This window comes from Schistocerca cancellata, chromosome 3, assembly GCF_023864275.1.
Source record: "Schistocerca cancellata isolate TAMUIC-IGC-003103 chromosome 3, iqSchCanc2.1, whole genome shotgun sequence".
Lineage (NCBI taxonomy): Eukaryota > Metazoa > Arthropoda > Insecta > Orthoptera > Acrididae > Schistocerca > Schistocerca cancellata.
In genome coordinates, this window is record NC_064628.1 from 795,359,142 (window position 1) to 795,503,320 (window position 144,179).

At 43.9% G+C, this 144,179-nt stretch overlaps 1 protein-coding gene across 1 annotated transcript; it reads right to left on the bottom strand.

Moving 5' to 3' along the window:
- Window positions 1–6,652: 6,652 nt before the first annotated feature.
- LOC126176573 (uncharacterized) lies at window positions 6,653–98,366 on the bottom strand. The gene is made up of 5 exons (XM_049923734.1): window positions 98,085–98,366; window positions 75,709–75,919; window positions 35,181–35,368; window positions 22,724–22,929; window positions 6,653–7,177 (listed from the first exon to the last, which is right to left on the bottom strand). The coding sequence occupies exons 1-4, from the start codon at window positions 98,364–98,366 to the stop codon at window positions 22,735–22,737; spliced, it is 876 nt and encodes a 291-aa protein (XP_049779691.1). The 3' UTR covers window positions 6,653–7,177; window positions 22,724–22,734.
- Window positions 98,367–144,179: the final 45,813 nt, after the last annotated feature.

A 144,179-nucleotide genomic window follows, 5' to 3' on the forward strand; every position in this document is an offset into this window, starting at 1 on the left:
GTATCCCATGGCAACGATTCCACTAGTCACAATTAAAAATCAGGCACTCACACAAGTAAGTGTTCGGGTGTAACGATTTGTAAAAACTAAACTCCTCCCGAACAGGTCATGAAGGCCCAACGGTACCGAACGGCCGCCGTGTCGTCCTCAGGCGTCACTGGATGCGGATACGGAGGGTTATGTGGTCAGCACACCCCTCTCCCGGCTGTATGTCAGTTTCCGAGACCGGAGCCGCTACTTCTCAGTCAAGCAGCTCCTCAGATTGCCTCACAAGGGCTTAGTGCACCCCGTTTGCCAACAGCGCTCGGCAGATCGGATGGTCACCCATCCAAGTGCTAGCCCAGCCCGACAGCGCTTAACTTCGGTGATCTGACGGGAACCCCCACGATTTGTGGGGATGTGTAATGAAACGATCGCATGGTATGTAAATTGAAAGTGGAACGGGGCGGGGGGAGAACGGGAAGGGATTAGTTAAGTCAGCTGCATCGGAACGTTACGTGGAATCAGCAGCGATGAATGAAAATGTGTACTCTTGGAACATGGGATCTCCTGCTCTCAAGGCTGTGCCATCAGGGACAGAGTGTTACTGCCACTGAGCGGACTACCTGTGCAAGCCTCACGGCCGACCCACATTTCCCACCAAACGCCATCTGTCCGCAGTCCCTGCCCATTTTCTACATGCTCGCTACTTTAGAGATGTCCGCAGGACGTTATAGCACATCCGTGTTGGATGTGGTGGATTCATTGGATATCAAGGCTAATCAATTATATGAATGCTTGGCGTGTGTTCTTTCGGACATGGTTTATTGGTAGAAAACCAGGGAAACGCAGTCAGTATAGAAAAGAGATTGCTTACAAACACTCATCCGACCCATCCTAGAATATTGCTCCAGCATGTAGGGCCCGTTCCAAAAAGGATTGGCAGCGGACTGTATATAGAGTAAGTCAGAGCGGATGGTCAGAGGTTCCTTGACCAGTGGGAGAGTTTCACGGACATGCTGAAGAAACTGAATAGGCAGACGTTTGAAAATATACGCAAACTGTTTCGAGAAAGCCTACTTATAAAGCTTCAAGAATCAGTTTTAAGTGCTGAATCCGGGCATATACCATGTCACACTATACATTCTTCCTGTTGGGATAGTGAGGATAAGAGTAGACTACAGCGCTTACGGAGGTATTCCCATGGTCCGTCTCAAAGGGTGCTGGCCGAACATAGGAAGAACGTAGATACGGGAACCATCGGTCTAACATTTGTAAATTGTCGTAGCTGTGTTGGGAAAGTACCAGAGCTCCAAGCGCTAATAGGAAGCACTGATGCTCAAATCGTTATAGACGCTGCATGCTGGCTAAAGCCGGAGAAAAGTTTAGCCGAAATTTTTGCGAAAAATCTAACAGTGTTCGGGAAGGATAGGCTAAACACAGCTGGCGGTGGCGTAGCTTATCTTGTCGCGAAACTGAAGTGGATAGTTCCTGGTGTTAGTGTGGGTAGAGGTAATTCTTGGCAACCGGAATAAAATAATAATTGGATCCTTTTACTGACCTTCTAATTCAGATCATACAATTGCTGAAAGGTTCAAAGAAAACTTGAGTTTAATTTCAAACATGGACCCGACTCATACAATTATAGTTGGTGGCGACTTTGATTTACGCTCGATATGTTGCCGAAAATACATTTTTTAATCAGGAGGTACGCATAAAATATCATCCGATTTTGTGCTAAATGCATTCTCTGAAAATTACTTCGAGCAGTTAGTTCATGAGCCCACGCGAATAGTAAACGGTTGTGGAAATACACTTGACCTTTTAGCAACAAATAATCCTGAGCTAATAACAAGCATCAAAATGCATACAGGGATTAGTGAGCACAGGGTTGTCGTAGCGAAACTTAATTTTGTAATCCCCAAATCCTCCCAAAATAAACGGAAAATAAACTTATTCAAAAAACCAGATAAAAATTCACTTGATGCCTTCCTGAGAGACAATTTATTACTCCTTCTAAATTAGCAATGCAAGTGTAGACCAGATGTGTCTTGAATTCAAATAAATAGTATCGCCAACAATTGACAGATTTATACCAAATAAAAATAACAAACGACGGAGCTGATCCTCCTTGGTACCAAAAACTTGTCAGAACACTGTTGCAGAAATAACAAGAAAAACAGGCCAAATTTAAACGGACACGAAACCTCCAAGATTGGCGATCTTGTACAGAAGCTCCAAATTTAGCGCAGACTTCAATGCGAGATGCTTATAATACACTCCTGGAAATTGAAATAAGAACACCGTGAATTCATTGTCCCAGGAAGGGGAAACTTTATTGACACATTCCTGGGGTCAGATACATCACATGATCACACTGACAGAACCACAGGCACATAGACACAGGCAACAGAGCATGCACACTGTCGGCACTAGTACAGTGTATATCCACCTTTCGCAGCAATGCAGGCTGCTATTCTCCCATGGAGACGATCGTAGAGATGCTGGATGTAGTCCTGTGGAACGGCTTGCCATGCCATTTCCACCTGGCGCCTCAGTTGGACCAGCGTTCGTGCTGGACGTGCAGACCGCGTGAGACGACGCTTCATCCAGTCCCAAACATGCTCAATGTGGGACAGATTCGGAGATCTTGCTGGCCAGGGTAGTTGACTTACACCTTCTAGAGTACATTGGGTGGCACGGGATACATGCGGACGTGCATTGTCCTGTTGGAACAGCAAGTTCCCTTGCCGGTCTAGGAATGGTAGAACGATGGGTTCGATGACGGTTTGGATGTACCGTGCACTATTCAGTGTCCCCTCGACGATCACCAGTGGTGTACGGCCAGTGTAGGAGATCGCTCCCCACACCATGATGCCGGGTGTTGGCCCTGTGTGCCTCGGTCGTATGCAGTCCTGATTGTGGCGCTCACCTGCACGGCGCCAAACACGCATACGACCATCATTGGCACCAAGGCAGAAGCGACTCTCATCGCTGAAGACGACACGTCTCCATTCGTCCCTCCATTCACGCCTGTCGCGACACCACTGGAGGCGGACTGCACGATGTTGGGGCGTGAGCGGAAGACGGCCTAACGGTGTGCGGGACCGTAGCCCAGCTTCATGGAGACGGTTGCGAATGGTCCTCGCCGATACCCCAGGAGCAACAGTGTCCCTAATTTGCTGGGAAGTGGCGGTGCGGTCCCCTACGGCACTGCGTAGGATCCTACGGTCTTGGCGTGCATCCGTGCGTCGCTGCGGTCCGGTCCCAGGTCGACGGGCACGTGCACCTTCCGCCGACCACTGGCGACAACATCGATGTACTGTGGAGACCTCACGCCCCACGTGTTGAGCAATTCGGCGGTACGTCCACCCGGCCTCCCGCATGCCCACTATACGCCCTCGCTCAAAGTCCGTCAACTGCACATACGGTTCATGTCCACGCTGTCGCGGCATGCTACCAGTGTTAAAGACTGCGATGGAGCTCCGTATGCCACGGCAAACTGGCTGACACTGACGGCGGCGGTGCACAAATGCTGCGCAGCTAGTGCCATTCGACGGCCAACACCGCGGTTCCTGGTGTGTCCGCTGTGCCGTGCGTGTGATCATTGCTTGTACAGCCCTCTCGCAGTGTCCGGAGCAAGTATGGTGGGTCTGACACACCGGTGTCAATGTGTACTTTTTTCCATTTCCAGGAGTGTAGTTTCCACAACGAAACTTTGTCTCGAAACCTGGCAGAAAATTCAGAGATTCTGGTCGTATGTGGAGTATGCTAGACACAATCAGCGTCTTCTCTGCGCGGTAGCGATGGAAATACTACAGATGATAGTGCTGCCAAACCAAAGAAGCCGAAGTAAATATTGTAGAATTCGAATGGAGAACAGCTGCCAACATGATTAATGTTGAAGTAGATATACTCGGAGTAGTGCAACTGTTGTGGATTGGCAAGAGAGCCAACCCACTATGAGAGGAGGCCGAAAGGCACGCGTTTTAGCTCACGCAGGCTGGCGTGAGGTCTGGAACAGGTCAAGGAAATTATACTAGCAAAAAACGTACGTAGTTCCTGGAATACTTAACTTTAATCCATAATTGGTGAACATCGCTCTTGACGGTACATGTTTTACAGCATCAATAGTAACTGGTAATGGCGCCTTGCTAGGTCGTAGCAAATGACGTAGCTGAAGGCTATGCTAACTATCTTCTCGGCAAATGAGAGCGTATTTTGTCAGTGAACCATCGCTAGCAAAGTCGGCTGTACAACTGGGGCGAGTGCTAGGAAGTCTCTCTCGACCTGCCGTGTGGCGGCGCTCGGTCTGCAATCACTGATAGTGGCGACACGCGGGTCCGACGTATACTAACGGACCGCGGCCGATTTAAAGGCTACCATCTAGCAAGTGTGGTGTCTGGCGGTGACACCACAGAAACAACTTAAATCACTTAACAAAAGCAAGTCTTCCGGTCCAGACTGAATACCAGTTAGGCTCCTTTCAGAGTATGCTGATAGCTCCAAATTTAACAATGATATACTACTGTTCGCTCGATGAAAGATCCGTACTCAAAGACTGGAAAGTTGCAAACGTGTCGCCAATATTCAAAAAAGGTAGTAGGGATAGTCAACTAAATTACAGACCCATATCATTAACATCGATATGCAGTGGTATTCTGGAACATATATCTGTTCGAACATTATGAATTACTTCGAAGAAAACTGTCTATTCACACGCAGTCAACACAGATTTAGAAAGCATCGTTCTTGTGAAACACAACTATCTCTTTACTCACTGGAAGTGTTGAGTGCTACTGACAAGGGATTTCAAATTGATTCCGTACTTCTAGATTTCCAGAAGGTTTTTGACACTGTACCACACAAGCGGCTTGTAGTGAAATTGCGTGCTTGTGTAATATCGTCTCAGTTATGTGACTGGATTCGTGATTTCCTGTCGGAGAAGTCACAGTTCTTAGTAACTGCCGGGAAGTCATCGAGTAAAACAGATGTGGTTTCTGGCGCTCTCCAAGGTAGTGTTATAGACCGTTTGCTGTTCCTTATCTATATAAACGATTTGGAAGACGATCTGAGCAGCCGTCTTAGGTTGTTTGCAGATGACGCTGTCGTTTATCGGCCAGTATAGTCGTCAGAAGACCAAAATAAATTTGCAAAACGAGTGAGAAAAGATACCTGTATGGTGCAGAAATTGGCAATTGTCCCTAAATAGCGAAAAGTGTGAGGTAACCCACATGGGTGCTAAAGAGATCCGTTGAAATTGGGTTACACGATAAATCAGTGAAATCTAAAGGCCGTAAATTCAACTAAATACGTTGGAATTACAATTACGAACAATTTAAATTGGAAGGAACACATAGAAAATGTTGTGCGGAAGGCTGCCCAAGGACTGCGTTTTATTGGCAGGACACTTAGAAAATGTAACAGATCTACTAAAGGGACTACCTACACTATGCTTGTCCGTTCTTTTTTAGACTACTGCTGCCAGATGTGGTATCCTTACGGGATAGCATTGACGGAATACATCGAGAAAGTTCAAAGAAGGACAGCACGTTTTGTATTATCGTGAAATAAGGGACAGAGTGTCACTGATATGATGCAGGATTTAGGGTGGACATCATTAAGACAAAGGCGTTTTTCGTTGCGACAGAATCTTGTCACGAAATTTCAATTACCAATTTTCTCCTCCGAAAACGAAAATATTTCGTTGACGACGCCCTACATTCGGAGAAACGATCATCATAATAGTATAAGAGAAGTCAGAAATCGCACGAAAAGGTATAGATTCGTTTTTTCCGTGCGCTATACGGGATTGGAATAATAGAGAATTATTGTAAAGGTGTCCGCCTGCTTAGCTGGGTGGTAACGTGCTTGCCTTCCATGCACTGATCCCTGGTTCGATTCCTGGGCGGGTTGGAGATTTTCTCCCCTCGGGCACTGGGTGTTGTGTTGTCCTCATCATCATTTCATACTCATCATCGGCCACAAGTCGCCCAAGGTGGCGCCGACTAGAATAAGACTTGCACTTAGCGGTCGAACCCGGCTGGGACATCCTGACCAACAATGCCATAGGATCATCTCATTATCATTGTGAGGGTGGTTCGATGAACCCTCTGCCAGGCACTTTAATGTGATATGCAGAGGGTCGATGTAGATGAGGTGAATGAAACTGGTAGCATCCCTAATAACTGGGGAAATAAATGGGAAGTACACTCTGGCGTGAGCTTCAGAGTCGTTTCCCTAGTATGATATTAGAGTTTTCGTATAGAAAAACACCTTCACAGCAAATGTGTTGTAAGTTTTATCGAATGGTTGAAAGGAGATCTAAAAGCAGTTAGTCTAGTGGCGACTCAGTTCAGGGGAACGTGGAATATTTCTTGCAGAGGCAACATACAGCCATCGATGTGGATGAAAAGGAGGAATCCATGGATGTGCATGGTTTCCGGTAGACATACATAATGAGTGAATTGAATGATAGAGGAACTACACAACATTGGGGAAAATAAAGAATAGTTATCGAGAATCTGGCTAGTGTGTGAGCATAAGATTGAATAAAGAGTAGGATATACTGAATATACAATATTTTATTAATATGAAATAAGAATCACAGCTTTGTCAGTATAAATACTATTAAATTACAGCAGACTCCGCCTTTCGAGGACTGGGTATAATGCCACCGTCCTTCTGACTTTTGGTCTTTGTACTACTTTAGTTTCTTAATACTTTATCTATAGTACACTGTACTAAAAATATCCATAAAATTACATGAAGTCTAGAAGAACAATGAACTGTAAGGACAGAAGACTAAGAAATTAAATAAGTAATAAATTACGAAATAAATAAAATGTAACATAGTGTTGTCTTCTTCTTGAGAGCCCTGAGTTTAAACGAGGCTAGCCCTATTATAGTCGTCCAATGTGTACACGTAATTTTTGTTTTGTTTTGTTTGGCATCATGCTGTAGTCAGTACTACTTTGTCTTTGTTAACATGCTGTCTTACAGTCATTTGCTTTGGGAACTGAATAGTATAACTGGTTTATCACGTCAACTTAGGTCTATCGTATGAAATGTTCAAGTCATTCTGTCGTAGACTGAGGCTCGTTCGTCATCGACGACCTCTGTCATTTGTTAACAAAACTCCAGCGTCCGTATTGACGTCACAGGAGAACTGCTTCGCAGCTGAGTACGTCCGTCACCTCTGAAACAAATCGAAAAGAAGAGCCTCAGTAACAAAAGAAGGATCAGTGAAAATTACAATGTAACAACACTCTTGCACTCATACTGGTTATGTACCTTACGTCATATTTACGAACGTTATTGAGACCTTTGTTCTTGTGTTGCTTTTGTACGCAAAATGAATGTAATTAATGTTATTGTATGCTTATTACAGTATTGTTAATTAATTTGATTTTGTAACTAGTGAATTTTGTAGCTGTTAATTTTGCATGTGAAAGTTTTTACAATAAATGTAGCTCTATGGTCACACCCTGAGTAGAATATTATTTCGTAACTATTTGAACGTGGGTTTCTACCAGGACTTACGAAACTCCCATGTTATGAATGCGCGCTGGGCTTAAGACAACTTATGGAGAGGCTAAATGTGAGCTGTAAATAATTCTTCTCGAAAATATCACATGGCCTCGAATGGACGAATTCGAATGTGGGTAGGTTTACGGATTCCTCGCTCAATCTATTGGATGTAAAACACAACATGATGAGCGAGGCCTGGGCTGTCCAGTGCATCACTTTACGTATGTCTACTGCTGAACAGAAGTTCCATGTAAAATTCCACCTTCGCATAAAGACAAAATAAGTTCTTAATATTGCTGAACATTGTGACAGGATAGCAAACAGTTTTGTTTGCATGATGAAACTTCGTTTTACCTGGTAATAATTAAATTGAGATTGTTTGCTTATTTGTCAAGATTGTTCTAGTTCAAACCAGTTGTTGCTGCTTCCCTGCCACAACGACCGATTATTAGTAAGAAATAAGCTATGACGAGCATAGCTGGATCTGTATAACTTCAGTAGAGCCTTCTGTCACGCTTTACAAATCTTATATTGCATTGCACATATCTCCAAATATTAACGAGTGACAGTGTTTCATTCTGTTTAATAAACAATTACAATCAGATCAGTATACATCTGCGATGATTTTGCTTTTTGCTATAACATAATTCAGGCATTTTGCTATAACATAGTTCAGGCAAGACAAGGTATTTCTTTCTTTCTAAAATCAGTAGAGACTTCCAAAAGTTTCATTAATACAGGGTGAGTCACCTAACATTACCACTGGATATATTTCGTAAACCACATCAGATACTGACGAACCGATTCCACAGACCGAACGTGAGGAGAGGGGCTAGTGTAATTAGTTAATACAAGCCATAAAAAAATGCACGGAAGTATGTTTTTTAACACAAACCTACGTTTTTTGAAATGGAACGCCGTTAGGTTTGTTAGCACATCTGAACATATAAACAAATACGTAATCAGTGCCGTTTGTTGCACCGTAAAATGTTAATTACATCCGGAGATATTGTAACCTAAAGTTGACGCTTGAGTACCACTCCTTCGCTGTTCGATCGTGTGTATCGGAGAGCACCGAATTATGTAGGGATCCAAAGGGAACGGTGATGGACCTTAGGTACAGAAGAGACTGGAACAGCACATTACGTCCACATGCTAACACCTTTTTATTGGTCTTTTTCACTGACGCACATGTACATTACCATGAGGGGTGAGGTACACGTACACACGTGGTTTCCGTTTTCAATTACGGAGTGGAATAGAGTGTGTCCCGACATATCAGGCCAATACATGTTCAATGTGGTGGCCATCATTTGCTGCACACAATTGCAATCTCTGGCGTAATGAATGTCGTACACGCCGCAGTACATCTGGTGTAATGTCGCCGCAGGCTGCCACAATACGTTGTTTCTGTTGTGACTTGGCAAGACAGCCAAGCCACTATGATTGGTAGCCGAAAGGCACGCGTTTAAGCTCACGCACGCTGGCGTGAGGTCTGGAACAGTTAAGGGAATTTATAGTAGCAAATAAAGTACGTAGCTGATGGAATACTTAACTTTAATCCATAATTGGTGAACATCGGCCTGACGGTACATGCATCACAAGGTAAATAGCAAATGATAATGGCGTCTTGCTAGGTCGTAGCAAATGACGTAGCCGAAGGCTATGCTAACTATCGTCTCGGCAAATGAGAGCGTAATTTGTCAGTGAACCATCTCTAGCAAAGTCGGCTGTACAACTGGGGCGAGTGCTAGGAAGACGCTCTAGACCTGCCGTGTGGCGGCGCTCGGTCTGCAATCACCGACAGTGGCGACACGCGGGTCCGACGTATACTAACGGACCGCGGCCGATTTAAAGGCTACCACCTAGCAAGTGTGGTGTCTGGCGGTGACACCACAGTTTCATAACCTCTGGGGTTATAGGCACATCACGGTACACATTCTCCTTTAACGTACCCCACGGAAAGAAGTCCAGAGGTGTAAGATCAGGAGAACGGGCTGGCCAATTTATGCGTCCTCCACGTCCTATGAAACGCCCGTCGAACAACCTGTCAAGGGTCAGCCTAGTGTTAATTGCGGAATGTGCAGGTGCACCATCATGCTGATACCACATACGTCGACTCGTTTCCGGTGGGACATTTTCGAGCAACGTTGACAGATCATTCTGTAGAAACGCGATTTATGTTGTAGCTGTTTGGGCCCCTGCAATGTAGTGAGGACCAATGAGGTGGTCGCCAATGATTCCGCACCATACATTTACAGTCCACGGCCGCTGTCGCTCTACCTGTCTGAGCCAGCGAGGATTGTCCACGGACCAGTAATGCATGTTCCGTAGATTCACTGCCCCGTGGTTTGTGAAACCCGCTTCATCGGTAAACAGGTAGAACAGCAACGAATTCTCTGTTACCCATTGACAGAATTGCACTCGGTGATTAAAGTCATCACCATGTAATTGGTGATGTAGCGACACGTGAAACGGGTGAAAGCGGTGACCATGCAGTATGCGCATGACACTACTTTAACTCAGTCTACCGGCTCTCGCAATGTCCCGTGTACTTATGTGTGGGTTCATGGCAACAGCAGCTAACACACCAACTGCACCCGCTTCTTCTCTGACGGGCCTGTTACGGACCCGTTTGCGTGCTACGACCGTACCTGTTGCATACAGTTGGCGGTAGATGTTTTAAATGTGCGGCACGTTGGATGCTCTCTGTCCGGGTACCGTTCTGCATACACCCTGCAGGCTTCAGCTGCATTTCGTCGACACTCGCCATAGATGAGTATCATCTCCGCCTTTTCAGAGTTCGAATATACCATGGTCACAGTTCCTACAACACTACACTATCACAGACGTCTGGTAACACAGTGTACTACAGTTGGTCTGCGTGCGGAGACGAATGCAGAATAACAATAGCAGCAAGCGCTACATGCAGACACTGCGACAGCTAGACCAAACCACAACAGTGCACTACAGCCACACTCGTAAGCACGGGCGTCATCGTAAACATGTCCCTGCAGATGCTGTTCGCCGACCGTGGCCCGTGTTTGTTACAACACGCAACTGAACGTCGGAGGTTTCAAGCGTCAACTTTAGGTTACAATATCTCCGGATGTAATTAACATTTTACAATGCAACAAACGGCACTGATTACGTATTTGTTTATATGTTCAGATGTGCTAAGAAAACTAACGTGTTTCCATTTAAAAGAACGTGGGTTTGTGTTAAAAAACATACTTCCGTGCATTTTTGTATGGTTTGTATTAAACAATTACACTAGCCCCTCTCCTTACGTTCGGTCTGTGGAATCGGTTCGTCATTATTTGATATGGTTTACGAAATATATCCAGCGGTAACGTTAGGTGGCTCACCCTGTATATAGACAGACTACAATTTGCAGGTGGGGCATATGAAGATAGTTTAGCGGTTTCCGGTCGCAGGTTCGAATCCTGCCTCGGGCATGGATGTATGTGATGTCCTTAGGTTAGTTAGGTTTAATTGGTTCTAAGTTCTAGGCGACTGATGACCTCAGAAGTTAAGTCGCATAGTGCTCAGAGCCATTTGAACCGTTTTAACGGTTTCTGTCTCAGAACGAGTGTGCTATGCTGCAGATAGCTTTCAGACATAAAAGCAGTGAACTGCTTGCAGAAGCGGCCGTAAAGTTCAGTGTTAGCAAAGCATCGGATTTATAATTGACATTTTTTGAGAGTGATATAGAGTTTATAGACCACAGTTAATTCACACAAACATTAGAATCAGAAGCGAGATATGTATATTGGATACGTTAAAGGGTAAATACTGAGTATTGGTTAAGTAATCGTGTGGAGAATTAGGTACTTTCGAACGCAGGGCAGAAATTGGGTAGCGTGTTTATCCCTAGTTTGGAGAAATGACTCGAAAATTGAATATTACTACTTTCCACAATGAAATTTTCATTCTGCAGCGGAGTGTGCGCTGATATGAAACTTCCTGACAAATTAAAACTGTGTGCTGGACAGAGACTCAAGCTCGGGACCTTTGTCTTTCGCGGGCAAGTGCTCTACCCAAGCACCCAAGCTACCCAAGCACGAATCACGAACCGTCCTCACAGCTTTATTTCCGGCAGTACCTCGTCTCATACCTTCCAAATTTCACAGAAGCTCTCCTACGTGACTTGCAAGACTAGCGCTCCTGGAAGAAAGGATATTGTGGAGACATGGCGTAGTCACAGCCTGTGGGATATTTCCAGTATGAAGTTTTCACTTTTCAGCGGAGTGTGAGTTGATATGAAACTTAATGCCGGATTAAAACCGTGTGCCGGACAGGGACTCGAACTCAGGACCTTTGCCTTTCTCGGACAAGTACTCTACCACTGAACTACCAGTAGAGAGTGAAAATTTCATTCTGTTTCTAAGACGACTCTGAGGCCTCTGTCTCTCTCGCGAATCTTAAAACGTATTATTGCTTGGGTCGCCTTTCTCTTTCCTCCAACAATAATTATTTGGTTGATTATGGCAATCAGACGATTCCTGTTCAATGGAAGTTCATGATCGAAGTTGAGTATCAGTATGTCACACGGGCGGTCTCTCAGTTTAGATTCTGCAATGAGGAGACACTGGAAGGTTTCAGCCAGATTACATAATAAAAATAGGTTTGTTGAGCCTGATTTAAACTGAAAAGCACTTCCAGGGAAACATGTGAGCTCTGGACATAATTTGTTGGTTATCAGCTGCGGATTAAAACTGAAGAAATGCCGGTAAGGTATGAAAATAACGATATGGGAACTAGACAAATTGAAGGAACCGGAGGTTGTTGAAAGTTTCATGGGGACAATTGGGCAACGATTAACTTATAAGGAGAAATGGAATGGAACAAAAGAAAAATGGTTAGATTTGAGAGATAGTGAAAGTCGCATGGAATCAAATGGGAAAAAAGAGAACGCCGAGTTACAGTCCAGGGATAACGCAGGAGATATGAGTTTATCTGACGCACCTGAAGATGATGAGCAGCTGTCTCCTTGAAATATTGTGCAGCTTCCACAACGTTATTCGACGCGATGCCCATGAACCGATGAAGATCGTAATCATTTGTTTGTCCGTACATGTACATCATATCTACGGATTTCCGTCCCATTCGGATTCTTTTTTGTCTTAAGAGTGTATAAAGTTCTCCAGAGCGAAATATGCATAACAATCGTAGCCATCAAACAATGTATTGTGAACGAGGTTGCGGCAATATCCGTCAGTACTATTGTCAGGTCATGCTAAATTTACAGGTCAGACTACAACAATACCTTACTTATAAAGGAAAACATTTATGAAACAGAGAGTTCAGAAAACGATGTCGTTTGTATTGTACCTGTGACGTTAAAGTTTCTACTTTCAATTAATATTTAATAAAATATTAGAAGATACTTCTTTAATTACCAGTTATTTTTGAAATTCGATCGTTTCGTGGGTACACCCTGTATATGAAGAACTACCCTCTAGCACTCACATTACAATGTGTTCAGTGTACACAGGAATGTGCGAGGCAAATATGACCTTACGACTTGTCTCAGGCTAATGCTTTCGGTTGAAGAAAGGCAAACAGGCGTCTATACCATTTCTAAATTTAAAGAAAACTTTCGGCCGTATCGACTGGAATACATTCTTTGCAATTCTGACAGTAGAAGGAGCGCGAAGATGACTTATACACACATCAGACAGCAGCTATAAGTCGATTGACGCGCAAGAGGAAGCAGTATATGGGACAAGACAGGGACGGGTTTGCAACCTATCCCCAATGTGATTAAACTTGTACACTGATCCAACAGTAAATAAAACAAAGGAGAAATCTGAAATGAGGAATTTAAGTTGCGGGAGAAGAGATTAAAACTTTGGCATTTACTGACCACATAGTTCCGTCAGAAACGGCAAAACACTTGGGAGAGCAGTTGAACGAAATAGGGAGTGTCTTCAATAGAAATCTTAAGATGAACATCAACTAAAGTAAAGCTTGGATAACGGAATGTAGTCCAGTTAAATGAGACGATGGTGACGGTGTTAGAAGTGAACATTAAAAGTATTAGGTGAGTTTAGTTAGGTTCAAATTCAAATGGCTCTGAGCACTATGGGACTTGAAATCTGAGGTCATCAGTCCCCCAGAACTTAGAACTACTTAAACCTAACTAACCTAAGGGCATCACACACATCCATGCCCGAGGCAGGATTCGAACCTGCGACCGTAGCGATCGCGCGGTTCCAGACTGAAGCGCCTAGAACCGCTCGGCCACACCGGCCGGCTTAGTTGGTTGGGCAGCAAAATAACTGATGGTGGCCGAAGTAGAGAGAGAAAAAATGGCAGGCCGGCAAGAGAACCAAAGGCATTTTTGTAAAGGAAAAATGTTAGGAAGTCATTTCTGACCGTATTTTGCCTGAAATGTAACACCATACAGGGGTGAAACTTTGACGATGAAGAGTTTGGACAAGAAGAGAATTGAAACTTTGGCAATTTGCTGCTGCATAAGAATTCTGAAGATTAGATTGACATATGAAGTCACAAATGAGCAGGGACTGAATCGAACTGGGGAAAAGGAAGTTAATGAAACAACTTGTAAGAACGCACAGCCACGACGGTAACAATGAGTGAAAGGTTCTCGGATTTTCAACCGCATCAAGTGATTAAAATAACACGAGCTTTTGGTCAGGCACTCCTTGGCCATTGTCAAATGGCGTGACTGTCAGCACGATGCTGCCGGCTGTGACGTCAGTGGTGCCCGTGGTATCGCTATATATGGGAATACGTTCATTCGACGTTCGATGCTCCCACTGTAACTGCGCGATAGCTAGATCCCAAGCCGTGCTGAGTTGCAGGACACCGTCTCCATTTAGGGTGTTATCGGCGATTTTTATTTCAATGGCTTCTTTAATTACACAATCCCAGAAGCCTTTAGTGCGAGCCACAACGGACGTTTCGTCAAATTTTATCCGGTGTCCGTTTCCGAAAGCCTCCTCAACTAAAGCAGATGTCTCAGAGTAGCTTTGGCAATAAAACCTCTTATGCTCCTTCCTGCGTTGTTCCACAATCCGTACGGTTTACCCGGCGTAAAAATGGCCACACTCGCAAGGTATCTCGTAGGCCACAAGTGTTCCGAGACTTGCTGCGTCTTTAACTGGTCTCGGTAACTGACGGATTTTTGTCGGTGGCTTGAAGATTAATTTGATCTTCTGTCGTTTCAAGAGGCGGCTTATCTTGCACGACATGGGACCAAAGAACGACAAACAGGCAAGTTTCTTTTTCTGTTCTCGTCTGTGGTCTTATTGTTTATTATTTGATGGACACTATAGCCGTTGTTCCTGAAGACCCTGCGTAACTAGCTCAACTCATGGGACAGGCAACCTACACTACTGGCCATTAAAATTGAGAAATCAGTACCCAGAACAACCACCTATGGCCGTAATAACGGCCTTGATACGCCTGGGCATTGAGTCAAACAGAGCTTGGATGGCGTGTAAAGGTACATCTGCCCATGCAGCTTCAACACGATACCACAGTTCATCAGTTGGTGAGAGATCTGGAGAAAGTGCTGGCCAGGGCAGCAGCCGAACATTTTCTGTATCCAGAAAGGCCCGTAGAGGACCTGCAACATGCGGTCGTGCATTATCCTGCTGAAATGTAGGGTTTCGCAGGGATCGAATGAAGGGTAGAGCCACGGGTCGTAACACATCTGAAATGTAACGTCCACTATTCAAAGTGTCGTCAATGCGAACAGGAGGCGACCGACACGTGTAACCAATGGCACCCCATACCATCACGCCGGGTGATACGCCAGTATGACGATGACGAACACACGCTTCCAATGTGCGTTCGCCGCGATGTCGCCAAACACGGATGCGACCATCATGATGCTGTAAACAGAACGTAGATTCATCCGAAAAAATGACGTTTTGCCATTCGTGCACCCAGGTTCGTCGTTGAGTACACCATCGCAGGCTCTCCCGTCTCTGATGCAGCGTCAAGGGTAACCGCAGCCATGGTCTCCGAGCTGATAGTCATTCATGCTGCTGCAAACGTCGTCGAACTGTTCGTGCAGATGGTTTTTGTCTTGCAAACGTCCCCATCTGTTGACTCAGGGATCGAGACGTGGCTGCGTGACTTGTTACAGCCATGCGGATAAGATGCCTGTCATCTCGACTGCTAGTGATACGAGGCCGTTGGGATCCAGCACGGCGTATCGTATTACCCTCCTGAACCCACTGATTCCATATTCTCCTAACATCCGTTGGATCTCGACCAACGCGAGCAGCAATGTCACGATACGATAAACCGCAATCGCGATAGGCTACAATCCGACCTTGATCATAGTCGGAAACGTTATGGTACGCATTTTTCCTCCGTACACGAGGCATCACAACTACGTTTCACCAGGCAACGCCGCTCAACTGCTGTTTGTGTATGAGAAATCGGTTGGAAACTTTTCTCATGTCAGTACGTTGTAGGTGTCGCCGCCGGCGCCAACCTTGGGTGAATGCTCTGAAAAGCTAATCATTTGCATATCACAGCTTCTTCGTCCTGTCGGTTAAATTTCGCGCCTGTAGCACGTCATCTGCGTGGTGTAGCAATTTTAATGGCCAGTATTGTAAATAGAGACGGTGTCCTGGAGCTCAGCGCGGCGTGGGATCCAGCGATCGCGCGGTTAAAGCGGGCGCATCGAACCCTGCATCGGTGTATGTCTACATGTTGCGATGTCGCGGGCACCAGTGATGTCACAACCGGTAGCTAAAGTATAGAAAGGGCGTCCAGTAGCTCACTGGCTGTCATACCTCTTGACAATGAGCAAGGGGTGCTTGGCTGAAATCGTGTGTGATTTTAATCACTTGATGCGACTGGAAACGTCGAGAACTTATCATTTAATGGCACAACTTGACTGAAAGAAGGGGCCGGTTGAGAGGGCACTTCCTGTGGTGTCAAGGAAGAGTCAATTTTTAATGGCGGGAAGTTGTAATGCGTACATGCATTCCCTTCACGTGTTTAAGCCAAGTATTACGCACATTTATGCCATCAGGACTGTTCAGAAGCAGCCAGGCTACATGTACATTTAACAATTAAGCACCAGCGAGGAGCATTAGTGATGAAATCAAAGGAGGGATTGTTGTGCAGCCTTAGTAGGGACAAGATCCGACTATTCGGGAGTAGGATCTTACAATCTGAGACAGTGTTCCGAGACAAACTTCCGTCACAATTGAAAGGGCCCTGTAGCCACCTTTCATTAGTCCGGTAGCCCAATTTCATAAGTACACTCCTGGAAATTGAAATAAGAACACCGTGAATTCATTGTCCCAGGAAGGGGAAACTTTATTGACACATTCCTGGGGTCAGATACAGCACATGATCACACTGACAGAACCACAGGCACATAGACACAGGCAACAGAGCATGCACAATGTCGGCACTAGTACAGTGTATATCCACCTTTCGCAGCAAAGCAGGCTGCTATTCTCCCATGGAGACGATCGTAGAGATGCTGGATGTAGTCCTGTGGAACGGCTTGCCATGCCATTTCCACCTGGCGCCTGAGTTGGACCAGCGTTCGTGCTGGACGTGCAGACCGCGTGAGACGACGCTTCATCCAGTCCCAAACATGCTCAATGGGGGACAGATCCGGAGATCTTGCTGGCCAGGGTAGTTGACTTACACCTTCTAGAGCACGTTGGGTGGCACGGGATACATGCGGACGTGCATTGTCCTGTTGGAACAGCAAGTTCCCTTGCCGGTCTAGGAATGGTAGAACGATGGGTTCGATGACGGTTTGGATGTACCGTGCACTATTCAGTGTCCCCTCGACGATCACCAGTGGTGTACGGCCAGTGTAGAAGATCGCTCCCCACACCATGATGCCGGGTGTTGGCCCTGTGTGCCTCGGTCGTATGCAGTCCTGATTGTGGCGCTCACCTGCACGGCGCCAAACACGCATACGACCATCATTGGCACCAAGGCAGAAGCGACTCTCATCGCTGAAAACGACACGTCTCCATTCGTCCCTCCATTCACGCCTGTCGCGACACCACTGGAGGCGGGCTGCACGATGTTGGGGCGTGAGCGGAAGACGGCCTAACGGTGTGCGGGACCATAGCCCAGCTTCATGGAGACGGTTGCGAATGGTCCTCGCCCATACCCCAGGAGCAACAGTGTCCCTAATTTGCTGGGAAGTGGCGGTGCGGTCCCCTACGGCACTGCGTAGGATCCTACGGTCTTGGCGTGCATCCGTGCGTCGCTGCAGTCTGGTCCCAGGTCGACGGGCACGTGCACCTTCCGCCGACCACTGGCGACAACATCGATGTACTGTGGAGACCTCACGCTCCACGTGTTGAGCAATTCGGCGGTACGTCCACCCGGCCTCCCGCATGCCCACTATACGCCCTCGCTCAAAGTCCGTCAACTGCACATACGGTTCACGTCCACGCTGTCGCGGCATGCTACCAGTGTTAAAGACTGCGATGGAGCTCCGTATGCCACGGCAAACTGGCTGACACTGACGGCGGCGGTGCACAAATGCTGCGCAGCTGGCGCCATTCGACGGCCAACACCGCGGTTCCTGGTGTGTCCGCTGTGCCGTGCGTGTGATCATTGCTTGTACAGCCCTCTCGTAGTGTCCGGAGCAAGTATGGTGGGTCTGACACACCGGTGTCAATGTGTTCTTTTTTCCATTTCCAGGAGTGTATTTCTCTTTCTTTTCCTTGTTTCTCTTTTCTCTTTACTCTCATAGTGGCGTGATTGTATGAATGTGGTTGTGTGTCACGTTGCTAGACGGTGGCGTAGTCTGCTGCAGAATGTCTGCGATAGTCGTACAGATTCAGCAGCCCTGGTACAGAATAGCCAACTCTCGTAGTGGTCAAGTAGGCAAAGAGGTTTGCCCTACTTGTGAGAAATCCACCTGCGTTAAGTTGGTGGCGGAAATGGCATCTTTGGGGTTTCCGGTCCACGCGGAGCGTGGTGGAGGCTGGAGAGGAAAAAGGGGGCAGTCTGCCGCCGGTACGGGAAGCGTCCACTGCAGTCGAAGAAGGGTGAGTTAGACTGACCGCGTGGCGCGTTGTTACTGGGCGAGGGGAGAGCTGTTAGCTTTTGGTCTCGCTTTTCAAATCTGGAAGATTGCTTTGCCTTGTCGCAGCAAGGAATGCAAAACTTTGGCAGATTTTTCTTTTAACAAATTTCTGTAGCAGACTTGGATCCGCCGGAAGAACGCCACACAAAGGTGTCGATAAGAAATGAGCACTCGCTTCTGTATGAATGTCTGTTTGCCTTCAGCTATGCCTGCATAAGCTTTCACCTTTCTAAATATTTAGAGCTTTGCCTTCTCGTAAATTTTCCGTGCTTTATGTGTCTTTCGTCCGTGGGGAGCCAACCACGTGGTAGAACATTATAGTTGTTGGGCTACCGGCATCACTAACTGTCCGATCGCATGTTTGTTTTAGATAATGTTAACATGATTGTGTGATGTGATATTGTTGGAATTTGGCACTATACCTAGAAATATTGTGTCTCCACAAACCACGTGTTATCAGGAATCGTGTACAGGCCTCACATCCTTACCTTAGGAATAAATGATTTTATCTACAATTTTCTCTTGTGTTCCGAGATTACGTTTTTGCACCTAAGCCACTCACCTCGTAGGTTTCCCGTTAGCACATCCAATGCGTTTCCTTATGCACAGGTCCAGTGATTAGTCTCCCCTTGTATATTATAACAAATGCTTTAGATTAAGTCTTATTTTCAGGTGTGTTGCTGGGAGCTGATCTTCTGCACAGTGTTCTTGCATGTGCTATTTTATTTTAAATGTTTGATTGTCGCGAACAGTGCACGGGGAATACTATTAATTACATCGTATCCGCTATGAGCGACCTCACCACGTGTGCATTTTTGTGAGTTTTTGGTCTGTGGTCAAATTAATTTATTTTTCGACTCGACCAAACCTTCGATTAGTTGTATGGTTAGAGTCGGTGGCGACCCTAATCTTCTCAAGTTAACTTCACAAGCAACAAGCATTTACATTCCCAATAATAACGTAATAACCCGTAGTAACCGGTTAGTTACACAATGTCTGCAAACGTGACGTCAGATCCGCCTAGCAACAGCGATCGAACGCCCATTGGCTGAAGGTTTGGGAGAAAGGTGGGGAGGGGTCTCTCTTGTCCTTCGGGAAGACAGGGCAAGTTAGGCGCGAGGAGCCATTCAAAATGCACGATCCATTAACCGGGGCGGCTCTAAACGAACGGTCGCGAGTGCATATTTCAGATGTTAAAAAATATATACAGTGAAGTTATTAGTTATAAGAACGCCTCGTGTCGTGGGCAGTGTCGATCATTATGTATAGTCAGAAAATAGTATCAAGTTACAGTACGCTTGTTCGCCCACTGCTTGAATACTGCTCAGCAGTGTGGGATCCGTACCAGATAGGGTTGATAGAAGATATAGAGAAGATCCAACGGAGAGCAGCGCGCTTCGTTGCAGGATCATTTAGTAATCGCGAAAGCGTTGCGGAGATGATAGATAAACTCCAGTGGAAGACTCTGCAGGAGAGACGCTCAGTAGCTCGGTACGGGCTTTTGTCAAAGTTTCGAGAACATACCTTCACCGAAGAGTCAAGCAGTATATTGCTCCCTCCTACGTATATCTCGCGAAGAGACCATGAGGATAAAATCAGAGAGATTAGAGCCCACACAGAGGCATACCGACAAGACTTCTTTCCACGAACAATACGAGACTGGAATAGAAGGGAGAACCGATAGAGGTACTCAAGGTACCCTCCGCCACACACCGTCAGGTGGCTTGCGGAGCATGGATGTAGATGTAGATGTAGAATGTGTGTAAAGGGTCGAAAGAATGACACAGAGTAACAAGGAAAATACAGAAATCATGGCAAAAGCATTTAACAAACTTCTGAATAGCGAGGAACCCAAAGAACCCTTACAAATCAACATAAATACCCCAATAAAAACCAAACGTAACAAACTAGACCGTCCAACTTTCCAAGAACTAGAAAAAATTCTTAAAGAACAAAAAAATTATAAGGCATGTGGAGAAGATCAGTTTTTTGTTGAAATGTGGAAATATGCAAGTGACGCATGCCAAGACCTCCTTACACATGGCTCTATCAAAAATTTGGGTAACAGAACGATTCCCGGAACATTGGACCACAGCTATCATCCACCCACTACACAAAAAGGGAGATAAGAGCAACCCAGACAACCACAGAGGAATCTCTCTCCTAGATTGCACATACAAAATTCTATCCAAGATCCTATATGAAAGAACCAAGGATCAATTAGAACAGGAGTTAGGGGAATATCAAGGATGTTTCAGACCATGGAGAAGCTGTGCAAATTAATTTAAAATTGATTATGGCATACTACAAGAAACGGAACAAACCTCTGGCAATAACATTTGTAGAGTTTAAGAAGGCATATGACTGTCTCCACAGACCTTCAGTATTAAAAATTTTAAGAAATCTAGGACTCCATCCAAAACTAATTAAAATAATACAACTCACTCTAACAAACACCAAACCAAAAGTGAAGTTTAGAGGAGAAATTTCGGAATCATTCCTCATAAAAACAGGCTTAAGACAAGGTGACTGCCTATCACCATTACTGTTGAACTGTGTACTGGAATACATAATGAGAGAATGGTACAAGGACAATCCAAAGATGATAAGGATTGGAAGTGCAAAAGATGATATTAGCTTAAACTGCTTGGGATTCGCTGATGATCTTGCCCACCTAGGCAACACCGTTCAAGAAGCCAGGCAACAAGTGAAATCACTACAAGAAATAGCAGAGAAATTAGGCCTTAGAATATCATTTGAAAAAAAGGAGATTATGCTAATTGATCCACCACTTGCAAACAAAATTACAATAGGAGAACAGGAAATCAAAATTGTTGATAAATTTAAATATTTATGCGAAATAATAACATACAATCTAAATTAGAAGCCATCATGGCAGAATAGAATAAAAAAACTGAACTACGCAAATTAATTACCAAAACTACATACAACAAAAAAAGCCTATCTATAGTGGCAAAATTAAAACACTATAAAACGGTTACACAACCAGAAATAACGCATGGAGCTGAAACTATCTTTAAAACAACTAATACAGCAGAAATTGACAGAATACTAAAAATAGAAAGAAGAATAATTAGGACATGTATAAATAAACAGTATAAAATAAATGGACATTGGAGAATAGCATCAAATGAAACATTATATAAGAAAATAGAATCAGTCATGAGCACGATCAGGAAAAAACGCATCTCATTCGTTGGACATCTGATGCGAACTCCAGAAAACAGAATTAGTAAAAAAAGAATACAAAAATTGTGTAATAGCAAGAGCGACATTAAATGAATCACAGAAATTAAGGAAGATATAAAAGAACTCCAAATTACAGTAGATGACCTAAAAAAGAAGACAGAGAATACCAGGATACTGCAAGACCCACAAACCAGACTACAAATGAAAATCAATATAAGCAGTACAGGAAGAGTGGTCTCAGATGAAGAAAGAAAGAAAATATCTGAAAGAATGAAGAAATATTGGGCAGACAGAAGAGCAAAACACCTTTTATATAAGAATAGACTCTAATAATTATATTACCTAAATATCATATTAAGTTATTGTTGAAACAATCTGTATCCCTGTGTAACAACTTGTTTACAACTTTGTATTTTTGACTAGAGTGGTCCAATGAAGGCCATAAAATAAATAATAGTAATAAAAAGGGTCGAAATAATAGCGTAGTCCAGAGTCGCCATATTGCAAATGCTGATTCTGTGACGTGTGTGAGAAAGTAATTTCTCTATTAAAACAGTTATAGTCCAAACGCTGTTGACAATTAACAGCTGGCATCCCTACCCACTCCACTTCAGCAGGATCACCACCTACATGGAACCTGGCGATTGAGCGCTACTACTGTGCTACGAGGGACTTAACCGAAGGAGCAAGACACCAGGTTCGTGATACCGCCCAGAAAAGTACTTCCTTCTCGCTACAATGCCATTGTAGCGTAAAGTGTGGAGGGTGGGGGTAAAAAATTGTAGAGGGAGACCAGGGCCTGAGTGCTGGAAGCAGATTCAAATGCATGTAGGTCGTAGTGGTTATTTAGAAATACAGTGGCTTGCATAGTATGGCCTAGTGTGAGAGCTGATCAGCCACATGAAGAAACACAGTGTAGGTGCAGTGGGCGGTGGGATACAGTACCTGTGTGGCAGTCAGTACCTCTGGCGGCGCAGGGCGGAGCGCCGCCCGCCCGACAGGTGCTTACGAGAGGCATAGTGGCCCCCGCCGCCGCCCCCGCCGTAGCCCGAGGGGCCCTCCACCCCAGTGGCCGAGTGGTCGGCGCCGCTGGACGACCAGTCGCCGTGCGGCACGTGGTATGCCACTGCGTGGTGGTGGTGGTACGGCATCTGCCAAAGTGCAAAGTGCGCAGTCAGTCGCTGTCTCATTTTAATACAGGGTGTCCGAAAAATGTTTCCCTGATAACATAAATTGATAACTCAGGCTAGAAGTAAGATACAAATATAAAACTTGTGTCGAATTGTTTACAACTATCAAAGTTTCTTTCTGTTTTAGGATCGCAGTACGTAAGTAGTGGACGAGGTGCAGTGCCCGAGAAGCCATGTTAACCAATCAGGAGAAGGCACAGTGTGTCCTGTGGTACCATGAGACACGATCTCCAACCACAGTGCAGAGACACTTCCAGACAACATTTGCAAGGAATCCACCTGGTGTCAAGAGCATTAAAGCCTGGTAGAAGAGGTTCAAGAACACAGGATCGGTTGCTCACCTTCTGAGGTCTGGTCGACCAAGAACCTCAGCAGACAGGGTGGAAGCTATAAGGCAGTCTTTTCTGCGAAGTCCGAAGAAATCGGTGCGCAGGGCCTCACGTGAATTACAGATGCCAAAAAGCTCTCTCCATGACATTTTACACAAACGTTTATTGTTTCGTACATACAAAGTGCAAATCGTTCAGGCCTTGTTGCCAAATGACAGTACACGTCGGTATGACTTTGCAGTCGAAATGCTATCGCGCATTGAAGACGATGCTGGTTATCTCAGACGAATTGCCTTTTCCGACGAAGCGACCTTATTTGTCAGTGGAGTAGTGAATCGCCATAATGTGCACATTTGGGGTTCACAACCCCTTGGCGAGGTCATGGAGTGCACCAGAGGTAGTCCAAAGGTGAATGTTTGGTGCGCGCTATTGCACGATCGAATTATCGCGTCATTCTTCTTCGCTGAGGCTACCATCACATCTGCAGTGTATCTGGACATGTTGCAACTGTATGCTGTTCCTCAGCTGCTTCAGTATCACCCAAATGACTTGTTTCAGCAAGACGGTGCACCGCCTCATTGGGGTTTGGACGTCCGTGCCTATCTCGATATGACCTTTCCTGGGCGATGGATTTGTCGTGATGGGCCAACAGTTTGACCTCCACGCTCTCCTGACATAAACCCATTAGACTTCTTTTTGTCGGGTTATGTCAAGGACGAGGTCTACCGAACACGTGTACCGGAAATTAAATATCGCCTAGATGTGCTACGTGCTACCAAGGGTGCTCATGTGGTAGTTTACTGATGTGTGAAACAAGGTTTGATAGTTTGTAAACAATTAGACACCAGTTTCATGCTTGTATCTTACTTCTAGCCTGAGTTATCAATTTATGTACTCAGGGAAAGACTTTTCGGACATCCTGTACTATGGCACGTGAGAATAGTTAGGGAGCAATATCTCCATACACGTTGTTATAGGCTCCGTTACAATGCTAATTTGTTTTTCCTGCGTATGGTTACAGATAATAAGTCCATCAGACAAAAAGTCACCTCTGGGAGTTACCACGCTTATGCCGACTAACGCCGCCTCTTGCTTACTAGGGAAGGGCACGACGTTGGATCACGGATTTACTTCAAAGGTTCTGCACCTGTAGTGGGCCATTAAAACAACACAATGTGCAGGTAGTAAGGTGAGTGTACTTTCACCTCTCTCATTTCCTATAAAATCACAAGAGAAGTTTTACACGTCTATAGTATTAGTTGAAAACAGGCTTGGTTGCAATTTTTAGTTTTTTTATTTATCAACTACGCGTTTCACCTTAGTTAAGCATCTTCAGGCTGTTCTTAATTTGGTATTTCTTCGGACGATCCTTTAGACAGTGTAACTAAAGGGCATCGTCGAGTACATCAGGCCAACATCGCCGTTGTTAACGTCAGTATTTCTATTATTTGCTCCTGTGAACGTGTACGCGTTATGTAGGTCTTGGAGTCACTCATATCCATCTAGAAAGTATTTAATGAGGTTAACGAAGGCGATGTTGGCCTGATGTACTCGACGATACCCTTTAGCTACACTGTCTAAAGGATCGTCCTAAGAAATACCAAATTAAGATCAACCTGAAGATAGCTAAGTAAGGTAAAACGCGTAGTTGATAAATACAAAAACTAAAAATTGCAACCAAGACTGTTTTCAACTAATACTATTAAACACTGGTTTGCTGATTCATGCCACAGATGGATTGGAAGAATTTACGCGTCTACTATGTAACTCATGTATCTGACCGTAGGTGCTTGATGCTAGAGTTTGTGGTGGTCAAGTGGTTGCCGGCACGGTGGCTCAGCGTGTTTGGTCAGAGTGGTAGTTGCCCTCGGTAATAAAAGAAGCTCAGTGAATGGATCGACGATGAATTTGAACGGGTGTCATGGGACGCCCGCAACGAACAATAAAGAACAAAATGATATTTAAAAAATAATAATAAAAGTTGTTAGCGTTCGAGCCTCGTTAGACACACGTGTATGAGGCGACGGTTCGGTTCCCGTTCGAACCTTCATTTTTGTAGTACAGTTGAAAATTCTGTGATATTCAAAAACATTTGCACCTACACTATTCGTTCTTGCTAGATTATCAACGTCTCACCGCTACGCAGGTTAACTGCCAAAAGGGGCTTGCCTCTGTGTCTGCCGCATCGAGGTGCAAAGTAGTTCCAGGTGCCTAACCCGACTACATGTATAAGGGATTTCGCAAATCATGCCAGGCATACATATTCAGGAAAACTCTATGCGTTTCTTCATATACTTATCGACAGTTATAAATACACTCCTGGAAATGGAAAAAAGAACACATTGACACCGGTGTGTCAGACCCACCATACTTGCTCCGGACACTACGAGAGGGCTGTACAAGCAATGATCACACGCACGGCACAGCGGACACACCAGGAACCGCGGTGTTGGCCGTCGAATGGCGCTAGCTGCGCAGCATTTGTGCACCGCCGCCGTCAGTGTCAGCCAGTTTGCCGTGGCATACGGAGCTCCATCGCAGTCTTTAACACTGGTAGCATGCCGCGACAGCGTGGACGTGAACCGTATGTGCAGTTGACGGACTTTGAGCGAGGGCGTATAGTGGGCATGCGGGAGGCCGGGTGGACGTACCGCCGAATTGCTCAACACGTGGGGCGTGAGGTCTCCACAGTACATCGATGTTGTCGCCAGTGGTCGGCGGAAGGTGCACGTGCCCGTCGACCTGGGACCGGACCGCAGCGACGCACGGATGCACGCCAAGACCGTAGGATCCTACGCAGTGCCGTAGGGGACCGCACCGCCACTTCCCAGCAAATTAGGGACACTGTTGCTCCTGGGGTATCAGCGAGGACCATTCGCAACCGTCTCCATGAAGCTGGGCTACGGCCCCGCACACCGTTAGGCCGTCTTCCGCTCACGCCCCAACATCGTGCAGCCCGCCTCCAGTGGTGTCGCGACAGGCGTGAATGGAGGGACGAATGGAGACGTGTCGTCTTCAGCGATGAGAGTCGCTTCTGCCTTGGTGCCAATGATGGTCGTATGCGTGTTTGGCGCCGTGCAGGTGACCGCCACAATCAGGACTGCATACGACCGAGGCACACAGGGCCAACACCCGGCATCATGGTGTGGGGAGCGATCTCCTACACTGGCCGTACACCACTGGTGATCGTCGAGGGGACACTGAATAGTGCACGGTACATCCAAACCGTCATCGAACCCATCGTTCTACCATTCCTAGACCGGCCAGGGAACTTGCTGTTCCAACAGGACAATGCACGTCCGCATGTATCCCGTGCCACCCAACGTGCTCTAGAAGGTGTAAGTCAACTACCCTGGCCAGCAAGATCTCCGGATCTGTCCCCCATTGAGCATGTTTGGGACTGGATGAAGCGTCGTCTCACGCGGTCTGCACGTCCAGCACGAACGCTGGTCCAACTGAGGCGCCAGGTGGAAATGGCATGGCAAGCCGTTCCACAGGACTACATCCAGCATCTCTACGATCGTCTCCATGGGAGAATAGCAGCCTGCATTGCTGCGAAAGGTGGATATACACTGTACTAGTGCCGACATTGTGCTTGCTCTGTTGCCTGTGTCTATGTGCCTGTGGTTATGTCAGTGTGATCATGTGATGTATCTGACCCCAGGAATGTGTCAATAAAGTTTCCCCTTCCTGGGACAATGAATTCACGGTGTTCTTATTTCAATTTCCAGGAGTGTATGTTTGTTCTAATAATTAAATTTAATTAAAAATAACATGAAATTCACTAAAACTTCATGTAAAAATAGGCGTTTTTTAAATTATATTAGTTTTCAAATGTCATGTAAATTAAATAATATGATCAATGAAAAAATTCAGATTAAGAGTTAAATTTGAACGGAAGTCGAACCGTAGCCTCATATACATTTGTCTTTCGAAGATCGAACGCTACCCACTTGACTACAATGAAATCTGCGCCTACGCACAGACTCATCCGTTACATAACAGACGCGTAAAACGTCTCTTGAGATTTTCTCTGAATTGCCAGAGTAGTCCACCTTACACTTGCACATTATGTTGTCTTAATGGCCTTCTAAGGGTGTATAAAGTTTCAAGTAAATCTGGGATCCCAAGCGCGACCGCTATGGTCGCAGGTTCGAATCCTGCCTCGGGCATGGATGTGTGTGATGTCCTTAGGTTAGTTAGGTTTAAGTAGTTCTAAGTTCTAGGGGACTGATGACCTCAGAAGTTAAGTCCCATAGTGCTCAGAGCCATTTGAACCATTTTTTTGAGATCCCAACGTCGTGGCCTCCCTTTGTTGGGAGAAGAAGAAAGACCGCAACGTTCCTCAGGTATGACATACACAGCTAAAGCCACTGACTGTTGATTAGATCCCTCAAATATATCAAATTTAGGGGATGTTGATTGTCAGGTTTCAATTGTTCCAGACATTTTATATGGGATTAATGTCAAGTGAATAAGCAGGCCAGTCAAGGTGCAATTTGGCGCGTTGGTGTTCATCAAACGGGGAACTTATGCACACAGCCTTTCAAGACGAGTGTTATCTTGGAAGATGGTAGTATCCACAGGACAATCGGCATAAAGATGTAGAAGAAAGGCAACACTTGGTCATCAAGACTGCTGAAATAAATATCCTTGTTCTTCTTCACAGTGACCAGAATAAATAGGCAAAAGTCATGCTGTGAAAAACGTCCCCAAAACATCGCACAAAAACTGCCAGCTCATCTACACCCTCCACCTGCTGCAGGTTAAATGCCTCATCCTGCCGTCGTTATGCCTGATGCCTTGCAGCATTTGCAAAAGAGGCAAAATTGTGTCTTGTCGTATCACACTACAAGCCTCCATTTATCCACACATCTCACACGTATTCTATCTCAGACGGTTCTCACCGTTGTCATTTATCTGTGCAGATATGCGGTACGCAGACTTTTTCGCATGTCTTTCCGTGTGGACGCCCGGTCTGTAATCTTGACATTTTTGTCAAAATTGACTACAGTGTAGTAACTGCAAATTGATAGATCGCCAGAGAGAATTACGGGGAGCAAAGGAAGGAAGCACGGCCCCCACATAAAAGGTGAGGAATGGGGGAGGAGGAGAGACTGTCTGCACCTGGTTCCAGCAGTCCAGGCACACCCACACAATGCTGATGGTCTGCGTGTCGACTCGACGCGCTGTCCAGCGCAGTCATGCGCGCCAGCGGGTGCACACAGAGAATGCTGGTTACCTGCTAGTCAGGGTACAGCAGTGCCAGTAGAAGCAGCTCTGAAGTCTTTCTCAAACTATGTTACAGGTTCTATTAGGTAAAAAAAAAAAAAAAAAAAAAAAAAAAACACATTATTTTTGTGCTACTTGTTTGTGGCTTAATGTATTAGCTTCATGGTGAAGTGCCCATCGTTTCGTTAATGCTCATATCTATTGTGATATATCGCATTTAAGTAAGACATTGCATGAAATTCGGGAAGTTTGGAATGGGAAATATGGGCCGCTATGATTTTCGTTTGATGCATATTACATTCTACATTGCTGCACATGAACTTTAGTTAACATATTGATTTTTCCTTTATACTTAGCAGGAGGTCTCTGTCTCCATTCTTGAGAAAATGAAGTTCATGTAAGGGACTAATTTCCGCTCGTGCTCGCTAGTGATCAAGCCAGAATGAAATATTCGTAACATCCCTCTTGTAACTGTATGGAATATCGAAAAGAGATTTTGGCGAGACATAACAGTCAAAGAGGAGACTACGCTCAAGCGCCAAACAAAATGGTTTAGGTATGCGTATTCAAATACAGGGATGTGTAAACAGGCAGAATTTGGCGCTGCGGCCAGCAACGCCTATATAAGACAACAAGTGTCTGGCGCAGTTGTTAGATCGGTTACTGCTGCTAAAATAGCATGTTATCAAGATTTAAGCGAGTTAGAACGTGGTGTTATAGTCGGCGCACGACCGATGGGACACAGCATCTCCGAGGTAGCGATGAAGTGGGAAATTTCCCGTACGACCATTTCACGAGTGTACCGTGAATACGGGGAATCAGGTAAAACATCAGTCTCCGATATCGCTGCGGCTGGAAAAAGATCCTGCAAGAACGGGACCAACGACGACCCTTCTGCAAACAGCTGCGGATTTCAACGCTGGGCCATCAACAAGTGTCAGCGTGCGAACTATTCAACGAAACGTCATCGATATGGGCTTTTGGAGCCGAAGGCCCATTCGTATCCCCTTAATGACTACACGACACAAAGCTTTACGCGTCTGCTGGGTCCGTCAAAACAGAGACACTGGACTGTTGATGACTGGGAACATGTTGCCTGGTTGGGCGAGTCTCGTTTCAAATTGTATCGAGTAGATGGACGGATATGGGTATGGAAATGACCTCATGAATCAGTGGACCCTGCAAGTCAGCAGGGGACTGTTCAACCTGGTGGACGCTCTGTAATAGTATGGGGCGTGTGCAGTTGGAGTGATATGGGCCCATGATACGTCTAGATACGACTCTGACAGGTGACATGTACGTAAGCATTCTGTCTGATAGCTGCATCTATTCATGTCCATTGGGCATTCAGACGGACTTGGGCAATTTTAGCAGGACAAAGCGACACCCCACACGTCCAGAATCGCTAGAGAGTGGCTCCAGGAACACTTTCCTGAATTTAAACACTTCCGCTGGCTACCAAACTCCTCAGACATGAACATTATTGAGCATATTTGGGTTACTTGCAACGTGCTGTTGAGAAGAGATCTCCACCCGTTGTACTCTTACGGATTTATGGACAGCCCTGCAGAATTCATGGTGTCAGTTCCCTCCAGCACTACTTCAGACATTATTTGAGTCCACACCACGTAGTTTTGCGGCGCTTCTGCGTGCTCGCGGTAACTCTACACGATATTAGGCAGGTGTACCAGTTTCTTTGGCTCTTCAGTGTATTTTGCCTAATGATCATGACGTGTAACTTCCTTATCTTTGGCGATATGTGCGAAACTTTGGAATATTTCAGTGAAATAATGTAGTATTCAAGGGTCATCGATGGCTTGTGAATTGAGAATTAGTGTGGCTTTGCGACAATATGTGTGAAGAAAACACACTTGTTTCTATATAGAGGACGCGCTACCTCATAAGCTATTGACCTGACTTCTCCTCAGTTACTCACTTAATAAACCACAGTTTCAGAAGGTTTGAGGTGTAGAAGGAAATACTTTGGTAAGATACAGTACTAGCTGTTCATTATTAAAAGAACACTGGGTTACAACATTCCGCTGAAACTGCAACAAAAAGCAACAGGATAAACTCGTCGCTGATGGCACTTCTCTCGAGGGAAACGTTAACAAGTCAAACGGAAATAAATCGCCACTTCTGCCACAGTTTGAGGGGAAACCGGTAATAAATAAAAAAAATGGCTCTGAGCACTATGGGAATCAACATCTGAGGACCTCAGTCCCCTAGTACTTAGAACTACTTAAACGTAACTAACCTAAGGACACCACACACATCCATGCCCGAGGCTGGATTCGAACCTGCGACCGTAGCAGTCGCGCGGTTCCGGAAGTTTATCGTTATTAATGAACAGCTGGGACTGAAACTTACCAAAGAATTATCTTCCTACACTTGAATTATCTTTGACATATCAAAAAGTACAGCAAATAGCATACTATCTTACTATTCCTATCCCTGTACAGAGCGCCGTACTGAATCCTTTAACTATAAATGTCTTTTAATTCAATAGTGATACTGACTTTAACGAACAGCTGACACGATTCTGGGAGTCGGCAGTGTGTTAAGAGCTTCGGAGTTTCGAAAGAGTTTTATTGCATAAATTCTGCTCTACAGCATAAATGCAGCATTTTTCTATTGGAAATAACAGGTTTTGTGCCTGTTTATCTGTGTATAATAAGGTTATGTAAACATTATACCAATTATTTTGTGATCCGCTTAAGACTCTTCATTGAGGTGAAAATACACTGATGGAAAAAAATCGCTATACCAAGAAAGATTTGTGCTACATAAACGAAATTTGGTAGACGTATTTGTACATCTGAAAAATGATATCTATTCAAATTTCGCGCCAGTCCCATAAGAGTGGCGCTAGAGCGCTCTTGTGGTTGTACCACGTATCCTGACTGCAGATTTGTACGTCAATCCGATGATTCGACCTGTGCTGTCATTCAAGAACAGCATTGGAGTGGGTGTTTCCTAATGGAATAACACTCGCCCACACATCACTGTTGTAACTCAGCATGCCCTGCAGAATGATGACAAGTCGCCTTGGCCTGTTCGATCACCAAATGAGTCTCCAGTCGAATACAAATCTGACGTCATCGGACGACATCTCCAGCGTCATTCACAAACAGCATTGACCGCTCTTCTACTGACCAACGAATTGCAACAGGCATGAACTCCATCCCACAAACTGGCATCCGGCATCTGTATGGCTTATCTCGCGTTTACTTTAACCTGCGATCTTGCAATGTTAATCACTTAAATGTATCACCTAGACAAATGTATTTTCCAAAATATCATTACTGTACATTAATTATTTTTTGGTGATGCGTTTTTTCCGTTAGTGTATGTTATAAGTATATATCATCTATCATTAACACATAAAAAAATAAGTAAGGTGAAGAAATTCACCACTTCACTCTGGATGAGAATAGGAAGAAAAAGATGATACACTATTTGCTATGAATTATTTTCATTTTTCTCAGATTCTTGAAGTGCAGGGAGAGAATCCTTTCGTAAGTTTCCATTCCAGTCGTTCACTACTAAAAATACTATGGGTTATGAGATTACTAACATACCATACAGTAGATACTGCGACAGAATCTTGAAATAGTGTCTTATTAAACAAGGAACGGTGACTAGGGAGATCAGTTCCGTAACTTCTGAAAAAATGTGTCGATTTGTAATAACATTAGATAAAAAATTCCATATTTATATTGATACTAGCAAATTGTTTTTTTTTTAGCTGTCAACGACTTTAAAAAATTACAGTACTGCATCGAAAAAATAAAATACGGACTGTAATTTCTGCTATATCAGTTTAGAAAAGAATGTTCTACAAGTTAACCATATGGCAAAATAGTTTCCTCTGTGTGTGCTATTACTACGAAAATCTCGTTTCGATAACTGAAACCGATTATGAGATGTGATGGATTTTATTAACATGTCATTCTAGCTTTATTGGTGAGTTTGTGACTGGAACTAAGTGTGCTATACAAAGTCGATTTTCTGGAGACTGAAGATAGATAAAGACCTCGTCCCATGTATAAATGAAAATTCAGTATGTTAGCTAAATTTCATTCACAGCTATGTGTGATGTAACATGCATCAAACGCAAACTCATACGACACTTATTTTTCATAGCAGTTTTTTCAAATTTTGGCAATGTCGTACGTAGATGCGAAATATCATAATAACTGCGACCATTAACGAAATGATGAACACTTCATTGTGAAGTTGACATATACAGCTGTCAGTAATGAAAAAATCATTTTTTTCACCGAATAGTTTCTGTAAAATCGTTTGAGGAAGATAGTATGGCGCATGGCCTGATTTTGTCATGGCAGCGCGTCATCTAACAGCGGCAATGGGACTGGCAGATAATGTTTCGTACATTCCAGCTCTCAGGCAGGGGCATGTCCACGCCAGTTAGCGACGCCACCCGACAGCCATTGCGTGCTGCCCCATTAGCTAAGAAGCGGATGATCTTCACGCAGGTTCAAGCGACCTCTCACTGCCCTCCTCTAAGCATGTATCCCATTTTCTTTCCATGTGCACCCTAAGCTTCATGTTTCTTCGAAAACATAAACACGTGGCAGTAACAATTGCTTAAATGTCGTTTGTAATCGATACTGAAACGGTCTTATGTACTGACATATTTAATATAGGTCATAACTGCAACAGTCATGTATGCTAATCACAAGGAAATAGAACAGTACAAAATAGAATGGAGTGAAATGGAATGAAACGATCATAAGGCACTGACAGTCATGGGTCGCCATCTGAGGAGGTTGAGCCACCGAGCTGCAAGTCTTTTCATTTCATGCCGCAATGGACGACTTGCCTGCCGATGATGAAATGATGATGAAGACGACACCCCAAGCACTTCCCCGAGCGGAGAAAATCTCCGAGCTTTCTGGGAATCGAACCCGGGCCCGTTGCATGCCAGTCAGACGCTCTGGCAACTCAGCTAAGGGGGCGGACAGAGTGGAATACAGAAAACAGCGGACAGCAACGGATACCTCTTACAGTACTGTGAGATGGGTGACATTGGCTGCAAACAAAAAGCTGCATTACTGGCCATTAAAATTGCTACACCAAGAAGAAATGCACATGATAAAGGGATATTCACTGGACAAATATATTGTACTAGAACTGACATGTGATTACGTTGTCACGCAGTTTGGGTGCACAGATCCTGAGAAATCAGTACCCACAACAACCACCTCTGGCCGTAATAACGGCCTTGATACGCCTGGGCATTGAGTCAAACGGAGCTTGGATGGTGTGTACAGGTACAGCTGCCCATGCAGCTTCAACACGATACCACAGTTCATCAAGAGTAGTGATTGGCATATTGTGTCGAGCCAGTTGCTCGGCCACCATTGACGAGACGTTTTCAATTGGTGAGAGATCTGGAGAATGTGCTGGCCAGGGCAGCAGTCGAACGTTTTCTGTATCCAGAAAGGCCCGTACAGGTCCTGCAACATGCGGTCGTGCATTATCCTGTTGAAATGTAGAGTTTCGCAGGGATCGAATGAAGGGTAGAGCCATGGGCCGTATCACATCTGAAATGTAACGTCCACTGTTCAAAGTGCCGTCAATGCGAACAAGAGGTGACCGAGACGTGTAACCAATGGCACCCCATACCATCACGCCGGGTGATACGCCAGTATGACGATGACGAATACACGGTTCCAATGTGCGTTCACCGCGATGTCGCCAAACACGGATGGGACGATCATGTTGCTGTAAACAGAACCTGATTTCATCCGAAAAAATGACGTTTTGCCATTCGTGCACCCAGGTTCGTCGTTGAGTACACCATCGCAGGCGCTCCTGTCTGTAATGCAGCGTCAAGGATAACCCGAGCCATGGTCTCCGAGCTGATAGTCCATGCTGCTGCAAACGTCGTCGAACTGTTCGTGCAGATGGTTGTTGTCTTGCAAACGTCCCCATCTGTTGACTCAGGGATCGAGACGTTGCTGCACGATCCGTTACAGCCAAGCGGATAAGATGCCTGTCATCTCGACTGCTAGTGATACGAGGCCGTTGGGATCCAGCACGGCTTTCCGTATTACCCTCCTGAACCCACCGATTCCATATTCTGCTAACAGTCGTTAGATCTCGACCAACGCGAGCAGCAATGTCGCGATACGATAAACCGCAATCGCGATAGGCTACAATCCGACCTTTATCAAAGTCGGAAACGTGATGGTACGCATTTCTCTTCATTACACGAGGCATCACAACAACGTTTCACCAAGCAACGCCGGTCAACTACTGTTTGTGTATGAGAAATCGGTTGGAGACTTTCCTCATGTCAGCACGCTGTAGGTGTCGCCACCGACGCCAACGTTGTGCGAATGCTCTGAAAAGCTAATCATTTGCATACCACAGCATCTTCTTCCTGTCGGTTAAATTTCGCGTCTGTAGCACGTCGTCTTTGTGGTGTAGCAATTGTAACAGCCAGTAGTGTAAATAACTACCAGCCGAAGCCTTCCGACTTCTATTGACTTCTACCATCTCAGGACTAGGGAGCTCATCGGCCAACTTAAAGTTAACTCATTGTACTTGTCGTTCGTAAAACGTGCTTGAAGCTGGCTTGCGCGGTACGGAAGTGAAGTGAGAAGTCTGGTGGCGCGCTACCTTGCAGGCCTTGAGGTAGTGGAGCAGCGCCGGCAGGAAGACGGCGGCGAGCACGAGCAGCTTCTTGATGAACAGCACTCCCAGCAGCGTGGGGATCAGCAGCGCCTTCAGCTTCATGAAGAGGATCAGCGGCAGCACGATCGCCGCCTTCTTCTTCTTGCCGCGGGCCTCCGAGGTCCCCAGCTGGCCTGTGTGCACACAACGAGTCTCTGCTATCTTACATCAAACTACTCGTCTCGCCAAGGTGGCAGCGTTGAACATATGTGATATTTTGTAAAGAAAACCGCCTAGATAGCTCTGACAATTTTCTTGATTTACTACGCCATTTTGGTTACTACCTTCATATAATACCAAAAGGCTTAGAACTTGCAGGACAGGGTTCATTATCAGTATAAGACGCATGCCTGATGTGGGTGTTGATATCTGATGATGGCAGTGGTCGAAACCGCGTATTAAATAAAAACAAAGTTTTGATACTGATATACACTCCTGGAAATTGAAATAAGAACACCGTGAATTCATTGTCCCAGGAAGGGGAAACTTTATTGACACATTCCTGGGGTCAGATACATCACATGATCACACTGACAGAACCACAGGCACATAGACACAGGCAATAGAGCATGCACAATGTCGGCACTAGTACAGTGTATATCCACCTTTCGCAGCAATGCAGGCTGCTATTCTCCCATGGAGACGATCGTAGAGATGCTGGATGTAGTCCTGTGGAACGGCTTGCCATGCCATTTCCACCTGGCGCCTCAGTTGGACCAGCGTTCGTGCTGGACGTGCAGACCGCGTGAGACGACGCTTCATCCAGTCCCAAACATGCTCAATGGGGGACAGATCCGCAGATCTTGCTGGCCAGGGTAGTTGACTTACACCTTCTAGAGCACGTTGGGTGGCACGGGATACATGCGGCCGTGCATTGTCCTGTTGGAACAGCAAGTTCCCTTGCCGGTCTAGGAATGGTAGAACGATGGGTTCGATGACGGTTTGGATGTACCGTGCACTATTCAGTGTCCCCTCGACGATCACCAGTGGTGTACGGCCAGTGTAGGAGATCGCTCCCCACACCATGATGCCGGGTGTTGGCCCTGTGTGCCTCAGTCGTATGCAGTCCTGATTGTGGCGCTCACCTGCACGGCGCCAAACACGCATACGACCATCATTGGCACCAAGGCAGAAGCGACTCTCATCGCTGAAGACGACACGTCTCCATTCGTCCCTCCATTCACGCCTGTCGCGACACCACTGGAGGCGGGCTGCACGATGTTGGGGCGTGAGCGGAAGACGGCCTAACGGTGTGCGGGACCGTAGCCCAGCTTCATGGAGACGGTTGCGAATGGTCCTCGCCGATACCCCAGGAGCAACAGTGTCCCTAATTTGCTGGGAAGTGGCGGTGCGGTCCCCTACGGCACTGCGTAGGCTCCTACGGTCTTGGCGTGCATCCGTGCGTCGCTGCGGTCCGGTCCCAGGTCGACGGGCACGTGCACCTTCCGCCGACCACTGGCGATAACATCGATGTACTGTGGAGACCTCACGCCCCACGTGTTGAGCAATTCGGCGGTACGTCCACCCGGCCTCCCGCATGCCCACTATACGCCCTCGCTCAAAGTCCGTCAACTGCACATACGGTTCACGTCCACGCTGTCGCGGCATGCTACCAGTGTTAAAGACTGCGATGGAGCTCCGTATGCCACGGCAAACTGGCTGACACTGACGGCGGCGGTGCACAAATGCTGCGCAGCTAGCGCCATTCGACGGCCAACACCGCGGTTCCTGGTGTGTCCGCTGTGCCGTGCGTGTGATCATTGCTTGTACAGCCCTCTCGCAGTGTCCAGAGCAAGTATGGTGGGTCTGACACACCGGTGTCAATGTGTTCTTTTTTCCATTTCCAGGAGTGTAGAAAGTTTAAACACGACAGTAGAGAATTTACACAGAAAATACATTTCCAACACTAAAAAAAATCTGAAGAACTGTGAGTAGGATTGGCGCACCGAGCATTCCGTACAAACATAGTTATGTATGTAGGTACTTCCTCCATCCCGGGAATCGAGAATTTCGACAATTTTTGTCCGTTGTCGATATCGATACTGGCAAGCTATAAAAAAAGTGACATAAGTGGCCATACCTTTGACTGCAATAAAATACAAGCAGCGCAAAGGGACCGTAGATCTTAGTATGTGACATAAATTTCAACTTCATACGTCTACTCGTTCTTGAGAAAGAGAGATCTCAACTGACCGACTGACAGACAGTTGGGTAACAATTAATAACAAAAATATTTTTTGAGGTACGATGACAAATTAACATTTTTCGGATTTTTCGCGTTACTTGTACTGTGAAACCTTGCTTCTTGCCAAATTTCATGATAATAGATCAACGGGAAGTACCCTACAAGTTTTGATGAGTGAGTTTGCAAGTATCAAGATATGTGACATAAATGGTCGCGTCTTTTGATCGGATTGACTTAGAAACTTAAGTTTTTACACCACCAAGGGACCTTGTACAGCCGGCCTTTGTGGCCGAGCGGTTCTAGGCGCTTCAGTCTGGAACCGTGCGACCACTACGGTCGCAGGTTCGAATCCTCCCTCGGGCATGGATGTGTGCGATGTCCTTAGCTTTAAGTGGTTCTAAGTTCTAGGGGACTGATGAACTCAGATGATAAGTCCCATAGTGCTCAGAGCCATTTGAACCATTTTTTTGTACCTTGGACGTTATTATCTGCCGTAAATTTCAACTTCATACGTTTACCTATTCCTGAGAAAAAAAGATCTTAACAGACGGACGGACAAATATACTGTGAGATAACAAAGACAAAAATTTTGTTCGTGCGTGATAATTATTACAAAAGAACAATTTTCGGATTTTTTTCTTTGTGTTCTGAAACATTGCTTTTTGCCGAATATCATGGGTATAGACGAAAGGGAAGTACCCTGTCGGTTTTCATGAGTGACCTTGCCAGTATCGAAATACGTGACATGAAAGGTCCTATCTTTTGATGCCATTGACTTGGAATCTTACACTTATTAGACTGCCTAGAGACTTGAGACCAGGTATGTGACGCAAATCTCAATACGTCTACCCATTCCTGAGGAAAGGGGGTGTTAACGGGCGGACGGACAGATAGACTGTCGGACAACAACTGACAATATTTTTTGTGTCATATAATTACAAATTAACAATTTTCTGATTTCTTTTCCCTTTAGTTGTGCTGTGAAACCTTGCATCTTGCCAAATTTCTCTATTCAGGTCAACAGGAAGTATCCTATAAGTTTTGATGAATGAGTTTCCGAGTATCAAAGTATGTGACATAAATGACTGTATCTTTTGACTGCACTACCTTAGAAGCTTCAATTTCTTTGCATCGCCAAGAGACCGTAGATCTTAGTATATGGTATGAATTACAACTTCATACGTTTTTAACCGTTGGGGAGACAGACAGACAGAAACAACAAAATGATCCTCTATGGTTTCCGTTTTTACCGACTTGAGTACGGGACCCCAAAAATATGTGATAATTACAAATAGCGATAAAAATTTCCAAAAAACAGGCATAAATCTTCATTGCGTATATTATGATGGGTCGCGACTGGCTCGAAATATGAATAGACATCATCTTCCAGATGTAGAAACACACTTACCAACGTCCGTTTACGTCGCACAATACCTTCTTCGTGTTCCGATTTTTTTTCGTCAGTGCAGTCGTAAAACATTATTTGTTATTATTATCCGTTCTTTACGTTAGTTTATTACCAACATGCATTGTAAAAGTTAATATAATTGTAATGTGATCCTGCAGTGACTCATTAGTCGAAACTTATAGTTCCGTGAATGTTATACTATTGCACGTTATTTCAAACTTACTGTAAAGGCTTGTTACAAAAATGTTTGCAACTTTAAGGATGGTACTGAATAATAATATGCACAAAAATTTATTACGCTTTCATTTCTACCAATATGGAAATGAATGCCTGTGTTTAAGAACTTGTTCTGGTAGAAGGATTATAAATTCCATCTTGTTGACTGTTTCTACTTATGGTTGTGGCATTTAATCATGAAAAACGGTGCTGAAGTGCGTATTTTAATTACAACACTTTTTGCTCTTTCACCTAAGTCGAAAGATGATTACAAACCAGCTGTAATGCAGTCGCTTGGTCCAGAAATGGCGGCCACCGTCATCTAGGGATTTAAACTTGTGGCAGGTTTCAGTGTCGCCACACCAGTCTACTTTGCGATCTTTTGAAGTAAACATGGCTACAGCACTCTCCGTTAGAACTGTAATTCGTTTTCTTTGGCCTAAAGATCTAAGAAGAAAACTTTCCGTACAACAAACAGGCAACGTTTTATCACGGTTAAGTGCTTACGCGTAATCTGAACAGTTTATAAGCGACCGAAGAAGCTTGATGTACGAGGAAAGAGAAGGACGTTCAGTCGCATACACTGCTGGTGGGTTGGTTCCAACCCTTGACCTGATTTAGAATAAAGAACGAATGACTGCTCATGATGTGGCAAACCAAATGCACATTATACAATGAAAAACCAAAGAAACTGGTACACCTGCCTAATATCGTGTAGGGCACCCGCGAGCACACAGAAGTGCCGCAACACGACGTGGCATCGACTCGACTAATGTCTGAAGTAGAACTGGAGGGAACTGACACCATGAATCCTGCAGGGCTGTCCATGAATCCGTAAGAGTACGAGGGGACGGAAATCTCTTCAGAACAGTACGTTGCAAGGCATCCCAGATATGCTTAATAATGTTCATGTCTGAGTAGTTTGGTGGCCAGCGGAAGTGTTTAAACTCAGAAGAGTGTTCCTGGAGCTACTCTGTAGCAATTCTGGACGTGTGGGGTGTCGCATTGTCCGAGAATTGCCCAAGTCCGTCTGAATGCTCAATGGACATGAACAGATGCAGGTGATCAGATAGGATGCTTAAGTACGTGTCACCTCTCAGAGTCGTATCTTGACATATCAGCGATTCCATATCACATCCGACCCGGCAACATGTTTCCAGTCATCAACAGTCCAATGTCGCTGTTGACGGCTCCAGGCAACTCGTAAAGCTTTGTGTCGATCAGTCGTTAAGAATATACGAGTGGGCCTTCGGCTCCGAAAGCCCATATGGATGATGTTTCGTTGAATGGTTCGCACGCTGACACTTGTTGTTGGCCCAGCACTGAAATCTGCAGCAGTTTGCGGAAGGGTTGCACTTCTGTCACGTTGAACGATTCTCTTCAGTCGTCGTTGGTCCCGTTCTTGCAGGATCTTTTTCCGGCCTCAGCGATATCGGAGACTGATGTTTTACCGGAGTCCTCATATTCAAGGTACACTCGTGAAATGGTCGTACGGGAAAATCCTCACTTCTTCGCTACTTCGGACAAGCCATGTCCCATCGCTCGTGCACCGACTATAACACCACGTTCGAACTTATGTAAATCTTGATAACCTGCCACTGTAGCAGCAGTAACTGATCTAACAACTGTGCCAGACATTCGGTTTCCTACACAGGCGTTGCCGACCGCTGCGCTGTATTCTGCCTGTTTACATAAACCTCTATTTGAATACGCACGCATGACTATACCAGTTTCTTTGGCACTTCATTGTAGATGATTGCTTGACAACTGATACAGTGAACAGTTTTTTTTTAAATAAAGTTTTTAAATCTATTAAGATGAAACTGAGTGAAATGCCCAATGGTTCGTTGTAGCTGTATTTATTCAGATCAATTATAAACCCATACAAGTGGTTTCGCAACTTTTAAGTTGCGTCTTCTGGTGCCTATATCTGTACAAAATAGTTTTTATAAGTAATACTTTAATAATGAGGAATAGCAATTATCAGACATATAAAATACAGAATGACTAGGCTTAAATGTATTTTAAAGTATCTCAGATAACTGCAGTTCCTCATTATCAGACATATAACATATAGATTGACTAGACTTGAATGTATTTTAATATATCTCGGATAACTGCAGTTCCTCATTATCAAGGCATTAACTAGAAAAAACCTATTTTGTATAGATATTGGCACAGATGATGCAACTTAGAAGCTACGAAACCCGTTGCGTGGGTTTATAATTGACGTGAACAAATACAGCTACAGCGGATCATTGGAGATTTAATTCAATTTCATGTTAATAGTTTTAACACACGTATTTTAAAACACTATTCACTGTATGAATTATCAAGTAATTATGTATAACTATTTTAGTTGTGGTTGCTCAGTTTTAAAATTATGTGTAGATGCAGATTAGTCAGGGTTCCGCACATCACATAATGGATAACAGTCTCAAACTTTGTAAATTCTGTGCAAAATGGGTCCTTCAACAACTCAATGCAGAGGATTGGTTGAAACATGTGAGAATCTGTCAGCAATTACTGATCCGTTGCGTTAATGAAACAAATCATAACTTGAGATGAACTATGGGTTTATCACTTTGAACCAGAAACGAAACACCTGAGTATGGAATGGAAACAACCCAGATCGTCAGCCCACAAGAAATTCACAGTTACTGGACGTAGTTTAAGCGGTCATCGATTCACCTCCGATGAAGAGGTGAACGAAGCGGTGCCGGCCGCGGTGGTCTCGCGGTTCTAGGCGCTCAGTCCGGAACCGTGCGCCTGCTACGGTCGCAGGTTCGAATCCTGCCTCGGGCATGGATGTATGTGACGTCCTTAGGTTAGTTAGGTTTAAGTAGTTCTAAGTTCTACGGGACTGATGACCACAGATGTTAAGTCCCATAGTGCTCAGAGCCATTTGAACCATTTGAACGAAGCGGTGCACGTGATTGTTGTTCAAACGAGAAACTTTTTCTCGTGATGTTGGAAATCTTGGTCAACGATGGAACAAGAACACTGAAAAGCTGGATTACTATGATGAAAAATGATGCCATTGTAAATTTTGTATTGTTGGTGAAATAAATGAGAAAAATGTTATGGAGATACTTTTGACTTACCCTCATATGTTACAAATAATTTAACAGTAATAATTATTGCTACTTCAACGTGGGAAAAACTAGAAACATTAACAAATATGACCTTAAAAAATCATGGAACATCCTCAAAGCGGATAGATACAGGTAATACATATTTCATCATGAAAATGCAACATCTTTCAGGATAAAAAAATAAAAAAATTATAAAAGGTGTGAAATTATTTTCCTGTGTAGCGAAAACAATGACTGATCGTGGATTTGTGTTCCGCTGGGCCTAGTAGAAACATCGAGGGAGAAAGTTGTGAAGAAAATAATGAAATAAATTTTCGTAACGTTCACTCATCACAATTTTATCGTTGTATGCGGGTGAATAAAGGACTGTGGGAAAATTGCAAAAGAAGAGACTCGAAGACTTCGATATGTAGAAGTATGTTAAAAATTGAGTGGACTGATAAGATAAAATTGAGAAGATCCTCTGCAGAATAGGCGAGGAAAGGAATATGTCAAAAATTCCGACTAGTAGAAAGAACAGCATGGTATGGCAAGAGTTGAGACAGCGAAGATAAAGTTCCATGGTACTAAAAGGAGCTGTAGGGGATAAAAAATATAGCGGAAGACAGAGATTGGAATACATCCAACAAAACAGTGAAGGATGTTGGGTGCAAGTGCTGGTCTGAGATGATGGGGCTGATACCAGAGAAGAAGTCGTGGCGAGACACACAAAACCAGTCCAAGACAAGGAATGAGATTTATTTTCGGTAAATTCCATTTGCGACAGGGCGCGAGTATTCGGTTCGCGTCAGTCACAAATCTTTTTCCAGGAGGTCGGCGTAAGATGACTTGTCTGTGAATCCTCTTAAAGGTATCTAATTCTAGTTTTCATCTTAAATCGATTTTTAAAGTTTTTGAACAAAACAGTGGTTAGAAGAACTGAATTGGACATCGGGAAGTTGTTTAAAAAACACCTTAAATATCTTCCGATGCGCGCCCACACCCATATTCTCGCTGCTTTCACACGTCGGTGTTGTCATTAGACTTGTGTTCGAGAAACGTAGCCTGTACTATACAACTGTTACCCAAGTTGACAGCCCTATTAGAAGTACACTTTGCGATGCTCTTATGAATCCCTTGTACATATTTCGTTTTTGAGTGTTGTGTGCCTTATAAAATTTTCTGTAGTTTGAGTTGCTGCAGTTTTGTCATTCTAAAGTTACCCGTATTATGCCTGTAATTTGGTTTAATGTGGGGCAGTTAGCAGGTGTGAAGTTCTAGAGTTGCTACGAATATATCATGGATTTAATGTGAGACAATCACTGTCGACAGTTATTTCAAAGAGAGTGGCCGAAGCTGAAAAGAGGGTCCACGAGGCAACTAAAAAGACCAGGAGAAAGAAGAAAAGGAAGAGAGAAGATGGGGGACTGTAAGTCATGAAAATTATGCATCTGTACTCTATGAAGAACAACGGAGGTTGGTTATAGATCAAATATATCTTTGCACTGAATTTCCCGAGAGTTAAATTTTGTGACATGTTTATTTTATGCACAAAAATTCTATTTGAGCCAAAGGTGTGAAATTATTGGGGTATTTCTAGTTACTATTTGGAGAAAAGTAAACTACAGACACTAACGTACTATCGACGGGAAGGAAAACTCATACTGATTAATTATAAAACAGCGACCTTAATTTTGATTATCAGATGTAAATATTACTAGAATAAAAACTTGTGGCTGAAATGACGTGCCTGTACCCCACTTTTCAGATAGACATATTGTTAATGTATACTTAATATTTCAAGCATCTAAGTAAGGTAGTTAGTCAGCGCATAGATTCCAAGGATGGACAAGCATATCAAAATTTAGTTTACTGATCTTCACAAAATAATTGTAATAAAGTCAACGTTAGAATTTATGTTATTAATTGTATGTCAAAATGTTCGGGAAGAAATACTCCCATAATCCTACAATTTTCGTCCTATTAAGAGTTCATTTATTTAGTTAGAACTGTACAAACTTTGTGATCGTTATTAGTATTTTTCCAGGCGTTCACGGGCAAGTTACATTTAGAGATTAGTGAATATTGAGTAACGTCCGAAAGTATTAAGTGTGCAGTTCTCATATACTCCTCGTATTTGCGCCTATTACTGAAATGCTGTGATAAATTATGAAGACAGCTTGCGGATCTTAGAACAGTTCAAGGAGAAAATTTAAACTTTAAGCACGAATTTGAAGTGTGTTTGAAGTGTGAGCTTACAGACAATACTATGCTGGACAATGGCCATTGATGCTCAGAATCATTCACGCTAAATTAAAAACCGTAATGATTTCTTGAAACAAATAAAAAATCAATCAAACGTAGATGGCGAAATGTGATGAGTGACCAGCCGGTACCGCTGATGGCAGCATACAGTATAGGGTCATAATATAAGGGGCGAAGCAGAATGAGCCGATTAGTTTGACCACAATTGCTGATAACGAACACTTCTTAAGACTTGAAGTGCAACTACCTTATTTGCTTGAGGTGCTGAAAGAGAGCAGAAAAAGACTGTGATTCAAGCACCCGTACTGTATTCGGACCAAGAATAAAGTACTGTGAAGACCTTGAAGTACTGTACACCAATCAGGTTCCTTTCAGAGTATGCAGACTCAATAGGGCCTTTATTAGCAATCATGTACAACCGCTCACTTGACGAAAGGTCTGTTCCTAAAGACTGGAAAGTAGCACAGGTCACACCAATATTCAAGAAAGGAAATAGGAGTAACCCATTGAATTACAGACCCATATCACTGACCTCAATTTACAGTAGGATTTTGGAGCATATACTGTACTCGAACATTATGAATCACCTTGAAGAAAATGATTTATTGATACATAACCAACACGGACTCAGAAAATATCGTTCTTGTGCAACACAGCTAGCTCTTTATTCCCATGAAGTGATGAGTGCTGTCGACAAGGGATCTCAGATTGATTCCATATTCCTAGATTTCCAGAAGGCTTTTGATACCGTTCCTCACAAGCGACTGTTAATCAAATTGCGTGCGTATGGAGTATCGACTTATTTGTGTGACTGGATTCGTGATTTCCTCTCAGAGAGGTCACAGTAAATCATCGAGTAGAACAGAAGTGATATCTGGCGTTCCGCAAGGTAGTGTCATAGGCCCTCTGCTGTTCCTGATTTACATATATAATCTAGGTAATAATCTGAGCAGCTCCCTTAGATTGTTTGCAGATGCTGCTGCAATTTACCGTCTAGTAAAATCATCAGACGATCAATTCCAATTACAAAATGATCTAGAGAGAGGTTCTGTATGGTGCAAAAAGTGGCAATTGACACTAAACAAAGAAAAGTGCGAGGTCATCCACATGGGTACTAAAAGAAATCCGATAAATTTTGTGTATACTGTAAATCGCACAAATCTAAGGGCTGTCAATTCGACTAAATACCTAGGAATTACAATTACGAGCAACTTAAATTGGAAAGACCACATAGATAATATGGTGGGGAAGGCGAAACAAAGACTGCGCTTTGTTGGCAGAACACTTAGAAGATGCGACAAACCCACTAAAGAGAGAGCCTACATTACGCTTGTCTGTTCTCTGCTGGAATACTGATGCGCGGTGTTGGATCCTTACCAGGTAGGATTGACGGAGGACATCGAAAAAGTGCAAAGAAGGGCAGCCCGTTTCGTGTTATCGCGCTGTAGGGGTGACAGTGTCACTGATATGATACTCGAGTTGGGGTGGCAGTCACTGAAACAAAGGCGATTTTCGTTGCGGCGAGATCTATTTACGAAATTTCAATCACCAACATTCTCTTCCTAATGCGAAAATATTTTGTTGACACCCACCTACTTAGTGAGAAATTATCATCATAATAAAATAAGAGAAATCAGAGCTCGAACGGAAAGATTTAGGTGTTCCTTTTTCCCACGCGCCATTCGGAAGTGGAATGGTAGAGAAGTAGTATAAAAATGGTTCGATGAACCCTCTGCCAGGCACTTAAGTGTGAACTGCATAGTAACCATGTAGATTCAGACGCAAAGTATGGTACTGGATTCCACCTGTTGTTGCAAACCACAAAATTCTTCTTACTCAATATTTTATGTAAATATGTTTCATTTCATGTATGTCACCATCTGTGGATTCTGATTTTATTCAGATCTGAAGCCACTCTTCGATAAAATTTGCGAGTTTAAATTAGGCGCAGTTCTCACTCACAAATTTTCTATTTTCTACATGTACATGTACATGGATACTTTGCATTTCACATTTAAGTGCCTAACAAAGGGTTCATCGAACCTTCACAACTCTCTGTTATTCCAATCTCGCATAGCGCGCGGAAAAAAAGAACACCTATATCTTTCCGTGTGGCCGCGCGAAGTGGCCGCGTGGTTAGAGACGCTATGTCACGGATTGTGCTGCCCCTCCCGCCGGAGGTTCGAGTCCTCCCTCGGGAATGGGTGTCTCTGTTGTTGTTAGCATAAGTTAGTTTAAGTAGCGTGCTAGTCTAGGGACCGATGACCTCAGTAGTTTGGTCCCTTAGGTATTCACACGCATTTGAACATTTTCTTTTCGTGTGAGCTCTGATTTCCCTTATGTTATTATGATGATCGTTCCTCGCTATGAAGGTCGGCGTCCAGAAAATATTTTTGCATTCGGAGGAGAAAGTTGGTGATTGAAATTTTGTGAAAAGATTCCGACGCAACGAAAAACGCCTTTGTTTTAGTGATGTAACACGTAATCCTGTATCATTTCAGTAACATGAACTTTTTAGATGTACTCCGTCAATACCATCTGGTAAGGCCCCCATACCGCACGGCAGTATTCTAAAAGAAGACGGACAAGCATAGTGCAGGCAGTTTGTTCAGTAGATCTGATACGTTTTCGAGGTGTCCTCCCAATAAAACGCTGTCTTTAGCTAGCCTTCCCCACATTTTCTATGAGTGCTTTTCAATTTCAGTTGTTCGTAACTGTAATTTATAGATATTTAGTTGAATTTACGGACTTTAGATTTGACTGAATTATCGTGTAACCGAAGTTTAACTGATTCCTTTTCGCGCTCATGTGGATGACCTCACACTTTTCGTTACTTAGGACCAGTTGCCAATTTTCGCACCATACAGATATCTTTCTAAATCGTTTGGAAAGTTATTTTGATCTTCTGATGACTTTACTAGTCTATAAACGACAGCGTCATCTGCATACGTCCTAAGACGGCTGCTCAGATTGTCTCCCAAATCGTTTACAAAGATTTGGAACAGCAATCGGCCTATGACAGTACCTTGCCGAACGTCAGGAATTACTTCTGTTTTACTCGATGATTTTCCGTCAATTACTACCATTCAGATTTCAATAACTTTTACGTTCTATGTTACTACTGTGCGAGAAACAACATAGTCAGATAGGAGGAAAAACTATTGGCTGTCAAAATATAGAAAAATTGGGAGGAACAAGTATATACGGAAAGAACTAACACAACAACGGTAACAGTTTACCTATACGAACAAATACATCAACGAGGTACAGGAAATTAGTGAAAGAGATACCAAAATTACATTTTTTCAAAGAGAAGAAAAATTTCTGAATAATGTATCTCAGTAGATTTCTTTCTGTAGGCAAGATCTACTAATATCTTACTGCAGGGCATCATATGAAAGCATTAGGGATTTGTACCAGGTACAACGTCTGTGTGGTTCTGAGGGTTCCGCACAAATTTAATTATGTATACAGATAGTTCATCTATAGCTTTTGATGAGTGTCTTAACGAGTATCAGAATATGTGACATAAAAGACCGTATCCTGTAACTACTGATTTTATATCTCCAAGGGACTGTATATCTTAGTACTTGCCATTTATTTCAAGTCGCTACATCTGCCAGTTCCTGAGCAAAACGTGCCTTAACAGACGGACAACAAAGTCATCTTATAGGGGTTCCGTTTGATTCCGACTGAGCTACAGAAACCTAGAAATAAAGGAACCCTCAGTACCATAGTGGATGATAAGCTGAAATCGCACATCAGGCAATTTCTAAAGAACCAAAATATGCAACTAAAAGACTGAGTACCCGATCGTATCCTTGAACCTACGTCCAGAGCATTTACAGTGTGGCGACCCACGTACTTTCTGATTAACTACCTCACAAAGCACAGGTGGATGGTTAGAGTCCAAGATTGGCCCGGCTATGTGTACATTATGTAATTACAGTAGAAACTAATAATCAACTTTGGTTTCGAAACTACAAAGATTATACGAATCCACCTGGAACAGAAACGACAAAAGATGCGTATCTCACTCGGAAAAACTGCAACATTATAACGCGATTGTTGTAACAGAAGCTTTTTAGGCATCTGAAAGCATGATAATTTGTTGCAGATCCGAAATGAAAGTGATTTAAAAATCAGAAGAAATTCTCAGAAAAATGTTAGGATTTAAATGTGAAACTAGAATACGGATACAAAAGAAGTCGCAGGAGATCTACGAAGTTGCAAGAAAAAAAATCAAAGATATTCTCAGTAAGTAATGGTTAGAATCTATATAGAATAAAAAGCAACATTCTCAATAAGACATTTCAAAACTTAGTAAACATTTTATATGCAGCCCATCCGCAGCTGCTGAAAGTCATGATGAACGAAATCGCCGCTGACAGCTGTTAAAACGTGTTTATAGCTGACTGTACTACAGTCGCATCTTCAGCTGCAACGGATTTGTTTTGAGAGGGTAAGAAAACGGCGTGCCTAGTTTATTCCACTTTGTACCTGTCTGGCACTAATTCCACCGTTAATTACTTTTGAGCAATATTTTCGAAATCGGTTTTAGCCTTCAGTACTGTTCTCCTTTTTTTTCCTTTTTTTTTTTTTTAGATATTTGGACATGTAATGAATGGCCATTGTATAACAGTACAATCTACCGGGCAACATTATTAGAAGGTATTCAGGGACCACCTTTCCAAGTAGCCTTAGTTCATATAATTTTTTTTAATAATGGCAGTATTCCCCGAATGGTAATACCTATAGCGGATTAATGAAACAGTTTTTGTACCGTACAAGTCTTCAAATAATCTTTATATAATAACTAATTTAATAATAATTTCCAATGCAGCTTATAATTGTATTTCAGTTTTTAAATATGTAGGTTACATCTGAAGATGCGACTTAAGCCAGTAGAATGCACAACTAAAAACAAGTTTTAATTCATCTAAATTTAGCCTTAAAGAAGAAAAACCACAACAACTGGCTAACAGAAGTTAATGAAGGCCTAAATGAAGTTGTATTCATAAAGATATCATTTAAGAAAGAACGAAATTTAGAATCCTAATACACAAACGTAAACCTGCTGAGAAGCCTACCCGACAAAATTAAGAATACAGAGAGAAATGTGAAACAAGGAGGGGATACTGTGATAAAAGACGAAACAAGTGCTAAATTTGTTCAAAAGGGCCGTTTAGTTGATCATAATATTTAAAAATTCAACGTTGGATATAAACTTTATGTGGTGCGTCCTATAAATACAGCAAAGTGTACGTTACACTTAAATTCCAGTTAAAAGGATAATGTCCCAAGTCCAAATAAAAAGAAAAAGTTGAAAGTGAGACCTGTGGCGCACCCTTCCAAACTCGCAGCATGATTCCATTCAGCCCAAAACCACAACCTGATTCCTTTGACCAACGTCTGATTCCACCGACAACCGCACCAAGCCTTGATTGCTGTGACAGAGCCAACATCACTAATGACTTCCCTCACTATAGTAATCTCGTCTTCATCGCTATAATCCGGTTCGGGCGTGCAGTTATTGCAGCCATCCAGCCGCTCCAATAAGTAAAGTTCTCGCGATGGAAATCGACTCGTGGTGGTCACGCGCCGCCTGCTGCTGGAGCTATTATCTGGAGCGACTGTGGACAGGTTCCCGCCATGTTGCTATAACGTGCCCAGCGCCCGGGGACTCCCCGACTGCTAACGAGACACGTGGCGGTCCAGAAGCACTGCCCTCTTCGGGGTGACCGCGTTTTCATAATACGGCTGCCGTTACAGCCTACAGACAAAAAATAAAAGACGACGTAGAGGACCCTCTCACGATCTCTCGGCCATTATTGGCTACATTTTCGGCAGTTTCCTTATTGATCGACCTCGTTACCTCCTTTTTCCGTTCAATCGTTATCGACACTAAGAAAGATTCCTTCCAGACCTTAGTATTAGAGATAGCTGCAGTCCACTGTAGTAGTCTTATTTTTATTAAAATCCGTCGTAGATCTATTTAAATTCTGGTTAAAACAAATTTAGAAATTTCTGTGTATCACGGATGGATTCCGGACAAAATATACTGTTTTGTACCAAGGAGTGGCTGTGTTATTTTATGTGAGTAAACGAAATAAAAAAAGGATTCAGTATTGCTGACTTGTTACCCTATGTGAGACAGTAAACAACACATTATATTTAAACAGAAAAACATAATTTTAATTCTGGAGGGCTTCTCAATTTCAAGAAATCTGTAGGAACATTTTCACAAAGTTCGAAAGCGTGAATATCAATAAACATCTGGTAATATTCCAACCTTTGTAATATCCTATGTAACAAGCAAGTATTTTACACTCTATAATTTTTCATATTCTTCCTATCAATTTTATTCTTATAAGTAGCACAAAACGTGTTTCATGAATCTCCAGCATGACGCAGGGAAATTGGGTGAGCAACATTCTTTTATTTAAATAATAATTAGCAATACTCTCGAAGTTGTGGTCAGGAAAAAGTCCTTTATTTGCGGTGACTAGTTCCGAACATGACGTCCATTATCAACGTGGTTCGATAATGGACGTCATGTCCGAAGCTAGTCACCGCAGATAAGAGATTCTTTTCTTACCGCAACTTCGCCACAATTACAAATGATCGTTTTATTGCAATATTTAGCATAATCTTGTCGCCTGCGATAAGAGCAATGTCGAATTTCTCATAAAGTAGTTCGAAGCACTCGCAGGCTGCACACAATGATAGATTTTGTTTTTTATTGAGCATCTATGGTGAGAATGACTTTTTGCAACCGTAAAAGTTCACCTTGTGTTAAATAATTACATTGCTTTTTAATTTCGCTCTAATTTACGTGGACGGATCTATCTCAATGCAGTTTTGCAGACAAATTACACATTTTTTATTGTCATTCACCTAGGTCATGGATAAAACTCCAAGTTGCGTCTTTCGTGGTACGTGGTGGGCAGTATGTAGGTTGAACGTAACACAAAATGATCGAAGAAGTTTTCCACCGCCTGCGTATCTAAGAACGCGTGTAGCATTGGACTCAAGGAGAACAGGAAATGAAAGGACAGCGTCATATGAAACTAAAACCTGGTTTTCTGTGAAATGAAAATAGAACAATAAACAAAATAAAGGTATTGTACGGGAAAGTGCGCACCTCTGAATTCAAAATCTGCTGCTGGATAACATTCCATATCGTCTAGCTCCGCCCTGGGCATGGTAACACGTTATGGCCCTTGCTGCTCAAGTCGGTCCTACTGATCGAAGGCGACTCTTCTGATGCCATCCTATGTGTATGATCGTTCCTGTCATGATGAAGAGCTGGTTTCGAAAGGTCTCAAGCAGGGTCAGTGAGATTTCATTAATTCCGGCTTCCAGGATGAAGGTATCGAAGTGTGCAAGTTCTGTTCGTGCATTATCGTCTTGAAAGATGGGTGAAGAGTAGGTTGGAGGATACCGTCCCGGTACAGTCCTTATATTACCCTACTGGCAATGAGAGGTGTCCAAAACATGGCAGACTGCCCCCCCCCTCTCCCCTCCTGCTAAACCTGTCGGACTTTTATGGCGGTCGTGCATTTGTAACTGTCCAAATGTATACACTTCTACGACGATCATTAGGCGTCAGACAAACGACGGCTAAGAGATGCCTATTTCATAAATACAGGTACCATTCCATAGATTCCATTGCCATCACGGTGCTGGGATGTTTGTACTGTTGTTCGCAATGGACACATAAAGTCCATGTAGAGGAAGTGGGGAACTGCGTATTGTCGACACAGCTCTGCCAGTTGCCTTAAAAAATCCGGTGTACAATTTTGTAGCACTCTCTTTAGGTACCTACCAGCCATAATCAGCAGCTCATATTGTCGACCACGGGTTACCACTACTACTATGGGCAGATTTTTAATGTTTTGTGTCTCACTATTGCTACTGAATAGTAATGTGACGTCACTACGGTGTATGTCTACTCATGTTTGGCGGTAAACGTCCAGTGCTGACAGTCCTCCTCCTACTAAAGTGACAATGTGCACGCGATATAAGCTTGAAATCACCCCTCTGGGTATCTTAACAGACTGAAAATTGTACACAAAGCACATTGTAACGCTTAGCATTGGAGAAAACGCCTTCGCTAAACTGCGCTGAGAATGCAGATTCATTTTTAACTCTGTCACACGCGAGCCTGTAGGCAGTGACTTGCTATGGTCAAAAAATGCAGGGAAACGGGTTTCAGCCAATGCAGGTCATTAGGGTGGCGCAAAGTATATCTTGAAAAATTCATGCTTTATCAGGATCGCTGTAGAAAAGCAGTTATATGTCAGCTACAAAGCACGGGTACCCGCAAGCCTTTTCTCTTCGTAAAAGATGAAACTGCTTGATAAAGTATTGTTTTCCTATCTCCGTCTCTTCTAAACAGTTGGTGTAAAAACACGCAGTCTAATCGGGAAAATGGAAAGAAGCAATGCAGATTTTTTGAGTTACTCTTTCATAGAAGGGGCAGTCAATGAGAGCGAGACAGATGGAAATTAGTAGGTAGACTGTTTTTTTTATTTAAAAAGCATCCGCCATAGCTATTAATGCATTTATCTCGCTCTAAGGCAAGGCAGTCGGTGCCTTCATGGGAAAATGTTGCGGCTGCTTACGAAACCGCTGTTGTACCCAGGCATGCACCTTTCGTCCGAAGCAAATCGACGGCCACGGATGTTTTTCCTCGGTCCTCCAAAAGAGTGGAAATCGCTAGGAGAGAGACTTCGACTGTATGTAGGATGCGTAAGGGATTCCTAGCGGAACTTCTGCAGCGTAGTCGAAACAACCTTGGCACTACGTGGATGGGCATTATCTGCAACAGAATATCGACAATGTTGATTCGCCCACGCTGCAGCAGTTTCGCTGGGAAGCTGTTATACATCCTCCATAGATTCCCGATCTCTTCCCATGCGACTTCCATATTTTTGGAGCCCTGCCCCTGGCCGTCTATTTGCATCGGACGAAGAGGTGCACGCTTGGGTACAATCATGGTTCCGTAGACAACCGTAAATACTTTTACTTGAAGGCATTGACAGTCTTGTCTCACTCTGCGGGAAATGAATTAACAGTTGCAACAATTACTTTTGAAACAATACACTTGTTTTACTTCTTTTCCATCTGTCCCGTTTTTATTCGGTTGCCCCTTATATGTCAGAGAAGATTTCAGGTGGTTTCTAAAAGAAGCACATTTGTAAATAACGGTTTTGTCCACAAATTAAGACACTCATTGCATTGATTCACGAATTTTGGAAGCCACCAACACTGAAGGAATTGTTACATAGCAAAAAAATATTGGGCAGCTTTCTTGGAATATTATAAGCAAGCTGCTCATAGCTTTTGCCTGCTGTTACTACTGTTGTCTGTGTCCACTAGGTAATGTGCGAACAACTGAAAATCGTGGTATTACAATTTGTGGTACATTGTATTTTCCTGCATATTGATAAATGCTACATTAGCAAAAATACGTTTACTTATACGAGAACTATACAATTTAATTTGTTTAAGTATATTTTTATTTATGTAAAAGAAATTTACTTCTTCTCTTGTTCGAAGTCTACCTCCGGAGCCGAGTGGTCAGCGTAGATGACTACCATACAGAAGACCCGGGTTCGATTCCGATCCTGCCAGAAACTTTTCCTTCGTGGGAGGACTGGTTCGGACTGCACCCAGCATCTTAATGACAACTGAGGAGCTACTTGAATGAGAAGTATCGGCTCCATAGTCTGAAACATCGACGAAACGGCAGGGAGAGCGGTGTGATGACCACATGCCCCTCCACATTAAACTGAAGCGCCAAAGAAACTGGTATAGGCATGCGTATTCAAATACAGCGATATGTAAACAGGCAGACGACGGCGCTGCGGTCGGCAATGCCTATATAAGACAATAAGTGTCTGGTGCAGTTGTCACTGCAGTTACAATGGCAGTTTATCGCGATTCACGCGAGTTCAAAGGTGGTGTTACAGTCGGCGCACGAGCGATGGGACACAGCATCTCCGAGGTAGCGATGATGTGGGGAATTTCCCGTACGGCCATTTCACGAGTGTACCGTGAATATGGGAAATCCGGTGAAACATCAGTCACCGATATCGCTGCGGCCGGGAAAAGATCCTGCAAGAACGGGACCAACGATGACTGAAGATAGTCAGCGTGACAGAAGTGTACCGCTTCCACAAATTGCTGCAGATCTCAATGCTGGGCCATCAAGAAGTGTCAGCGTGCGAAACATTCGACGAATCATCATCCATATGGGCTTTCGGACCCGAAGACCCACTCGTGTACCCTTAATGATTACACGACACAAAACTTTACGCCTCTCCTGGGCCCGTAAACACCGAAATTGGGTTGTTGATGACTGGAAATATGATGCCTGGTCGGAAGAGTCTCATTTCAAATTGTGTAGGGCGGATGGACGCGTACGGGTATGGAGACAGCCTCATGAATCCGTGGACCCTGCATGTCAGCAGGGGACTGTTCAAGCTGTTGGAGGCTCCGTAATGGTTTGGACGTGTGCAGTTGAGTGATATCGGACCCCTGAAACATATAGATACTACTCTGACAGGTGACACGTACGTGATCCTGTCTGATCAGCAGCATCCATTCATATCTATTATGCATTCTGACGGACCTGGGAAATTCCAGCAGGATAATGCGGCACCCCGAACGTCCAGAATTGCTATAGAGTGGCTTCAGGAACACTTCCGCTTCCCACCAAACTCCCCAGAGATGAACATTATTGAGCATATATGGGATGGCTTGCAACGTGCTGTTTAGAAGAGATCTCCATCCCCTTGTACGGATTTATGGAGAGCCTGCTGGATTCATGGTGTCAGTTCGCTCCAGTTCTACTTCAGACATTAGTCGAGTCGATGCCACGTCGTGTTGTGGTACTTCTGCGTGTTCTCGAGGCCCCTATATGAAATTAGGCAGGTGCACTAGTTTTTGGCTTAATTAGTTAGTGCCTGCAGGTAGACAACCCAATGAACAGATTTGTAAAGCGGGGTGCTGTCACGCCTTCTCGGACAATTCATGTAAATTAATTTCATGCTTATACACAGAGGAATATATCCTAATATCCTAATGTCATATCTTATCTTGTTTTGCCCGGCGTAGTGCAGCAACTCTACGTGGTATGGGCTCAAGTCGCTGAAAGTCCCCATGCTGCCTCTGTAGCCGTCCATAATGGCGAAAGTGTTGCCGGTGCAGGGTTTGTACATGAACTGATCTATCGATCATGTCGCGAAAATTTTCGATGGGATTCAAGTCGGGCGCTCTGATTGGCCAAAATCATTCGCTAGTTTTCTGTCTAGAATGTTCTTCAAACCAGTTGCTAGCAACTGTGGACCGATGGCATGGCACATTGTCATTCATAAATATTCCATCGTTGTTTGGGAACATGAAATCCATGAATGATTGAAAATGGTCTCCAGTCAACGATCGGTTCAGATGGACCAGAGGACCAGCCAACTCCACGTAAACACAGCAGACACCATAATGGAGCCACCACCAGCTTGCCTTGTTGACAACTTAGGTTCACTGCTTCGTGGTGTCTGCGCAACACTCGAACTCTACCGTCAGCTCTTACCAACTGAAATTGGGATTCATCTGACCAGGTTATGGCTTTGCAGTCGGCTAGGGTCCAACAAATATTGTCACGACCCAGGAGAGGTACTGCAATCGATGTCGTGCTGCTAGCAAAGGCAGTCGCGTTGGTCGTTTGCTGTTGTAGCTCATTACCGCCAACTTTCGCCGCACTGTCCTAAAGGGTACGTTTTTAGTACGCCCCACACTGATTTCTACGACGATTTCTCGCAGTATTGCTTGTCTGTTAGCACTGACAATCCACGGAAACTCCGCTGCTCTCGGCGGTTAAGTTAAAGGCCGTCGGCCACTGCGTTGTCCAGTTCATCTACTGCCTGAAATTTGGTATTCTCGGCACACTCTTGACATTATGTATCTCGGAATGCTGAATTTCCTAACGAATTCCGGAATGGAATGTCCAATGCGTCTAGATCTAGCTGCCATTTCGCGTTCAAAGTCTGTTGATTCCCGCCCAGCGGGCGTAATTACGTTGGAAACCTTTTCACATGAATCACCTGAGTACAAATGACATCTCCACCAATGCTCTGTCCTTTTATATCTTGTGTACGCGGTACTACCGCCCTCTGTATATGGGCATATCGCTATCCCATGACTTTTATCACCGCAAAGCATATCCTGCAAAGTTGTGAGAGTTTGTTCTTAAATTGTTTGCATGATACATGCGCTTCTCAAATTTTGGGATGAATGCTTTTCAAATACGCTACTTCCCCTAATTTCAATGTCTTGGAAGTTTTGCTGAAGTGATGTACAAACCACCTACGCAAATAAATTGTTTTTGTATTTTGCTAATATTATATTAAAGTGTTTCATTTGATTTATTGTTATCATTATTACCGTCGAAGCATCTGTGGCACTTTAAAAGTGAGGGGAACAGCAAGTTAAATTTGGTGGATGGGGAGATGGAGGGGAGGGAGAGACTGTGAACCTTCTCCCCCCGCCCCCCTCTCCCTTTCCCTCCCCCAGGACCGCACACCAGACTCGCACCTGAATGCATCGAACAGTCTTCTCTTGAAAGTCATTACATAATAATTACGATACCTATTGAAGATCATCATCATCTTCTTCTTCACTTCATCCAGTAGACTGCACAGCCTGTTTGGGAAACCATCTTGTCCTCGCACGTCTGAAACTTCACTATCTAATGAATTTGTAGTTGATGGCCGGCGGCGGTGGCCGTGCGGTTCTAGGCGCAGCAGTGCGGAACCGCGGGACTGCTACGGTCGCAGGTTCGAATCCTGCCTCGGGTATGGATGTGTGTGATGTCCTTAGGTTAGTTAGGTTTAATTAGTTCTAAGTTCTAGGGGACTGATGACCTAAGATGTTAAGTCCCATAGTGCTCAGAGCCATTTGAACCATTGTAGTTGATGGCGATTCTAAGCAGATGATCTTGCTGTATGTTTTTTTCTAAATGGTTACACCACTTGACTTCATACACGCCGGAAACAATTAGTACACATAAAGAAGACGATGTCGATTTTGATCCGGTGATGTCATATGCCACCTGGGGGATAGTAGATAATGGTTTCAACATCGTCCACCGATCTTAGCTACTAGCGTGTCATCTGTGTCTACCCTTTAATAGGGAGTGTTCACAGCTAGTGTGGTGCAAACGTGTCTAGCGAGCAAGCAACTTTGTCACGGAGACGAACTCCTGCTTCCGACAGCTAACTACGCGAGTTTGGAGAGGGTAAAATTTTGGCCTTGCGAGTGGCCAGATGTTCCCCTCGGAGAATACAAGTTGGACGTGCTGCGTTGGTTATAAAACTATGCTGGTATCAGTGGTCACGTGAACATTCTCATACCCATAGACGAGATTCTGAACGTCCACACACTACAGACCTGCACCAGGATCGTCGTATTGTAAGGGCAGGAGTGGCAGAACGTACCACTACCACAGCACAGGACAGGTGAGCCCAGACGTGTCGACGCGAACTGTTGCAAACTGGTTACTAGCAGTGGGATAACGGGCACACACTTGTAGCCCGTCTTCCACTCGCCCTGCAGCATCGCCGTGCACGGTTCGATTGTTGCTGTCAGGGTCTACTTGGAAGATGGAATGGCTCGCCGTGGTATTCAACGGTGAAAGCAAATTTTGCCTGCCTGAACGCAAGTGATGGTCGTTTGCGCGTACAACGTAGACCTGGTGAGTGTTGTCTCGCAGAGTGTATTCATCCAAAACACACTCGCCCCACCCCAGTCCTTATAGCCTGGGTACGATAAGCTACAACTCTAGCTTACCTCCGGTGTTTCTGGAGGGGACGTTAACCAGTAACAACATCATCTGCATGTTAAATAATACTTAATCCGTACTATGGTGAGAACATTATACCACGCTTTAAAATTTGTTTCGATCTTACTATGACCTTCTGTTATTGTTAACTACGCTTTCTGCAAATGAACCTGTAAAACTGAGGGCTGTATCTGTTGCCTATTCACGCATTAAGTCCGTAGCTTTGGTAATCTGATTAGTGTTTGCAAATTTGTCAGTCAGTTTTTGTAACATATTATAAAATTGTTCCTATTCTTCTTCTTATCCTCCTTTGGGGTATAGACGCAGAGTAGCGTAAGTATTCCTAGTAGATGCTTCGCACGTACAAGAATATTTCTCTTGGAGATAAATATTATTTTGTACATAGGACAGTCACAGCTAAAAAAGGACATTGCTAATATTTAAGAACATCCAAACCATTTTTTACTAAAAAAAATGATCTTGTGAATTGATCGGATTCACAGTGACTGAAAATTGTATTATAAAAAACTGCATTTTAATTAATAGTGCACATCACCTGAGGATGCACCTGAAACGGTGTGAAAGCGGTAGTGTTCTCAAGAAAGGACTACAAAACACCTAAAGTGGCTTGGAGAGTCTTCATTCACTGTGGTTCCCTACAATTCATAAGACCCTTCTTTAGTAAAAAACGGTTTGAACGTTCTTAAATATTAACGACGTTCTTTGAGATATATTTTTAGCTCTTAACTCTTTCTTCTAGAGTTCTTTTTATCACAATTGCAACACCTTCGCTTGCTCTCTGCTACTCGGCCACCCCACTACAAAACAATATATAATCCTCCACGTATTTTTTATCATTAAGCTTCATTATTGTTTCAGTGATGAAGGCTACATCCACCAAAACAGTTTTCAACTGTCTTATTAATTAATTTTCTTTATTTGTTATTGATCTAACATTCCAAGACTCGAAAACTAATTTTTCGGCAAGCTACCCTTATTTCTTTATGTTCCTCATTCACTCGGTATTTACTCCACTTCTAGATTCGAGGCTATTCTGGCTTCTGTCGGTCATGTTTTTTCCCCTGGTTGTGTCACAAGCGCCGTGCAGTGACAGCTCAGTGCAGGGGCTGCCTCCTTCCTGCCTCAGAGCTTGCACTATTTTCACCTGGGGCTTCCTCTCCTAGGCTCTCATGCTTTCTCCGCTGTTGGTGTAGTCCTCTTCCACCTTCGAGAGCGTTGGCTAGTTTTCACATGTAACCCTAGGCAGGGGCCCTTACTATATTACTCCTCTGTTTCCTCCTTCCTCATCTCATCTGTACTAAGATGCCACTGGAATAGGGCAGGCTATTGAAGATTAAACCAACAAGTTATTATATCGTATTCTTAACCACATATTCCCTAAAGCTGCACAAAATCTACCAATAGTGCTGCGGTTGAAACAGCTCCCTTGAAGATTCTAACTTTCGTCTGACAATAATGATTCTCCGCGGATTCTCTAGCTATAATTTTTGTATGCATTGCCTTCCAGATATTGAGGTAGTGTATATGGTACGTAAGAGAGAGAATCACCATTAACATTATAAAAAAATGTGTGGGAGGCATTATTTTTTTCAGAAAAACATTCTGCTCCTCACTATATTGGTTTTCTTTCGTATACTTCTTCAACGACCTCTGAGAAATCAGACTCTGTAACTTCACTCTCACGTCACGCTAAATACAGTGAAAACTTCGGGAGAGAATTTTTTAAGCCTCGTTGACAGGCGTGCGTGAGGGAGAAAGCAGGGACGGTCTTGTTAGCGATGTTTAGCGCCAATGTTCACCACGCGAACCCCGTCTGCTGCTGGACTTTTGGACGATTTTAGTTAACAGCTGCCACATTCACTTTGCTGAATGTAAAAGTTGTGTATTTAGTAAGCACATGGTTAAGACGTCACAACTCGGTTGTTTCCTGTAATCGTAAACAGGTTGACGTGTGAAGATGAAGTTCAACGAAAACAGTGTTTTAATCCTGTGGCCGGCCGCGGTGGTCTAGCGGTTCTAGGCGCTCAGTCCGGAGCGGCGCGACTGCTACGGTCGCAGGTTCGAATCCTGCCTCGGGCAATGATGTGTGTGATGTCCTTAGGTTAGTTAGGTTTAAGTAGTTCTAAGTTCTAGGGGACTGATGACCATAGATGTTAAGTCCCATAGTGCTCAGAGCTATTTTCTTTAATCCTGTGGTGACGTTTTTCTCTACGTTGGAAATAATTTTTCTTTGCAACCATGTCCAGTAAAGAGTGTGCACGTGGGGAGCCAGTACTCAAGCAATTTTTCAGAGGAAATTTTCAATGGCAGTGAACCGAACAAAAGGATGGGTCTAATAATGAACGTAAAATTGTGGATGAACTCAAAAAATAATGGATACAGCACATCTGCACAGAGACTATTGTTTTCTCAGTATCTAGGAACACCGCCTCCTAATAAAAGTAGCCCTAGAAGCGAGCAGTAGTTACGGGAGAAGAGGGAGCAGAAACAAGACAACCAGTGTGTCCACTTTTACGCATTGAGGATACAGCAACTGTTTGTCGCAGACCTCTGGGAAAAAAGATAAAAAAAAGACATGGTAACGACTCCGTCGATATTTAGGAGCACCATAAGAACTACTAACTCCTTGACAAGAACCACAACTATCCTGGCACTGATGGCTCCCCAAGCGGAAAATCGTCTTTCTCTTTTTTTCCATTTTCGACGACGGCACAACACGGCGCAAACATTTATCGACGACGATCAGACGAGGTTTTCTCGTTATCTCCTTCAGTACGTTTACTTATCGCTTCCAAATCCGTTTTTTTGCACACAATTTGCCACTACGGCTTCTGGTTTGTCATGAATATATCCCAAAATCTTATTTCAAAATACGGTTCTAGCTACGTGATTTTCTCTTCCACAATCGATATTTGCCCACATTTAAATGATCAATAGGTTTTGAAACGTGTTTATGTTGTCAGGTTCCCACTTGCTTTTGAAAATGTTGGCTAATTGGGTAAGAGTGACTTTTTGTGCAACGAAGCAGAAGAAGAAAAGTTAGACTGAGCAACAAGTTACCTCCTTCTAATTGCAAAAAAAACGGCCGTCATCGTGACTAATCGGAAACCGTACAGCTAATTTTCAGAGGCCATTTGTGTGAAATAACTGACGATCAGACAGCCGATGTTAGATAGGGCTGGTTAAATCGATTCAGGCATTAATATGTAAAAATCTTCTTAAAAGATTTCTGGAAACAGCATTAGACGTTGATAATCCTTTATGCCAGGATAAACTACCGATTTCGCGATATTGTAATGCATCTTCAGGTGAAAAAAAAATCTTCAAAAACATACAATGTGGATTAGGAACAAATTAATAATATTAAAAATTTGATTTGCCTAAACCAAAAAATAGAGAGTGAAATATTTATATGTTTTGCTTATAATCCCCATTGGGATTATTAATAATTTTTTAATTACTTTAACCAACCTTATTTTCCAGGTCATTCTGAAATTTTAACTTAATTGGTGTTTCATCAAAATAATTTTAAAATAATTTATTTTAGCAATTCCTACAGTACTTCTGTAGTTTCACCATTTTATATAAAACGGTTTTGCTGTTATACTACACATACTTTACTCCTTCTATCTAAAAGTTCCTGTTTATGTAATGGCACCCAACCTTCGCTTTAAAAATAGACCAATGTTACTTCCTCGCCACTTCCGCGCCCTCTCTCGACATACACGACTTTTCACTTACCCTCTCGCAGCGCATTGCCCAATGTCAGTTTTCCCCACACTCGGCCGCGTCCGTACCTTCATGCGGTTGTACGACTTTTCTGCTGAAGGCTTAGTCACGTTTACTACATGTGGCTTTTTGCTGTTTTCACCGGTTTTCCAGCGCTGGTAAGCAGTCATTCCTTTACTTTAGTGTAAGTTACTTTCCCCATAATTTTTCGGGTTTCTTACGCTTGTCCCATTTTTTAAGTCTAAAAACACGACTTTCAGTGTTGTGTTACACGGCCTGTAACCACTAATAATTCTTGATTTTTTTCCATTTTAACTGGCGCTGCTAATGACAGGTTCCATCCGAACGTTGGGAGACCGCACTGTTTCGACGGTCTGATGTCAAATTACCTATGTGAGTATTTCACTCTCTTTTTTCGTGGTGTAGGAACCTCTGGTATTATTAATTTGATCCTAATCAACATTGTATGATTTTGTAGATTTTTTTCACCTGAATATGAGATTAGAATATAGCAAAATCGATCTTGTATTATCTTTGAATGCAGGATTATTAACAGCTAATACGGTTTCCAAAAGTTTTTTTAGAAGACTTCAACTACGTTTTTAACATGTATTACCTATGCAGTGGATGCCTGCACCGTAAAATCATATATTTTAACATGTAAACTGGTCAGCGAAAATCGGTTTCCCAGATTCGGTTTCCATCTTATGGAAGTTCTGTCGCACGTAAACTTAGCAAATGACGTTGCCGTCGCAGAAAATGGCTCTGAGCACTATGGGATTTAACTTCTGAGGTCATCATTCCCCTATAACTTAGAACTACTTAAACCTAACTAACCTAAGAACGTCACACACATCCATGCCCGAGGCAAGATTCGAACCTGCGGCCGCAGTGGTCGTGCGGTTCCTGACTGTAGCGCCTAGAACCGCTCAGCCACTCCGGCCGGCGCCATCGCAGTTTTTCTGCAGTGAGTTATTATCACGTAATAGTCCGGACTGTAGCACATCGTAAGGTGACTAGTCAGAAGTACAGGATATGCTGCTGACGACACACTTACTGCGCTCTCGAGAGAATTACTTACTGCACTCACGTGATGAATACTGTCGCTTCCGGAATCCTCTACAAATTCTACAAATTATCTTGGTAACATCAGAGTACGAGGATTGCCCAAAAAGTAAGTTTCCCTCATCGGCAGCAGATGGCAGCACGTACAGGGCGGAATGTGAATGCGCATGTGAGGGAGATGATGAACACGGCTATCGTATGCTTTAGTCGTCACGTCCAGGTAGCTAGCAGTTTTACCGTTGTATCGATTGGAGTTGGAGGCTCTGATTCTCGTTATTTAAAGCTGAGTCTCTTCCTTCCCTCCTCTGTGCTAACCTTTTCATATCCGAATACCGCTTACACACCAAGGCTTCTATTATTTGTTGGATATTGTAATGGATCTGGGAGATGTTATTTTCTTTACCGTATTTGTCGATACCGAATTGTAAATGTTTTCTTATATTTTTGTCAGGATTTATTATAATTTGTCTTATTATATGTTAATTTACTTCTGTTTTTGAGAGTAAAAGCATATTGATTACTATTAGAAAATGTATCGAAGAATAGCAAAGAGACTGATTACAACTGGAAGATTGTGTGTGGTGTGAAGCGTCTTTGACGTTGGAGTCTTCTTTGACTGTATTTAGTCGGCAGCTAACTCTTGGTGTGTGTTGACCATGGTGTTGACGGAAGAACAATGTGAAGGTCGCCGTCATATATAATTTTGAAGTATGTTACTATTATTTTTGTATTAACTAAAAAAAAGAAGAAACTACATTTGAAGAAACTGTATTTGAAACACCAAAATGAGAGAAACACGTTGAACCACGTCAATTCTGCAACCAACAAAGATGCATTGTGGAATCATGCTTAGACAACTGAAGCCAAGACTATATCGCCGTGTAAACGTCTAATGAAAAAGGTACTGTCACGAAATATGGCAAATTTAAGTAAATAAAAATAGTGATCATATTTTCAACTTGTCTCAGCCGGGATAACATTTGCCGCATTTCAATATGCACCGGTTTCTGCCTTCCCTTATAGTTTTTGCCGTCTACGGTTCCCTATTGTACCATAGAAGTTATTCCCTGTTTTCTTACCACCAGTCCTACCGTCCTGTCCCTTCTTCCAGCCAGTATTTTCCAACAAACTACTCTTCTCACTGATTCTGCGAACGACCCTTCATTCCTTGGCACCCTTCTGTAACGCCACATCTATTTTCTTCTTTTCCGATTTACCCACAGTCCATTATTCACTTCCATACAATGATGTGCACCAGACGTACTTTCTTAGAAATTCCTTCGTCAAATGAAGGTCAGTGTTTGGTGCTGGTAGACTTAGCGAGAAATGACCTCTTTGCCTGTACTAGTTTGCTTCCTATATCCCTTATGTATCTTCCTTCGTCTGTCATTTGTTTTTTGGCTTCGAAGGTGGCATAATTCCTTCACTTCGTCAAGTTTGTGGTCTCCAATTTTTGAGTTAATTCTATCGCTAATCTTAATCCTGCTACTCCTCATTACTTTCATATTATCGTTTGTTTACTCTCAGTCCATATTCGTTGCTCATTAGACATTTCATTTAAAGGGCCCTGTAATTATTTTTTTCATTGAGGATAAAGTTAAATAGTGATATCCTTTCATACTGAATTTTAATTCCACTCATAAATCTTTCTTTTATTTCCATCACTATTTCTTCGATGTACAGAATGAATAGTAGGGTACCACGTTCCATCTGAGCACTTTGTTGTTTACCTTCCATTCCTTTTGTTGCCTCTCACTTCTTGTACATATTGTATACACCCATGATCACACCCTTTGGATTGCAGTACGACTGCAGTTTTTGCTATAGTGTACAGTCTGGAACTACTGGGACTATTCAAAACAATTTGACGAAATTTGAACGCGATATGAAGTGGCAAAGAGTTCTTATGGTTTTTGAGCCCTCTTGTAGTGTGATCTCAGAGGGGTGCAACACTGACAAATGCTCGAATAAAACGGCAGTGGGTCCCTCAAAGACCATCCAGTTCGGAAACATCCTCACTGCTACCTGCACACCTTTCTTGAGCACATTAAAAATGTACCTATACAGATATAAATTGTGACAAAAGTCCTAGGTGCCTGCAGGCAGGCAAACCCTTGACACGCTACCGATCCTCCATCCTACTAGCACGCAGAAGAACAGCAGTGTCGACTACCTGCAGGAACCTAGGACACTCTGTTTCTATTGTTGAAGAATTGAATGAGTGGTAGAAAGCTTCAACTGATGTTTAGAAAGAGTCAGTGGCTATACGGAAAGTTATTGTCATGCATCTGTATCACTTTGAAGTGTAGAGCAAAATTGAATAAAAGTTACTTGGACTGCCATAATAATTTGTAACTTACTTTTTTAGTCCTGTCACAAATGTATAATAAATTTGATGTAATAATCAATAAAATGGAAAAAGAGTATGATTTAACTAAAATATCTACGAGAAGAATTGACCTCTAGAAATATAGAACTAAAACATTGCACTACAGTAGTAAGACCAGAATGTTTATACACAAATGAATGCTTTAGAACGAACTATAGGCTGGATAGAGAAGAGATACATGAAAGATATATTATGAGAAAAATAATGGGTGAGGTATAAACTACAGATGGGTAGAAAATAATAAGTCATGAATGTAGCAAACTGCAAAAAAATATCACAAGTAATGAAAAGCGGAAGTTAATTCTCTTTGATCAGCTCTAACGAATGGGCCGAAGTGGCCGTGCGATTAAAGGCGCTGCAGTCTGGACCCGCAAGACCGCTACGGTCGCAGGTTCGAATCCTGCCTCGGGCATGGATGTTTGTGATGTCCTTAGGTTAGTTAGGTTTAACTAGTTCTAAGTTCTAGGGGACTAATGACCTCAGAAGTTGAGTCCCACAGTGCTCAGAGCCATTTGAACCATCTAACGAATGAACGACGACTAGCTAACGAAATAAACATTATTGCATTTCTGGAAAAAGGAGTCAGCAGTATCATCCAGATGCCAAAAATGAGATCGAAAATAACAGAAGAAATCGTCTCAAGAATAAAATACCAAATTTGAGTTTTCGAAGCAGAAACAGAAGAAATCAAGAATAATGTGAACAGAAGAAAGGAAAAGACGAGGACAAGATGGAGTACTGGAAAAGTAGTAAACAAAAAATAAAGATAAGGAACTGAAGTTGTTACGTGACCCTAGTCGGTCGATACGATGATAAAAAGAAAAGATAGCTTTCTGGCGCTGCAACAGAAACTCGTCAAACTGATGCTAAAATTCTCATCACTAGCTCACAGATGGGTGCCAGGTCGACTTGTCGAATGAGAACGTCCTTGAATTGCAGAATGGCGAGAGTAGCACACACGTCCGGCGACGATTCTGCTTGGATCAGTGCCCGGCGACGTGCGGCTGCCGCTGCATAGCAGACCAGTGTCCTCGTTTCGGATGCGACTGGGACAGATACGCGATCGTATTCACTAATTATGGACTGAAAACAGCAGTAGACGAGGAATGTTCTACAGTTTTACTTGTTTATTTTGAGTCATTAGTCGTCTGAGTGGTCTGATGCGGTCCACCACGAATGACTCTCCTGTGCCAACCTTTTCGTGTCGGATTAGCACTTGCAACCTGAGTCTTCAGTTATTTGCTAGATATATCCAATCTCTAACTTCCTGTATAGTTTTACTCTCTACACCTTCCTCTAGTACCGTGAGAGTTATTCCCTGATGTCTTAACATTTCTTATCGTCCTGTGGCTTCTTCTTGTCAGCGTTTTCCATATATTCCTTTCATTGTTGATTCTGCGAAGAATATAAATTTCAACTTTCTTCTGTAGCACTACATCTCTTCTGTTCAGGTTTTCTTACAGTCCGTGTCTCACTATCACACAATGCCGTACTCCAAACGTAAATTGTTACAAATATCTTTCTCAGATTCAGTCCTATGTTTGCTGCTAGTTGACTTCTCTTGGTCAGGAATTCCCTTTTTTCCAGTGCTAGTCTGCTTTTTATGTCAACCGCGCTCCGTCCGTCGTGGATTATTTTGCTGCATAGGTAGTAGAATTCCTTAACTTCGCCTACTTCGTGATATCCAATTCTGACGTTAAATTTCTCGCCGTTCACATTTCTGCTGCTTCTTATTACTTTCTTCTTTCTTCGATTTACCCTCAGTGCATATTCTGTACTAGTTAGACTGCTCATTCCAGTCAACAGATTTTGTAATACTTCTTCAGTTTCACTGATGTTAGTAATCTTATATCGATATCTTTTCACCTTGAATTTCAACACAGCTCTTGAACCTCTCTTTAATTTCCGTCATTCCTTCTTCAATGTATAGGCTTCCTTCTTCGATGTATAGGCTGAACAGTAGCAGCGAAAAGCTACATTCCTGTCTTACACCCTTTTCAGTTCGAGCACTTCGCTCTTGGTCTTCCAGTCTTATCGTTCTCTCCTAGTTCTTGTGCATATTGCACAGTATATTACCCGTCTTTTCATACAATTACCACAATTTTTCTCAGAATTTCGAACATCTTGCACTATTTGACATTGTCGCACTCTTTTTTCAGATCGACAAATTCTATGAACAGTTTTGATTTTTCTTCAGTCTTGCTTCCATTACCAACCGAAACATCAGAAGTGCTTCTCTGGTGCTTTTAACATTCCCAAAGCCAAAATGATAGTCATCTAACAGATCCTCAATCTCGTTTTCCATTTTTCTGTATACTGTTCTTGTCAGCAACTTCGACTCATGAAGTGCTGAGCTAATCGTACGATAATTGTGGAACTTGTTGGCTCTTGCTTTCTTTGGAATTTTGTCTATGGTATTTTTCCAAAAGTCAGATGGTATATCGCCCGACTCATTCGTTCCACACACAAAAGTGAATAGTCGTTATGATGCCACTTCCACGAATGATTTTAGAAATTATAATGGAATGTTATCCAAGTCTTGTCCCTTATTTGATCTTAAGCCTTCCAAAGCTCTTTTAAATTATGATTCTAATGCTGGATGCCGACTCCTGTTTTTTATTCTATCACATCAGACTGATCTTTCCCCGCATAGAGGCCTTCAATGTACTCTTTCCACCTATCCGCTCTCTCCTCAGCATTTAACAGTGGAGTTCCCATTGCTCTCTTAATGTTACCGTCCTTGCATTTGATTGTTGTTTTGACTTTCGTATATGCTGAGTCAGTCCTTCCGGCACTCATTTCTTTTTCGAATACTAAATAGCAGTGCCTTTGTTATTCAGAAGGACGATGTATGCAAGTCCGAAGGTTCAGACTCTGCAGCGACTACAGCCGTCAAGAAATACAGAATTTGCATTTGCAGCAGCAAATATTAACCACCGTCGGCTTTATATTGGAATGACAGTGAAAATTTGAGACGGAACCGGTACTCGAACCAGGGCTTCCAGTTTTTGAGCATTCGCCTTAACAGCTTCGACCATCGCAATACGAATCACGGCCAGATCTAAACTTCCATATGTCGTCGCCCATGTGTCACAACTTGGACTCGTAAGTTACGTATATTTCCGCCCAGGAAGAACATTTTATTGAGAGTCGATGGCCTGATACTGGCAAAAAATATGAACTATCAATGCCTGTGCTATTACTAGCTGATATCTATTGCAGAACTCAGTCTTGCTCCTTTCTCATTCCTACTACCAAGCCCATAATCTTCCGTAATCCTCTACTGCACTCCTTTCACTACATCAGAATTACAATCCCCCATGACTATAAGTTTTTATCTCCCTTTACATACTAAATTACCCATTCAATATCCTCGTACACTTTCTCTACCACTTCATCTTATGCCTATGATGTCGGCATATACACCTGAACTTTTGTTGTCGGTGTTAGTTTGCTGTCAGTTTTGATGAAAACAATCCTATTACTGAACTGTTCACAGTAATTCACCCTCTCTCGTATCTTCATATTCATACTCATCCCACCGGAAATCCTAGTCTTTTTCCATTTCACTTTGCTGATCCTCATTACATCTATATTGAACCTTAGCAACTCTCTTTTCAGATTTTCTAGCTCCCCTTCCACTTCAAGCTTCTGACATTCCACGCCCCGACTCATAGAACGTTAACCAAATGGTTCAAATGGCTCTGAGCACTATGGAACTTAACTTCTAAGGTCATCAGTCCCCTAGAACTTAGAACTACTTAAACCTAACTAACCTAAGGACATCACACACATCCATGCCCGAGGCAGGATTCGAACCTGCGACGCGCGGTTCCAGACTGTAGCGCCTAGAACCTCTCGGCCACTACGGCCGGCCGAACGTTAACCCTTCTTTAATTATTCCATCCTTCTTTTATGGTCACCTCCCCTTCGTAATCCCATCCCAGAGATCCGAATGGGTGACTAGTGTGGAATCTTTTTCCAATGGAGAGATCTTCATGACACTTTTTCAGTTACAGGCCACATGTCCTGTGGATATATGTTACATGCCATTGAAGCTGCTATTTCCATTGCCTTCTGCATCCTCAAACCGTTGATCATTGCTGACTCTTCCGTCTTTTAAGGGAAAAAGAGTGCACTGGACCTCTATCCGCTGCTCCGCCCTCTTTGACAACGCCGACGGCCGGAAGTCTTCGGCCACCATTGCTGGCGATTTTTATTCAAAATCAAAGCAGTGGCGAGGATCGAACCCAGGAGTCAGCACGTTTTGATTCTTAATCAAAGACGCTTCCATAGACCATAGTCTCTTCGTGCTGCAGCTACGGGTAGTATTTATTCTAGCGCTATCATTTCCTGACATCTGAATACGAAGATGACCAAGCGGTACCTTCTGGTTTTGTGAAGAATACGTCTATGATAAACCGGGCCATCATCAGAAGTTTTCCCGCTGAAAACTTGAAGATAAATTTCCTGGAGGCAGATGGCGAGGCATTCCCGCCTCGAATCATAACCAAATCCTGATCCAGCAATTAACGAAGTTTGTAATTTCTATCAGGAGACATGTAAGTGGATAATGGGTGTTGCTACTGCATATCGGGTTCAGTACTGGACTGATTTTAGAGTCGAAATCTTTGTGTATGTCTCTCTGGCTCATTGTAAGTTACTACGCCTACAGTCAGCAAAATAAAATGTCAGTGCTCTATAAGACCAGCTGAAATAACAGGTAACTTTAACTAGTCAAACTTACTGATCTTCGCGCTACACATCCTGTACTGCCTGCGTCACAGCTAGTAATTACGTAATACAGCCTACTTGCGGAGGCACACCATTCCAGTGTCATGGTCAGTTACTCGGTATACCTTGTAACACTGTGTTAGGTACTACGTAGATCCAAAGGGGAAGGGTGTCAGGACTTCACACCCTCCCGCCAGAAAGAAAGAAATGAGACATATGAATTTCAAAATCTCTCAGTTAACTTACGATAAATATAGTTACGTCAAATAGGAATTCTGGAAATTACAAGCTGCATTTAACACAGGACATTTCTCAGTAGCTTGAGTGATGGTCAACCTATGAGGAACGCTTTGCGGCGTCATCGTCTGCAGAAAACATATATAGGCCCACAATCGCAGGATGGCCGTGCCTGCTGGGACCGAGAAATCCAACACAGTTCGTGAGTGTACAGGTAGAACCAGACAACCGCAAGAAATTTGGTAAGGCATCACAGAAAGGGAAAGACCCTCTACCAAGAAAAAAGATAACGGACTGACTTCCGAATAAAGGTGGAAAGGACTGACAGAAACAGCGTTCCCTTCGTTTGCACACTCACATAACCACAGTGTGCAGTCCTGTGTTCACAATTGTTGTGCTAAGTGAAAAATCTACATTTTCCAGAGCACGCTTCGACTTCATGTTGGGTATATTATGATGATGTCCAAGATGTGAGAATTTGTTGTTATTACAGTTCATAAATCAACCAGATGAACCACGTACATCTAAAGTTTTCGGACAAATGCTTGTCGAATGATATGTTTATCTGAGTTTGCAATTTCTTGGAAGTTATGGTGAGTCGGCCGTGGTGGCCAAGCGGTTAAAGGTGCTACAGTCTGGAACGGCGCGGCCGCTACGGTCGCAGGTTCGAATCCTGCCTCGGGCATGGATGTGTGTGATGTCCTTAGGTTAGTTAGGTTTAAGTAGTTCTAAGTTCTAGGGGACTGATGACCTTAGAAGTTAAGTCCCATAGTGCTCAGAGCCATTTGAACCATTTTTGAAGTTATGGTGAAGCAATGTACGAAGCACTGATGTATACAAATGATATACCAATTTTTATTATTTATTTTATTATTAAAAGTGTGAACGAAGAAGATGCGAAAATGTCACTGGAAAATCTTGCTGTAGTTGAAGCAAAAGCCAATCTCAAGATAGCGTACAACAGTTCAAGGCCCGTGGATTCAGAGACCAAACGGAAGGCTGAAGATCAAGTTTTGGAGGACGTGATAAGCTGTCGTTACGTGGAGGAAAACGTAAGAAGCATGTTACAGTCCAACAACAGCAGAAAAGATGGGTCCAAACGCTGAAGAAATTAGGATATGTGGAAAATACAATCTATAGGAAGAAAAAACCTTACAAGAACGCCAGACAGTCACTATATGTCAACAATCATTGTATGCAATGGAGTCAATCACCTTGGGCAAGAGAGCCTGCATCTGGCTGGAGAAATAGGCGAGAAATTTCTTGAGAGACATATAGGGCACGGAAAAACAAGGTGAATTCTGGATACGTAGGTCAAGGCAGGACCTGGAGCTGTGTGAGAGTGCTGCATAAACCTCGTGCTTGATACGGAAGAGAAGCCTGAGATTTACGAAGCACATCATGCAGATGGAGGTCAACACGTTGTCCAAGAAGATACGGAAAGCAACATGTTTAACAGGGAACAACTGGATGAGGGAAGTCAGGGGGGGATTGGAAAACAATTGGAAGAAGCGAAAAAATCCATACGCAGCAGTGCAGCACAGGCACATCTATGGACAGTCATAGGTAAGCTGATACTATGATCAAAATTAAGATCACGTTAACAGAGAGAAACAGGAGGGACTAGAGAATGAAAGGGTATTAGGAAGAAAGAAGACGTACTGAACATGTCACCTGTGATCCTTAAGGGTCCAAACTGACCAAATGATAATTTCATTGTGAGACCTTAACTTTTCCCGGCGTATTGAATGTTCAAATAACTTACGGGTTTGCTGCCGGGTGACGTCGTCGACCATCGCCGATATTTCGACAATAGCACACCCTACCATTCTCAGGGCACAACTGCAAGGAGGAAACAATGTGCAAGGGCCTCATGGTAGTGAGAATTTAAACCGGTTTTTGGAACACCTAAATTCAATCCACTCGAATATTGAGTTCACTATGGAGGTGGAAAGGAATGGATGCCTTCCTTTCCTTGATGTGTTGGTGAGAAGGAAGACTGATGGTACGTTGGGACATTCTATTTATAGGAAGCCTACTCACACTGACTTGTATCTGCGAGCTGATAGTTGTCACCATCCAGATCAGCGTGAAGGAATACTTCGTACGTTGGTTCACAGGGCCCACGTTGTCTCAGACCCTGAAAGTTTAGCAGCTGAGCTGTCACATTTCGAAGTTACCTTTCGTCAGAATGGTTATAGTGAGAGGCAGATCAAACGTGCGTTGCGCTATCAGCCTTCTGTGCAACGGTTGAGTGACGATAGCAACGAAGTGGCAACTAAGTGTACGGCCTTTTTGCCTTACGCAGGAAGCGTTTCCAGCAGGATTGGCCGTATTTTGCGGAAATATGATGTGAAATGTGTTTTTCGACCACCTTCTAAGATTAAGGCCCTGTTGGCGTCCGTAAAAGATGATCTTGGTTTACGTAAGGCTGGTGTCTATCGTATTCCTTGCAGTTGTGGCATGTCATATGTTGGTCAGCCAATCAGGACGGTGGAAGACCGTTGTATTGAATATAAGCGTCACACACGCTTACAACAGCCGAGCAAATTGCAGAATATTGCCTTGACACCGGTCATCCTATGGAATATAACAACACGGAGATTCTGGCTTGCACGTCCAGCTGTTGGGATAGTGTTATTAAGGAAGCAGTTGAAATCAAACTATGAAGCAACCTTATAAACAGAGATGGTGGATTTTGTTTAAATGCTGCTTGGAATCCGGCTCTGTCTCTCATCAAAAACAGAGGGACAGAATTAGTGCTACCTCACATGTTGATTAATAGTCACTATCGATATTTCTGATGTTGGTTGTCTTTGGTTGTGTGTTGGCTCTGCGGTTACTTGTTATGTGTGTGGTATCTTCCTTGTTTGTCCTCTGTGAACCGAGGTATTAAATTCCCTGCCGGCCGGTGTGGCCATGCGGTTCTAGGCGCTTCATTCGGGAACCGCGCGACCGCTACGGTCGCAGGTTCGAATCATGCCTCGGGCGTGGATGTGTGTGATGTCCTTAGGTTAGTTAGGTTTACGTAGTTCTAAGTTCTAGGGAACTGATGACCTCAGATGTTAAGTCCCGTAGTGCTCAGAGCCATTTGAATCACTAAATTCCCTTGCACATTGATTCCTCCTTGCAGTTGTGCCTTGAGAATGGCAGGGTGTGCTCCTGTCGAAATGTCGGCGGTGGTCGACGACGTCAACCGGCAGCAAACCCGTAAGTTCCCAGAATAAGATTTTCACTGTGCAGCGGAGTGTGCGCTGATATGAAACTTCCCGGCAGATTAAAACTGTGTGCCGGACCGAGACTCGAACTCGGGACCTTTGCCTTTCGCGGGCAAGTGCTCTACCAACTGAGCTACCCAAGCACGACTCACGCCCCGTCCTCACAGCTTTACTTCTGCCAGTAGAGCACTTGCCCGCGAAAGGCAAAGGTCCCGAGTTCGAGTCTCGGTCCGGCACACAGTTTTAATCTGCCGGGAAGTTTCAATCCGTAAGTTATTCGGACGATAATTTTATTGTTATTCTTACAATTCTAGGCATCTACGGCATGTTAAAAGTGGGATGAGCGTAAGTGGTATCTGCAGTGGAGGCGGGAGGTTCGGGCGGGGGGAATAAATCGTGTCCGCCCTTCCCTATCAGAGATGGATTGCATGTCTGTGGCCCAGGGTTTCGTGAATTTCGAAGATACACTCCTGGAAATTGAAATAAGAACACCGTGAATTCATTGTCCCAGGAAGGGGAAACTTTATTGACACATTCCTGGGGTCAGATACATCACATGATCACACTGACGGAACCACAGGCACATAGACACAGGCAACAGAGCATGCACAATGTCGGCACTAGTACAGTGTATATCCACCTTTCGCAGCAATGCAGGCTGCTATTCTCCCATGGAGACGATCGTAGAGATGCTGGATGTAGTCCTGTGGAACGGCTTGCCATGCCATTTCCACCTGGCGCCTCAGTTGGACCAGCGTTCGTGCTGGACGTGCAGACCGCGTGAGACGACGCTTCATCCAGTCCCAAACATGCTCAATGGGGACAGATCCGGAGATCTTGCTGGCCAGGGTAGTTGACGTACACCTTCTAGAGCACGTTGGGTGGCACGGGATATATGCGGACGTGCATTGTCCTGTTGGAACAGCAAGTTCCCTTGCCGGTCTAGGAATGGTAGAACGATGGGTTCGATGACGGTTTGGATGTACCGTGCACTATTCAGTGTCCCCTCGACGATCACCAGTGGTGTACGGCCAGTGTAGGAGATCGCTCCCCACACCATGATGCCGGGTGTTGGCCCTGTGTGCCTCGGTCGTATGCAGTCCTGATTGTGGCGCTCACCTGCACGGCGCCAAACACGCATACGACCATCATTGGCACCAGGGCAGAAGCGACTCTCATCGCTGAAGACGGCACGTCTCCATTCGTCCCTCCATTCACGCCTGTCGCGACACCACTGGAGGCGGGCTGCACGATGTTGGGGCGTGAGCGGAAGACGGCCTAACGGTGTGCGGGACCGTAGCCCAGCTTCATGGAGACGGTTGCGAATGGTCCTCGCCGATACCCCAGGAGCAACAGTGTCCCTAATTTGCTGGGAAGTGGCGGTGCGGTCCCCTACGGCACTGCGTAGTATCCTACGGTCTTGGCGTGCATCCGTGCGTCGCTGCGGTCCGGTCCCAGGTCGACGGGCACGTGCACCTTCCGCCGACCACTGGCGACAACATCGATGTACTGTGGAGACCTCACGCCCCACGTGTTGAGCAATTCGGCGGTACGTCCACCCGGCCTCCCGCATGCCCACTATACGCCCTCGCTCAAAGTCCGTCAACTGCACATACGGTTCACGTCCACGCTGTCGCGGCATGCTACCAGTGTTAAAGACTGCGATGGAGCTCCGTATGCCACGGCAAACTGGCTGACACTGACGGCGGCGGTGCACAAATGCTGCGCAGCTAGCGCCATTCGACGGCCAACACCGCGGTTCCTGGTGTGTCCGCTGTGCCGTGCGTGTGATCATTGCTTGTACAGCCCTCTCGCAGTGTCCGGAGCAAGTATGGTGGGTCTGACACACCGGTGTCAATGTGTTCTTTTTTCCATTTCCAGGAGTGTAGTTTAATGATGGGCTTGAGCCCCGTTGATCAGACTTCGGCAGTTGACGGTATCGCGAAAGCTGGGTCGGTGACGGAGTTTTGTTCGTAGCCCAGCGAGTGGAGAGAATGGGCGAGGCTGATGAGGATGCGAGGCCACGCCGCCGCACACGTGCGCGCAGCGGTGCGTATGCAGATAGGCGCACACACAGTATGTACACTCACGGTGGGCGTCATCCCGCGGGGCCAGGTCGAGGCGCAGCGCGTGAGAGCGCGCGTACCGCTCGAGCATGCGCAGAGCGAACTTGCTGGCTTTGTCCGCCTCGGAGTCACCGGCGCGCGGCGCAGACCCGGGGAACAGCGGCGCCTGGCCGGAGAGGGCGGCAGAGCCAGCAGAGCCCAGCGGCGACAGCGACAGCGGGCCCCACAGGAACACCTGCCAACACCACACCGACCGCTACTGCATGGCGCACAGCTGTGTACAGGGACCTTAAAAAAAAGTGTCGCATACTCCTACAGCAGGTAGGTACTGGTCAATGCAAAGTTACTACGCTACTGGCCATTACAATTGCTACACCAAGAAGAAATGCAGATGATAAACGGTATTCATTGGACAAACATATTATACTAGAACTGACATGTGATTGCATTTTCACGCAATTCGGGTGCATAGATCCTGACAAATCAGTACCCAGAACAACCACCTCTGGCCGTAATAACGGCCTTGATATGCCTGGGCATTGAGTCAAACAGAGCTTGGATGACGTGTACAGGTACAGCTGCCCATGCAGCTTCAGTACGATACCACAGTTCGTCAAGAGTACTGAATGGCGTATTGTAAAGAGCCAGTTGCTCGGCCACCATTGACCACACGTTTTCAATTGGTGAGAGATTTGAAGAAGGTGCTGCCTAGGGCAGCAGTCTAACATTTTCTGTATCCAGGAAGGCCCGTACAGGACCTGCAACATGCGGTCGTGCATTATCCTGCTGAAATGTAGGGTTTTGCAGGGATCGAATGAAGGGTAGAGCCACGGATCGTAACACATCTGAAATGTAACGTTCACTGTTGAAAGTGCCGTCAATGCGAACGAGAGGTGACCGAGACGTGTAACCAATGGCACCCCATACCATCACGCCGGGTGATACGGCAGCATGGCGATGACGAATACATGCTTCCAATGTGCGTTCACCGCTATGTCGCCAAACACGGATGCGAGCATCATGACGCTGTAAATAGAACCTGAATTCATCCGAAAAAATGACGTTTTGCCGTTCGTGCACCCAGGTTCGTCGTTGAGTAAACCACCGCAGGCGCTCTGTGATGCAGCGTCAAGGGTAAGCGCAGCCATGCTCTCCGAGCTGATAGTCTATGCTGCTGCAAACGTCGTCGAACTGTTCGTGCAGATATTTGCTGTCTTGCAAACGTCCCCATCTGTTGACTCAGGGGTCGAGGCGTGGCTGCAGGATCCGTTACAGCCATCCGGATAAGATGCCTGTCATCTCGACTGCTAGTGATACGAGGCCGTTGGGTTCCAGCACGGCGTTCCGTATTACCCTCCTGAACCCACCGATTCCATATTCTGCCAACAGTCATTGGATCTCGACCAACGCGAGCAGTATTAATGAATGTTATTTGATCAAAAGAGCCAGAATGATCACCATAGCTCCAAAAACGCAAACGGTGAAAATGAATCAGGAGAGCTATCAAAATGTCACTCCAAACCCGCGGTGAAGAAAATAGTCGGTATTTATCTGTTGAAAGATAAGCGACACCGTTAAACTAAAACGAGACTATCAATCTCTCATCGTTAAGTACGGCGAAGTAATTTATCTGCCCTTCCCACGTCATTTATTATTCAAATTCTTGTGTACCATCATCTACGATTCAGGCTGCTATTTATCGAGAAATTGTTGGACTCAGTGATTATTACATAATCTGTGGTGTGATGTTAAGGAAATCTGCCGTCAGATGTCAATGAACTAATAAAAGTATAGAACAGCTGACTTATAACTTGACTGGATGCCAAACCTCCAAAAAGACCCATGAGGCTTTCCTATTTGGCAATAACTAAGCAACTCATTGATGAGGACGTATACTGTCTGTGTAACCTTTAAATACGATTAAGATAGTGAGCCTCCTGTAAATGATTATTATGATAGTGGTCCATCGTCCTATTTGATTAGAACATGTCATAGGCGAAAAAATGACTTCAGACTAGTGAAGAATTTCCGAGGCTAGCATTCGTGGTACGCTTGCTCTGGAGAAAGCTGGTGTTGTTTGAGTTGCCATTGCGCCATTCATCAATATCTGTCGATTTCCCAGATGGATCAAAGAAGTTCCAAAAAATGCTGTACGATCTTATTCACTATCACGTAAAGTTTGAATTACGGATTCGTTCCTACGAACTGCAGCTAGTGCAGAAATTAAATCCTTGACACGCTATGCTGCGTAATAAATTTTTTGACTGGGTGTTGGTTGATGTTAATCGACTACTCTAGCGATGCCAGTATGTCAAACGAAGTAATATCTAAGATAAAAAACAGACGTTATCTCTGTAAGGATCTTAAAAGCAAAGTGTACCACAAATGACTTACAATCGTATCCGAAAAAAAGTAGGGGCAAAAATCAAATGCAAAGCTCCGCATTCTGGCCCAGATGTGCCCAATCGCGTCCGACCGACCGCCTTGTCATCCTTTGCCAGCGGCGTCCATTTGGAAGGGGTATGGAAGGGTATGGGGTCAGCACACTGCTCTCCTGACCATTGTCGGCTTTCGGGACCTTGGAGCACCTACGCCTCACTCACGTAACACCTCAACCGCGCCACGAGGGTGAATGCACCACGACCCGGTCCTTCCACCAGCGAAAAATATCTGACAATACCGGTAGTCGAATGTGGATCCACCGCACAACAACCAGACACGCTAAGCACTGAGCTAACGACGCAGACGGAATACAATAGGGCACTGAAGAAATATTCATTACCATACTTTGAGACACGAGTTATAGAGTGTTCCAAAGAGTGAACGAGAGACTGTTGGAATGTGTACCGTGAAATGGAACACGCATCCTTGCTGTTAGTTTTAAGACTCAACCATTTCACCACCATTGGAATGTACGTTTCCCACGATAGGTTATCAGAGAAACCGTGGGAATTTGATGCATGTTATTGCTTTGTTTTAGTTTCCTGCTGATAAGGGGAAGCCTGTTAATGATTTGCAGAATTCTTATAATTACAGGCTGCAACTGTAGGTTGTGTCGTTTTCAGATTAGATTGTTAACCCTCTGATACGCTCCGCTCCATACTGTTGTTGTTGTTGTTGTTGTAGTCTTCAGTCCTGAGACTGGTTTGATGCAGCTCTCCATGCTACTCTATCCTGTGCAAGCTTCTTCATCTCCCAGTACCTACTGCAACCTACATCCTTCTGAATCTGCTTAGTGTATTCATCTCTTGGTCTCCCCCTACGATTTTTACCCTCCACGCTGCCCTCCAATACTAAATTGGTGATCCCTTGATGCCTCAGAACATGTCCTACCAACCGATCCCTTCTTCTGGTCAAGTTGTGCCACAAACTTCTCTTCTCCCCAATCCTATTCAATACTTCCTCATTACTTATGTGATCTACCCAATTAATCTTCAGCATTCTTCTGTAACACCACATTTCGAAAGCTTCTATTCTCTTCTTGTCCAAACTATTTACCGTCCATGTTTCACTTCCTATCGCTTCGAATTAGGTAGAGGCTGTAGGTAGGCAACCCAATAAACAGATTTACAAAGCAGGCTGCTGTCACGCCTGCCCGGCAATTCGTGTAAATAAATTTTATGCATATACACTGAGCTGAGAGATGTCATGAGATACCTCATACCCACCGTAGTGCAGGAAGTCTACAAGTACCCTGCAGAAATATTGAATCATGCTGCCTCTTGATTGCGAAGGTGTTGCCGGTGAAGGATTGTGTGCACGAACTGACCTCTTGCTTGTGTCCCATATGTTCGATAGGATTCACGTCATTCACTCCAATTGTTCAGAATGTTCTTCAAACCAATCGCGAACAGTTGTGACCTGGTGACATGGTGCATTGTCCTCCATAAAAATTCCACCGCTGTTTGGTAACAGGACATCCATGAATGGGTGCAAATGGTCTCCAAGTAGCACTGTTAATTGTAACTTGTCTGCTGTATGTTCAAGTATTTGCATTAGCACTGGGATTATTTGCTGTGGTTCTCCCGCGCATGCATTTAACTGTATTCAGTCACTGACGATGATGATATGTAACCTTGTTTGCATCATGCTGCAACATGAACTATTGTTACACCATTGCTGTACTGGTATTACTGTTATAACATGCACTGTGAATATGTTTCCATAGGATGGTTTGAGAAATGACACAATTCTGAAGCTAGTCATCATCAATGAATAAAGGAGTCTTCCAAACGCAACTTGCGACGGTACTCCAACCATTTATGTCATTAAAGGTAAAGTTCCGGTCCTGTTTCACCTCCGGCATAGCAGCCAGTTGAGGGCTACAGCAACATTCGATCATTACCTCGTCGTCTATTACGAGAGAGCTGGAGCAGGTCCGCTCCATAACTGCGCGGTTGCGCGTCTGACTGCTAGGAATGGAAACTAAGTCCGATTCAAGATGCAGTCAAGAATTGCTGGACAGGAGTTAGGTGCGCCTGGCGTCGTGTGGACAACTGACGATCTATACTTACGTGTACACAAGGTGAGTATAAAGTCTTTCCATTATTACGCGAAGTTATTTCTAATGAATTATGATAGATATGCGGTAGTTTAACTCATAATGTTTGTTATTGATACACTTATTTGAGTTCTTTCATCTCTCTCTTGTTGCACGTAGCGTAATTTAGGAGTGCTGCTGTCCCAATGTCATCTATACAGATGAGGGTGAGATTTTTTGTGATTTCACGGAACACTGTCACTTATAACAGTTCAGCAACAGCCTTCCGGTGTGGCCGAGCGGTTCTAAGCGCTTCAGTCTGGAACCGCGCCACCACTACGGTCGCAGGTTCGAATCCTGTTTCGGGCATGGATGTGTGTGATGTCCTTCGGTTAGTTAGGTTTACGTAGTTCTAAGTTCTAGGGGACTGATGACCTCAGAAGTTAAGTTCCATAGTGCTCAGAGCCATTTGAACCATTTTGAGTTCAGCAACAGTTCTGAAGTTCCTATGGTCGAGATTAGCCAGACGTGAAGAACATCAAAGGACGATATAAATAGTTTAAACTATTTATAGAATAGACATGCAGTGAGTGACGACACTGTTGATACGGTGCATATAGGATTTCAACCCGATGCGCCGAAATCGACGCGTCTCCTTTCCAGAGAAACAGACGTACCCGAGAGAATCATGTTGAAGATTTTACAAAAACGGCTGCGTTTCCAAGCATACAAAGTGCACCTCCTGCAAGCCTTTCAGCCAGATGATAGGCTCAGACATGCTGAGTTTGCAAGCAATATGCTGGAGCGAATCGATGTAGACAATGACTTCCTTAATAAGTTTGTTTTCCGAAGAACCGGCTTTTCACGTCTCCGGGAAAGTCAACAGGCATAATGTCCCGATCTGGGAGTTGGAGAACCCTCGTGTGCTACAGCAGACAAGGGACAGCCCGAAAGGGAATTTTTGGTGTGGCCTAATGCAGAACGCACTTATTGGACCGTTTTTCTTTTCACTGAGCATACCACCACGTGAACGATTTATGTGGACATGTTGGAACTTTAGGTTGCACCTCCGTTACAAACCTTCAGCCGTGGGAAGTATTTCAACAGAATGGTGCACCGCCGCACTGGAGGTCATATGTTCGCCACTTCTTAGAAGAAACTTTTCGGGACAAGAGGATCTGTAGAGAAGGTGCAACATCATGGTCACCACGTTCTCCAGACATAGTGCCTCCTGACACATTTTCTAGGGTTACGTTAAGGATAAAGTGTTCATTTCACGAATTCCTAATATGGAAACTCTTAGGTCACGAATACGAGATGCTGTAGAGGCTGTGACGGAAGATATGTTGGCAAATACATGCCGAGAAACTGAGTGTCACCTAGATGTTTGACGTGAAACAAACAGAGCATCTGTGGAAGTGTAGCCATCTGCAAAAAAAAAAAAAAAAAAAAAAAAAAAACGCATAGCTATCCATAAAACACGTTAAGAGTTGAGGTACTATTTTTAACAAACGGCACAGCTGTATCGCGCTTACTTTCTTAGAAATAAATATTTGTAATCAAGGAAAGTCCTTACGAACACCCCGTACTTTGTAATCCACTGTACAGTGCGTGTCGGAAAGTGCTTCGTATAGAAGCAGCGATTTCTGTCCTGTTCCATCCGTGTATTGAACGAGGCTAAAAAGACTCTCAGTACGTGTCTATACGCATCCTAACGTCTGTTTTCGTACTGTCATAATCCCTTTGCGAGATATACCATGGTACTAGCATAATGGTCGCATAATTTTCCTCGGATATCGATTCACCATATCTACCCAACAGAGATTTGTGAGGACGATCCCACCGTTCTTCGAGATATTCGCACTTAAGTTCTCCGAGCATCTCTGTTAAACTTTCTGTGTGTTAGTAGGCTGTTTAGGTTTTTACATTTGTAACGCTACATAGCGCTCTGTATGAAAATCACCGACTGTGCTGTGTGCAGTCTGTGGCTGGTTGGACTCATTGTTGGAATATTCGCAAGTGTAGTGTTGGGCAGTTGGATGTAAACAGCACGTAGCGTTGCGCGGTTGGAGGTGAGCCGCCAGCAGTGTTGGATGTGGGGACAGAGATGCCAGAGTTTTGAGAGCGGACGATATGGACGTGTGTCAGTCAGAAAGAGGAAATTTGTAAGACTGGATATCATGAACTGATGTATATACAGGGTGGTCCATTGATAATGAACGGGCCAAGTATCTCACGAAATAAGCATCAAACGAAAAAACTACAAAGAACAAACTCGAGTAGCTTGAAGGGGGAAACCAGACGGCGCCATGGTTGGCCCGCTAGATGGCGCTGCCATAGGTCAAACGGATATCAACTGCGTTTTTTAAAATAAGAACCCCGTTTTTTATTACATATTCGTGCAGTACGTAAAGAAATATGAAAGTTTTACTTGGACCACTCTTTTTCGCTTTGTGATAGATGGCACTGTAGTAGTCACAAACGTATAAGTACGTGGTATCACGTAATATTTCGCCAGGGCGGACGGTATTTGCTTCCTGATACATTACCCGTGTTAAAATGGACCGTTTACCAATTGCGGAAAAGGTCGATATCGTGTTGATGTATGGCTACTGTGCCCATCGGGCGTGTGCTGTGTATGCTGCTCGGTATCCTGGACATCATCCAAGTGTCCGGACCGTTCGCCGGATTGTTAAGTTATTTATTGAAACAGGAAGTGTTCAGTCACATGTGAAACGTCAACCATGACCTGCAACAAATTATGATGCCCAAGTAGGCTGCTGTCGCTGCTAATCCGCACATCAGTAGCAGACAAATTGCGCGAGAATCGGGAATCTCAAAAACGTCGGTGTTGAGAATGCTACATCAACATCGATTGCACCCGTACCATATTTCTATGTACCAGGAATTGCATGGCGACGACTTTGAACGTCGTGTACAGTTCTGCCACTGGGCACAAGAGAAATTACGGAACGATGACAGATTTTTTGCACGTGTTCTATTTAGCGACGAAGCGTCATTCGCCAACAGCGGTAAAGTAAACCGGTATAATACGCTCTATTGGGCAACGGAAAATCCACGATGGCTGCGACAAGTGGAGGAACGATAATTGGCCCCCATATTATCGATGGCAATCTAAATGTTGCAATACATGGTGATCTCCTACGTAATGTTCTACCGATGTTACTACAAGATGTTTCAGTGCATGACAGAATGGCGATGTTCTTCCAACATGATGGATGTCCGGCACATAGCTCGCGTGCGGTTGAAGCGGTATTGAATAGCATATTTCATGACAGGTGGATTGGTCGTCGAAGCACCATACCATGGCCCGCACGTTCACCGGATATGACGTTCCCAGATTTCTTTCTGTGGGGAAAGTTGAAGGATATTTGCTGTCGTGATCCACCGACAACGTCTGACTACATGCGTCAGCGTATTGTCAATGCATGTGAGAACATTACGGAAGGCGAACCATTCGCTGTTGAGAGGAATGTCGTTACACGTACTGCCAAATGCATTGAGGTTGACGGACATCATTTTGAGGCTTTAATGCATTAATGTGGTATTTACAGGAAATCACGCTGTAACAGCATGCGTTCTCAGAAATGATAAGTTCACAAAGGTACATGTATCACATTGGAACAACCGAAATAAAATGTTCAAATGTACCTACGTACTGTATTTTAATTTAAAAAAACCTACCCGTTACCAACTGTTCGTTTAAAATTGTGAGCCATATCTTTGTGACTATTACAGCGCCATCTATCACAAAGCGAAAAAAGTGGTCCAAGTAAAACATTCATATTTCTTTACGTACTACACGAATATGTAATAAAAATGGGGGTTCCTATTTGAAAAAAACGCAGTTGATATCCGTTTGACCTATGGCAGCGCCATCTCGTTTCCCCCTTCAAATGGTTCAAATGGCTCTGAGCACTATGGGACTTAACATCTATGGTCATCAGTTTCCTAGAACTTAGAACTACTTAAACCCAACTAACCTAAGGACATCACACAACACCCAGTCATCACGTGGCAGAGAAAATCCCTGACCCCGCCGGGAATCGAACCCGGAAACCCGGGCGTGGGAAGCGAGAACGCTACCGCACGACCACGAGCTGCGGACCCCCCTCCCCCCCCTTCAAGCTAGACAAGTTTCGTTCTTTGTAGTTTTTTCGTTTGACGCTTATTTCGTAAGATATTTGGACCGGTCACGATCAATGGACCATATGATGACTTTTGAACCTTATTAAGGTAAATACATTGTTTATAATCTATCCAAATCTTTCATTTGCTAACTATGCCTATCAGTAGTTAGTGCCTTCCGTAGTCAGAATCTTTTATTTAGCTGGCAGTATTTGCGCTCGCTGTATTGCAGTAGTTCGAGTAACGAAGATTTTTGTAAGGTGAGTGATTCATGAAAGGTATAGATTATTGTTAGTCAGGGCCATTCTTTTGTAGGGATTATTGAAAGTCAGATTGCGTTGCGCTAAAAATATTGTGTGTCAGTTTATTGATGATCAGAATAAGTAAACAGAGAAATGTCTGAGTACGTTCAGTTTTACTCAGCTGTCTCTGTATCAAATAACGTAGAAGTTTACCAGCACAGTAATTTATAACTTTTCCAAGAGGACGTTTCATGTGGATTAAAAGGACATTTTACGATACTATCAACGCATCTTTAAATTCTTTCGATATCTGCTCTCATGCCTACATGATAAGGACTGCAAACGCTGGAGCAATGCTTTAGAACTGGTCTCATTAGCGTTTTGTTTACCTTTGCCTTAACAACGCAATGGCCTTTACCATATCCCTATCAACAAGTCTTTGTCTTCCATTCACCTTCCCTAATACATATTTTACATCATTTTCACCTTTAGTATTGTATAAAACGTTCTCGAACTTCTTGCCGCGTCAGTTTAGGGTAAACCTTCGAAGTTGCGATTATCATCTCAATCATCTTAGCCGGTCAGTTTCTCCTGACGAATTGCTCCAAGTTTTACTGACGCGGCAAGAAGCCCAAGAATGTTTTAACCTCAGTGTCGTAGAGAAAAACTTCGTTCTCACCTTTAATATTATTTTAACGATCCGACGGTCTCAAGAAGTATAGCACTAATTTCGTAATTGTGAACTATCGATCTCTTTCACTTTGTTACGGGCTTTATCCTGTATTTTATCTGAGAGCTGCCGTTTACTAGAACAAGTGGAAATTTTTTACAAATATTTCCACGTTTCTTTACGATCTTCTAAAGACGACACTTTACTGTGGATGAAGGAACACTTTAATTATGCTGCTGACAGTATCGCTCCCTTGAGGCCCGATCCATGTTACTTTCACTCATGATGAAGAGTCACCGATCACTATAACCTACGGGTTTGTATCAGTCAGATACTCATCGTGGCAGTCGTACAGGGGGGTTGGACAAAAAATTGGGAACACTGCGAGAGACACATGTTGTTGTTGTTGTGGTCTTCAGTCCTGAGACTGGTTTGATGCAGCTCTCCATGCTACTCTATCCTGTGCAAGCTTCTTCATCTCCCAGTATCTACTGCAACCTACATCCTTCTGAATCTGCTTAGTGTATTCATCTCTTGGTCTCCCTCTACGATTTTTACCCTCCACACTGCCCTCCAATGCTAAATTTGTGATCCCTTGATGCCTCAAAACATGTCCTACCAACCGATCCCTTCTTCTAGTCAAGTTGTGCCACAAACTTCTCTTCTCCCCAATCCTATTCAATACCTCCTCATTAGTTACGTGATCTACCCACTTTATCTTCAGCATTCTTCTGTAGCACCACATTTCGAAAGCTTCTATTCTCTTCTTGTCCAAACTAGTTATCGTCCATGTTTCACTTCCATACATGGCTACACTCCATACAAATACTTTCAGAAATGACTTCCTGACACTTAAATCTATACTCGATGTTAACAAATTCCTCTTCTTGAGAAACGCTTTCCTTGCCATTGCCAGTCTACATTTTATATCCTCTCTACTTCGACCATCATCGGTTATTTTACTCCCTAAATAGCAAAACTCCTTTACTACTTTAAGTGTCTCATTTCCTAATCTAATTCCCTCAGCATCACCCGACTTAATTTGACTACATTCCATTATCCTCGTTTTGCTTTTGTTGATGTTCATCTTATATCCTCCCTTCAAGACACTGTCCATTCCGTTCAACTGCTCTTCCAAGTCCTTTGCTGTCTCTGACAGAATTACTATGTCATCGGCGAACCTCAAAGTTTTTACTTCTTCTCCATGAATTTTAATACCTACTCCGAATTTTTCTTTTGTTTCCTTTACTGCTTGCTCAATATACAGATTGAATAACATCGGGGAGAGGCTACAACCCTGTCTTACTCCTTTCCCAACCACTGCTTCCCTTTCATGCCCCTCGACTCTTATAACTGCCATCTGGTTTCTGTACAAACTGTAAATAGTCTTTCGCTCCCTGTATTTTACCCCTGCCACCTTCAGAATTTGAAAGAGAGTATTCCAGTTAACATTGTCAAAAGCTTTCTCTAAGTCTACAAATGCTAGAAACGTAGGTTTGCCTTTTCTTAATCTTTCTTCTAAGATAAGTCGTAAGGTCAGTATTGCCTCACGTGTTCCAACATTTCTACGGAATCCAAACTGATCTTCCCCGAGGTCGGCTTCTACCAGTTTTTCCATTCGTCTGTAAAGAATTCGCGTTAGTATTTTGCAGCTGTGACTTATTAAACTGATAGTTCGGTAATTTTCACATCTGTCAACACCTGCTTTCTTTGGGATTGGAATTATTATATTCTTCTTGAAGTCTGAGGGTATTTCTCCTGTCTCATACATCGTGCTCACCAGATGGTAGAGTTTTGTCATGACTGGCTCTCCCGAGGCCATCAGTAGTTCAAATGGAATGTTGTCTACTCCCGGGGCCTTGTTTCGACTCAGGTCTTTCAGTGCTCTGTCAAACTCTTCACGCAGTATCTTATCTCCCATTTCGTCTTCATCTACATCCTCTTCCATTTCCATAATATTGTCCTCAAGTACATCGCCCTTGTATAAACCCTGGGTTTCCATCTGAGCTCTTGATATTCATACAAGTGGTTCTCTTCTCTCCAAAGGTCTCTTTAATTTTCCTGTATTCAGTATCTATCTTACCCCTAGTGAGACAAGCCTCTACATCCTTACATTTGTCCTCTAGCCATCCCTGCTTAGCCATTTTGCACTTCCTGTCGATATCATTTTTGAGACGTTTGTATTCCTTTTTGCCTGCTTCATTTACTGCATTTTTATATTTTCTCCTTTCATCAATTAAATTCAATATTTCTTCTGTTACCCAAGGATTTCTATTAGCCCTCGTCTTTTTACCTACTTGATCCTCTGCTGCCTTCACTACTTCATCCCTCAGAGCTACCCATTCTTCTTCTACTGTATTTCTTTCCCCCATTCCTGTCAATTGTTCCCTTATGCTCTTCCTGAAACTCTCTACAACCTCTGGTTCTTTCAGTTTATCCAGGTCCCATCTCCTTAAATTCCCACCTTTTTGCAGTTTCTTCAGTTTCAATCTGCAGTTCATAACCAATAGATTGTGGTCAGAATCCACATCTGCCCCAGGAAATGTCTTACAATTTAAAACCTGGTTCCTAAATCTCTGTCTTACCATTATATAATCTATCTGATACCTTTTAGTATCTCCAGGATTCTTCCAGGTATACAACCTTCTTTTATGATTCTTGAACCAAGTGTTGGCTATGATTAAGTTATGCTCTGTGCAAAATTCTACAAGGCGGCTTCCTCTTTCATTCCTTCCCCCCAATCCATATTCACCTACTATGTTTCCTTCTCTCCCTTTTCCTACTGACGAATTCCAGTCACCCATGACTATTAAATTTTCGTCTCCCTTCACTACCTGAATAATTTCTTTTATCTCGTCATACATTTCATCTATTTCTTCATCATCTGCAGAGGTAGTTGGCATATAAACTTGTACTACTGTAGTAGGCATGGGCTTTGTGTCTATCTTGGCCACAATAATGCGTTCACTATGCTGTTTGTAGTAGCTAACCCGCACTCCTATTTTTTTATTCATTATTAAACCTACTCCTGCATTACCCCTATTTGATTTTGTATTTATAACCCTGTAGTCACCTGACCAAAAGTCTTGTTCCTCCTGCCACCGAACTTCACTAATTCCCACTATATCTAACTTTAACCTATCCATTTCCCTTTTTAAATTTTCTAACCTACCTGCCCGATTAAGGGATCTGACATTCCACGCTCCGATCCGTAGAACGCCAGTTTTCTTTCTCCTGATAACGACGTCCTCCTGAGTAGTCCCCGCCCGGAGATCCGAATGGGGGACTATTTTACCTCCGGAATATTTTACCCAAGAGGACGTCATCATCATTTAATCATACAGTAGAGCTGCATGTACTCGGGAAAAATTATGGCTGTAGTTTCCCCTTGCTTTCAGCCGTTCGCAGTACCAGCACAGCAAGGCCGTTTTGGTTAATGTTACAAGGCCAGATCAGTCAATCATCCAGACTGTTGCCCCTGCAACTACTGAAAAGGCTGCTGCCCCTCTTCAGGAACCACATGTTTGTCTGGCCTCTCAACAGATACCCCTCCGTTTTGGTTTCACCTACGGTACGGCCATCTGTATCGCTGAGGCACGCAAGCCTCCCCACGAACGGCAAGGTCCATGGTTCATGTGGGGGAGAGACACATGCTTGAAAATAAATGCAGATGCCAGCTACGCTTGCAGATTCCGCTGTTGTATTTGGCCACAAACGGCTCCTGGACAATGTTTTCAATACGTCGGAAGTGTCAGTCGTGGCCAGAACAGTTTTCTGTGTAGTTGCGAGTGCATCAGGTCGGCGCTAAGTGAATTCGAACGTCAGAATATTGTTAGTGCTCATATGGTGGGTGCTTCCATTGCCAAGGTAGCCGATGTGTTTGGTGTTCCAAGAGACCCCATATACGAGGGGCGTTTGAAAAGTCCGTGCAAAGTCCGAGAGATGGAACCATCGCCGCGTATCGAAGTCATTTTTAGTTAGTAGCATCTTCGGAAAGAATGCACGCCAAGTTTCAGCCATATTGGTCTATTTATTTGTGTTTGACATTCGTGTGAATCAAGGAAGTCGAGTGATTCTCAAAAAAATGGACGAAAAAGAATTTCGTGTGGTGATTAAACATTACTTTATGAAAGGCAAAACGCCTCAGAGACTAAAGAGAAGCTTAATAAACATTACGGTGACTCTGCACCTTCGATTAGAACAGTTTATCAATGTTTCAAAATTTTCGGAGTGGCCATATGGCACAAGTGATGCTGAACGTTCTGGACGCCCTGTGGAGGTTACAACTGAAGAAATCACTGATAAAATCCATGATATGGTGATGAATGACAGAAGAGGTAAGGTGTGTTAGATTGCTAGTGCTGTGAGCATCTCGAATGAACGAATATATAATATTTTGCATAAATATTTGGACATGAGAAAGCTATCCGCAAGATAGGTTCCGCGATTGCTCACGCTTGACCAAAAACGGAATCGTGTGAAGTGTTGTAAGGATGGTTTGCAGCTGTTCAGGAAGAATCCGCAGGACTTTAAGCGTCGTTTCGTCACTGTGCATGAAACATGGATACATTACTATACTCCTGAGACCAAACAACAATCTAAGCAATGGGTTACCAAGGGAGAACCTGCACCAAAAAAGGCGAAGACCATTCCTTCGGCTGGAAAGGTTACGGCGACTGTCTTTTGGGATTCGCAAAGGATAATCCTCATCGACTATCTGGAAAAGGGTAAAACTACTACAGGTGCATATTAGTCATCGTTACTGGACTGTTTGAAAACCGAGCTGCAAGAAAAACGCCGGTGATTGGACCGCAAAAATGTCCTTTTCCATCACGACAATGCACCAGCACACACCTCAGCAGTTGTAGTCGCAGAATTAATGGAAATAGGATTACAGCTAGTTTCACATCCCCTCTGTTCTCCACACTTGGCTCCCTCGGACTACTATTTGTTCCCCAATTTGAAGAAATGGCTGGCAGGACAAAGATTTTATTCAGACGAGGAGGTGATTGCAGCAACTAACAGCTATTTTGCAGACTTGGACAATTCCTATTATTCGGAAGGGATCAACAGGTTAGAACAGCGTTGGACGAAGTGTATAAGTCTAAAAGGAGACTATGTTGAAAAATAAAAAGGTTTACCCCAAACATGTAAGTAGTTTTTATTTTGCACGGACTTTTCAAACGCCCCTCGTACATACAGGAAAATCGGGAAAACATCATCCATTAAGTCACAAAGAGGACGAAAGTGTTTGTTGAATGATCGTGGCAGATATTCATTGAAGAGGATAGTGACGAAAAATAAAATGACGGAAGCAGCAAAAATCACAGCAGAACTGAATCTCATATACGCGTAGCCTGTCAGCATGAAGCAGCGCGAAAGCAGCTTCATAAGCACGGAAATGTATGTTGAGCTGGAACTGGAAAACGACTCATTAGTGATACAAATGCCCATAACATGAAAATATCCTGCCGAAGCCACAGCACCCGCACTACGGACCAATGGAAGAATGTCATCTGGTCCGGTGAGTCTGTTTACAACTTCTGACTGAGTTTACTTTCCACGTTCCAAGAATGAAACATGGCGGGGTTTCGGTGACGATTTGGTCAGCCATATCGTGGTGTTCCATGGGCTTCATGGTTGCTGTGCAAGGTCGCATTACTGCCAAGAATTATGTGACAATTTTGGCTGCTCGGGTCCATCCCATGATGCGATGTTTGTTCCCCAATGATAATGCTGTGTTCCAAGATGTGAGAGCGCAGTTCACACAACTCGCATGGTCCAGGACTGTTTTTGTGAGCACGAGGATGAATTGTCACATCTCGTCTGGCCATCGCAGTCACCAGATCTCAATGTTATTCAACCTTTGTGTTCTACTTTGGAGAGAAGGGTGTGTGGTCGATATCTACCTCCATCACCGTTACCTGGACTTGCCTCTATTTTCTAGGGAGAAGGGTATAAAATACCTTTGAAAACCATAAGGGACCTGGAGAAGAAATAAAAACTTTGAGGTTCGCCGATGACATTGTAATTCTGTCAGAGACAGCAAAGGACTTGGAAGAGCAGTTGAATGGAATGGATAGTGTCTTGAAAGGAGGATATAAGATGAACATCAACAAAAGCAAAACGAGGATAATGGAATGTAGTCGAATTAAGTCGGGTGATGCTGAGGGAATTAGATTAGGAAATGAGACACTTAAAGTAGTAAAGGAATTTTGCTATTTGGGGAGCAAAATAAATGATGGTCGAAGTAGAGAGGATATAAAATGCAGACTGGCAATGGCAAGGAAAGTGTTCTGAAGAAGAGAAATTTGTTAACATCGAGTATAGATTTAAGTGTCAGGAAGTCATTTCTGAAAGCATTTGTATGGAGTGTAGCCATGTATGGAAGTGAAACATGGACGATAAATAGTTTGGACAAGAAGAGAAGAGAAGCATTTGAAATGTGGTGCTACAGAAGAATGCTGAGGATTAGATGGGTAGATCACATTACTAATGAGGAAGTATTGAATAGGATTGGGGAGAAGAGAAGTTTGTGGCACAACTTGACTAGAAGAAGGGATCGGTTGGTAGGACATGTGTTGAGGCATCAAGGGATCACCAATTTAGTATTGGAGGGCAGCGCGGAGGGTAAAAATCGTAGAGGGAGACCAAAAGATGAATACATTAAGCAGATTCAGAAGGATGTAGGTTGCAGTAGGTACTGGGAGATGAAGAAGCTTGCACAGGATAGAGTAGCATGGAGAGCTGCATCAGACCAGTCTCAGGACTGAAGACCACAACAACAACAACAACAACAACAACAACAAGGGACCTGTAGTTTTCCATTTCAGTACGGCTGAAAACTGCTTGGAATGCTACAGTTTTTCCTACACCGTATTAAGCTTACTAATGTTTTGTGCATTTAGTGTTTCCATATTCCCGTCCAGCTGTTATTTATGTAAAAATGAGTGTATATGGCTACTAGTCGACGATGCGGTATTGTGGTTAAAGCCTTTCAAAAGTCTGAGAAGAAGAATTCTGCATCTACTCTTTGCAAGATAGCGTGTGTGGATAAATAAAGCACTTTTTAACACAAGTACTTTGTCTGAATCCGTATTGATTCCCTGAGAGATACTTCTTTTTAGAATATGCACTAGGATTCTCCGTCAGACGTCAGCCATATCCGTCTACAATTCTGTACATCCGTTCTTTTACACGTTTTGGTTTATGCAGGAGTTGTCTGCTCTTTTTCAGTCACTTTGCCGGGAATGAGATTCTCCATGAAAAAGAGCTAAGAAAGGAGCATTTTAACAGCGTATTCAGCGTAAAATCAAACTGGAATTCTGTGAGGGCCTGATACACTGTTTGCTTTGAGTAGTCGTAACCGAGGGTGCTTGTGTGAGTATCATTTGTGAGTCTGTACGACCATTATAAGAGTACACTGGTATGGATGTATCCTCATGGATGAACTCACTGTTAAATTCGAAATTTAATGTGGATGCTTTCTTTCTGTCGCCTTCAGTTCCAACATAGACTTTAATACGAGAGATTGAGAATGCAGTGGCACTGACTAGCCAAGATTAATGGTCGAGAATGCAGAGTCGACCTCATGGCTCTTCATTTTGTAAATTTCACTGGTTTCATTCTGCCCTCCATCTTTTCCTATTTTGTGCTAACATTTTCTCTACGTAACTACACACGTCCTTAAAAATGCGTCACCATGAAGCCATGACGGAAGAAATATCAAATAGACATGAAGTACATTATATGTTTGGATACGGAAGTGTTTAGCATTTCAGCGCAAGCGTACAAGGTGGGTGCGACTAGAGTTGTGTACATACTCTACAAAAGGAGAACTATGCAGCGGGTTTCTCTTTCCAAAGTCGCATTTGGACGTACGATGAAAGGCGCTTAGCGAAAGACGTGCCCGTATTTGTCATGAGAAAAAACAATATCCACTAAGCTACAACACGGACGAAAGCGTGTGGGCTGAGTGATCGTGACAGACGGTCATTGAAGAGGATTATGACGAAAAATAAAATGACGAAAGCGGCAATTTTTACATTAATGCTAGTGAAGTTCAGAACTCAAATATTAATCACCCCAAAATTATTCGATGCTACTATCAAAAGGTTTCAAGAAAATTGAATTTGAAATTTTCCGACCGTCTGTAATATGCTAAAGCAAGGTCGATTTTCCTCGACAGGCCGTGTGGCTGTATGGTAAATGCTCGCCAGCCCCGTGGGAGCTTTAGGTGCAGTTCGCTGATAATACAAATTTTTAGATAGAGGTGCCCGTCCTACTAACAATTCCGTGAAATATAAAACATAGAAAAATGAAAAGAAAGAGGTCAAGTGCGAGCAGGACTTACGCACTAGGGACTCACTACGAACTTAGTTATGTATGTATACACAGCGTTCATCCATCCTGGGAATCGAGAATCTCGCGATTTTTGCCCATTATCGATATCGATACTGGCAAGATATTGATCCCCGGAATTACAAGACTGTATCAAAATGTCTACCGTAGTTCGTCAAACTAGTCCAGACGTACAAAACGAAGCGAGCAGGGGACTTCAGTTTACATGTACTGTATAGAGAGAAGATTTAATAAAACATTTTTATATACTTAGTAAAAAATAACTATAACTTACATTTTATGTTTGCATGCAGTAATGTTCTCCTATCATGCTTTTCACGGATGATCAATGCAAAATGGCAGAAGATATTTTTATGTGATATAATTACAGTTTAACAAGTTTCAGATTTTTTACATTACATGTAATGTGTAGTTCTGCTTCTTGCCGAATTTCATGATTCTAGGTGAACGGGAAGTACCGTATAGGTTTTGATGAATGAGTTTTTGAGTATCAAAATATGTGACATAAATAACCGTACCTTTTAGTGAAGTGACTTAGAAGCTTAAAATTTTTTCACCTCCATGGACCCGTAGACCTGAATACATGACATAAATTTGACCTTGATACGTCTACCGTTCCTGAGAAAACTGGTTCTTAACAGTCGGACAGACAGACAGGCAGACAAATAGACGGACAACAAAGCGATCCTTTAAGGATTCCATTGTTACAGGTTGAGGCTCACAACCCTAAAAATCAGTACCGGTAATAGCCAGTTCGAGTCTCGTCTGGGTCATTGCTTTTTCTTTCTTTATTCCGTTAGCTTTGAATACCTACGTCATTTAAATATGAGATTCATGAGATATATAATAAATAACAGGTATGTAATTGCTATTTTAATGAAAAGTGTTCATCTCATTTTTAATTGCATATCACACACGCAAATCCTGTTTTCATTGGAAATATACATTCTTAATTACAGAGCTTTTATAAAAGCCTGCTTAAACTGAAAAAAGACATTATAAATTAAACTGTTTTTCATCCTTATGTTAGAGGGTTACTCGGAAAGTAAAGCGAAATTGAAACCATTGTGAAAATAAAAAATGTTTTATTTGCAACAGTTAGCTACACATTCCAGCTGCTTCTCTACATGGTGGCCGATCCGACTTAGACATTTGTCTTTCCAATACCCTCGTCATAGAAGGCAGTCGCCTGTGCTTTCCACCAATTCTCTATGCTGGCCTACAGTTCATTGTCTGTACCAAAATGTTGTCTTCATAGCCAGCGGTTTAAGAGAGCGGAGATGAAACTCAAGGGGAACCAACTCTGGGCTGTATTGCGGGTGATCAGACACTTCCCATTGAAAACGCTTCAGGAGCGTCTTCAATACGCCTGCAGAGTGTGGCCGAGAACTGTCATGAAGAAGGAAACGCATGACAGTTATGTTATGTGGGCTGCATGACACCAGGCGAAATCTCTCACCATTTCCTCATACTTGGCATGCATCTTTACGTGCTCACTCTCCGCTTAGAGCTCAAAAGAGCGACGTGACGCGATCGACGGGTGTAATAGGGACACTGCCCAACACATCTGTGAAAAGCTTCGTAGGATTTTCACGGTGGTTTCCATTTCGCACCCCCAGACATTGCTTCCCGAATAGCCGTTGTATTTTATGTACCATGGAAATGTTCAAGGAACATGTACATTCGTTTGAAATTTTGGCAAGGCTAAGAATCGAACCCGTGCGACATACGTGGTAGACGAGCATTCAACAATACAGCCACACCTCATGTCGACAAAAACTGATCTTGCTTTAGCATATTAAAGATGGTCGGAAAAATTCAAAGTCGGTTTCCTCGAGAATCTTTGAGAATTGCATCGAAGCGCTTTTCTGACAGATGTTTTGGTTCTGAAGTTCACGCACCACAAATTATATTTTAAAAAATACAAAAATTCGATTGACATGTGGTACTCTTGTCAGTTCGACTCAACGCCCAAAGGGTTAGAACTGTTGTTGCTGCCATAGCTCCACTCTGTATGTAAACGTCGGGCCTTGTTTACCCATGCATGACCCACAAAGGTAATAACGTGTTATTGACACTATACTGTAAACGCAGAATAAGTAAAATATCGTTATTTGCTGTTCCCTCTAGTATCGCAGTTTTAATAGCCAACAGTGTATTAGCAGCAACATTGCTTATTGTCAGGTTTGCATGTTCTAGCCTTGGTGCCATTTTTTCCACTATACTCCTGCTCTAAGTGCCAGGTTTACTAGGTCGTTGCAGATATCCCATAACGTATCCTATGATGACAAAGTGTTTCAAAGTCTCAGAAAAATAGGTGAAAGCCGCAGGGAAAGACGGAAATATACAATATGTACAAGACCCATGACGGAACAATAAGAATGGAAGACAAAGGACGAAGTGCTCCAATAAAAAAGGATGTAAGACAAAAATGAAGTGTTTATCCTCTGCTGTGCAATCTGTACATCGGAAAAACATTAACGGAAAAATAGGAAAGGTTCAGGAGTGGGATTAACATTCAGGTTGAAAGGATATCCGCTGCGGTCGCAGGTTCGAAACCTGCCTCGGGCATGGATGTGTGTGATGTCCTTAGGTTAGTTAGGTTTAAGTAGTTCTAAGTTCTAGGGGACCGATGACCTCAGAAGTTAAGTCGCATAGTCCTCAGAGCCATTTGAACCATATTTTGAAAGGATATCACTGATAATATTCGCTGATGCCTTTGCTATTCTCTATGAAACTGAAGAAGAATTAGAGAAACTGTTGGCTGCAGTGTCTAATTAGTACTGAAAGTAAACGAAAGATAGTTATCAGGACTATCAGAAATTAGGTTAGTGATAAACTTACCATCAGAATTGGGGTACACGAAGTAGATTAAGTGACAGACTTGTGCTAGTTAGAAAGAAAAATTACGAATGATGGTCGAAGCAGGCTGGGTAAAAGAAGTGTATTAAAAGAATCCAAATGAAGGTCATTTACAATCAATGGCTCTGAGCACTATGGGACGTAACGTCATCAGTCCCCTAGAACTTAGAACTACTTAAACCTAACCTAAGGACATCACATATATCCATGCCCAAGGCAGGATTTGAACCTGCGACCGTAGCGGTCACGCGGCTCCAGACTGATTACAATCAATCATCGGCCTTAATTTGGGGAAGAAATTTCTGACAATGTAGGTCTGGAGCACAGCATAGTATGCAACTTGATCATGGACTGAGAGAAAGCGGCAAAAAAGATTCGATACGGTTAATATGTTGAAAATTTGGTGGACTGAAAAGACAAGAGATGAGGAGGTTCGCCGCAGAATTGTTAAGGAAAGGAATATGTGGAAAACACTGACAAGATGGAAGGACAGGATGACAGGACGTAATACTAGGTTTGTGTATAAGTTCGTAGCGTTTTTCTTTCGCATGATAGTGTTCTGGTTGCTATGGGTTTATTTATCTGTCATCTTGTACTCGTAATTCACTGTTGCTATCTGAGTTCACATATAGCCATTTTGTCATTCGGAGATAGTGAGTGGAACCGCGGACGCTAGAAAATTGAGTGCCCAGTGGAGAAATCGGAACACTGCCGACATATTCTTCCGTTTGAGTTCAATAGAGGGTTGACATCAGCGGAGGCAGCCAGAAACATTCGCGCCGTATGGGGATAATGCCGTTGGACAGAGCACGGCAAGAAAATGATTTTTTCGTTTTAAGGAGGATCGTATTGACATTAGTGACTATCCACGTTCAGGAAAACCGTCGGTGTTTGATGAAGATCGTTTAAACGCATTAATCCACAATGATCCACATTAGTGTACTCAAGAACAGGCAAATGTGGTAAACTATGATCATTCCACCATCGTGTGATATTTGGATGTCATGGGGAAGGTTCAAAAATCGGGTGTACGAGTACCGCATGCTATAAGCCAAAATCATAAAATTCAGTGGGTGGCCGTATGTGCAACTCTGCTTGCTCATCATTAATTGGCTCGTGAACACCAGTAACCATGCCTATCCTATATCGTTACTGATTGCGAGAAATGATGTATTTATAAACTAACATAGTTTCCTGCCATTATGTAGACAGGAGTGACACCACTAGCATTCGACCAATAGTGTAAAAGCCCAGAAGATGACCCCTACGTCGGGTTGATACTGGTTGGCGGTATAATAATAATAATAATAATAAATGCGATTAAGACTGTTTTTGAATTATTGATTAATCATATTAATCGCTGCTTCTCTCCACAACCATGTTTTCCAAAAACCTAGGAGATCCAAGGCTCGAATCCCGGTCCGGTACACATTTTCACTCGAGTCTGCTTAATGTCCCGACGCAGCTGACAGCAGTGATCCGCTCCCTTTCCTTTCTTCCCCTCTCCACCTTCAATTTACATGTAATCGTAAACACTGCTGTAGGCAGATGGGTGGCGGAATGGTGCGTCGGTCTCCCACCGACCCCTGACGGCCGCGCCCGTGGGTGACGCGGAGCGGCGTGCAGCGACACGTACCTGCCGTGGCGAGGCGGCGGCCCTGGCGGCGAAGCGCAGCAGCTCGGCCTTGGCGCAGGGCCACGAGGCGCCCGTCGTGGCGCAGTCCGCCTGCGCCTCGGCCAGGTACGCGTCGCCCCCGGCGTCCGCCCCCGGCGACGCCAGCTCCGCCTCCGGCTCGCCTCCGAGCGCCGGCTCGGGCCGGGAGTCGCCCGCCACCGACAGGGCGCAAGCCGCCGACAGGAAAGCGGCGGCCGCCACGAGCGCTGCCACCGGAGGCTGTCTGGCGTGACGCTTTGACATGGCGACGGCGGCGTGGTGCGAAAGCGCGGTCCGAGCGCACGGCGCCTTATAACAGAGGCTCGGCCGGCAGTCGGCCAATGGCGGCCGTCCCCGCCCCTCGCCTGGCTGCAGACGTCGCGGCACACTTAGCACCTGGCCGCCGGCTGCCTGCCCCCAAACGTAGCCACAGGTGCTCTCCCCCAGTGGCCGTGCCCCCACTCTCTGGGGCACCTCTCTCCCCTGTATAGCTTTTATCGAGGCCAGCAAGAAAAAACATGTACAAGTGACATCTCGTTGACGTCGTGATCATTAGAGACTAGCTCGTTTGGTAATCAGGTAGAGAAAGGAAAATTGCAAAGAAGAGAGTTTGATGGCACTGGAGCACATGTCTGGGAAAGAAATGGGGAACGAAAATTGGCTGTCTCATTCTCCTTCGGTGGTTGGGGTGGGGGGCGATCATGAAACTGATTGAAAATGTCAGTTTTCAGTTTACTTTTTATCTATTAATAGAACTCATGGACAATAAGTTACCAAAGTTTCATAGGTGAAATCGCATCAGAAGTACCTGAAAGATAAGTAAATGTGTGACACGAACCACTGCCACGCCCACTTTTTGATCATCTGCAGCTCTAGTCCGTATATTTGAAACAATAACAAACTAGCTGTTTCGCTTATGAAGGAGCAATTCTTGCTTTGCGTTGTGTTACTGACGCAGATTTAGTCAAGCGTTCGACTCTTTCATCATTCAATAATACCGCGGTCACAAACATTGTATAGAAAACTGAATAAACTGCGTTTGCAGAACTTAGTGAACACAAGACGTGAGAACATTTTAGTCATCATCTGTGCCACGTTAGATGGTGTAAATATCTACATGTTGAGACGGGTAACAACCCCTGCATTCACACACAGAGGCTTCCAAATTGTGTCCTGCATGCTGTCAAGTTCACTTACGGGTTTCTGGCCGATCATAACTTCTAAAAAAAGTGTGTTCATAGAGAAACCCAGGCTCAACATGAGTATCTAAATTTATTCATACAAAAAAGATGCCCTAAAACCACGTTTTCATGTATTACAGTTGTCAGAATTCTAACTTACGGTGCAGTTCTTGTATTTAATGACTGGAACGTAGGGACAATGAAGGCATTAGAGAAGAAAGGGCTTTAAGATACGAAATTTCATCAAGACATCTTGAGAAAAATAGATTTACAGCGCCTCTCTGCAGCTGAAAAGACAGTTGAAGACCTAGTACAGAAAAGAAGGCAGAAATCAAGGAACAAAAAGAGAAGCCTGGAAGGGAAAGAGGACCCTGAGTACAAATCTGGGGCCTTCTATAGAGGTGACATTATAAAAAACGTTAGTTTGAACTTCAAATTGAATTTCCTGAAAATAATGTTTTTTTAAGTTTATGTACCATTTTCTCATGATGTATGAAAGATAGAATTACGAAATAAAGTACACTTGTTTCTATAAACGCAATACATGTTGTCTCAATAGCAAATTTTGAAATTCTGATTGTAAACTGAGATACAGGTCAAAGTGCTTGGAATTTTGCATGAATTTTATATTACACTTCCAGAATTATAGTTAAAAAATTATTACAATTGTTCTATTAAACATGTTAAAAAACTATTCATGAATGCAGCTTATTATATGCTAAGAGACTGAACAGAGAAATTTTTTTTAGAAATCTCTTGAATAGTTTCTAGAAAAAGGTACATATATTATTTTTTGAAACAAAATTTTTAAATTCTGTAAAAAAGTTAAATATGCATATAATTCAAGAAATTTAAAAACAAATGTGTCAATTTCATGAAAAGCACGGTACAAAATTTCATTCCTGTGTATTCAAAATTGTGGATTTGGTGCTGCCTTTAAATAGCGTGCGTTTTTCGTATACGTCCCCCCCGTAAGCGATTCATTGAAAGCACGGAATCTAAATTAGAATGGTGAGACAGGGATTTGGGCCATTATCTTTAATAATATGAGCCTATTACAAATGATAGTGATAAATTTTCAATAAATGCCTCTAAAAGGTCAAGATGCGAACATAAAAGTTACTTCTCTGCAAATTCCGTTCAACGTGTAACATACGTTTCTCCTTCCAAACACGTAGACCACGTTCAGAAGGTGTTACAGCAAGAGGATTTGTAGTATCTTTCACTTGAATTTTGAGGACTCATCAGTTGACTAAGAATAGAAGCGCCGTGATGCAAATGGACTAGCAATTTTTATTAACACAGTGCGTCCTATGTTGAAATTACGCGATTTTCTCATGGGTGACGGAGGGAAATAGTTCAAACACACCGCTACTCAGTATCGACCCGAAGGGGTCTGAGGGGGGGCTGGCATAAAGGGCGTCAATGAAAACACTCCTTCCCTTGGGGCACAGAGTCACACACAATTTGCTACCGAGACTTGGATGCATCCTTAGTTTCTCATAAAATGAAACACAAAACTATCAAAAAACTGTGTGTATTAATCATCAAACATACTAATGCGGACTCTTTGTATCTGTGAGTCCATTGATACGCCGGAGACGAATGATTTATCGTCGGAGGAGGAGGATGAGACCAGTGCGTCGCAGACGGAGAACATGGAGACGCAGGAATGTCAAACTTACATTTCCTGTATTTGGGAGAATGTGTAGACGGAATTTGTTAAGACCTTTAATGTGTAATTTGCTTATGGCTAAGAAAGGTAACATAATGCTTTCGATCCATATGCTAAGAATTTTCATCATTTGTTCCATTCTGTTATTAAGAAGTGAAATTTTTTAAAAGAAGTATGAGAATGTAATAATTAATAAAGTTGTAACGTATGCATAGAGTTTATTTTAGAAAAGAACGTATTACTGAAGATGGTTCGGCAACTGAAAGATACTTTGAAGAGCAAGGCGCTCTAGAGAAAGTTCGTATGTTTGTAGTAATAATTTGGGGCAATTTTGTATTCGAGGATAAGATTCAAGTAAAATGTAGTAAATCACAGAAATCCACTTAACTAAGTAAAGCTAAAGAGTTGTCAACGTTGGAGAGCCAGTGTGAAGCCGAAAATAAATTATATGAAGGTGCAAACCAATTTTTCGTAGGTATTCTTTTGTACCAGGTCTAGGGCCTAAGAAAGATTCTAAAAATCAAGTGAAGTTAAGTACCTATTATTTATGTGTACAAAAGTAGTGTATGTGACATTTTGTAAAAAAAAAAATAAAGGCACTTGTTTACAGCATATGACTGTGCATCGGTATTTTTACCGGAACTGGGACCATATCCGGTTCTATCCAGACGACCTCAGCCTGGGTTTCTACATTGGTATACGCATTCGTATTCAAATACAGAGATATGTAAACAGGCAGAACACGCCACTGCGGTCGGTAATGCCAATATAAGATCACAAGTGTCGGGCGCAGTTGTTGGCTCGGTTACTGCTATTACAATGGCGGGTTATCAAGATTTAAGTGCTTTTGAACGTGGTGCTATAGTCGGCACACGAGCGATGGGACACAGTATCTCCGAGGTACGATGAAGTGGGGTTTTATCTTACTACCATTTCACGAGTGTACCGTGAATTTCAGGAATCCGGTAAAACATCAAATCTCCGACACCGCTGCGGCCGGCAAAAGATCCTGCAAGAACGGGACCAACGACGACTGAAGAGAATCGTTCAACGTGACAGAAGTGCAACGATTCCGCAAGTTGCTGCAGATTTCAGTGCTGAGCCATCAACAAGTGTCAGCGTGCGAACTGTTCAACGAAACATCTTCGATATGGGCTTTCGGGGTCGAAGGATCACTCGTTTACCTTTGATGACTGCACGACACAAAGCTTTATGCCTCGCCTGGGACATTGGACTTTTGATGACTGGAAACATGTTGCCTGGTCGGATGAGTCTCGTTTCAAATTGTATCGAGCGGATGGAAGCGTACGAGTATGGAGACAACCTCATGAATCCATGGACACTGCATGTCAGCAGGGGACTGTTCAAGCTGGCGGGGGCTCGGTAATGGTGTGAGGTGTTTGCAGTTCGAGTGATATGGGATCCCTGATACACTTTGTGCTCAAAGGTATCCGGACACCCACAAGAAACATATGTTTCTCATATTAGGTACATTGTGCTGCCACTTACTGCCAGGTACTCCATATCAGCGACCTCAGTAGTCACTAGACATCGTGAGAGAGCAGAATGGGGTGCTTCGCGGAACTCACGGACTTCGAACGTGGTCAGGTGATTGGGTGTCATACGTCTGTAAGCGACATTTCCACACTTCTAAACATCCCTAGGTCTACTCTTCCCGATGTGGTAGTGAAGTGGAAACGTGAAGGGTACACGTACAGCACAAAATCGCACAGGCCGTCTGTTGACTGACAGAGACCGCCGATAGTTGAAGAGGGTTGTAATGTGTAATAGGCAATATATCGAGACCATCATACAGGAATCCCAAACTGCATCACGATCCACTGCAAGTACTATGACAGTTAGGCGGGACGTGAGAAAAGTTGGATTTCATGGTTGAGCTGCTGCACATAAAGCCACACATCACGCCGGTCAGTGCCCAACGACGCCTCGCTTGGTGTAAGAGCGTAAACATTCGACGATTGAACAGTGGAAAACCTGTGTGGAGTGACGAATCGCGGTACACAATGTGGCGATCCGCTGGCAAGGCGTGGGTATGGCGAATGTCCGGTGAACTTCTTCTGCCAGCGTGTGTAGTGCCAACAGTAAAATTCGGAGGCGGTGGTGTTATGGTGTGGTCGTGTTTTTCATCGAGGGGGCTTGCACCCCTTGTTGTTCAGCAAGAGTACTAGGGGGTAGAGATCTCTTCTGAACAGCACGTTGCAAAGTATCCCAGATATGCTCAATAATGTTGACGTCTGGGAAGTTTGGTGGCCAGCGGAAGGGTTTTAACTCAGAGTGTTCCTGGAACCACACTGTAGCAATTCTGGATGTGTGAGTTGTCGCATTGTCCTGCTGGAATTGGACATGAATGGATGATAGTGGCCAGACAGGATACTTATGTAAGTGTCACTTGCAGGAGTCGTATTTAGATGTACACTATGTGATCAAAAGTACCCGGACACTTGGCTGAAAATGACTTACAAGTTCGTGGCGCCATCCGTCGGTAATGCTGGAATTCAATATGGTGTTGGCCCGCCCTTAGCCTTGGCGACAGCTTCCACTCTCGCAGGCATGCGTTCAATCAGGTGCTGGAAGGTTTCTTGGGGAATGGCAGCCCATTCCTCACGTAGCGTTGCACTGAGAAATCGATGTCGGTCGGCTAGGCCTGGCACGAAGTCGGCGTTCCAAAACATCCCAAAGGTGTTCTATAGGACTCAGGTCAGGACTCTGTGCAGGCCAGTCCATTACGGGGATGTTATTGTCGTGTAACCATTCCGTCACAGGCCGTACATTATGAACAGGTGCTCGATCGTGTTGAAAGATGCTATCGCCATCCCCGAATTGCTCTTCATCAGTGAGAAGCAAGAAGGTGCTTAAACATCACTGTAGGTCTGTGCTGTGATAGTGCCTACTGGTAGCACTTTGAAACTCATTAGTGATTCCTTCCGCTGATTTACAGCAAGTTTTTACAGCCGCTGTCCGTAATATTCGATGGCCCCTGTCTGGCATTCCGTGAGGACCGTGTGGTCTTGATTTAGCCATGATTCTTCCCACTTTACAATAATATCACCAACAGTCGACTTGGGCAGCTTTAGAAGCATACTGCCGCTACCCAGATTTAGTGAAATTAATAATAAGTTATAAGAAAACCGCCATGGACTATTACAATAACAGTTACTGCAACGTGACGACATGTTGGTCAGAATAAGGAAGGATCGTGAGACAAGATAGCCACCCTGAGCAGAAAACTGCGCTGCACTGTAGAAACGGCCTTAGTGGATGGTTTGATGTCACCACATCAGGACAAGGCTCTTGTTATTGGCTACAATACCAGGTGCTAAGTTTTGTTGTAACAAATACGTGCCAGAGCTGTATAAATAGGTCCGAAATTATAGTCAGAGTTACCTCTTTGGAGTCTAGCAGCACCACTACCATGCCAGCGTCACGCCAGACGATGAGGCGACTAGACATCGTCAGCAGCAGCCATGAGTTCGAGTCTGAGTTGGACGAATTACACCTGCACGAGCTCCTTGCGGAACTAGGTGCTTCAGCGCCAGCCGCCGTCGAACTCCTTCCAGAGAGCAGTAGGTTGCATCCTGAACATGGCAGCCACCACATACCACCACGGTGAGCACGCGCCGAACTGAGTCGCAAGAAGAAGCCATTTCCCAGTGGTTCTGATGGAGGAGGTGGAAAAATGATGTCGATCAGTATGTCACGAAGTGAGAGAATATGGGATGTTACTAATGGCGGAAGATGGAGATCGCAAATGGTAATGACTGATGGTGAGGTACAGCAGTGCCAGAGCGACGTGGTCACTGTATGCCCTATTTGTGAGGTTCAGACCAGTGGAAGGACATGATCACGCAGTTGTTCAGGGGCAGGTCAGGGGGTTGTCCATGCCACAAAAAGGTTATCAAACGTAAGTTGCATTTCCAGAAAGCGAATCTGCGAAGTGTACTCATTAGACGATTACATGGTAGTGTTGCTAGTTGCTGTGAAAACTCATGGGAGCGAGCCACTTGGACTTAAGAGGCAGTGCTTCATTGATCAACAGGAATATGTGTGAGATTTTGGGACCAAAGCTCCATTTATCAACTACCATGACAGGAGTAACACTGTTAAATGTAATATAGGCGCAGCTATATTGGCCAGACGAGCCCTTAGAGACACTGCCTAAACGAAACCTTGTTTCCCTGAACAATACCTCGGAACCAAGCTTAGTCCATTCACTAAGCCAGATCATTACAGAACAGATAATGCAGCAAGTGGAACAGCACTGGCATGGTAGGAATTGGGTAACCATGACATTTAGTGTCACAATTCCCAGCGCCATGGGTTTGGTCTGTACAGCTTTTATATGTCTGAGATGATGAGACATTCAAAGAGCATTCCGAGCAAGAGACGAGAAATAGTTTCAAAAATGGTTCAAATGGCTCTGAGCACTATGGGACTTAACATCTGTGGTCATCAGTCCCCTAGAACTTAGAACTACTTAAACCTAACTAACCTAAGGACAGCACACACATCCATGCCCGAGGCAGGATTCGAACCTGCGACCGTAGCAGTCCCTCGGTTCCGGCCTGCGCGCCTAGAGCCACTAGACCACCGCGGCCGGCAGAAATAGTTTAAGAAGTTTTTAAAGATTAATGTAGTAACTACATAGCTTCAGGAGAAGCTAGTCGAGTTGCTTGTACTTAACCTACAGATTAAGAGTGGAACTAGTTTTATTGCAGAACCAGGTCTTATCAACACCCAATGAATTGGGTCTTCTCCGTGGAGAAGGGCAATGTAGTGCCACTACCCGGTTTTAGTGACAGTAATAAGAAGCGGTAAGATAGCCACAGTGAAGTATTGCAATAACAGCTGGAGGCTGGTAGCTGCAGTGTGGCGACGTGTGGATCAGAATTGCACGTACTGTTACGCCCTAGGATAGTATCCCTGAGGGACAGTAAAAATTCGTCCATGTTCTACCTTGGCAGCTCCCAGAAGCGGAAACGCCTGTGACAATAACCAGTAGATTGCCAGCTAGGGAGAAATGCTGGGCGAGATGCGGCAGAAACGGAAACTATTGCAGCATGGAGGAGCGACCGAGCGCCCAGCTCTGCAAGCGAGGCATCATGACATCATGGAAGCTGAGATATACCGTCGTACTTGTAACAGATCAGAGTGTCATAAAGAGGCCTAGATACAATGCAAGAGTAAATATTCAGGTACTGAACCAGCACAAAAGAGGCTCTGAAAAGTAAAGTTGCAAGAGCGTGACATCACTAGAAGAGCTGACAGCGAGGTATAACCAGGACACATGCTGTCATTGCCGACTCCACCTTCGCAAAGCGAATAGAAAGAACCAACACAAATTCCCCACCGTTCTTAACAAACGTTTGATTGCTGAGTGAGGACTGCAGACTGCTCAGGGTGTAGTCTCAGCCCTTGTGTCAATTGGACCTATCTAGTGAGAGGGGCGGCTATGGAGGTCGACCCTCTGCATGCCCAACTGCCTTCAATTGTCTATGGAGTCCAGCTGGAAGGATGCTGCTGCCAGCTGCACGACCGAGGCACAGAGGCCACTATCACCCTGCTGGCGGCTTGACTTGTGTGACCTGGATGCTGTCCGTCATCCACCTTACAGATGGAGGACCATTGCAGCGGCTCATCCCATTCCTGAGGCCGATACCAATGCCACCGGATCCTGTATCTTAAACAGGGTTTGAGAGCCGACCCCTGCAAGTCAACAAGTACTTCAGGTAGACCCCGGGGGCGTTACTCAAGAGTGCAAATCTTCGAGGTCAACGAGAGCACTTTGGAGATCGATATGTAGAGCTGGAGGCCTCCAGCTACCAGGGGTCAATGGCCACCCTGTGACGTAGCTACCGCCACCTGACACTTTGCTGTGCTGGCGGAACTGTGAGTCGAGCACATACTGACTCTTTTTCTGCTGACGATGCCGCTGCTCTGCTGTCCCGGCTGTGGCGTGACGCTTTGGAAGACATTCCTGTATTGCTAATTAATAAATGTGTTATATACAATGTTTTTTTCTCGGCATTCTTGGGCATAGTGAGGTCCTCGTTGCCGCATCGCATCCTGCTGTCCCCTGACGACTATAGGAGTGTGGGACCGGCCACCTATAATACGCAGAATGATTGTGAGATGGGCTAGCTGCACTCAACAGAAAAACACACCGCACAGTGCTTCCAACAGTAGCACGTGGGTCGATGTCACCACACCAAATCTCTTGTAATGGGCTTCGTGACAAGGTGCCAGGTTTTATTGTAACAAAAGCGCGCCAGTGCCGTATCAATAGGTGTGAATTTTGTGGCAGAGATACTTCTTTGGAGTGCAGTGGCACCACTAAGCCGCCAGGGCCATACCAGACGATGAGACGACTGGGCATCTCCAGTAGCAGCCAAGAGTTTGAGTCGGGTTTGAGCCAGTAGCCACTAGCATTGAGTTCCTTGTGAGACTTGGTGCCTCAGTGCTGATGCCGTCCGACTCCTTACAGAGAGCAGTGGGTCACATCCTATGCCATGTAGTCGCCATATGCCACCGCTGTGAACATTTGCCGGGCTGACTCGCAAGAAGAGGTCGTTCCCCGTTGGAATACCGTCGCATCACAACATGCAGAATCGCTAACGCTATGGCCGATGGCCTAATGGGGCTGACGGCTGTCCTGTGGCCTGGCATCGACATCGAAGGGCGCCTATGTGAGCCTCTCAACACTGAACAAAAACAGCCAGCCGCAACCCAGTGACAATAAGGGCCAGTGGATTGAGGCATGTTTTTCTTCACATCTACATCTACATTTATACTCCGCAAGCCACCCAACGGTGTGTGGCGGAGGGCACTTTACGTGCCACTGTCATTACCTCCCTTTCCTGTTCCAGTCGCGTATGTTTCGCGGGAAGAACGACTGCCCGTAAGCCTCCGTGCGCACTCGAATCTCTCTAATTTTACATTCGTGGTCTCCTCGGGAGATATAAGTAGGGGGAAGCAATATATTCGATACCTCATCCAGAAACGCACCCTCTCGAAACCTGGGCAGCAAGGTACACCGCGATGCAGAGCGCATGTCTAGCAGAGTCTGCCACTTGAGTTTGCTAAACATCTCCGTAACGCTGTCACGTTTACCAAATAACCCTGTGACGAAACGCGCCGCTCTTCTTTGGATCTTCTCTATCACATCTGTCAACCCGACCTGGTACGGATCCCACACTGATGAGCAATACAATAGGTCGAACGTGTGTTTTGTAGTCCACCTCCTTTGTTGATGGACTACATTTTCTATATACTCTCCCAATGAATCTCAACCTGGCACCCGCCTTACCAACAGTTAATTTTATATGATCATTCCACTTCAAATCGTTGCGTACGCATGCTCCCAGATATTTTACAGAAGTAAATGCTACCAGTGTTTGCTCCGCTATCATATAATCATAGAATATAGGATCCTTCTTTCTATGTATTCGCAATACATTAAATTTGTCTATGTTAAGGGTCAATTGCCACTCCCTGCACCAAGTGCCTATCCACTGCAGATCTTTCTGCAAAACGCTGCAATTTTCTAATGCTACAACTACTCTGAATACTACAGCATCATCCGCGAAAAGCTGCATGGAACTTCCGACACTATCTACTAGGTTATTTATATATATTGTGGAAAGCAATGGTCCTTGGTGAGCTAACGACGAAATGTGTAATTAATGTTGAATTAAGGCCTTTATTTTGGTCAGCAGTGTTTCCACTGGACCTTCCAGCTCGTTGTCACCACCACTCAACCTAGTTTGTGCAACCACACTCAACAGAAGGGTTGAAATGTCCCTAATGGATTCGTTACTCAGGTGACATCCAGTGACTAGTCCACACAAATCAATGAGCTCTCTTGATAGACCCATTCTGCTACTGCTACTTCTCTACTGGTGGCACAATACTCTCGCGCTCCTTCTATACTATCGAGTCCGCCTCTCGTGAAGTCCAGTGATCAGTTACATAGGGGTGTCCGAATGCTTTTGATCGGATAGTGGATCTGTATCCTGCTTTAATTCTCTTTTAGTATCAGGCGCTGCAGTCATGGACTGTGCGGCTGGTCCCGGCGGAGGTTCGAGTCCTCCCTCGGGCATGGATGTGTGTGCTTGGCCTTAGGATAATTTAGGTTAAGTAGTGTGTAAGCTTAGGGACTGATGACCTTAGCAGTTGAGTCCCATAAGATTTCACACACATCTGGACATTTTTGAATTCCTACCCACTACAAACTCTCAACAATGTATCAAACACTTCCTGCTTCACTGTTGTCACGTCTTGATGTAGCCATCTACATGAAGTGACAGCTCTGCGAAATATGCGATACACCTTCACTTGTTTAAAAGTAAGGAAGGATGCTTAAGAAAATGTACACATGTAAAACAAATAATAAAACTATATTCACAAATTTTAATATTAATATCAGAACAAATTGTAACAGCCACAAATGATGTGAATCCAAAAATTTTATTGGTGTACTGGATATTCGATGATGTTTCTGAGTGTAGCCTTCTTCGGTGACTATCATGAAGACGTCTGACAAACGCTGAAATGAAATATAATGCGTGCCAGGAAACTATTACCGATTGAAATTCTGAAACATCATCGAGCCGAAGTGACGTTAAGACAAAGTCAAAACATGTTGAGACAAACATTAAAAGAACCCCGTCTTCTTCATCCGTGCACAACATCCAAAATATTTGAATATGCAAATACTGGTCAACCAGTGTGTCGAACTATAGCTACTTAGTATTGTTGCTATCTAAACTATAATCAACATGTGGAACGACGGGGTAGTTATTCTGGAAACAACTTAATAGTGATATAGCTATCGACATGTGGAATGACGAGAAGATAGTCTAATTCTGGAAGCAACTTAATAGTGATACAGCCGTCGAGACATAATTTTACGCAAGGGAAATCAGTTATGACAACTTGGAAGAAAAGTAACTTACAAAATATGTCTAGCGGAGATAAAAAAGTCAGCGTGTTTGGATGGCATCAGTCACTATTTATTCTTTAGCACATACAGGTATGCACAGACCCCCCCAGTTATGCAAGTGTACCTGCCGAATTCACTTCGCTGGATAATGTCCTCAGTTGAAGGTATGTCTTAGAGACTTCAGTGTCACCGCCCCTTTATCCAGTTGCCTGAATATGAGTTGATTGTTTGTGTATGTTTCATATGCGTACGACAATAACGATCTCGTAGCTTTAACAAAAATGAACGCATCTCTTACCTCCACATATTTAGATCTACGAAGTCGTAACTGTCGCGTCTCACAAATTCTGTCTCCCGCGAAAGTAACAGCATTAATCGATACCCCGCAGTCTGGTTTGACCGCTGCGACTGGATTCATAATCTCCCTTAAGCTTGCTAACCTGTCACTGCTGCACCTGTTTTTTGCTGCAGATTTACGAATACCGTTGCCGTTTAAAGAAAAAAAAATAGTTTCTGCCTACTCCTGCACCCGGCTTACCTTCAACCTTATCGTAGTTGTGTGTGATGCATTAATTATTTTGACGTCGTCAATTAGCTGTTATTTGCTTCCTTCCCTAGTACTCTTCCCAGTAATCATCCCTTCTGGTGCTTCCTATGCAGTGTCAACTCATCCATTCTCCTAGCCAAATTCTATTCCTCCTCTTGTCTCCCTATTTGTCTTTTCGCATTCACCCTCTATAACACATCTTAAAACGAGGTTCCATACGTAAGTTCGAAAATGTTGTTATTGTTGTTGTTGTCTTCAGTCCTGAGACTGGTTTGATGCAGCTCTCCATGCTACTCTATCCTGTGCAAGCTTCTTCATCTCCCAGTACCTACTGCAACCTACATCCTTCTGAATCTGGTTAGTGTATTCATCTCTTGGTCTCCCCCTACGATTTTTACCCTCCACGCTGCCCTCCAATACTAAATTGGTGATCCCTTGATGCCTCAGAACATGTCCTACCAACCGATCCCTTCTTCTGGTCAAGTTGTGCCACAAACTTCTCTTCTCCCCAATCCTATTGAATACTTCCTCATTAGTTATGTGATCTACCCATCTAATCTTCAGCATTCTTCTGTAGCACCACATTTCGAAAGCTTCTATTCTCTTCTTGTCCAAACTATTTACCGTCGCCGGCCACGGTGGTCTAGCGGTTCTGGCGCTGCTGTCCGGAACCGCGGGACTGCTACGGTCGCAGGTTCGAATCCTGCCTCGGGCATGGGTGTGTGTGGTGTCCTTAGGTTAGTTAGGTTTAAGTAGTTCTAAGTTCTAGGGGACTTATGACCTAAAATGTTGAGTCCCATAGTGCTCAGAGCCATTTGAACCATTTATTTACCGTCCATGTTTCACTTCCATACATGGCTACACTCCATACAAATACTTTTAGAAATGACTTCCTGATACTTAAATCTATTCTCGATGTTAACAAATTTCTCTTCTTCAGAAACGCTTTCCTTGCCATTGCCAGTCTACATTTTATATCCTCTCTAATTCGACCATCATCAGTTATTTTGCTCCCCAAATAGCAAAACTCCTTTACTACTTTAAGTGTCTCATTTCCTAATCTAATACCCTCAACATCACCCGACTTCATTCGACTACATTCCATTATCCTCGTTTTGCTTTTGTTGATGTTCATCTTATATCCTCCCTTCAAGACACCATCCATTCCGTTCAACTGCTCTTCCAAGTCCTTTGCTGTCTCTGACAGAATTACAATATCATCGGCGAACCTCAAAGTTTTTATTTCTTCTCCATGGATTTTAATACCTACTCCGAATTTTTCTTTTGTTTCCTTTACTGCTTGCTCAATATACAGATTGAATAACATCGGGGAGAGGCTACAACCCTGTCTTACTCCCTTCCCAACCGCTGCTTCCCTTTCATGTCCCTCGACTCTTATAACTACCATCTGGTTTCTGAACAAATTGTAAATAGCCTTTCGCTGCCTGTATTTTACCCCTGCCACCTTTAAAATTTGAAAGAGAGTATTCCAGTCAACAGTTTCAAAAGCTTTCTCTAAGTCTACGAATGCTAGAAACGTATGTTTGCCTTTCCTTAATCTTTCTTCTAAGATAAGTCGTACGGTCAGTATTGCCTCACGTGTTCCAGTATTTCTACGGAATCCAAACTGATCTTCCCCGAGGTCGGCTTCTACCAGTTTTTCCATTCGTCTGTAAAGAATTCGTGTTACTATTTTGCAGCTGTGGCTTATTAAACTGATAGTTCGGTAATTTTCACATCTGTCAACACCTGCTTTCTTTGGGATTGGAATTATTATATTCTTCTTGAAGTCTGAGGGTATTTCACCTGTTTCATACATCTTGCTCACCAGATGGTAGCGTTTTGTCAGGACTGGCTCTCCCAAGGCCGTCAGTAGTTCCAATGGAATGTTGTCTACTCCGGGGGCCTTGTTTCGACTCAGGTCTTTCAGTGCTCTGTCAAACTCTTCACGCAGTATCGTATCTCCCATTTCATCTTCATCTACATCCTCTTCCATTTCCATAATGTTGTCCTCAAGTACATCGCCCTTGTATAGACCCTCTATATACTCCTTCCACCTTTCTGCTTTACCTTCTTTGCTTAGAACTGGGTTTCCATCTGAGCTCTTGATGTTCATACAAGTGGTTCTCTTCTCTCCAAAGGTCTCTTTAATTTTCCTGTAGGCAGTATCTATCTTGCCCCTAGTGAGATAAGCCTCTACATCCTTACATTTGTCCTCTAGACATCCTTGCTTAGCCATTTTGCACTTCCTGTCGATCTCATTTTTGAGATGTTTGTATTCCTTTTTGCCTGCTTCATTTACTGCATTTTTATATTTTTTTCCTTTCATCAATTAAATTCAATATTTCTTCTGTTACCCAAGGATTTCTACTAGCCCTCGTCTTTTTACCTACTTGATCCTCTGCTGCCTTCACTACTTCATCCCTCAAAGCTACCCATTCCTCTTCTACTGTATTTCTTTCCCCCATTTCTGTCAATTGTTCCCTTATGCTCTCCCTGAAACTCTGTACAACCTCTGGTTCTTTCAGTTTATCCAGGTCCCATCTCCTTAAATTCCCACCTTTTTGCAGTTTCTTCAGTTTTAATCTACAGATCATAACCAATAGATTGTGGTCAGAGTCCACATCTGCCCCTGGAAATGTCTTACAATTTAAAACCTGGTTCCTAAATTTTTGTCTTACCATTATATAATCTATCTGATACCTTTTAGTATCTCCAGGGTTCTTCCATGTATACAACCTTATATCATGATTCTTAAACCAAGTGTTAGCTATGATTAAGTTGTGCTCTGTGCAAAATTCTACCAGGCGGCTTCCTCTTTCATTTCTTAGCCCCAATCCATATTCACCTACTACGTTTCCTTCTCTCCCTTTTCCTACACTCGAATTCCAGTCACCCATGACTATTAAATTTTCGTCTCCCTTCACTATCTGAATAATTTCTTTTATTTCATCATACATTTCTTCAATTTCTTCGTCATCTGCAGAGCTAGTTGCCATATAAACTTGTACTACTGTAGTAAGTGTGGGCTTCGTATCTATCTTGGCCACAATAATGCGTTCACTATGCTGTTTGTAGTAGCTTACCCGCATTCCTATTTTCCTATTCATTATTAAACCTACTCCTGCATTACCCCTATTTGACTTTGTGTTTATAACCCTGTAGTCACCTGACCAGAAGTCTTGTTCCTCCTGCCACCGAACTTCACTAATGCCCACTATATACTTTAACCTATCCATTTCCCTTTTTAAATTTTCTAACCTACCTGCCCGATTAAGGGATCTGACATTCCACGCTCTGATCCGTAGAACGCCAGTTTTCTTTCTCCTGATAACGACATCCTCTTGAGTAGTCCCCACCCGGAGATCCGAATGGGGGACTATTTTACCTCCGGAATATTTTACCCAAGAGGACGCCATCATCATTTAACCATACAGTAAAGCTGCATGCCCTCGGGAAAAATTACGGCCGTAGTTTCCCCTTGCTTTCAGCCGTTCGCAGTACCAGCACAGCAAGGCCGTTTTGGTTATTGTTACAAGGCCAGATCAGTCAATCATCCAGACTGTTGCCCTTGCAACTACTGAAAAGGCTGCTGCCCCTCTTCAGGAACCACACGTTTGTCTGGCCTCTCAACAGATACCCCTCCGTTGTGGTTGTACCTACGGTACGGCTATCTGTATCGCTGAGGCACGCAAGCCTCCCCACCAACGGCAAGGTCCATGGTTCATGGGGGGAGTTCGAAAATATGGATACAAAACTGCACCCACGAAAGGTATATGTGTAAGTATGTGAGTGAGATAAGAGAACGCGAAAAACGCGACTGACGATGTTTCAGACAGGAAAATAGCGACCTCCGATGTACCAGACCAATAGAAAAGATTTGATGGGAAAATAGCAATCTACGACGTTCCAGACCAACAGAAATGTATTTGACGGGGAAATTGCGACTTCTGACGTGCAAAGAGAGCAGAAATTACGTTCGACGCAATAATCGCAGCGCATGCGAAATTGTCCGGAAATTTACTGAGTGAATACGTTCTCGTCGCCCACGGCTGTAGAGTTAACCTTGCTTCTGTATCGATGGGCACTGATACCTCTCACAATCAATACAGCTACACTGAATCGCCAAAGAAACTGGCATAGGCATGCGTATTCAAATACAGAAATATGTAAACAAGCAGAATACGGTGCTGCAGTTGTCAACGCCTATATAAGACAACAAGTGTCTGGCGCAGTTGTTAGATCGGTTACTGCTCCTACAATGGCAGGTTATCAAGATTTTAGTGAGTTTGAACATGGTGTTATAGTCGGCGCACGAGTGATGGGACACAGCACCTCCGAGGTAGCGATGAAGCGGGGGTTTTCCCGTACGACCATTTCACTGGTTTACCGTGAATATCAGAAATCCTGTAAAATAACAGGTCGCAGACATCGCTGCGGCCGAAAAAGACCCTGCAAGAACGGGACCAACGACGACTGAAGAGACTCGTTCAACGTGACAGAACTGCAACCCTTCTGCAAACTGCCACAGATTTCAGTTTCGGGTGATCAACAAATGTTAGCGTGCGAACCATTCAACGAAACATCGTCGATATGGGCTTTCGGAGCCGAAGGCCCACTCGTGTACTATTGATGGCTCCACGACACAAACCGTTACGACTCGCATGGGCCCGTCGATGCCGACATTGGACTGTTTATGACTGGAAACATGTTGCCTGGTCGGACGAGTCTCGTTTCACATTGTATCGAGCGGATGGAAGTGTGCGGGTATGGAGACAACCTCACGAATCCATGGACCATGCATGTCAGCAGGGAATTGTTCAAGCTGGTGGAGGATCTGTAATGGTGTGATATAGGACCCCTATACGTCTAGGTACGGCTCTGACAGGAGACATCTACGTAAGCATTCTGTCTGATCACCTGCGTCCATTCGTGTCCATTGTGCATTCCGACGGACTTGGGCAATTCCAGCAGGACAATGCGACACACCACACGTCCAGAATTTCTACAAAGTGGTTCCAGGAGCACTCTTCTGATTTTAAACACTTCCGCTGGCCACCAAACGCCCCAGACATGGACATTAATGGGCATATCTGGGATGCCTTGCAACGTGCTGTTCAGAAGAGATCTCCACCCCCTCGTACTTTTACGGATTTATGGACAGCCCTGCAGGATTCATGGTGTCAATTCCCTCCAGCACTACTTCAGACATTACTCGAGTCCATGCCACGTCGTCTTGCAATACTTCTGAGCCCTCGCGGGGGCCCTACACGATATTAGGCAGGTGAACCTGTCCCTTTGAGATTTCAGTGTATGTCTGCTAGGTAGTCTGACAGTAGACACAAGCAGTGTAATCACAACACAGTTCCGACCAGGTTCACAGATGGTGCTAGCTCTGCCAGCGGGTGCCAACGTGGTCGGACTACTTTACAGCGCCAGTCACGTGCACTGAACTGAAGCGTGAAGGTATCCTTCCACTCGTTGGGTGTCCGCCCCTGGTAGCTGAGTGGTCAGCGCGACAGATTGTCAATCCTAAGGGCTCAGGTTCGAATTCCGGCGGGGTCGCAGATTTTCTCCGCTCAGGGACTGGGTGTTGTGTTGTCGTAATCATCATCATTTCATCCCCAGCGACGCGCAAGTCGCCGAAGTGGCGTCGAATCTAAGGACTTGCACCAGGCGAACGATCTGCCCGACGGGAGGCCCTAGTCACACGACATTATTACTCGTTGGGTATATAGGACGCCGCACTGCCAAAAAGCAGCAACCTGCGAACTTCGAGTTGTCGTTGAGTTACCTCCGAGTTGTCTATGAGTTGTATACGTGTCACAATAAATCGGAAGCCGGCCGCTGTGGGTGTGTGATGTCCTTAGGTTAGTTAGGTTTAAGTAGTTCTAAGTCTCGGGGACTGATGACCTCAGATGCTAAGTCCCATAGTGCTCAGAGCCATCTGAACCAATAAATCGGATTTTCATTCAGTTACACTCTTAGTTGTTTTATCTCTTGACAAACATAATATAAAATCTTCACTCTCGTGGTCGCACAAGTATCAGCCACTTGCGATCGCCTTTACAAGACCGCTCGCCGGTTTACACTGTCTATTATCCTGAATAGGCTTACCAGTACGATAATAAATCGTTCTACATAGCGTAAAAAGGGAAGACAAAAAAATGGTTCAAATGGCTCTGAGCACTATGGGACTTAACTTCTGAGGTCATCAGTCCCATAGAACTTAGAACTACTTAAACCTAACTAACCTAAGGACATCACACACATCCATGCCCGAGGCAGGATTCGAACCTGCGACCGTAGCGGTCGCGCGGTTCCAGACTGTAGCGCCTAGAACTGCTCGGCCCCCTCGGCTGGCCAAAGGGAACACATTTAAAAAATACAATGTGATACCTTAACCTTAATTCAGTCATAAAATTGATTAGTTCTAAATTCCGCCAAGAAGCTTTCTATTCTTCTCGACGCTATTCCAGTACCGTATCAGAAAATGGTGAAGAACTCGGGTGTAGCCTTGTAAGATGAGCACTTCAAATGAAATGAAAACATTGTCGCCAGTTATAGGAAGAATTTTGTTTGCCCCTGTGGTCGTCTGAAGTTTCGAAAGATATTTACACTGGATGGAAACGTACCTTTTCCAGTCACTCGTTGGGCTGGAGCTTTACGATTGCAGTGCAGGCCTAATCCAGCATGGCATGAGTGCTCAAAACTCTACACAGTTAGAGCTAACCATGAATGCTTGTGAGCATTATGACTGCAACATCCATCTATTAGACGATGCCAAAACTACGTGCTTTGTCTGACCTAACCAGCCTAAGCTGTTGAGGTCAGACAAGTAACGTAACAACCACGCTCTGTGACTGTTTCAGCGGCTCCAGTATGCATAAGCCACCCAGTACCTTGCGACAGAAGAAAACTTACTGTTGTGTCTTTAATACACATCCTGGTATCTGTTGGCTCATCTTATATGTTTAAAATACGTTCTAGCGAGGTAGGCTAAGTGAAAAGTTATTGCTTGGTCAAATGGACATTAAACTTAATCTGAGAATTGGCTCATTGCCTCTGCATTCACTACCACATCAGTTTCTTGGCCTGCTGCTTCGGTAATTAGGATGAGTAATCAGATTACGGCCCAAATATCAATAAGCTAATGCTGCGCAACGGAAACGGCTTCTAGCAAGCAGGTGGTGGAATCTGACATGGGGGAAGAGTGATGGATTGCTTTTGTATTAGTGATGAGAGATTCAGTTTCGTATGAAATTTATTTCTTAAGATACATTTAACTAGTTAACTTGCAATTGGTATACCAACACAAGTTGACAAACAATGAGTGGCTTCCAAAACATTACATGGCATGGAACAGTACCTCTAACAGAATGACTCTGTAAAGATATCGGTAATACACTCATATGGAGAGGAAAATCAAGAAATAGTTGGGAATAGTAAGGGAAAAATAGTAGTCTCTCGCATACCTTGCAGACAAACGTGAGGAGCATGCTTCTCTGCTAACTGCTGACCGCTATTGCAAATACTGCTGACAGAATGAGTAAAATTGTGGCCTAGTGAGGAACGGAAAGCTGGTGATACTTATGTTGAGTTTAGACTCGCTATGAGGCGTAACAACGACCCCAAACGTCACGATGACTTCACGAAATCAAGTAATTAAAAATGAAAGTGACAGGAGCACGAGCGAACAGGAACTTAATTCCATCCTCCCAAGAACAGAAGGAGACCTCGCGCAATCGCATCCGGTGCACTGACCTCCAGATGCCGCTCAGCGCCAGCGTCTCACCACCCGTCACTGACCCGTACTCACTCACCACTGTGGAAACACTAGCACAGATCAGGTCATTCTGCGGTCCTTAAGACTGGGGGAAAGCAAGTTGCTGTTACGTCGCAAAATAGTGTACCCGTCGGACACTATAAATTCGTCCAAGTTCTACCTTGGCAGCTCCCAGTAACCGAACCCCTGTGTCAATGACCAGTAGACCGCCAGCTAGGGAGAAATGTTGAGCGAGTTGCGGTAAACATGGAAGCTATTGCAGCACAGGGGAACGATCTAGCGCCCAAGAGTGCAAGCGAAACATAATGACATCATGAAAGTCTAAAGATACCGCTATACTAGTGACCAAGAAGAGTTTCGTTATGGGGGCTAGGTACATCGTAACAAAGTATTAATGAGCCGATACTACACAAAAGAGCCTCTGAAAGGTTAAGTTGCGGAAGTGTGAAGTCACTAAGAGAGCTGGCAACAATGTAAACCCAAGATACACACGATGTCTTAGCCATTCCAGCCGCTGCAGAGCGCACGGGAACTGCCAAAAGAAATACCTCACCCTTCTTAACAAACTGCTGATTGCTGAGTCCTGGGTGCCGACTGCCAAGTGCATAGTCTCAGCCTTTGTGTCAGTTGCAGCTATCCAGTTAGAAGGGAGGCCATGGATGTCGACCCTCGGTACGCCTAGCTGTTTCCAGTCCTCTATGGAACCACGAGTCCGGCTGGAAGGACACTCCTGCTGCCAGCTGCACGTCTGAGGCAATGCTGATGGGACACAGACGCTGCCATCACCCTGCAGGTCTGCTGGAGTTTTGACCTCCGTGACCTGGACGCTGTCCATCATCAGCCTTCGAGATGAAGGGTCACTGCTGCTGTTCATCCCGTTCCTGGGGCTGACACCAATGCTGCCAGCTCCCGTATTCCAAACGTCTGCAGAGAGCGGCTCCCTGTGAGTCATCGAGCACTTTGGATGGACCTGCGGGCGTGACTCCTACATGCAGATCTTCGGGGTCAACGAGGGCTCTTTGGAGATCGATACACAGAGCTGGAGACCACCGACGTACACAGGTCGACGGCCGCCCCGTGATGTTACAACCGTCGCCAGAAACTTTGCTGGTCGAGTGCGTGGTGGCCGTCCACTGTTGATGAAGCCGCTGCTCTGCCAGCTCGTCTATGGCACAGCACTTTGGAAGACAAACCTGTAGTACTACCTAATAAGTGTGTTATTGTCAACGATGTTTTCTTGGCGCTCTCGACCCTAGTTAGGTCTTCACCTTTGAATCCCACCTAGCTCTCTCCTGATGACTGTAGGAGTCTGGGACCAGACTTCTATAACGTGCTGGATGTGAAAGTGACCAATCATACTCTCTCCCTTCTGTCGTATTTGTTCCATCCTCATTTGAAATTGTGTCTTACGCTGTCGTCAGCACCCCCACTCTCTCGTGAGTGCTACTCTTGCATCCAACTGAGGGGGCAAAAGCTCATTAGATTTTAAAAACATTCAGTCATCCAGTCATCTTATGACTCTGTGTCTCTCTGTCTCCGTCCTCGACTTCACCCCCCCCCCCTCCCCTCCCCATTTTTGATCTTCACTGCTTCCAAAACAGAGCTCAGCCGCAGGTATAGAGGGGAGAGATTCAGTGGATTTGAAACATTCTAATCATGAGAAGTTACAGGCTACGGGTTTTTCTGTCCCTGCACTTTACTCTAATGTCCAAGATTGGCTCTTTCTATAGTGTGGTGAAGAGAAGTTGCTGTTAAAATTTGAACAGGCCATTGATTCTCTCGTTTGAGGTGCAGCGTTTCACCATTCTTTCTTACTAACAAAGTAACATTCCCCTTCAAGTGGTATGGAAGAAGTTCACATTAAAGCCGGCCGAAGTGGCCGAGTGATTCTAGGCGCTACAGTCTGGAACTGTGCGACCGCTACGGTCGGAGGTTCGAATCCTGCCTCGGGCATGGATGTGTGTGACGTCCTTAGGTTAGCTAGGTTTAAGTAGTTCTAAGTTCTAGGGGACTGATGACCTCAGATGTTACGTCCCATAGTGCTCAGAGCCATTTGAACCATTTTTCATTAAAATGTAAACGTTTGTAAGAACGAGACCTTCCCTCCCGTCATGGACCTTTTCCTTCTCCTGCTGCCATGATGTGTGAATTCTCCTCTAACCCCCCATCTACAGTGGCACATGAAGTAAGGAATAGAGGAATTTAAATGCTATAAAACGGCTAACATGAGTCGTCCCTCTTCCAGGAGGCCTTACTACAGTCTTGCCATGGCAAGAATTTAGGATGGCAGACTCTATATATCGCCATCGGCATGACGAAAAGATGACATTTCATCAGTCTGTATGAAACGAACCAATAGTCAAGTACTTGTCATAATCGCAACAGAAGGATTCAGTTATCTAGTATGTTAGTTGTGCTTAATCCACAAAATACAAACATTCGGAAGCCGCTGCTCATTGCCTTTGGCCTTTCGAACAAAGAGCTCTCTTCTCTGTCCACAATTCAGTGCCCTGTTGTAGTTAAGAAGTTGAAGCACTTTCTTTTGTCAACTTCATGATTTTTCACTAAAAAATTAACACACCTGACCACTTTTCTCTTCCAAACAGTAAACCAAATGATCTTACCTTCTCCCAGTTACGCGTCTTTCTCTTTCCAAATTAAAGTTAAAGCAATTACAACTCTCGGTCACAGAATTTAAGTCTTTTGACCAGGCTTAGACACTTCTATGAGTCCTTCATCAGAAATTAAATATTCAAACCGGCATGTCACGTATAAAATAAACATCAAATGATAAGTCTTAAGTCAAAAATTAAAAAAAAAGAATACATGGAAGGCGAGCTCATAGGAGCAGCCCACACCGGCTCGCCTCCCATGTATTCTTTTTTTAAATTTTTGACTAAAGACTTATCACTTGATGTTTATCTTATACGTGACATGCCAATTTGAATATTTAATTTCTGATGAAGGCACTCATAGAAGTGTCGAAACATGGTCAAAAGACTCAAATTTTGTGACCGAGGACTGTAATTGCTTAAACTTTAATTTGTAAACGGTCACTGACTACGCAGCCTTATTTAAAACCTTTCTCTTTTCATTTCCCAATCAGTCACTCCACTCTCTTTGCCCTCCTCCTTATTGCTGCTATTCTATCACGTTCCTCTCCCTCCCCCCCCCCCCCCTCTCTCTCTCTCTCTCTGCCACCTGTTCTCCTAAGTCTTCTTAGAAGTCACGTTGGAATAAAAACAAATTAGTAAAAACGCTTAAAATATGGTTTAATTGGCTGCATATTTAATCAATAGTTCTTCTGTTGTAAGGAAAGGTATTTTAGCAACAGCAAACAACAGTAGGTTATATAATCTGGCAATAATATGAATTTCAAATTAGTTCGCACTTACGTGTGCGAAATACTTTCCTCCAATAATATTTGCAATAGCCATCTTCCAGTAAAACATCAAAACTGATGTAATAGCAAGTCATTCATCTGAGTGAACCAAGATGGAGTCCGTCTATCGTAATACCGAGCGTTGGCTTCCTAACGTCCCTGCCTTCACATATTTCACAAAATATATAAAATAAACTATTTACTTAAGTGTATAGGTTTCACAACACTTACTGTGTACAAATAGAATGTTTATTACTTGCTTCTTAGAGCTCTAAAATTGGTTTACAACTATGAAGCAATAAACCACGCTGCTTCCATATGAGATATGTCAACAACAGTAACTTGGTTTGTCATTGCGTTTCACTGACTGTGGGTGAGTATAGATGTAGCGTAACTCGAGAATAGAGAGACTATTTAGGCTAGCTGTGGTCAGAAATATGAAACTCTGAATTGCAGGGATTCATCGCAACATGTTTATAGCAAAATACTGCAAAATTGCCTAAAGTGACGAATTACCTGACCATACCCCATACTGCAGTTTCATACAACTCGTCTCCCACTCTCCACTTTGTCACTTCAGTTTGGTCTACGCCATATGCACGCTGATGGTGGGATGTTGCTGTCCCATGCATATGAACGTTGGTGCTGCAACAAATGAATGTGCCTAGCGCAGACTCGAACGCTGCAGTCAATGCTTGACAGATTACCACAGGGCCAGAGGAAAAAGTTTCAGGCTTATTCCTATTACTGACTGTGTGATTTCTTCTGAAAACATAGCTGTGACACTCAAAGAAAACTTGCTCCAAGGAAGCTCGGTCAGTTTCCTTCGCAGATTTCATCAAGCAGTCAGGAATGGGGCGACCTTGTCCTATTTATGGTTTCGATAAAGCTTGTGCTCACCCTACTTCTCCGGTAAAGCAGGGCCAGCGGAACGGGGTCCAGCCGAGATCTCATTCCAGAATACCGTTGGGCGCCTTACGAAAGCCGTGGGGCAGCTGCTTTTACTCATTAGTCCTTATTTCTGCTTTTATGATGAAAGATACGAAATTCGTTCATACCTTTTTTTCGTACTCATTAAAGCACTCGGAAGTGGAAAGAATCCGAGTAAGTAGAACATAAATCTCGGGAAGGATCTCCAAAGGGACTAAAAGCAAAACATATGCCATTTACGTGTTTAATTATAAAGAACGAAAATGGTGGCCCACTCCACAGGTTATGATACAAGTGTACACCTACACTTTCGAACTGTTCAGTGTTTTTGTGCAAGTTCATAGCCACACATTAAAAATATCGTCGATACTTCTGAAAATCTGTATTTTCCGACATATCGCGAATACAGACTTTAATAAAACAAATAATGACCAGTGCAGTCTGTGGACATGTAGCGGAATTGCTTCATTTACATACCAGGATACAACACGTCACACGGAGCTCATACAGAGCAAAGCTGATGAAAGGAAACCGTAGAAATGACTACTACACAATACGTGGTTAGTGAGCAGTAAGGACGCGAAAACGTAAGACTGGAAGACAAAAAACGTATTTCGGGTTACTTGAGCGGTCTACATGAAAAATCCATTTCCAAGACAGAAAATGAGCTTAAATGAGCAACGTTTCAAGAGTATTGTACAATATGCCTTAGACAGGTATACGCCGAGCAAAGTTGGATGAGAAACACTCACCAAGGTTCAACAGCCGTCTTAGAAAGCTGTTCCGAAGCCAGAGAGACCTCCACAGCAAATTTAAGCGTAGCCAAAGCCTTACATACAGATAGAAAGTGGACGAAGCCAAAATTAGGGTAAGTAGAGGTATGCGTGAAGCATGCAACGAATTCCAAAATATAACTCTTCTACTGATCTGACAGGAAAGTGTAAGACTTTCTGGTGTTACGTTAAATCAGTAAACGGCTGGAAGTCATTTGTCCAGACACTATGTGGCCATAATGGAATCGAAACAGAGAATGACAAGAGAAGACCGAAATACTAAACTTTTTTTTCCAAAAATGTTTCACTGAGGAAGTCCGTATTTCGGCTCCTGCTTTAATTCGTCGAAAATGACAAAACGAAATACATCGTAATAAGTGACTATGGGATAGAAATTCAACTAAAATCGCTCAACAGAGAAAGCATGACTGCACCTAATGTGGTACCAGTACAGTTCTTCAGAAAGTATGCCAAAGAACTTGCTCTTCTTCGATCCGCATTGTACACTAGGTCGCTGAAGGATCGAAGTGCTGCTAGTGATTTGAAAAAAAGCGCGTCATCCCCATTTTGAAGATGGGTCGTCAAACAAACACACTGAAGTATAGGCCTATATTTCTCACATTAATCTGTTGTAGAATTTTGGAACCGTTTCACGCTAGCGTATCATGGAAGTTTTGGAGACCGCAAATCTCCTCTGTATGAATCAATATGAATTCCAAAAACAACGAGAGTGTGAAACGCAGATCTCTCTGTTCATCCGTGAGGAACAGAAAGTAATAGATACAGACATCCGGGTTGTTCCTTTTTGCTCTTTGACTTTCATTGACGTTCAATACAATTCCATACTGCCATCTATCGAGTGGACAGAATATCAGATCAGCAGTGTGATTCGACTGAAAATTTACTAGCAAACAGAACATAGCGTGTCCTTCCTAACGGAGAGAGATCTTAAGACATAAAAGACGTAAAAGTTTCTCAGTACAGATGTACGACCTAGTGGATAACGCAGGAAGTTCCGTGAGTCTTTCGGCTGATGATGCTCTTTATTGTATACAGAGAAGTCGTAATGTTAGAGAATTGTGGCGAGGTGCAGAAACACTTGGAGAGGATCGACACTTGGTTCTGGGATTGACAGTTGACCTTTAACATATACAAATGTATCTTATTGCGTAGTAAAAACATAGAAAAACTCGTTATTTTATTATTACAAGATTGCAGAACAATCACTGGAAGCAGTCACATCTACAAAATATCTAGGAGAATTCGTTCGGAACGATTTAAAGTGGAACGATCACGTAAAATTAATCGCCGGTAAGGTAGATGGCAGACTGAGTTTCATTGGACGATCCCTCTGGAAGTCCGCCCATAAACTGTGTCCCACCCGTAATTGTAGTATCTTCCAAACACACGTTCTAACAATACTTGAATATTAAATACCAGACTGAATTCATAGAGGATAATGGAGAAGATCCAAAGAAGAGCAGCACGTTTCGTTACAGGTTTATTTAGGAAGCGTGCAAGCCTCATGGAGATGCTCAATCAACTCCAGTGGCAGACGCTTAAAGATAGGCGTACTCCATCATGGTGTGGTTTACTGTTGAGATTGCGAGACTATTCGTTCCTAGAGAGTCAAGCAACATAGTGCTTCTTCCTATAAATACTTTGAGAGCAAAACATGAAAGCAAGGTGAAAAAGCTTCGAGTTCGAACGGCTTACCAGCAATCATCCTTCCCGCGGCCCATTCGCGACTAGAACAGGAAAGGGGAAAAGTGAATGTAGTACATAAAGTACCCTTCATCACACACCGTAAGGAGGCTTGGGAAGTGAAGGTGAAGGTTTAAATGTAGACTGTAAGAAGGGAAAGGATACTAGCTAAACAACTGCATGATCTTCGATAGGTTGTGGAATAATTCCAGGTGCGTAGCAAGCCTCAAAGAGTTGCTACCTACAGGTTGTATGTAGTATTGTTTAATAATGTGGAGAAGGTGACAGGTAACTCGAAGGGCACGCAGTCAAATCAAGTGTGCTGACGTGCTGGTCTCCATTTGCCAACTTATATCAGCAAGTCCGATTACCAGAGACATCCTGGAAGGAGGTCAGTGATATATGAATTGCATCCCAATGTCGCAAAAGGTGCTATTTAGAACAGAGCGTGCTTCGGTAGCCTGTACATCCTTCTTCGGTGGGTATGTTCGCCCTAAGTGTGACTCACGGAGACATAATTGTATAGCTAACTCTATCTATACGTACAGGGTAAAGATGCGTGTGGACAATTCAGTGCAGAAAATATAGATAATTTGAAGACAAAAGTTCCTCTTCCATTTTTTGTTTGGCCAACGGTTTAGTCCACAATTAATGTCAAAGATTTCTGTTTTTAGGTACGACCTTCAGAAAACACCTCTTGCGGGAATAGACAACCATACGTGAATGTCGGAACAAGCAGGTCTGCGGGAGCCTCCCTGGCTCGTGTTGGCAATAAGAAGTAGCAGGTGCATACAATGGAACGTGTGCCACATTTGAGCAACGACGCTCGCCTAATAAATTTGCTGGCCAAGCCCAAAGGATGTGCTGTGCTTCCAAAGCTACACACCTCTTTCGCTCGGTTGACGAGCGAAGTTTTTCATCCATTTTAGGACCAATATGCTTTGTTTAGAAGGAGCAGCTCCATGAAAGTTATATGATGCGATCATTTTTCGTGTAAATTTGTTATTTTTATGTTTCTCTGACTTGTTTATTAGTTACAGGTAAGTAGCGATAGCTCCATAAATACTAATTTGCGTGAAAAATGGTGCATAACTTTAAGATTCCCTTCAGCATTATCTACATATGTTTTAATTTACTGTTTACTTTGAAAACCCACCCTTTACGAATGATTTATCAAAGAGCGTTCGCTGCATTCTCAGACTGTTCACTGCCAAAGCAAAGATTATCCTCGCTTAATGGAATGAAACAGAGAACGATTCTCAAAGTATTTTCACTAAGTGTACTGAATGGAAGCTCTCTTTGAATACGAATAAATGTAAGGTAACACATGGTTATCCAAAAAGATATTACCACTTGTAAGGGGCTGACTTTTGTTTCACTATTTTTATTATTTATTATTGTTTTATATTTATATTTTTATTCTTGTTCTATTTTTATTTATTTTAATATAAAACACACAGTACAAACACAAGTCCAAATGACGCGAATGCACTTCTTCAGTCTGTACTCCTTGGTTCTCAACGCATGTGCCAAGTCTTTTCATCATAAAAGTCACAACTCGTTCACAAATTTCCGCAGTTATAAAACGGACAACTTGTGCTATGCGTTCTTTAAGTCATTAATGTCAGCAGGCCTTGTGGCACACACGCGTTCTTTCACCATTATCCATAGCCAGAAATCACAAGGGGTCAAGTCGAATGATTGTTATGGTAACGCCAAAATTCCATTTCTTCCAATCCAGCGTCTGCAAAATGTTTACTCCAGGTGACGTCGAACCTTTAACGAATTACGTGATGCACCATCTTGCTGGAAGTAACCTGATGTTACTATACGGAGGGAAAATGTATCAACAACAAAAGCCCGCAACATACCTAGGTGAGAACCTTCCGTTACACTCTGAACATTAAAAAAATATGGACCAAGTGCTCCAAACTTAGAAATACCGTACCATACGTCAACTTTTGGAAAGTACTGAGTGTGCTCTCTTAGTTCAGGGGATTGTCTGCATTCCAAAAGAAGCAAGTGCACTTATTCAAGTTGCCAATGACATGAAATGTATCTTTATCCGACATAAAGAACACAACATTAGGGCCTATATGAGCGTCAGATAGGTCCTGTATCATTTGAATGTGGAGCGGCTTCACTCCCAGATCGAAGTGCAAAATTCTCAAGGCAATTGTCCGCACGATTCTGGTTTCCAAAGCTAATCTTGTACTTGACTTTCCTGGGCTCCTAATCTTCGTGCCTTGAACATTTATGACATTATCTTCAGTTCGAATACTTCTTGAACGTCTAGTTTCCTTTACAGTCAATGGTCGCTGACCCGACGCACCCAGATATCTCATGTGTTGTGGGTTGGCAGGAGAGCCAACACCGGTATGAGAGGAAGCCGAAAGGCACGCATTTTAGCTCACGCAGGCTGGCGTGAGGTCTGGAACAGGACAAGGAAATTAGACTTTAGCAAAAAACGTACGTAGCTGCTGGAATACTTAACTTTAATCCATAAATGGTGAACATCGCTCTTGACGGTACATTATTCATAATCTCAATAGTAACTGGTAATGGCGCCTTGCTAGGTCGTAGCAAATGACGTAGCTGAAGGCTATGCTAACTATCGTCTCGGCAATTGAGAGCGTATTTTGTCAGTGAACCATCGCTAGCAAAGTTGGTTGTACAACTGGGGCGAGCGCTAGGAAGTCTCTCTACGCCTGCCGTGTGGCGGCGCTCGGTCTGCAATCACTGATAGTGGCGACACGCGGGTCCGACGTATACTAACGGACCGCGGCCGATTTAAAGGCTACCACCTAGCAAGTGTGGTGTCTGGCGGTGACACCACATCATGCATCCGACGGATAGTTAAACGGTTTGGAGGATCCTTAAGAAACCACAACTGAATTTTTTTTTTTTTTTTTTGCTATTGAAGGTGACCCAAATACTTTCAGTTAAGCTGATACCTTCCATCTCTCTTCCATAGTCGGATGGCCATCTCTGGTTTGCAACAAAAGAAAATTTAAAATTATGTAGCACCATATGAGTGGTAACATCTTTTTGGATAACCTGTTATAATACAGAGAAAAAACGGACAGAGTGCGATTAGATGAGGGGTAAACTTCTGCAACTTGTCTCGTTGTTTAGATTAGGGATACTATCACAAAGCGACATAATGCTAGAAGTATGTATATGTAAATTCAGTGGAAAGGGGGATGAATAGAAAGCTTAGGTTTTTTTGGCAGTATTTTAAGTAGACGTGCTGTATCTCAGCAAACTGAGTACAATATATTGATAAATTCTAGAAAACGCTCTGTTTCGGAGTTGGCATTACAGTATTGCTTCTGAGAGTCTATACACAACATTCGTTTGATAAATTGTAGAATACGTTCTGCTTCGGAGTTGACATTACTGCATTCCTTCTCAAACACGTCTGACAGTAAGAATTTAACGGGTCAGTGTAGGCCACACAAAAGTGAAGTACAGATGCTGAGAGAACTCAGATGAATATCTTTGGAGGAAAACTTTAAAGGGTCTCATGAAAATATATTCTGTAAATTTAGAGAACCGAAGTACGAGAATGACTGTGAAAACAATTCTGTTGCCTAAATCGTATTTGTCGAGTAGAGCTCATCAGAATAATATAACACGGATAAAGATCCTGCTTAGGCATATAAAAATGAATTTTTGCTTTCCTCCATATGTGAATGTAATCTAACAAAACAACTATGATTTGTATGTAATACATTGCGATATGGACTCTACAGAGGCTTGTTGAGTATACACTTAGGTATACACAAAAGATATCCACCTCGAATCTGGATATTAGAAAAATTTCAGCAAAGGGAGAAAGAAGCAACGTGCGCCAGTAACAGGATTCAAACCCAAACTTTTCCTGCAGTTACTCTTCGGGTTGAAGTCTGGTAAGGGTGCCGCCAAGGTTATTTTCGTGAGTAGTAAACAATACGTTCGCTTCTGTAGATGAGAGGTCAGCGTGTCAGACTACATTAAGAAGAAGATGTGTTTGATTTTCGGTAACGCGAGGGATGACGTGAGGGCCGCGCGGGATTAGCCGAGTGGTCTCAGGCGCTGCAGTCATGGACTGTGCGGCTGGTCCCAGCGGAGGTTCGAGTCCTCCCTCGGGCATGGGTGTGTGTGTTTGCCCTTAGGATAATTTAGGTTAAGTAGTGTGTAAGCTTAGGGACTGATGACCTTAGCAGTTAAGTCCCATAAGATTTCAGACACATTTGAACATTTTTTATGACGTGCGGTCACTCCTCGTGTCCAGCTGAGAAATTTCCTTGTAATACCCACAGTTACACTAATTCTGATTAAATATTATTTCATCGAAAGTATTGTAATAGTTATCTATTGGTATGATATTTTCTAAAATTTCGTCACAGTTTCTATAGCTGGTTCTGAAATAAATACTTACTCTTGCTAAATGAAGTCTGAATTTTCAATGAATATACACAATCTGATCATAAATGACAGACAAAAATTCACGTAGTCTTTAATGTTGTTATCTTTGTGACGAATCACATGGATAGGGAACTGTCCAATACACTCGCTCATATGCGTGTACCCGCAAAATACACTCATGTTCAGAAGAAACAAAACTCCTTGACCGACTAGAGATAGGAAGTTCACATTTACAGGACATGTACGTTCTTCATGAATGACTATCATTGCAGTCACCCCGGTTCACTATGTCTCCTGTTGCCTAGTAGGTACAGAGACCGCCACAGGCCCTGATAACTTGTTCCATGCGTAATGACACCGACGCGTATAAAGCACGAATGGCGTCCTGTGATATAGCCATTCATGCAGCATTCCGTGGTGGTTGGCATTGGGTCACAGCACTGCAGTCGTCTTTCCATCATATCCCAAACGGCGTCCCAGGTGTTGTGCAGAAAGGATATAATTACGGATATCAGGATTTCATTGACGTAGGTCACACTGTTCACAGTGCACTGGACATGCACCAACTGTGATTTGTGGTTGTAATCACTAGCAACTCACACCTTATGACCTTGAGTTCGCTGTATGTCTTGTGCGACTGCAGTCACTGTGATGCCGCTCCCCCTGCCCGCGGCGAATCAAAATGCAGCCATCATTTGCGAACAAAGAGAACGTGGATTCCTCCAAAAACATTATCTGATGCCATTCCTGTCCTAGTGACGTCCTTACGTACACTATTGCAGTTTAGCAAGATTTTACAAGTTCGTCAAAGGTAGGTGGAGAAGTGGACGACGCGCACGTAACACATAGAGTAATAATCGGCAACGGACTGTCAACCCTGATAGTGTAGGATATATTACACAGTTTCACTGTTGTACGAGAACCGAGGAGGACGCAGATCTGTCCTACAATGCTATTCGCATGAAGTGTGGTTCTTCTTGGGGCCGGCCCTGGTGGCCGAGTGGTTCTAGGCGCTTCAGTCTGGAACCGCGCGACCGCTACGGTCGCAGGTTCGAATCCTGCCTCGGGCATGGCTGTGTGTGATGTCCTTAGGTTAGCTAGGTTTAAGTAGTTCTAAGTTCTAGGGGACTGATGAACTCAGAAGTTAAGTCCCATACTGCTCAGAGCCATTTTTTCTTCTTGGGTGGTGCTCTGGGTGGTGCGACCTGACCTACCTACGGTCTTCCGCCAACCACTCTGCACACGCCGTTCCACTGATGGAACACTTCGTCCCACCACACGTGCAGTAATTTCACGGATGGATGCATCACGTTCTCTAAAATGGTTCAAATGGCTCTGAGCACTATGGGACTCAACATCTTAGGTCATAAGTCCCCTAGAACTTAGAACTACTTAAACCTAACTAACCTAAGGACATCACACACACCCATGCCCGAGGCAGGATTCGAACCTGCGACCGTAGCAGTCCCGCGGTTCCGGACGGCAGCTCCAGAACCGCTAGACCACCGCGGCCGGCATCACTTTCTCTCGTGCCAACAATGCGCCCCCTATCAAACTCACTGATTTGACGGTACGGTTCGCGCATAAGTCTGCGAGGTACCCACCACGTCTGCTCAAGTCACACTGAAGCGTTACCTTCGGTTTATAGCGACAACGAGGGCCACAGCCATATTTTACCGCTAGGGTAGTGTTGCGCCGCGATATCGATGTTGACCCTGAAACCGCGGGCCGACATGTTTCAAATGCTAATCATTTCTGCATGAACATGCTAATGTACATGTCCTGTGAATATGAACGTTCCATCTCTAGTCGTTCAAGGCGGTTTTTTTTTCTAAACAACAAAGTATACCCTGAACCAGTACCTCTTCAGAAACACTCCGTTTTCTATGTGACTAGTGATGAGTAGTATTTGGGCTGTAGGCCGCAACAAGAGACGGCATAGTAAATTATCACGATACGCACCTGTGGGCAGATGCAAATCACGGCGTAGAGTGCCACAGTTTTGGGATGTTACAGAGGAAGGTTGTAGGCATCTTTGAGCCAAATTTCTAACTACTATGTCGCAATGGGAGAAAATGACGGAGTTTCAAGGAAGTATCCTATAATTCTGTTGTGCAGTCTATATGATTCAACATAAGAACTAATACGAGCTGAAAGGTTTCCATGTAGACACTATTGAACTCGTCCAAGCTTGGTCAGCACTTCAAACGATTTTGCTAGAATGTAATGCAGGGTTATTCATAAGTACCTCGGGAGTTCCAGAAGATGACTGCTCGAAAACTATAGGACCAGTGGATAGAGCAATTCTCTAAGGTCTTAGCTCTCATTAGACGTGCTCTATATGGATGTAATGCGTGCAAATTATTTTAGTCGTTGACACGAATTACCAAGGAAGATCTGAGAACAACACTACGTAGAAGGGTTTGGTGAGAGCAATCCGAGATGGAAATCTGTTCGTTGGGTAGCCTGCTTACAAGTGCGAATTTGCTGCATCAATACGGATCAGATGGTTTGCCTGGCACGCCCGCTCCCTAGTGTAACTGTGCCACAGCCCATAGCGCGAATATAAACTTGGAGAAATGCTCTCTCCATTAGTATGTCATTTTTCTGTGTGTCTCGTGTTTTCCCAGAGTTATTTATGAAAAATCCTGCATTTTCCGCACAAAAACTTTTGTGTGTGCCAATGCTGATAAAGAAGGAAAAAAAGTAGCATTTCTTGCAGCTGCTGCAATAGTGAAATGAGACTCTGATTTTAATGACAAATCTTTTGCACATTCTACGTACAAGTAAATATCGCTATTGCATAAGTTCATTACACCAAGAGTGATGCATCATTGACTTTCAGTATCGTTTCGAGTACTGTAAGTAATTTCTTCAGAAAGCGGAATTCTTAGTTATATGGAGAATGTCCTGCAAATAAATTTCAGAACAATATACGAGGGCTATTCAGAAAGTAGGGAAAGTTTCCTTCCGACGCTGCTAGGCGCACGCCGATCGCGTATATTTTGGTATGTGCGTGCTCGGCAGCTTAGTCGGCATCTATCCGTGACAGCGGGAACGTCTCTGCGCGTCTGGTTTTTTCGATATTCGAATTTGAAATGTGCGCTGCAATCGAAAATCCCGCCAGTTGTGATGTGCGGTCTGTGATACGGTTTTTGTTGGCAAAAAAACTAAAACCTATAGAAATTTATCGTGAACTGTGCGAAGTGTACAGAAACAACGTAATGAGTGAATGTTCCGTCCGGAAATGGTGCATTCGGTTTAAAAATGGCCGAACCAACGTTCATGATGAAGAGTAGAGTGGACGCCCGAGCATTGTGGCTGACGGTCTTATCGCTAAAGTTGATGAAACGATTCGTGAAAACCGTCGCTTCACAGTAACGGAACTTTCGCTTTATTTTCCACAAGTTTCACGGACTTTGTTGTTTGAAACTGTCACTCAAAAGCTAGGCTACCACAAATTTTGGGCACGATGGGTGCTCAAAATGCTTACAGAGCACCATAAAGAACAGCGAATGGGGGCAACGTTGACATTTCTGGAGGCCTACCACAAACCTGGTGATTCATTACTGGATCGAATAGTAACTGGTGACGAAACTTGGGTGAAACACGTCAATTTCGAGACAAAATTACAGTCCATGGAGTGGGGACACACATGGTCCTCCCAAAAACCAAGAAAATGTTAGCAAATCTTGACAGCAAGGAAGTTGATGGCGACAGTGTTTTGGGATAGGAAAGCTGTGCTTCTTATTGATTTTCTCGAACGTGGAGCAACCATAAATTCTACCTGGTACTGTCAAACTTTGCGCAGCCTTAGAAGAGCAGTTCAAAACAAACGCCGATGAAAGTTGACGTAAAAAATTTTGTTTTTGCACGACAATGCCCGACCTCACACTGCAAACCGCACTAAAGAGCTCCTTAATTAATTCAAATGGGAAATTTTGCCTCATCCGGCCTAAGCCCCGATCTTGCACCAAGCGACTTCCACTTGTTTCCCATGATGAAGGACTGGCTTGCAACGCAGCGCTTTGATGACGACGCGAAACTCCAGGCGGGCGTGACTCACTGGCTGAATTCTCAGTTGGCAGAATTTTACGACGAAGGTCTTTGAAAGCTTGTCCACCGCTATGATAAATGCCTCAACGTGTTTGGTGACTATGTGGAAAACTAATTGTCAGTCGTTTTTTCAGATATATATAATAAAACATATTTCTTGTACTTTTTTAATGCCAACACGTTCCCTACTTTCTGAATAGCCCTCATATAACAAAGCTAATCCCCGTAGACAATAATTCCACTGAACTCCATTCAAATTATCTGAACTGCAGTTCTGGTGATCAAAATCTCTACCAAAGTAATGTATACTTTCTTTGAGAGCCGCCTAAACTTCCATGTGCAGCGCCATTAAACCTGCCGCAATACTCACAACCTGAAGTGCACTTTTCCTCCATCTTGTATTTTCAAGCATATATAGTAAAATGGTTCAAATGGCTCTGAGCACTATGAGACTCAACTGCTGAGGTCATTAGTCCCCTAGAACTTAGAACTAGTTAAACATAACTAACCTAAGGACATCACACACATCCATGCCCGAGGCAGGATTCGAACCTGCGACCGCAGCGGTCTCGCGGTTCCAGACTGCAGCGCCAGAACCGCGCGGCCACTTCGGCCGGCCATATATAGTATTATAACACTGAAATTGTATGGATGAATATTATTTTGGACCTAAAAATCTGAGTACTTAGATATAAAAAGTGCCTTTATTTTGGAGCAGGGAGCGTCAGGAAGTGAAATTCATGTCTCAATGCCTGCTGTGTACGGCGAACACAATGTGTCACTTGCGCACCTGTATGCGTGGAATAAACGATTTCGAGATGGTCGAGTGTCACTGAAAGTCAGCAGTCATCCGTACAGGATCATCGTGTCACCACCCCTCTTGTCACTGCTGCTGCGAATGCTGCCGTCAGGAATGACCGACGACGGATGATGGAAGACTTTCGGCTCATGTTGGGCGTCAGTCAGGGTATCACACACGTCATCATCATAAAGCATCTGAAGTTCAGGAAAACCTGCGCGCACTGGTTTCCCCACAGCCTGACTGAGCAATAGAAGTTGAACAGAGTTTCGACATCACTGAAGAACTTCGACCGCTGTCATGAAGAAGAATATCGTTTCTTATCCCATGTTGTGAGATATAAAACATGGTGTCATCACTTTGAGACAGATTAAGCATCAGGGCCAACAGTGGAAGCCCATGGATGGAGCCTCACCGAAAAAATCCTGTTCCGTGCGTGCCAGCTCTGGTAAAGTCATGATGATCTTTTACTTTGGCTGCAAGTGCCCGCTGTTCATTGAATTTCTGGAACACGGCGCACGTAGGAGTATTTACACTCAAAAACCGGTCAAAATTTTTCTATGCTTTCTTTCGTAGTGGGATCATATCAAATACATTATTTGACATTAATTATATGTTTATTTACAAAATATACGAACTTGACATGCGAACTATTACAACGTATCTTTATTCAGTGTCAAACTGTCGGTAACTGTCATCTTCATCATCTCTGGCTCCCTCTATAGTTACGTCACTATCATTTTCATCTAGAGTCATCTTGAGGTAAAGACGATGTGCTTACGGCCGTTAGACTGATTGTCCCATTGCGGAAATGGGAGATTTTTCTTATGTTGCCTTGATATGATACAATTTAAATACGAGGTGCATTCAAGTTCTAAGGCCTCCGATTTTTTTTCTCCGGACTGGAAAGAGATAGAAACATGCGCATGGTTTTAAAATGAGGCCGCGTTCATTGTCAATACGTCCCAGAGGTGGCAGCACCGTACGGCAGATGGAATTTTACCTCCAACGGCGAGAATGAGAACTGTTTTAAATACTTAAAATGGCGACGTTGTCCATACTTGAACAGCGTGCAATCATTCGTTTTCTGAATTTGCGTGGTGTGAAACAAATTGAAATTCATCGACAGTTGAAGGAGACATGTGGTGATGGAGTTATGGATGTGTCGAAAATGTGTTCGTGGGTGCGACAGTTTAATGAAGGCAGAACATCGTGTGACAACAAACCGAAACAACTTCGGGCTCACACAAGCCGGTCTGACGATATGATTGAGAAAGTGGAGAGAATTGTTTTGGGGGATCGCCGAATGACTGTTGAACAGATCGCCTCCAGAGTTGGCATTTCTGTGGGTTCTGTGCACACAATTCTGACTGACGAGTCGGACGTCGAAGAGCGGCCTAAATACCGTGGAAAGTGGACGTGGTCTGGATTTCGCTTGATAGCAGAGATAAACCTTGTCAAAGATAAAATTTTTTCAACTATTGATCATAGTACGTCAAAGATAAAAACTTCTCATCGATTCTGTAGCGCCACAGTCCATATATCACTGAGTTTCATGCCTTCTTCTTTTCTGTTAAAATTATCCCCATGTTTCTATATTTCGATGGCTTCTCTATATAGCTATGGATAATAGTTCGTCATAGTACATAAAACTTCAGTTTCCGAAAATTTCACTAAGTGATCACCTGATTGAAGAGCATGTTCTGCCACGGCTGATTTGTCTGTTTTTGATAGTCGGCAAAGACTTTTATGCTCCTTCAACCGACTATTCACACTTCTCTTTGTAGTTCCAATGCAGACCTTGGCACACGTACACGGAATCTTATATACACCACTTGCAGACAGAGGGGGACGTTTATACTTAACGGAAACTCAGTGATATATGGACTGTGGCCCTACAGAATCGATGAGAAGTTTTTATCTTTGACGTCCTATGATCGATGATAGTTAAAAAAAATTTATCTTTGACAAGGTTTATCTCTATTATCATGTGAAATCCAGACCACGCCCACTTTCCACGGTATTTAGGCCGCTCTTCGACGTCCGACTCGTCAGTCGGCAAGACTCAGCACAACTAGGAGCACCTCCGAAGATGTCCAACGTAGCTTTGGACGAAACGTCAGGGATAGAAGAGTTCCATGGACCACGCTCATACAAGCCGGAAGAATTCTCAGCAGTTGGTGATTTTTATTTTTTACCGGTTTTAGAGCGCAAATACTCCCACATGCGGCGCCACAACTAAAGCACAGCAAGACACTGACACCTTCCAAAAACTGAAGCGGGCAGTCAAGTCCAGACGCCCGGGAATGTTGACGAACGGCATCATTTTGTTGCAGGACGATGCCTGCCCACATCTTACCAATGTTGTTTCGGCTAGGCCGCAGAAGCCTCGCTGGGAAGCTCTTACACATCCTCCATACAGTCCTCGCCTCTCACCTTGCGATTTCGATATTTGTGGAGCCCTGAAGAATGTCATTCGTGGCTGTCGGTTTGCTTCGGACGAATAGATAAATGCCTTGGCACAATCATGGATCCGAAGGCAACCGCAAACATTTTTTCATGCTGACTTGGCCCGTCTTGTCTCACAGTGAGATACATACAGTAACAGTCATGGAGATTACTTTTGAAATAATGAACTGTTTACTTTCGTTTTTCCATGTATGTTGTCTCATTTGACTGCCCCTTATACATGCACTCATGCTCATAAATTAAGGATAATGCTGAAACACAGTGAAACAACGCTCTGGTGGGCGGTTTTCGGGTTTAAATCACCGGGGGTGTGACCGTGCAGTGCATTTGACCTGCGACCGTCGGACGGTGGCGCTGGCAGCAGTCCACATACGCAGAGGCGTGTTGGTGCCTGTCAAAGTACGGTGCAGTGAGTAAATGTGCAGACGTTTCCAGACGTGATAATGGTGACTATGTGTTGCAAATGGCTCAAAGAACATATATTGATGACGTTATGAGGGGTAGACTACTAGGGCGACTGGAGGCTCGTCAAACACAGCAGGTCGTAGGACGGGCCCTCCGTGTGCCACAAAGTGTTATCTCAAGGTTATAGCAACGATTCCAGCAGATAGGAAACGTGTCCAGGCGCTACAGTACGGGATGTTCACAGTGTACAACACCACAAGAAGACCGATATCTCACCACCAGTGCCCGCAGACGGCCACGGAGTACTGCAGGTAGCCGTGCTCGGGACCTTACTGCAGCCACTGGAACAGTTGTCTCTAGACACACAGTCTACAGACGACTGAACAAACATAGTTTATTCGCCCGGAGACCTACAAGGTGCATTCCACTGACGCCTGGTACAGGAGAGCCCGTAAAGCCTGGTGTCAAGAACACAGTACATGGTCACTGGAACAGTGGTCCCAGATTATGTTCATGGACGAGTCCAGGTATAGTGTGAACAGTGATTCTCGCCGGGTTTTCATCTGGCGTGAACCAGGAACCAGACACCTTAATGTCCTTGAAAAGGACCAGTTGGAGGTCGTGGTTTGATGGTGTGGGGTGGGATTAGGATTGGTGCACGTACACCCCCGCATGTCTTTGACAGAGGAATTGTAAAAGGTCAGATGTATCGGGACGTCATTTTGCACCAGTATGTCTGCCTTTTCAGGGGTGCAGTGGGTCCCACCTTCTTCCTGATGGATGATAACGCACGGCCCCACGGAGCTGCCATCGTGGAGGAGTACCTTGAAACAGAAGATATCAGGCGAATGCAGTGGCCTGCCTGTTCTCCAGACCTAAACCCCACCAAGCACGTCTGGGATGCTCTCGGTCGACATATAGCTGCACGTCTTCAAACCCCTAGGACACTTCAGGAGCTCCGACAGGCCCTGGTGCAAGAATGGGAGGCTATACCCCAGCAGCTGCTCGACCACCTGATCCAGAGTATGCCAACTCGTTGTGCGGCCTGTGTACGTGTCCATGGTGATCACATCTCATATTGATGTCGGTGTACATGCGCAGGAAGCAGTGGAGTTTTGTAGCACATGTGTTTCGGGACGGTTTTCTCAACTTATCACCAATACCGTGAACTTACAGATCTGTGTCGTGTGCGTTCTCTATGTGCCTACGCCATTAGCGCCAGTTGTGTGTAGTGCCACGTTATGTGGCACAATATCCTGCAATTATCATTAATTTATGAGCATGAGTGTCGAATGAAGCACCGACTGCACAGCCAGAGGCGCCTGGCCGACGGACCACGGGTGTGACACCTCGGGTAACCGAGGATCGCGGCCATTCTGCTCGCCTCGCTCGAGCGGCTGTGCGGCGCGTTTCTTTCTCTTGCGGTAACCGGAGAACAAGTCCGCCCGCTGCGACAGGACACCGGAAACCGGAGGCTGCAGGTCTGGGGATTGGGGCTGTCTTCTCCTGCTGTGCAACCTACTTCAGCAGGGAAACTTCTAGGAGCCCTGGTCTAAATGAGTATACTAGTTCCTTGCTTACATACTCTTCTCAACAGAAAAACACGTGGTTAACAGTCTAGGTAACAAGAAGACGTGACCTGAATGCAGTTCTTTAAGAATACAGTCCAATAGCTTGTGAAAGTACTGCGACTCATTTCGTTTCTGAGATGTTGGTGAACTATTTTATTCTGTCCTCCTCACACACATAGCCAGAAGGTGCTCCTTATTTAAAATATCCCATAAACGGATCATCCAGAGACGATTATCTGGTTTTTATTTTAGGAAGAAATTCAGGGACGGGGCCTTTGATCCTTTGATGCTCCTTGGATGTCAAGCTTATTTTGCAGATGGAGTACTTGGTCAAGGATAGAGGAGAAAATCCGCTTTGTCATATTGAAGGCATCATCCAGACTTTCACTTGAAATGATGTATGGGGAACAAAATATCTGAACGTGAGTGACGGGACTGAGGTTCAGGCTTCCACTCCTCACGACTACGGTTGCCATATAAACAGATGGGGTCTCAGCTGTTCATACATTTAATTAATTCAATCGTTTATTTCATTCCTTCATTTTTTCATTCATTCATAGTGTTCCATGTATCCTATTCAGGAGCATAATCCACAAGGATGAGGAGGATTCATGGTGTCACTAACACAGAGAGAACCAACTGTGTACGAAATAGATTCGAAATCATATGGATCTTAAACAGTCGTTCTTTTTGACCCCTACTTGTGAATGGATAAGGCAGAGGCATAGGTGGAGTTATGTTGTTACTTGACGTACCCTCTACCACACCCGTTAAGATGTCTCGCAGAGTATGCACAACGAATTAACTACGACGTATACGGAAAAGAACTGGTACGGAAAGCAATCGAGGTGCAAGATGGACTGTAATTAGAGCAGAAACGATAATGCCTATAAAATACGCGGTTGATCAAGCAGTGCTGGGGGAGCCAGAAGAAGAGCTAAAGCAGATGCTGAAATGTGTAGCAAGAAGAGTGAAGAGTACGAAATGAAGGTAAGTAGAGGAAAGACAGCAGAAGTAATGTGAATAAGCAGGAAGGAAGCGCCAGCTAACTTATTTCTAGACCATGGGTATTCAACATTTTTTACCAAACGCCCACTTTTGTATCTCTGTTAATGGTAAAATTTCGTAATTATGCACCAGTTGCTCAGTAACAGTGATTTATAAAGTAGAGAAGTAACTTTACAAACATTTATGAAGCAGAGTTAAAGTTAAAACGTACAGTACTAATTACTTACCAAATACTTCGTAATTTTTTTTGATAATCTTTTTTTTAATGATGTTTTTAAAAAAACCTACTGTCTACCACCCACCATGAAAGCTGGAACGACCACTTTTGGGTGGCAGGGACCAGGTTGACTTCCACTGTCTTAGACGCATTTCTTTTTAGTTGGCTGTCGGACCGTGCCCACCCTGCCACCTCAACAGTGGAATGTAAGTTATGACAATACGAACGTAACAACACAACACTCAGTCCACAAGTGGACGAAATCTCCAACTCAACTGGGAATCGAACCAGAGCACCTTTGGTTAGCAATCCGCTACGCTGACCGCGCAGCCACTGAGGAGGACGGAGGAAAATATAGTACAAGTAAAATCCTTTCTGTACCTGAGACGTTTAATGACGTGGAACGTAAGCTGTACAGAAGAAATAAGAAGGAGGATATCAGTGGGTAAGAGAGCATTTGAAAATGTGTAACAGTCACTGGTAGCTAGAAAAATTCCAATGAAGCTGAGGAAAAGATTGCTAACTGTTGCGTCTGGAGTGTAGTGTTATACAGCAGTGAATGATGCACAGTTACAAAGAAAGAAGAAAATTAGTTAAAAAGTTTTGAAATGTGGCTGTGTAAAAGAATGCTTAAGGCGAAGTGCGCTAAGATGCTTGAGAGCGAAGAAGTAATGAAAAAAGTAGATGAAGAAAGAATGTTACTAGAAATGATCAGAAAGAGGAAAAAATTTTCGCTGGGGCATATACTGCGTAGGAATTGACCTCAGCAAACAATTATAGAGGGAAAAATGGACGGAATGAGAGGAAGAGACAGGAAGAGAATGGAAATGGTGGACGACACTGTAAATGTACGAACGTACAAACAGATGAAGGAATACGATCAGAACAGGTGGTGGTAGGTTCCGATGGACCAAACTGCTGACGTCGTCGGTCCCTAAAATTACACTTTACTTAATCTAACTGAAACTAACTTACTCTAAGACCAACGCACACACCAGTGCCCGAAGGAGTACTCGAACCTCCGACGGGGGAAGCTGCGCGAACCGTGGCAAGGCGCCTGACACCGCGCGGCTCTCAGAACAGGACATGACTGGTAGCCTCCAGCTGAAACATAAGACAGATACACGATAGAAGACGAAGAAGCTGCTATGTGGAATTTGTCGTCATACACCGTAACTGTACGTGCTTCAGCTTCAATCAAACCAAGTAGATTCTATTTATGTACTATTGCTTGCTTCACATTTACTTTGATAGATAAAAAGTATTTTGCATATCTACATTCTGTAGCTACAACGGCCTGTTTGCAGTGAACTTTTTCTCTGGGCATGCCATTAGTACAAGTTCTTTATTCTTGAACCAAAATAATCAAACAATTACTTATATGAGAAACGGTTTAATAATACGAATTTTTTATTTTATTTGGAGTTTGTAAATACTCCGAAATTCTCGCTTTACGTCATGTTTTATATCCACTTCTATTCTTATATAGGGAGACAGTGTACATGGAAATAATTTTTCCACTTTTTATTAATTAAATCGATGTTCATTAAAACTAGTTTTATTATGGCAGAAACAACCATTTAGGAGTAAATACGTAAGTGTTTGTAAAATTTCCACGTTTTTCCAAGTGACACCTGTGGGATCTCTTTTCTTTGTTTAATTCGCTGCATTGCCCAGAAATTAAATCCATTACGCCAGCAGGGAAATCATAATCTAGCAGCACCGTCTTCAGCACAGTGAGACATAACATTCCGACCCGAGTTCGTTGATTGATTTATCTGTCTGATATCTCCAGTTTACACTGTTGTCCAGCCGGACGTATGGAATTTTACACATAAAGTTTCATTTAACGTACGATTATTACTGCCTGTCTCCGGTACCAACAGATCACATTTCTTTGTATTTGCTAGTGTCGTTTGAGTCTTAATACAAATTAATGTGCTTTGCATTATATAAACGATAACTGGCCTATCATTACGTTAAATCTGAAGAAGAGGAGGAACGGAAACAAGAACCCCAGGCTCTGACATTTGACGCAAACAAAAATCCTTCGGTAATGAATCTTCTCTTTCAACGGACGTTCTGAATAAGCCTGCGGTCATTTCAGAATATTAAGTCTTTTTCTGATATAACTGGTGATATCACAGACTTATTAAGATAATACGCTGGGGATTATAATTAAAGCGCAGCTACTCATTGAGGTCCAGTGTGAACTGTAATTATCGTGTGGCAGCGAAACTTGGTGGATATATATTAATGCGTTAATTTGGAACCGATTTACGCTGTAAAAACAATTAGTTCCAAATGTGACCACCTGAAGCAAATCTAGCGCTGTACACTGTATGACAGTATGTCATCCACGTTGTTATTTGACAAGCCATAACGTGAGTGAACGCTATGGCTGCCGAGAAAAGAGACTGCGCTGTCAGTGAAACTGTTTTATGTCAACGACTGCAATTACAGAGCTGCATTGTAAGAGTGTCGCCGACTGAAAGAAGTGTGGAGAGGCCAGATGTCATAAATGGGTTTAGGAAGATGATAATGCCGCGCGGCATTAGCCGAGCGGACTCATGCGCTGCAGTCATGGACTGTGCGGCTGGTCCCGGCGGAGGTTCGAGTCCTCCCTCGGGCATGGGTGTGTGTGGTTGTCCTTAGGATAATCTAGGTTAAGTAGTGTGTAAGCTTAGGGACTTATGGCCTTAGCAGTTAACTCCCATAAGATTTCACACACATTTTTTTTTAGATGATAATGAAATTCGAAAATAAGGGTGAGCTTGATGCGTCACCTGTAAGAGGAAGGTGGAAGTTACTGACGAAGTTGCTGTTGCTCTAACTGATCATGCAGCGCGTGCCGCAGGTAGCGCTAATGCTCGTGCAGTGTCACGAGAATTGTCCAACCCATCGTGAACAGTACGGAAAGTTTTGCTGTGTGTTTTACACTGGTACCCGTAAAAGATCCGGACGGTGCCGCAATTGAAACCTCATGATCCGCAGCAACGTTCTGAATTTGATCTTTGGTTTCTGGCACGGATCGAAGTCGATGACATGTGGCCGGGCAATATTCAGTGGAGTGACGAGGCACATTCTACGTTACAGGGGCCAGTAAATACACAGAACTGCCGAATTTGAGATATAGTTAAACCGTATATTGTGTACTGAGAGACATTGCACTCGCCGTATGTGACGTGGTGTGATTCAACGAGCGCCTTCATTCTCCGTCCGGCCGCCTGTAGTGGCCGAGCGGTTCTAGGCGCTACAGTCTGGAACCGCGCGACCGCTACGGTCGCAGGTTCGAATCCTGCCTCGGGCATGGATGTGTGTGATGTCCTTAGGTTAGTTAGGTCTAAGTAGTTCTAAGTTATAGGGGACTGATGGCCTCAGCTGTTAAGTCCCATAGCGCTCAGAGCCAATTTAACCATTCTCCGTCCGTTCTTCTTTGAAGAGAGTACACGTAGAGGGCCAGTCAAGTGTACCGTGACATTTGCACGTTATCGAGACCTCCTCGTGCAGCACGTGAAACCTGCTTTGGAGGAGCGCAGCTGTGCGGAAACAACTGTTTTCATGCATGGTGGGACAATACCTCATGTCGCTCGCACAGTGAAAGATCTCCTCACTGTTTCCACGATCGTGTTATCTCCAGAGGTTTTCCAGATGCGTGGCATGTATGACAACTTGATCTGAAACCATGTGACGTTTGGCTCTTGGGATATGTAAAAGAATGCGTTTACCAAGTACCGTTTGGTCTATACCTGATCTTAAGGCCAGTACCCGGGAACACGCTGTGCAGGTTCCACAGGATCTGCTGCGAACAACTACTGATCACGCCGTTTTACTGGTACAGTATCTCGCTGACCTTTCCGGTGCTCAAATTTAACGAATTGTGTAAGTGATGATTGATAATAAAATCAACTTTATGTCTTTATCACTTGTTTGAGCTTTTCTATCCATGTCCCGTCCCTAACCCATTATATACGGAAACATTTCCATGCGTCTTTCATGAATTCACAGCGCCAGATTTGCACCTGGTGACCAAAATTGGAACTACTTTTTTCTTTTTTTTTCCAGTGAAAGCCGGTTCCGCGTTAACGCATTATAATATTTACCAAGCTTCACTGCCATATGATAACTGTAGTCCACCCTGCACCTCTCTGAGTAGCTGCACTTTAATTATAACCACCCGGTATTAATACCCCCTCCACCGCCAT

Coding starts and splice junctions, on each gene's coding strand:
- LOC126176573 (XM_049923734.1), bottom strand. CDS start 98,366: ATGTCAAAGCGTCACGCCAGACAGCCTCCGGTGGCAGCGCTCGTGGCG. Junction 75,920..98,084: donor CCGCCGCCTCGCCACGGCAG/GTACGTGTCGCT, acceptor TGGTGTTGGCAG/GTGTTCCTGTGGGGCCCGCT. Junction 35,369..75,708: donor CCCGCGGGATGACGCCCACC/GTGAGTGTACAT, acceptor GTGTGCACACAG/GCCAGCTGGGGACCTCGGAG.